The sequence below is a fragment of the Rattus norvegicus genome, chromosome 17 (assembly GCF_021556685.1).
Source record: "Rattus norvegicus strain SHRSP/BbbUtx chromosome 17, alternate assembly SHRSP_T2T, whole genome shotgun sequence".
NCBI classification, from domain to species: domain Eukaryota; kingdom Metazoa; phylum Chordata; class Mammalia; order Rodentia; family Muridae; genus Rattus; species Rattus norvegicus.
Genome location: NC_141550.1, coordinates 41212306 through 41325723, shown reverse-complemented (window position 1 = coordinate 41325723; position 113418 = coordinate 41212306). Strand labels below are relative to the sequence as shown.

General features: G+C 42.4%; 4 protein-coding genes, 1 long non-coding RNA gene and 1 pseudogene across 32 annotated transcripts in view; 3 read left to right on the top strand and 3 right to left on the bottom strand.

Moving 5' to 3' along the window:
- Positions 1–28979: 28979 nt before the first annotated feature.
- Positions 28980–29449, bottom strand: H2bc1 (H2B clustered histone 1). The gene is given in 1 exon segment (NM_022643.1): positions 28980–29449. A coding segment is annotated over 1 exon segment (384 nt). The 5' UTR covers positions 29409–29449; the 3' UTR covers positions 28980–29024.
- A 239-nt stretch (positions 29450–29688) lies between these two features.
- H2ac1 (H2A clustered histone 1) lies at positions 29689–30166 on the top strand. The gene is given in 1 exon segment (NM_021839.2): positions 29689–30166. A coding segment is annotated over 1 exon segment (393 nt). The 5' UTR covers positions 29689–29713; the 3' UTR covers positions 30107–30166.
- Positions 34235–35617, top strand: Dctn4-ps1 (dynactin subunit 4, pseudogene 1; annotated as a pseudogene).
- Positions 52818–94951, bottom strand: Scgn (secretagogin, EF-hand calcium binding protein). 9 transcript variants are annotated; one of them, NM_201561.2, is given in 11 exon segments: positions 52818–53352; positions 59058–59126; positions 60981–61040; positions 61691–61736; positions 66713–66768; positions 78231–78308; positions 79040–79096; positions 82324–82413; positions 85363–85455; positions 93399–93469; positions 94513–94723. In NM_201561.2, coding segments are annotated over 11 exon segments (831 nt in total). In that variant the 5' UTR covers positions 94595–94723; the 3' UTR covers positions 52818–53223.
- LOC100909739 (uncharacterized) lies at positions 56248–66023 on the top strand. The gene is given in 3 exon segments (NR_190681.1): positions 56248–56356; positions 59267–59421; positions 65801–66023. It is a non-coding gene; the product is annotated as an uncharacterized LOC100909739 (long non-coding RNA).
- Positions 94952–113060: 18109 nt separating the features above from the next.
- The window catches only part of Carmil1 (capping protein regulator and myosin 1 linker 1), a 279258-nt gene continuing 278900 nt past the window's right edge, over positions 113061–113418 (bottom strand). For all 20 annotated transcript variants that reach the window (XR_015640809.1, XR_015640810.1, XR_015640811.1 and 17 more), the window contains 1 exon segment: positions 113061–113418. This exon segment is cut by the window's right edge and continues 658 nt beyond it. The gene's annotated coding sequence lies outside the window, so the exon portion shown is untranslated.

Sequence of the window (113418 nt, the reverse complement as noted above, 5' to 3'; positions counted from 1 at the left end):
AGTGTGTGTGGGTGGAGTATCTACCTGTTGAGGTCAAAGGACAACTTTCAAGAGTTGGTTCTTCCCTTCTACCAGGTTGATCTCAAGGATACAATCCAAGTTGTCAAGCACAATGGCACAGATTTTTCCCTGCCGAGCTATCAGGTCAACTCTTTGAGCAGCTCACTGATGGCATCACTGTCTATGATCTCAGGTATTAGAGTCTTCATAGGATAGGGTTACATCTTGTCTCTTATGTGGCTGCTTTCCACCATATCCATGTTTAATAGAACTGATTTTACACAGAGGGCAGCTATAGACCTACTGACCTCATTAAAGCCAGATACTTATAGCTTAACATATTCTCAGGTCAGCCGCTAACTGCTCTAGGATTAATCTAGTGGTCTCAGCATTTGGCAGCTACTGCACTCCCCAGCTTCCAACTGCAATGGATAAAACAGAGCCAGCGATATCTTCTAGTGTTGCAGCTCTTGTACAGGTATCAGATCCTCAGGACCCATGATGGTAGATGTGCTGTTCAGGATTCTGAGACATTGACAGACTCTTTTACAGCTAATAGACCTGTAGTACCTGAGATTCTTTGATAGGTCTCCAGAACTCTTCCAATGACCTCATTCTCCTGTCTTCAGCTCTTCGTGGCTTTCATATTCCCTATCCTACCATCGCTGCTGCCTTTGCCACCTCCACTATAACCAATGCTGCTGATTGATCCACAATTGCAACTGTCATCCTCAAATCCTCCATCCCCTCACCCTTTCTTCCTATTACCAATTCACTCTACCTGCTCTAAAATGATAAATATCAAGCACAGGTGAGAATAGATCACCTGAGAGAAGTTCTGCTTTAGGCTGGGCCTCATGTTGCTACATCAGGATGCTGTCTCATAGCAGTGAAAAATTAAACCAAACAGTCTGTTAATGTAGACAGAACAAGGTACAACAAGGAGTCTGCCCTGTCCTCCAAACAATGCTTTTTCCAAATGAACCACACTTGCATCCTCCAGAGGGGACTTTGCAAGTGGAGGAGTCTTTTTGGTCAGCAAGGGAAGTACCTCCCCCCCACCAGCCCCCACCCCACCCTGGCTAGTGGAAGGCTTCTGAAACCGTCTGGGAAATGTTAGGGTTATATTTGAGCAGCTAGGAGCTGTGGCTGATAAATTACCTTCTCAAGTGATTTTAGGGATATTCAAAGTAGCAGAGCTGGCATGAATGGAGGGTTGCTGCCTGTGGGGTGGACAGACCTTCTACCAAAGCAACCAGAAGAATATAAAAACTATTCGTTAGGAAGTCAAGTGATCCTCAATACCTTAGCTTATTTAAAAGAAAAATGAGTACTGTAGGATATGCTTATAATAAAAATACACTGTTACAGCCCTGCTATAACAAGACTTGACTCCTGCCCCAATAACCCAGGAAGAGGTGGTTCCTTCAAATTACTCTCACAAGAAGCAGTGAACAACAGTATTGTGTTGGGGAGAGAACAGAGTAAGGGTGAACTCAGAAGCAGTCAGGTATTGTGGTGAATAGTCCCACCACCCAGGATTCAGAAACAGGGAGATTATGGATTAGAAGCCAACCTGGGCTACATAATGAGTTCAAGTCCAGCCTAGACCACATAGCAAGAAATTAAATCAAACAAGATCTGGGACGTAGCTTAGGAGTAGAACATTAGATTAGCATATACAAAGCCCTGGGCTTAACTCTCAGACAGAGGGAGGGAAGGATGGAAGGAAGGAGGAAGAAATAGACTGTGGAGGAGGGAAGAAGGTATATTAATAAGCAAAAAAAGAATTCCCATAGGATTAGAAATAATCTCTGCCTATCTATAGAAAATCAGAATATATGATTATAATGACCAACATATCATACCAAATTAAAATTTAACAAATATTTTCTAGTTTAAAATTTAAAAAAAAAGGCTAGTGGTAGTGGCATCCCAGCACTAGAGAGGCAGAGGCAGGTGGATCTCTCTAAGTTCAAGGCCAGCACAGCCTACAGAAGTTTCCAAGTTTGCACAGAGAAACCCAGTCTAAAACAAGCAAGCAAAAAGACATAAGTGAGTATTATAACTTACTTCATTTTTTATCTTTATTAACTTGAGTATTTCTTATTTACATTTCAATTGCTATTCCCCTTCCCAGTTTCCCTGACAATATACCCCTAACCCCTCCCTCTCCCCTTCTCTATGAGCTTCCCCTCCCCATCCTCCCCCCATTACCACCCTCCCCCCAACAATCACGTTCACTGGGTGTTCAGTCTTGGCAAGAACAAGGGCTTCCCCTTCCACTGGTGTTCTTACTAGGCTATTCATTGCTACCTGTGAGGTTGGAGCCCAGGGTCAGTCCATAGTCTTTAGGTAGTGGCTTAGTCCCTGGAAGCTCTGGTTGGTTGGCATTGTTGTTCATATGGGGTCTCGAGCCTCTTCAAGCTCTTTCAGTCCTTTCTAAGATTCCTTCAACGGGGGTCCCGTTCTCAGTTCAGTGGTTTGCTGCTGGCATTCGCCTCTGTATTTGCTGTATTCTGGGTGTGTCTCTCAGGAGAGATCTACATCCGGTTCCTGTCTGCCTGCACCTCTTTGCTTCATCCATCTTATCTAGTTTGGTGGCTGTATATGTATGGGCCACATGTGGGGCAGGCTCTGAATGGGTGTTCCTTCTGCCTCTGGTCCAAACTTTGAATCCCTATTCCCTGCCATGGGTATTCTTGTCCCCCTTTTAAAGAAGGAGTGAAGCATTCACATTTTGGTCATCCTTCTTGAGTTTCATGTGCTCTGTGCATCTAGGGTAATTCAAGCATTTGGGCTAATAGCCACTTATCAATGAGTGCATACCATGTGTGTTTTTCTGTGATTGGGTTCCCTCACTCAGGATGATATTTTCCAGTTCCAACCATTTGCCTATGAATTTCATAAAGTCATTGTTTTTGATAGCTGAGTAATGTTCCATTGTGTAGATGTACCACATTTTCTGTATCCATTCCTCTGTTGAAGGGCATCTGGGTTCTTTCCAGCTTCTGGCTATTATAAATAAGGCTGCTATGAACATAGTGGAGCATGTGTCTTTGTTATATGTTGGGGCATTTTTGGGTATATGCCCAAAAGAGGTATAGCTGGGTCCTCAGGTAGTTCAATGTCCAATTTTCTGAGGAAACTCCAGACTGATTTCCAGAATGGTTGTACCAGTCTGCAATCCCACCATCAATGGAGGAGTGTTCCTCTTTCTCCACATCCTCGCCAACATTTGTTGTCACCTGAGTTTTTGATCTTAGCCATTCTCACTTGTGTGAGGTGAAATCTCAGGGATGTTTTGATTTGCATTTCCCTTATGACTAAAGATGTTGAACATTTCTTTAGGTGTTTCTCACCCATTTGGCATTCCTCAGCTGTGAATTCTTTGTTTAGCTCTGAACCCCATTTTTTAATAGGGTTATTTGTCTCCCTGCAGTCTAACTTCTTGAGCTCTTTGTATATTTTGGATATAAGCCCTCTATCTGTTGTAGGATTGGTAAAGATCTTTTCCCAATCTGTTGGTTGCTGTTTTGTCCTAACCACAGTGTCCTTTGCCTTACAGAAGCTTTGCAGTTTTATGAGATCCCATTTGTCGATTCTTGATCTTAGAGCATAAACCATTGGTGTTTTGTTCAGGAAATTTTCTCCAGTGCCCATGTGTTCGAGATGCTGCCCTAGTTTTTCTTCTATTAGTTTGAGTGTATCTGGTTTGATGTGGAGGTTCTTGATCCACTTGGACTTAAGCTTTGTACAGGGTGATAAGCATGGATCGATCTGCCTTCTTCTACATGTTGACCTCCAGTTGAACCAGCACCGTTTGCTGAAAATGCTATCTTTTTTCCATTGGTTGGTTTTGGCTCCGTTGTCAAAAATCAAGTGCCCATAGGTGTGTGGGTTCATTTCTGGGTCTTCAATTCTATTCCACTGGTCTACGTGTCTGTCTCTGTACCAATACCATGCAGTTTTTATCACTATTGCTCTGTAATACTGCTTGAGTACAGGGATAGTGATTCCTCCAGAAGTCCTTTTATTGTTGAGGATACTTTTAGCTATCCTGGGTTTTTTGTTATTCCAGATGAATTTGCAAATTGTTCTAACTCTCTGAAGAATTGGATTGGTATTTTGATGGGGATTGCATTGAATCTGTAGATCGCCTTCGGTAAGATGGCCATTTTTACTATATTAATCCTGCCAATCCATGAGCATGGGAGATCTTTCCATCTTCTGAGATCTTCTTCAATTTCTTTCTTCAGAGGCTTAAAGTTCTTATCATACAGATCTTTTATTTGCTTGGTGAAAGTCACACCGAGGTATTTTATATTATTTGAGACTATCATGAAGGGTGTCATCTCCATAATTTCTTTCTCGGCTTGTTTCTCTTTTGTGTAGAGTAAGGCTACTGATTTATTTGAGTTAATTTTATACCCAGCCACTTTGCTGAAGGTGTTTATCAGGTTTAGTAGTTCTCTGGTGGAACTTTTGGGATCACTTAAATATATTATCATATCATCTGCAAATGGTGATGTTTTGACTTCTTTTCCAATCTGTATCTTCTTGGTATCCTTTTGTTGTCTGATTGCTCTGGCTAGAACTTCAAGAACTATATTGAATAAGTAGGGAAGGAGTGGTCAGCCTTGTCTAGTCCCTGATTTTAGTGGGATTGCTTCAAGTTTCTCTCCATTTAGTTTAATGTTAGCAACTGGTTTGCTGTATATGACTATTACTATGTTTAGTTATGGGCCTGGAATTCCTATTCTTTTTTTTTTTTTTTTTTTTCCAGAGCTGGGGACTGAACCCAGGGCCTTGCACTTGCTAGGCAAGCGCTCTACCACTGAGCTAAATCCCCAACCCCTGGAATTCCTATTCTTTCCAGGACTTTTATCATGAAGGGGTGTTGAATTTTGTCAAATGCTTTCTCAGCATCTAATGAAATGATCATGTGGTTTTGTTCATTGTTTATCTAATGGATCACGTTGATGGTTTTCCGTATATTAAACCATCCCTGCATGCCTGGGATGAAGCCTACTTGATCATGGTGGATGATTGTTTTGATGTGCTCTTGGATTCGGTTTGCCAGAATTTTTTTTTTCTTTTTTCTTTTTTTCGGAGCTGGGGACTGAACCCAGGGCCTTGCGCTTGTTAGGCAAGCACTCTACCACTGAGCTAAATCCCCAACCCCGGTTTGCCAGAATTTTATTGAGTATTTTTGCGTCGATATTCATAAGGGAAATTGGTCTGAAGTTCTCTTTCTTTGTTGGGTCTTTGTGTGGTTTAGGTATAAGAGTAATTGTGGCTTCATAGAAGGAATTCGGTAGTGCTCCATCTGTTTCAATTTTGTGGAATAGTTTGGATAGTATTGGTATGAGGTCTTCTATGAAGGTCTGATAGAATTCTGCACTGAACCTGTCTGGACCTGGGCTCTATTTATTTGGGAGACCTTTAATGACTGCTTCTATTTCCTTAGGAGTTATGGGGTTGTTTAACTGGTTTATCTGTTCCTCATTTAACTTTGGTACCTGGTATCTGTCTAGGAAATTGTCCATTTCCTGTAGATTTTCCAGTTTTGTTGAATATAGGCTTTTGTAGTAGGATCTGATGATTTTTTGAATTTCCTCTGATTCTGTTGTTATGTCTCCCTTTTCATTTCTGATTTTGATAATTTGGGCACACTCTCTGTGTCCTCTCGTTAGACTGGCTAAGGGTTTATTTATCTTCTTGATTTTCTCAAAGAACCAGCTTTTGGTTCTGTTGATTCTTTGTATAGTCCTTTTTGTTTCTACTTGGTTGATTTCAGCTCTGAGTGATTATTTCTTGCCTTCTACTCCTCCTGGGTGTAGTTGCTTCTTTTTGTTCTAGAGCTTTTAGGTGTGCTGTCAAACTGCTGATATATGCTCTCTCCTCTTTCTTTCTGCAGGCACTCAGAGCTATGAGTTTTGCTCTTAGCACAGCTTTCATTGTGTACCATAAATTTGCGTATCTTGTACCTTCATTTTCATTAAATTCTAAAAAGTCTTTAATTTCTTTCTTTATTTCTTCCTTGACCAGGTTATCATTGAGTAGAGCATTGTTCAACTTCCATGTATATGTGGGTGTTCTTCCCTTATTGTTATTGAAGACCAGCTTTAGCCCGTGGTGGTCTGATAGGACGTATGGGATTATTTCTATCTTTCTGTATCTGTTGAGGCCTGTTTTGTGACCAATTATATGGTCAATTTTGGAGAAAATACCTTGAGTGGTGAGAAGAAAATATATCCTTCTGTTTTAGGATAGAATGTTCTATAAATATCTGTTAAGTACATTTGGTTCATGATATCTCTTAGTCTACTATGTCTCTGTTTAATTTCTGTTTCCATGATCTGCCCATTGATGAGAGTGGGGTGTTGAAATCTCCTACTATTATTGTGTGAGGTGCAATGTGTGCTTTGAGCTTTAGTAAGGTTTCTTTTATGTATGTAGGTGCCGTTGTACTTGGAGCATAGATATTTAGGATTGAGAGTTCATCTTGGTGGATTTTTCCTTTGATGAATATGAAGCGTCCTTCCTTATCTTTTTTGATGACTTTTAGTTGAAAATCGATTTTATTCGATATTAGAATGGCTACTCCAGCTTGCTTCTTCAAACCATTCGCTTGGAAAGTTGTTTTCCAGCCTTTCACTCTGAGGTAGTGTCTGTTTTTGTCTCTGAGGTGTGTTTCCTGTAGGCAGCAGAATGCAGGGTCCTCATTGCGTATCCAGTTTGTTAATCTATGTCTTTTTATTGGGGAGTTGAGACCATTGATATTGAGAGATATTAAGGAATAGTGATTATTGCTTCCTGTTATATTCATATTTGGATGTGAGATTATGTTTGTGTGCTTTACTTCTCTTTGTTTTGTTGCCAAGACGAGTAGTTTCTTGCTTTTTCTAGGGTGTAGCTTGCCTCCTTATGTTGGGCCTTGCCATTTATTATCCTTTGTAGCGCTGGATTTGTAGAAAGATATTGTGTTAATTTGGTTTTTTCATGGAATATCTTGGTTTCTCCATCTATGTTAATTAAGAGTTTTGCTGGATACAGTAACCTGGGCTGGCATTTGTGTTCTCTTCGGGTCTGTATGACATCTGTCCAAGATCTTCTGGCTTTCTACCACTGAGCTAAATCCCCAACCCCTGGAATTCCTCTGCTGAGAAGTCTGGTATGATTCTGATAGGTCTGCCTTTATATGTTACTTGACATTTTTCCCTTACTGTTTTTAATATTGTTTCTTTGTTTTGTGCATTTGGTGTTTTGACTATTATGTGATGGGAGGAGTTTCTTTTCTGGTCCAATCTATTCGGAGTTCTGTAGGCTTCTTGTATGTTTATGGGCATCTCTTTCTTTAGGTTAGGGAAGTTTTCTTCTATGATTTTGTTGAAGATATTTACTGGTCCTTTAAGCTGGGAGTCTTCACTCTCTTCTATACCTATTATCCTTAGGTTTGATATTCTCATTGAGTCCTGGATCTGTATGTTTTGGACCAGTAGCTTTTTCCATTTTCCATTATCTTTGACCGTTGTGTCGATGATTTCTATGGAATCTTCTGCTCCTGAGATTCTCTCTTCTATCTCTTGTATTCTGTTGGTGATACTTGTATCTGCAGCTCCTTGTCTCTTCCTTTGGTTTTCTATATCCAGGGTTGTTTTCCTTTGTGCTTTCTTTATTGTTTCTATTTCCATTTTTAATTCCTTCAACTGTTTGACTGTGTTTTCCTGGAATTCTTTCAGGGATTTTTTTGATTCCTCTCTATAGGCTTCTACTTGTTTATTTATGTTTTCCTGCGTTTCTCTAAAGGAGTTCTTCATGTCTTTCTTGAAGTCCTCCAGCATCATGATCAAATGTGATTTTAAATCTAGATCTTGCTTTTCTGGTGTGTTTGGATATTCAGTGTTTGCTTTGGTGGGAGAATTGGACACCGATGATACCATGTAGTCTTGATTTCTGTTGCTTGGCTTCCTGCGCTTGCCTCTGGCCATCAGGTTGTCTCAGGTGTTACCTTGTTCTGTTCTTTTTGACAGTGGCTAGACCTTCCTATAGGTCTGTGTGTAAGGAGTGCTGTAGACCTGTTTTCCTGTTTTCTTTCAGCCAGTTTTGGGAACAAAGTGTTCTGCTTTCGGGCTTGTTGTCTTTCCTGTTTACTGGTCTTCAGCTGTGCCTGTGGGACTGTGTCCTGAGTCCACTAGGCAGGTCACTTGGAGCAAAAAAGTTGGTCTTACCTGTGGTCCCGCAACTCAAGTTGCTCGTGGGGGTGCTGCTTTTGAGCGCTCCATGAGGGCAGCAACCAGGAGGGCCTGTGTCCCGGGGTCCGAGATGGTGTTAGGTATTTTCCTCTGGAGTGAGAAATGTGGGCAGAGTGTAGTCTCTTCTGGCCTCCCAGGCGTGTCTGCCCCTCTGAAGGTTTAGCTCTCCCTCCCATGGGATTTGGGTGCAGAGAGCTGTTGATCGGTCCCTTCAGGTCCCTATAACTTACTTTTTGAATTGACTTCTTGAATGAAAGCATCCAAGGAGATGGGATGGAGAATGTATAGTAATGCCCTATAGATATTTGGTAAAGGAAATGAAAAAGTATAAAGATTATAAATGGATTTTTTACATAGAAGATTATAATAAGACAAAAATTAAGTTTTCTTTCCAGATGATGATTGAGAAGCTAATTTAAAAAAAAAATGGTGCCAGGTACCACAAGAGTAACAGAACTGTGCTGTTTTCTCGGGTTTTGTTTTTTTACTTTTTTTTTTTTTTAATGGAGTGTGCTGGATGTCTCTACAGTTTTGTTCAGATGACTGCAGAACCTGGAAAAGCTGTTGCTGCTGTTGATGCATAACACACTGCTATTATTGGTCTTTTTATATAAATATAAATATATATAGACAGATATATAATTTGAATTTTTTGAAACTTTTCCTGTGCTGTCAACTTTCGAAAAAAGTATCCCCGTTTACTGTGTTGAGTTGGCACTGTACAGAAATTAACAGCCATATTGGTCTAGAAATGTTGAACTTAAGTTTTTTCCATTTGTACAGGGGTAATACACTGTATTAAATATGTAAGGTCTTATATACGTGGGTTTGATTACAAAAACTAATAAAGTATTCTCTAAATTAAAAAAAAGACAAAAATTAATACTGTGAGGCAGTTTTTAGCACTGAAATTGTAGATTTTCAAAAATGTGATAAAAATAGAATTAGAAATTATGGAAATACTGGCTCGGATTCATGGTTGATGGGTAATATGAACTGAATGGCTCTATCCCCAAATTTTACGATGTGAAGCCTTAACTTTCCACAAGACACAATTGGAGCCTGTCAAATATAATTAGTTTTAGATAAGGGATCCAGAGTGACCCCCTCCCGCAACAATATTAGTGTCTAAGAAGAAGAGGAAGAGGAGCCTGGGTTTACTCTATCCATTTCACTTCTCCAGCTCCCTTCTCTCTACCCTATCTCTGTGTCATATGGGGACATATGTTAGAACACAGGAAGGAGACACTAAACACTTAGCCAGCCAGACTTTGACTGTGGAATTCGAAGCCTCCAAATCTATGAGAGTTTAATTTCCCATTGTTCAAACCACCCAGTCCATGGTGATTTGTCCTAACAGCCTGAAGTGACTAATCTAATGAATTTGTAAGTTGTTCTGGTCTCTATAAGAACAGAAACTCTGAGAAGTCCACTCTATTTAAAAGTCCAAGATACTTTGACCCAGTCATTCAACACGTGGTCAAAACATGGGTTCTCTATTCTTTTTAACCTTTAAAAACTCTGTGTGTGTGTGTGTGTGTGTGTGTGTGTGTGTGTATGAGTGTGTGTGTGTGTGTGTGTGTGTGTGTGTGTGTATGTATGTGTCTGTACACAATTCTGTAGGTTCCTTCAGAGGCCCCTGGAGTTGGGTTTATATATGACTGTGAGCCACCTAATGTATATGCTGAGAATTGAACTCCAGGTAAACTTAGGTTTTACCTGCAACTACACTTGAGAGTGTAGAGCATACATGAGTGGCTGTTGTTTGTAAGGAGACCACAAAATCGGCCTTTCTATGGTGTTCAATATGGAATAGACTCTGTTCAAAGATTTTACATATATGAGCTCATTGACTTCTCTAATAACCATAAGAAAGTACACTTTCTTGAGAATGTTTAAACATTTTGTCAGTTAAAAATATTGAAACTTAGAGAAATTCCTGAGTAGATTAACAAACATACCTGGAAGGAAACAATTTGTAATTCTCATGTGGCTGACAAAGGTTCAAGTTAGGTTTACTGCTTGCTTGATTGATAGATTGCTGCCCCTCCACCAGCCACACACACACACATACACACACACACACACACACACACACACACACACACACACACACACACACACACATGTAGTTACACATGCACGCACCAGAAAGGCCCGATGCCCAGCAAGTTCCACAAGATCACTTGAACTCTACTTGTGCCTACTCTCCAGCAAGGCCAGGGTCTTTGTCCTGAGGTTCTATTTGGGCCAAAATGTGGTGGCTCCTCCTAATCTAAGCTTATTACTCATTCTTTTAGATTCTCTCTCTTTTTTTAACCTTTAAAAACTCTCTCTCTCTCTCTCTCTCTCTCTCTCTCTCTGTGTGTGTGTGTGTGTGCGTGTGTGTGTGTGTGTGTGTGTGTGTGTGTGTGTGTGTGTGTGTGTTTCTAATTCCCAGGACATGGATTAGGCTAGATTGTCTGGCTAAAGAATGTCAAGGACACCCCCATCATTGCCTTCATAGACATAGGGTTACAAGTATGCCAGCATCCTCTTTATAGCCACAGTACCCAGTATTTCTCTGTTGGTGATACTTTTGGAAATTTGTTTTGAACGGACTTTGTTTTCAGTATCAAAGGTTCTTTCTAAGTAGAATTAACGTCAAGGTGGCGATAAGGTATCTCTTTATCAGCAGTCTATTGCTGGTCAATCAATCAACTGCTGGGTCAACTCTGTCTTTCATGTTGTGACTTAGAGAAGCTGCAGTCACTATTACAAAACCATCTCCAAAACGACGCATCATCACTTCTTTACTTCTATGCAGAAGTAAAGAAGTACTTCTATGCTCTACTCCCAGGGACACACAACTAGCACAGGCAGGGAGCAACACAAAATACAAGAGACATGTGGTGCTGCCTTGGAAACTGGCTACCTCACAAGATGGGTATGCGACTCAGTCATCCAAAAGGATCATGGTGATCGAGGTTTTAATGGGTTAGATTCTGGGCTTAATTCTCCTCAAGACATGTGCTGATGATAGGAATATTTGTAGAGGCAAGGTGATGATTCCAGTGAAAATTAACCTATTCAGTGCTGAACTCACTCTTAGAATTATTTGGGAATGTATCTTTTCAACAGTTTTAGAATTAGTATCAGGATCTCCAACCTACTAACATTTTTAACTTTGAACAAGCTATAACTAGCTCCTTGCTCCTTTCTTTCCTATTTTTCCTTCTTCCTTCCTCCCTTTCCTCCTCCCTCCATTTCCTCCTTCTTCCCTCCTTCCGTTTTGATCTTTCTTCCTTTTCCTTCTTTCCTTCTTTCCTCCCTTCCTTTCTCCCACAGAGTCTTGCTATATAGTCCAGACTGGCCTCACACTATCGTTTCCCTGACTTAGCCTCTTAAGTGCTGGAGTTAAAGGCATACACAACTACAACAGACATAGCTAAGATCTCAGTGCGTATTCAGTATCTGTTCTTATGAATATGACGTTTTATTGATCTCATTGTGTTTCCTGAGTCACTTTTATGGGTGTCCTTTTTTGGAGATCAAGAATATTTTGCATTCCAGAGTCAGTCCTGTGAGGCAGTTGTCTGGTGCTCACGTTTCAAATAAGTTGATTAGATCATCAGGGATGACACTGTTGAGCATTAAGCTTCTAAACTAAGAGCTGCCATTAACTCCTGTCCCTTAGAACACATGCCCCTGTTGTGAATAATGCAGTTAATTCTGTAAGACACAGAACATCTTTGCTGGATTTACATACAGATATAGTGAATGTTCAGATCATCAGGGTGAGTCCAGCTGGGTTTGTGTTAGAGCTGCAGAGGTTGCTCATGTGTGATTCTCTCCTCTCTGCTTGAGGCAAGTACAGCTTGGCTTCCAGGTGTATCTGTAAAGTTTTCTGAAGCAGAAACTTTTTCTTATGCATTTCTAAGGATCTGTTAACAGGACTTTTTATAGAAAAAGAGGGTTTTTTTCCCAAAATAAGAAAGGCAGAACCGGGGTTGGGGATTTAGCTCAGCGGTAGAGCGCTTGCCTAGCGAGCGCAAGGCCCTGGGTTCGGTCCACAGCCCCGGAAAGAAAAAAAAAAAAAAAAAGAAAGGCAGAACCATGACTCAGTAAAAGCTCTTGCTGTGCAAGCCTGAGACCCAAACTCCATCTCCAGGACCCATGGTGGGAGGAGGAAACTGACTTCCGAAAGGGGGCTCCTGACCACCACATCCATGAGTACCTTTTACACACACACACACACACACACACACACACACACACACACACACACACACCAGAGAGAGAGAGAGAGCGCTCACACAGTAGTAAAATTTATTATTATTATTATTAAAAAATAAAATGTGAAGCTATAAATACTCAAATAGTAGGCATGACACGATCTCTTAGTGGGTAAAGAAGCCACGTAAATGGACCTGAGTTCCGTTCCTAGGTCCCATGTACCAAAAATAACCAAATTCTATAGGTTACTTTGTCCTCTGACCTCCACATGGGCACAATGGCACATACCTACACACAGAGATATGGATATCTTAAAGTTAAGTATATATAATTTATAAGTATACAGAAACATAAACATATATGTGTGTGCAAGCATGCATGTGTGTGTGTGTGTGTGTGCGTGTGCATGTGTTTAGTCCCTGGATTACTCATCCAGGAGAGAAGTCTATCACAGGTTTGTTATCTTAAAGATGAACTGTCATATGGGTCTGTAATATAAGGACATAGAAAAGCTGGAAAATTGCTCTAACTTAGGAAATCTATTTTTCTTTACTTCAGGAGATGCTGCTCATCCCAGGCTCTAGCTTAGTCTGAAGGATTCTTCTGGTTCAGTAGATGCTAATGTTTCCGTTTGACTCTCTGTGTCCCCTATACACATGTGCATTCTATCTACAGACCTCTGCCAAATATACAATCTAAAGATTGTAATGTACTAGTGAAGGTTTAATACCTAGCTGTGGAAGAAAGCTATACCTCTCTTGGGCATATACCCAAAAGATGCCCCAATATATAACAAAGACACACGCTCCACTATGTTCATAGCAGCCTTATTTATAATAGCCAGAAGCTGGAAAGAACCCAGATGCCCTTCAACAGAGGAATGGATACAGAAAATGTGGTACATCTACACAATGTAACATTACTCAGCTATCAAAAACAATGACTTTATGAAATTCATAGGTAGAACTGGAAAATATCATCCTGAGTGAGGGAACCCAATCACAGAAAAACACACATGGTACACACTCATTGATAAGTGGATATTAGCCCAAATGCTTGAATTACCCTAGATGCACAGAGCACATGAAACTCAAGAAGGATGACCAAAATGTGAATGCTTCACTCCTTCTTTAAAAGGGGAACTAGAATACCCATGGCAGGGAATAGGGAGTCAAAGTTTGGACCAGAGGCAGAAGGAACACCCATTCAGAGCCTGCCCCACATGTGGCCCATACATATACAGCCACCAAACTAGATAAGATGGATGAAGCAAAGAGGTGCAGGCAGACAGGAACCGGATGTAGATCTCTCCTGAGAGACACACCCAGAATACAGCAAATACATAGGCAAATGCCAGCAGCAAACCACTGAACTGAGAACGGGACCCCCGTTGAAGGAATCTTAGAAAGGACTGAAAGAGCTTGAAGAGGCTCGAGACTCCATATGAACAACAATGCCAACCAACCAGAGCTTCCAGGGACTAAGCCACTACCTAAAGACTATACATGGACTGACCCTGGACTCTGACCTCATAGGTAGCAATGAATAGCCTAGTAAGAGCACCAGTGGAAGGGGAAGCCCTTGTTCCTGCCAAGACTGAACACCCAGTGAACGTGATTGTTGGGGGGAGGGTGGTAATGGGGGGAAGATGGGGAGGGGAAGCCCATGTAGAAGGGGAGGGGGAGTTTTGGGGTATGTTGGCAGGGAAACTGGGAAGGGGAATAGCAATTGAAATGTAAATAAGAAATACTCAAGTTAATAAAGATAAAAAATGAAGTAAGTTATAATACTCACTTATGTGATTAAAAAAAGTATTAGTGATCAGATTTTGTAAACACTGCATCTATGAAACACACACACACACACAAAAGCAAAGTGCTGGTGCTTGTTAGAGTAGGCGCTGGGTGATAAAAAAGAAAAAAATGAACGTATACACATATAAACCTACAGACCACAAACAGCCAAACCATTCAAATTCCAAAAAGTCTTTAATGAAATTTTCTCTTTTTCAGTTCCTTAAATCCTCCTTTATTATTGTATGTCCATGATGGGGAGTGTCAACACAGGTGCCACGGTGCATGTGTGGAAGCCAGAGGACACCTTTGGCGAGTCAGTTCTTTCCTTCCACCTTTATGTGGGTTCCAGGGACTACACAACAAATATCTTTATCTGCTCAGCCATTTCTCCAGCCCCTTAAGTATTTCTTAATGTAATTTTTATTTATTTATTTATTTATTTGGTTCTTTTTTTCAGAGCTGGGGACCGAACCCAGGGCCTTGAGCTTCCTAGGCAAGCGCTCTACCACTGAGCTAAATCCCCAACCCCTTAATGTAATTTTTAAACAAGTGTTCAGGTAGAATGCTTCCCCGACGTTTGATTTAGAGCTTTACAAGAACTAGCGTCTATTGTAAAATCTGCTTTCCACAAAAGTAATGTCAACAAAAGTGCCACAAAGTTAGCATGAACAGCTGGCACCTCACTAGCATTTCATTACAGCAGTGACCCACACACTCACAGTTGCAATTTGGATATAAAGTGTTAGAGATGTGGACCTCAAGTGGTGGGTTCAATTTCTGAGAAGTGATTGGACCCACGAGGGCTTTGACTATCCTGTGGATTGGTCCTCTGAGGGATTCCTAAATTGACAGTATTACTGGGAAGTGGTTGAAAGTCTTCCAGGTAAGGGTCTAATTGGAAAGCCTATGCCACAGAAAGGTCCACTTCCTGTCCCTGATTATTCTTCTTTCTGCTTCCTGATGCCCAGAGGTAAACAGATTTGCTGTACCACACCTTCCTGCCAGACGCCTTACTCCAGGGCCAGAGGCCATAAAGCCAGCTCACTATATTCATTGTGAACTAGACAAATCCTCCTTCCCTGGGGTGTTTCTGGTAGGCACTTCACCCCAATTAAATGAGCTCAATCCTGATACAAGTACTGGTTCTTGAGAAAAGAAAGAAAGGACAAACTCACCACAAACAATGAAAGTGAGTTGGAGTTTTGCCCAGGTGTTACTGGAATGATCAATTCCTTTTCCAAAACAGTTCAGTTTTTTAAATACCAAAAGAACATTTCCTTCATACTGGAGGCTGTTTCTGATGTAACTATAGATACACCATCATATCTTTAAGCTCAATCTATGTTTTTAACACTTCTGAGATTTTTATGAGTTTGGACAATAAAAGAATATGTAAAGTTATGGGTTTTAGTTTTGATTTCTAGAGTGGAACCAAATGTGGCCTGATTACAGACTACTGGAAAGTCACTCACCCCACAGTGGAGCTCAGGAGCCACACATATCTGCATGCCCTTCAGCAGTGCTCGGATTCAGAAAGAATCACTGACGAGCAGCCTGTGTGCTTAGGCAGTAAACCCCAGGTACTAGCAAGCAGGCATTCTCACTGTCCTGGATTTAACTTCCTCTATTGTGATTTTATGCCATTTAATTTTTTAATAATGGTGAAGCTTAATCATCAGCACTCACAACATTGGCTCTGTCTCTGGGCAATCTGAACCCTGGGTAGTGTCTTATGCTTCAGGGGATGCCCAGGTTTCTAGTATACATGAAAGATGCTGGAAAAGTGGACTTCTTCCTCCTTTAGACCCTGCCCCCACTATCATCCATCCCCATGGGTCATCGATTCCCTTAGGTGACACCAGCTCCCTACACCTCACCCATCTGTTTCACAGCTGGCTGTCTGGCTGGCTGTCCGTCTGTCACTTTAGATTACATGTTCCAAACTCCTTAGCCACCCAAAGCTTTACAGCAAGCAACCTCCAGCTGCTCCCTAGTCATGTCACCCCACTGCTTCCCCATATTCCCCAGTCAGGTTAGATCACTTCTTATTACTCAGAGAATTCGTCTCTAGCCACACCTCAGTGTTGGTGACTGTTCTTCCCTGTCCCTCACTGAACTTCACCATTTCCCTGAGTGGCATTTTCTGACACAATCCTCCAGATGTGGCTTGAACATTCTCTTCCTTGGAAATATTATCTTACTCTCCAGTCCCTTTAAATCAGAGCCAGACGTCAATCCCACAGTCTCTGCAAGTTTTGTATATAAATATATTGTAGCTGCAGCTTCGCATTCACACTTAGGATTTTTTTCTAACTCTCACTTGATTCGTTTGTTCACTTCTTTATACACAAACTCCTTGAAACACTGTCTAATGTGCAATGAATTTCCCAGTGGCACTCTCTGTCCTCATGCTCATAACACTTGTCCAGTGCCTGGAAGGATGTCTTTTGAGTGTACTTTCACACTGTATTTTTTTCTTAATGAGATGCTTGAGTCCCATCTGGTCCTAAATTTTGTCCTTTGATTGACTTGTAGTCATTCCATTTAAGACTCTTCCAGCTTGGGGCTGGAGAGATGGCTCAGTACTTAAGAGCACTGGCGGCTTTTCCAGATATCCTGAGTTCAATTCCCAGCAACCACATAGTGGCTCACAATCATGTATAACAGGATCTGATGCCCTCTTTGTCACTCAGGCATACATGTAGACAGAACACCCATAATCAATCAATCAATGAATAAAATTTTGAAGAAAGACTTTTCCATCTCAGCCAGTAATAAGCTTGGTTTCATTTGTGTTCGTGATTCTGGTCTAGTTACTAAGAAGAAAATAAAGAATAAGGCCTATTGTATGACATACTACTTAGATTTCTCTGAGAAAGTGGAGAGCATGCTCATTGATAAGTCTCTAATTTACTATAGATTTAAAAGGGAAAGTGTCAATAAGGCTGTGGCAGTTCAGCAAAGGCAGCGGGCTTAAGCTTTGGTTATTATCATTGTGTCACTGGGTAGCACACAATTGTTGTCTTAGCTAGGGTTACTATTGCTGTGATGAAAGACCATGACCAAAAACAAGTTGGGGAGGAAAGGGTTTATACTTCCACATCATAGTCCATCATCAAAGGAAGTCAGGATAGGAACTCAAGCAGGGCAGGATCCTGGAAGCAGGAGTTGATGCAGAAGCCTTGAAAGTGCTGCTAACTGAACGGCCCCACAAGGCTTACTCAGCCTGCTTTTTAATCTGAGGGTCTTTCACTTTCTTAAAGAACCCAGGGAAACCCCGTGGGAGAGAGACCTCACCGCCTGATCAGGTGGGCACTCCTGAGGCTGCAGAGCAGAGGAGACCACCAACACTGCCCACCCCTGCCCACATCCCTGGCCCAAGAGGCAACTGTATAAGGCCTCTGGGTTCCCGTAGGGGAGGGCCCAGGAGCGGCAGGATCCCTGCGCCTGAGACACCGCCGGAACCTGAAGGAAACAGACCGGATAAACAGTTCTCTGCACCCAAATCCCGTGGGAGGGAGAGCTAAACCTTCAGAGAGGCAGACACGCCTGGGAAACCAGAAGAGACTGCACTCTGTGCACATCCAGACGCCAGAGGAAAACACCAAACGTCATCTGGAACCCTGGTGCACGGAGGCTCCCGGAAAGAGCGACGCAGATCTTCCCAGTTGCTGCCGCCGCGGAGAGGACTTAGGCAGTACCCCAGGAGCAAACTTGAGCCTTGGAACCACAGGTAGGACCAACTTTTCCCCTGCAAGAAACCTGCCTGGTGAACTCAAGACACAGGCCCACAGGAACAGCTGAAGACCTGTAGAGAGGAAAAACTACACGCCCGAAAGCAGAACACTCTGTCCCCATAACTGGCTGAAAGAAAACAGGAAAACAGGTCTACAGCACTCCTGACACACAGGCTTATAGGACAGTCTAGCCACGGTCAGAAATAGCAGAACAAAGTAACACTAGAGATAATCTGATGGCGAGAGGCAAGCGCAGGAACCCAAGCAACAGAAACCAAGACTACATGGCATCATCGGAGCCCAATTCTCCCACCAAAGCAAACACGGAATATCCAAACACACCAGAAAAGCAAGATCTAGTTTCAAAATCATATTTGATCATGATGCTGGAGGACTTCAAGAAAGACATAAAGAACTCCCTTAGAGAACAAGTAGAAGCCTACAGAGAGGAATCACAAAAATCCCTGAAAGAATTCCAGGAAAACACAATCAAACAGTTGAAGGAATTAAAAATGGAAATAGAAGCAATCAAGAAAGAACACATGGAAACAACCCTGGACATAGAAAATCAAAAGAAAAGACAAGGAGCTGTAGATACAAGCTTCACCAACAGAATACAAGAGATGGAAGAGAGAATCTCGGGAGCAGAAGATTCCATAGAAATCATTGACTCAACTGTCAAAGATAATGTAAAGCGGAAAAAGCTACTGGTCCAAAACATACAGGAAATCCAGGACTCAATGAGAAGATCAAACCTAAGGATAATAGGTATAGAAGAGAGTGAAGACTCCCAGCTCAAAGGACCAGTAAATATCTTCAACAAAATCATAGAAGAAAACTTCCCTAACCTAAAAAAAGAGATACCCATAGGCATACAAGAAGCCTACAGAACTCCAAATAGATTGGACCAGAAAAGAAACACCTCCCGTCACATAATTGTCAAAACACCAAACGCACAAAATAAAGAAAGAATATTAAAAGCAGTAAGGGAAAAAGGTCAAGTAACATATAAAGGCAGACCTATCAGAATCACACCAGACTTCTCGCCAGAAACTATGAAGGCCAGAAGATCCTGGACAGATGTCATACAGACCCTAAGAGAACACAAATGCCAGCCCAGGTTACTGTATCCTGCAAAACTCTCAATTAACATAGATGGAGAAACCAAGATATTCCATGACAAAACCAAATTTACACAATACCTTTCTACAAATCCAGCACTACAAAGGATAATAAAGGGTAAAGCCCAACATAAGGAGGCAAGCTATACCCTAGAAGAAGCAAGAAACTAATCGTCTTGGCAACAAAACAAAGAGAATGAAAGCACACAAACATAACCTCACATCCAAATATGAATATAACAGGAAGCAATAATCACTATTCCTTAATATCTGTCAACATCAATGGCCTCAACTCCCCAATAAAAAGACATAGATTAACAAACTGGATACGCAATGAGGACCCTGCATTCTGCTGCCTACAGGAAACACTACCTCAGAGTGAAAGGCTGGAAAACAACTTTCCAAGCAAATGGTCAGAAGAAGCAAGCTGGAGTAGCCATTCTAATATCAAATAAAATCAATTTTCAATTAAAAGTCATCAAAAAAGATAAGGAAGGACACTTCATATCCATCAAAGGAAAAATCCACCAAGATGAACTCTCAATCCTCATCTTCGATTGGTTTATATACAAGTGTGCAATTTCTAGGCTTGAAAGTAAAATGATGCTATCTGGTGCTGGATAGAGGAGCCTTATTTTTTATTATGGCAGCTTGCTATTTTTGTAACATGGTGATTTGGTTGAACACAATAAAGTACAGTAGTAACTGATCTCCCCCTCTTCCTGGATGAGTGAGGAGATGATTAAATGTTGATGTCAGCATCCATGAGCATATTCAGATGAGCTTCTGCTTCTGTTGAAAAGGATGCTGTGTTTGATTGTGGTCCGAAGCTTTGAAGCACTACTTGGCATCTCCTTCCTTGGAGGTCTCACTGTTTAAACATAACAGATTTGATAGCTTGTTGGTAAGGTGAGGTCCAGCTTGTCTCCACTAGGTCATCTTCATGTGAATCCGGTGGTTATACGGTTTTGTTCTAGGGATATTTCATTTTTTTAATAACGGTTTTAGCTGACATTCATAGAGAGAATGAATCCTTAGAAGTGTGCCACTAGTGGAAGGAAATCCTGTCTAGAGTATGTTTCTTTACAAAGCTGTGTCACACCATCCTTTGGGCCCTCTGCTGGAAAAGTAGAATCAAGTCTCAAATAATGCCTTTTAAATTGTATCCTCTAGTATTATAGATGTAGGACAGTACTGTATCATACCTCTGTGGATGTAAAATAGCTTGTACCTGCTTTATGATACGTAGTAGTGACCGTGCTTTATCAGAGCTGTTTTTAATGATGTTGCTCAGAATGTTTTCTTTCCAGATGATGATTGAGAAGCTAATTTTAAAAAAAAAAAAATGGTGCCAGGTACCACAAGAGTAACAGAACTGTGCTGTTTTCTCGGGTTTTGTTTTTTTACTTTTTTTTTTTTTAATGGAGTGTGCTGGATGTCTCTACAGTTTTGTTCAGATGACTGCAGAACCTGGAAAAGCTGTTGCTGCTGTTGATGCATAACACACTGCTATTATTGGTCTTTTTATATAAATATAAATATATATAGACAGATATATAATTTGAATTTTTTGAAACTTTACCTGTGCTGTCAACTTTCGAAAAAAGTATCCCCGTTTACTGTGTTGAGTTGGCACTGTACAGAAATTAACAGCCATATTGGTCTAGAAATGTTGAACTTAAGTTTTTTCCATTTGTACAGGGGTAACACACTGTATTAAATATGTAAGGTCTTATATACGTGGGTTTGATTACAAAAACTAATAAAGTATTCTCTAAATTAAAAAAAATTTTTAAAAAAATTAAAAAAAAAAAAAAGAACCCAGGACCACTGGGCTAGGAATGGCACCACCCACAATGAGCTGGGCCCTCCTCCATCAATCACTAATTAAGAATATACCTTAATCTTGATCTTTCAGAGATTTCTTCTTTTTGGAAAGCTCTAGCTTGCATCAAGCTGACATAAAACTATCCAGCACAATGGTCATTGATACATGCCACACAATAGGCATGCCTTAGTAGTCGGTTAACAGAAGAGAGTTTAGATCATAGAAGAAACTGCAAGCCCAGGTGGAAACAATGGGCTGTGGATTTTATTGCTGCTACATAGGATCCTGCAGGCAGATGTAGTTAAATATGGTCCAGATTTAATTCATCTCAGGCTTTCAGAAGCCACAGCACAGCAAAAGGAATTGTTTAGCAGGCCTGACATCCACAGCTCTCTTGGATTCCTAACAGCAGGAGGGGAGGTTGGATTAATGAGCCCAAGAAAAGAAATCAGGGTGAACAAACTTCCCCCAAAGGATCAGCTGTGCCTTCTTGTTCTTGTCTGATTCTGAATGTTTCTTCTGATTGCCTTCTGCTATCAGATGCAGAGATAAATCTGCCATCTGCCAGCTTAAATCTGTGCTTCCCCATTACTCTCTACCTTTGCCTGTGCTCTGCTCTGCTATAGAACAAGGCAGTACAGGAAGATATGTCGACCATGATCCTGGGGGTCAGGGGTGGGAGGACTTTCACTGTGCGGAATTCAAAGCTATTGCTTGAGGTTGTTGGAGAGATGTCTATGCAATGAAAGGACCTGTTTGAACTAGATTAAATAAACAAAGAGAAGCCATGGAAAGGACTGTTCTTAAGATGTCTTACTACAGGACCAGAGGCTGCTGGGACTGGCGACATCTGCTGAGAGGATTCTGAAACACACCGTACTCCACCCTTTCCACCAACAGCCAGAGTTTCTTACTTCTTATGACACTTTAATCTATGTGATTTACTACAAGGGCAAGCACTGCGGCTCTTGCAGGAAGAGGGACAACCCTACACTCATTTTCTGAGTCTTCAAATTGCCCTGTACACCACCAATGTGACCCTTTCGATTTCCTGTCTCAAAGTCTCTGGGAAGATCTAGTGTAAACCAGATTGTTTTACACTGGATCGCATGACTCAACGCTCCTGTACTCTGAACCAACAGTGGGGGCTGGGCTGTACAGTCCTTTCCTGGTGTTCCCAACTGTGTGATACATGAGAGAGCAACAGGACAAAACTGAATAATTTAGAATAATTTGAGGATTTGTCTACCATAGCAGATTGTCCTAGAAAACCTTTTTTCAACCTGTTATTCATATACATGTACTTCTTCTGAGACTTAGTCTTACAGTAAATGGTATTCCCCCAATAATGTATTTATATTCCAATTAATGAGGGACAGATTTGCAAGGGGACTGTGATTGGGATATAAATGATATTTCTTAGATTGTTTTGGGGAAAAATTTTATAAACTTCTCAACCCTGTTACACGTTTTGTATGTGAGATCTCTGTACTGTTGCTTCTCTCTGCATTCCTCCCCCCCTCCCCAGATATGCATCAGCAAGGCAGTTTCCCCTTTAGGGTTTTTCTTAAGAAGACACTAGAGACGATCCACCCTTAATCTCTCTGCTCCTCATTCTCCCATACTGGAGAGTAATCAGACATACTTATGTTCTCCTTGGCTTTGAGATCAAATCTTGTCTGTCCTTGTTTGTTCTCAATTTCATTAGTCTTTAATCCCCTTTCCCACAGCCTCATTGCAGTAGAACATTCCATCTTTTACTACTTACCCTTCTACTTTTTAAGTGAAAAACGGCCAACACTCACTAAAAATGTTTTTGTCACCAAAATTATCTCGTTTTTCATTAGATATATTTCCTTATTTACATTTTGAATGTTATTCCCTTTCCCAGTTTCCTATTCATAAGCACCCTATCCCCTCCACCTCCTCCATAAGGTTGTTACCCCCATCCACTCCCCCTTCCCCCACATTCCCCTGCACTGGGGGTCCAACCTTAGCAGGACCAAGGGCTTCCCCTTCTACTGTTGCCCCAACAAGGCTATTTTCTGCTATATATGCAGTTGGAGCCCTGGGTCAGTCCATGTTTAGTCTTTCGGTAGTAGTTTAGTCCCTGAAAGCTCTGGTGGGTTGGCATTGTTGTTCTTATGGGGTTGCAAGCTCCTTTAGCTCTTTCAATCCTTCCTCTAATTCCCCAAAAAGGGGTCCCGTTCTCAGCTCAGTGACTTGTTGCTAGCATTCACCTCTGTATTTGACATGCTCTGGTTGTGTCTCTCAGGAGAGATCTTTATCTGGTCCCATTCAGCATGCACTTTTAGCTTCATCAATCTTACCTAGTTTTGGTGGCTATATGTATATGGGCCACATGTGGGGCAGGATCTGAATGGCTGTTCCTTCAGTCTCTGCTCTAAATTTTGCCTCCATATCCCCTCCTAAGGATATTTTTGTTCCCCCTTTTAAGGAGTGGAGGCACCTGCATTTTGGTCATCCTTCTTCTTGAGCTTCCTGTGGTCTGTGGATTGCATCTTGCATAAATGGAACTTTTGGGCTAATATCCACTTATCAATGAGTGCATACCATGTGTGTTTTTCCATGGTTGGGTTACCTCACTCAGGATGATATTTTCCAGTTCATTCCATTTGCCTATGACTTTCATGAAGCCATTGTTTTTGATAGCTGAGTAGTACTCCATTGTGTAGATGAACCACATTTTTTCTATCCATTCCTCTGTTGAAGGGCATCTGGGTTCTTTCCAGCTTCTGGTTATTATAAATAAGGCTGCTATGAACATAGTGGAGCATGTGTCTTTGTTGTATGTTGGAGCATCTTTTGTGTATATGCCCAGGTCCTCAGGCAGTGGAATGTCCAATTTTCTGAGGAACCTCCAAACTGATTTCCAGAATGGTTGTACCAGTCTGCAATCCCACCAACAATGGAGGAATGTTCCTCTTTCTCCACATCCTCACCAGCATCTGCTATCACCTGAGTTTTTATCTTAGCCATTCTGACTGGTGTGAGGTGGAATCTCAGGGTTGTTTTGATTTGCAATTCCCTGATGACTAAGGTGTTGAACATTTCTTTAGGTACTTCTTAGCCATTAAATATTCCTCTGCTGAGAATTTTTTGTTTAGCTCTGTACCCCACTTTTAATAGAGTTATTTGGCTCTCTGGAGTCTAACTTCTTGAGTTCCTTGTATACTTTGGATATCAGATGTAGGATTGGTAAAGATCTTTTCCCAATCTGTTGGTTGCCGTTTTGTCCTAATGACAGTGTCCTTTGCCTTACAGAAGCTTTGCAGTTTTATGAGGTCCCATTTGTTGATTCTTGATCTTAGACCATAAGCCATTGGTGTTCTGTTCAGGAAATTTTCCCCAGAGCCCATGTGTTCGAGATTCTTCCCCACATTTTCTTCGATTAGTTTGAGTGTATCTGGTTTGATGTGGAGGTCCTTGATCCACTTGGACTTAAGCTTTGCACAGGGTGATAAGAATGGATCAATTTGCATTCTTCTACATGCTGACCTCCAGTTGAACCAGCACCATTTGTTGAAAATGCTATCTTTTTTCCATTGGATGGTTTAAGCTCCTTTGTCAAAGATCAAGTGACCATAGGTGTTTGGGCTCATTTCTGGGTCTTCAGTTCTGTTCCACTGATCTATCTGCCTGTCTCTGTACCAAAAAATTTATCTTATATAGTATATTTTTGATGAGCTAAGGAGAGCAACAGTGGCATTTTGAAATGAGTACAATTATTACATCAAGCACATGTTATTCACTGGAACAATTTTATTTTGAAATGTAACCATAACTTTTCTCAGAAATCATGAATCTCTGAGAGGAATGATCCATCCCAATGTGACTTTTGTGTTTTGTGTGGCATTATACCTCAAAAGTCACTGATATGTTATTTTTTCTTCTGAGGTGTTCTATATTACTAACTTCCTTTCAAAGATTTATCTGATATACTAGAATATTACTAGTGGCAGGGGAAGTCCTCTAATAACTACAAGTATTTAATCCCAGTTTCTATTGCTTCAAAAGAACACAGTGGCCAAAGAGAACGTTGGGGAGGAAAGATCTCACTCGGCTCACACTTCCACATTGTTGATCAGCATCAAAGGAAGTCAGGACAGGAGCTCAAACAGGGCAGGAACCTGAAAGGCAGGAATTGATATAGAGGCCATGGAGGGGTGCTGCTTACTGGCTTGCTCCTCATGGTTTGTTCAGCTATGTTATATAGAACTCAGGACCATCAGCCCAGGGATAGAACCACCCATAATGGGCAGGATCCTCCCCCATCAATCACTCATTTAAAAAGCACCTTACAGCCAGATCTTATGCAGACATTTTTCTCAGTTGACATTCAGGTAACTCTACTTTGCAGGTCAAGCTGACCTAAGACTAACCAACATAATCAGTAAGTCAAGCATCTACTGAGTCTAACATAGAATTCTTTTCTCTTACTTTTATAAAATGAATAACATTTGTATCTTATACAATATTCAAGCATCCTTGTATTCCTTGATGGACTCTGGTTTGTATTGTCGTTTTTATGTTATTGTCATTCATATTAAAGATTTGTAGATTCATACAATGGAGGCTCTGCTGAACTCCACAGTATCAACAGTCTGTAGCTTTCACTGGATCTTACCATATATCTAAAACAAAAATAGGGTTTTTTTATGATCTGTAACCACTTATTTGGCCCCATTAGTCCTTTCCTTAAAGTTTTAAGAGTGAGCAGTTAAGCTGGTGTGTGGGTGCAAGTCCACCCCTGATTTCAGCTTCCTTCCTGCCCATCACACTTCTGGCTGATTTCCAGAGTCACCTTAAACATTGTGGGTAGGGAGGCTTGCATTACATCGACATTTTAAAATATGTTCACATTCTTTCAAACTATATCCCTAGAACTTTAAAACGATCTCTGAATTTATGTTCCAGTTCTATCAACATGACGCTCTCAGATTAGTCATTTCCCTCAGCGGTGTCTCATGTTCATTTCTGTAGGTCTGGGTATTAAGACAATTGTTAGCTTTGTAAAGTTTAAGGGAATTTTTGCAGCTTGGCACAGCAGAGTTTCGATTTGTTCTGTGCTCTGCTGGCTGCATGACTGGTTCTTTCTCTTTACTATGGTGTGTGCTGGGAAATCACAGAGCCTGGGAATCACGGAGCCTGTTGCCTTGCTCTCACTGCTCAGTCTTCAGTGATCAGTGTTCCTACCCAGCACTAGAACCTCCTATCAGACACATTTCACTATTAAAACATCTTTCTTGACATATAACCCCTATTTAATACAAAGAACTGAAACTATTCTTTCACTAAATGGCTTCACAGATTTGCAAGTGTCTTCATGTTTTTATTTTCATGGTCCAGTTACAGATGCAGGATGCCTCAAAGGTCTTGGCTAGCAGATGTTGACGACTGCCACCTGGATGTGAGAGGTGCTTTACTGCTTAAGCTGTCCATCTGTTCTCCAAAATTAAGCTAAAATTTAATTTTGTTTCTAATCCAATCTTTCGCTACTATTTTACCCTTAGAATACCATACTTTTTCTTGGGAACTGTATAGATCACTGCAACAATGTCCAATATAGACCCGTTCCTTTCCCCAGTAATAACATCATACCGGGATCTGCTCTGACCAGGTTTACCTGCCTCACCCATGATCATAAACCCTCGAATCACCCACCACTGGAGAGAAAACCCCTTCAGACATTCCCACCACCAGTACTAAATTCTCCGCACAGTCATGTTATTGTGTGTAAACAGTGGTCTCTTAAACTTATGACCTATGAATCAAATGCTCTGTGATCCTGCAATCCAGCTATGTTCTTTGTGGAAGTGCAAGCAGCTCTGAAAAGATTCTTTGGTTTCAGCTTCCCCTTATCCAAGTCCAGATCACTGGCTGGCCTTTGCCATGTGGGGGGTGTTCATTTGCTCAAAAGTGTGATTGAGCAGTTAATATTTGCACACAGGAGAAGGCAGCATTCATAGCAATGATCTCTCCTCTCAAACAACTTGAGTTTGTCGTCATTTCTGCAAGCTGAATACAGACAGAGAAGGTGGCCACCTTCTTGTGGCCAGGTGCCTTGCAGGCCAGCTCCAGATCTCACTCCTCTGACTGTGATCTCAACGGCTCAGGCACCCTGGAACAGAATTTATTTTGCTGACTGTGGGGCGAGTCTGTGGGGCCCTTGCAATTAATCTTTGTTCACTTCCCCATAAATGTAGCTGTTAAATGGAAAATAGAAAATGGGTGACTGACTATTAAAACACATTTCCTGTCCACCCTGACACTAAACCCAGATTTGTGGCTTAGTAGACACTTAGTCTCTTAGCAACCCAAAGACTTATCAGTACTACCTCATTTGCCTACCTGCTTCTGGTCCTGTGAGCTTGGTCATTATAAATCTCACTCCTCACTCCAGCTCAGATTCCACTTGCCTTTTGCTGTCCTTCCACAGCCTCATTTAAGTCATGCCAGGCTTGCCACCAAATGCTCCAGAAGACTACTGGCACTCAACAGAGCCAGGAAGCACAAGGTGCAGTCAGAGTCTGCACCTCACTAAAAGGGGCCTTACAGGGATACCAAGCTCTTACCCATCAGCAGCTCTGCATTGCATGGTGGAATGTGTGTCTAACATGTTTCAGCAAGCCTCTACCTGTGATGGTGGGGAAGATGGACACAGCTTCATGTCTGACCCAGTACCTCATGTTCAAGATTGAGGTCATTTACAGTTATTCAGTGTCCAAATAAAACTGGTCAACAGCCATATCAAGTTCACACATATAATGAACTACATACTTTTGACTTGGGTAGTGTGCCTGGACCTCATAGATTGGATAACGAAATTGGTGTTAGCAGTAATGTTTGATGTGGTGGGCTCATCAGGCAAAACTGCTTCCTAATCAGACTATCTTTAACTATCTAAATGACTATTGCCATATTTTTCTGGGAAAATTCAGATCCCAAGTAAATCAGGTTGGGCTGTTCTGCATGAAAGCCTGGGATATTCTGCATGAAAGCATGGCTGGCTTGTCCTTTCCTGGGCCTTCTCAGTAATTAGCATTACCAGAGACAAAAGAGCCAGAGCTGCTGGTTTGGGGAAGCCTACCATAGGACCAAAGATTTTCTCTGTTGTCAATGTGTAGAGGGATATATACCCTGTAGGTCAGCCCCTTTAGAGCTACTAAGCCCAAGTTATAGAGACAGTATTCTAACATTGCACATTTGTTGAGGTCTCCTTACAAAGCAGATCCAAGTAGGAATGTAAAATCTTGTTTCAAATAATTTGTAATGGAAATCAACAGTTTCCCACTGAGCCTGCCAGTTTGCATTGTCATAATTTGTGCTTGGCTCACCTTTATGGCAAGATCCTTTCTTGTGGTATTTGTGTTCCTCAGTACTAATGGGAATAAAGGTTATTCATATTCTAGTTAGGGGATTCTGAGTAAAAGATGTGCTCTTCGTCATTTTTAGTCTCTCCGAGAGCAAATCAACATTAAAAAAAGACTATTTTGAAGATTTAACTTGAACCTTCAATGCTTTCATTACGTTAAAACCTTAGTTTGAAAATAGTTTTAAAAAATCAGAAAGATTGGAGAAATAGCTCAGTGTTTTCTGACAACTCGGCCCTGACTAGAGATAGCCTCACCCAAAAGCATACGCCGAAGCTGCCATTTTGGCAGGAGCAAGAAATGCCGTTATTACCGTTTGTCAGTTGGCTAAGGCTAACATATTACGCTATGAAACATTTGACACTACAAGGCAGCCCTGGGACTTCTATTTCCAGCTAAGCTAACACGTGACTCCCTTACTAGAGATCAGGCCAGGGAGCCCTTGGCTTTAAGTGCTGAATTACTTTGGTGTCATGTGGTCCTGTGAAAGCCACATTTGAAAAGCTGCTTCAGTGGCAGGCAATACAGAGCCCTGGACACAGGCTCAGCCAGGCGTTGCTAGTCAAAAGCCCGCATGCCCAACTGCAGTGTAGGAACAGAAGCAAGCACAACTCTTAACAGGAGATGTGGGTGGCTCTGAAAAGAGCCTTTGGGTCTGTTGTGAGCTCTGTGGGCTCACTTGGAGCTGGTGTACTTGGTGACCGCCTTGGTGCCCTCGGACACAGCGTGCTTGGCCAGCTCCCCGGGCAGCAGCAGGCGGACAGCCGTCTGGATCTCCCGGGACGTGATGGTCGAGCGCTTGTTGTAATGCGCCAGGCGCGATGCCTCGCCCGCGATGCGCTCGAAGATGTCTGTCACGAAGGAGTTCATGATGCTCATGGCCTTGGAAGAGATGCCGGTGTCCGGGTGCACTTGCTTCAGCACCTTATAAATGTAGATGGAGTAACTCTCCTTGCGGCATCTCTTACGTTTCCGGCCCTCCTTCTTCTGGGTCTTGGTGACTGCTTTCTTGAACCCTTTCTTGGAAATAGTAGTCCCCTTTGCCGACACCTCCGGCATCGTGGAAAAATAAGTTTGTCCACTCCAACGTCTCAAAACAGTTCCAACTGCTGAGAAAACACACCGCTTGAAGGCCAAGAAGAGAGGTATTTATAGGCGTGGGCCTTGGATGACGTATGAGCACGCGAAAGATGATTGGACAATAAATGTTCCTTGTATGCAAATAAGGGGAATTCAAGTGGTGCTTTCTGATTGGTTAATTAATCACCAATCAGCCAATCAGGTGGTGAGTGTAATTTGCCATTAGACTATAAATAGGCGTGGACGCACTACCTCCGCTACGGCTTTAAGGCTTTTGAAGAATCATGTCTGGCCGTGCAAAGCAGGGTGGCAAGGCTCGTGCCAAGGCCAAGTCCCGCTCTTTCAGAGCAGGTTTGCAGTTTCCTGTGGGACGTGTGCACCGGCTCCTTCGCCAAGGGAACTACGCAGAGCGAATTGGGGCTGGCACACCAGTGTACTTGGCGGCCGTGCTGGAGTACCTGACGGCTGAGATCCTGGAGCTGGCGGGCAACGCGGCGAGGGATAACAAGAAGACGCGCATTATCCCGCGCCACCTGCAGCTGGCCATCCGCAACGACGAGGAGCTCAATAAGCTGCTGGGCCGCGTGACCATCGCGCAGGGCGGCGTCCTGCCCAACATCCAGGCCGTGCTGCTGCCCAAGAAGACCGAGAGCCACCACAAGTCCCAGACCAAGTGACTCCCGCACTTGTGACAGCAGCTAACAGCTTAAAACAAAAAGGCTCTTTTCAGAGCCACCTTTCGTTTTCACGAAAAGTTGTGCATGACAATTTTTCTCCTGAACAGGTATAATCAATGACTCAATTTCCGGCTTCGTTTGACCTCAACCAGCTGTTCAATTTTATCAACTCAAGACAGTGGTAAGGCCTTCCATGGAAAGTGGTGGTGTGTGTTTAGGGTAGTGTGAATGCAGTGCTCTTTCAGGGACTTGAGTGTCACTGAATTAAAAGTAAGCCATTAATTGAGCTCCTTCCTAGCTAAAAGTAGTTCTCAAAAGCGCCTTTAAAAACTATTGTATCAGTGGAACAAAAGGAGTAAGAAGGCTAGAATGATCACACAAGCTCATTTGGAAAAATGAGTTACTCCTGTCAGTTTTGAGGGCTGAAGTACAAGACATATCAACTTGTAGCTTTTATGAATGTTTGCATGGAGTATCCTTTACCGAGGACACAAGGTTGGATGCCTCACAACTGGAGCCCCTGGCCATTGGGAGCTACCATAGGGATACTAGGAACCAAGCTTAGATCCTTTGCAATAGCAAGTGTTTTTAGTATTTGTCTTCCATCCAGCCCAACTGTCATACTTTTTTGAAATCCAGGAATATTAAGTTTTTAGCTAGAAAATAGAACCATTTGATTTGTAAATGCTTACTGCCTCCATCTGGTAACCTAGGCCTAGCTCTGGAAGCTTCTAGCCTCTGTACAATCTTATCTCAACCTAGAATGTTTTCAGCCTCTGAGACTTGCTGCTGAGTAAGCTCATCTTTTCTAGTTCTTTTCTGATCTCTGGCTGGCTGATTCAACTCAGCTGTTCTGGCTCAAACTCCTCTCCAAGCCGACTGATTCAATCTAGCTTCTCTCAGTTTCTCACTGAATTGCTCTTCTTGGCCTCATACTAATTTGGCAATCTGTTCTAATCTTGCTCCTTTTTAATTTTGTGGTTCTTCTGTCTTCACCTGTGTCTAACTTGTCCTCTCCTCAACCTCTGTGAAACTATCCCAATAAAACTTTTTCTTCTCTCTGCCCCTTAAGTAGCTTCCCTTTCTTCTCTTTTCGGGAGAGTTGGGCATCCTATTCTGTCAAATTTTTATCAGCACTTTGGCACTCAATTAGACATCACTTTTTTTTTTTTTCCCGGAGCTGGGGACTGAACCCAGGGCCTTGCACTTGCTAGGCAAGCGCTCTATCACTGAGCTAAATCCCCAGCCCTTAGACATCACTTTCAAACACAAGTGCTTATCTTCATTACAAACAGTTACAAACTGTTTTGGGATTAAAGGTGTCATACTAAGGGCCTGTCTATATCCCCGCCAGTGGGAATTAAAGGTGTGTGCTAAGGGCTGAGCCACAGCACAACTAGCAACAGGTTTTTAAAGTAAATAACACAATCTCAATCACAGTATGATCAAATATCCTGCAACACAGAACTTCAATTTAAAAGATTAAAAACGAGTTTATTTTATTTATAGTAATGCTGTGACAAAAGCCTCCTTTGCCAATCTGAAAGCTGCTGCACAAACCACGGCTCTCAACTCTGGGAACTCTGCTAATGAAATACCTCCCCACACCGGCCCCCAAACTAGCAGAAGTTAGGTGAGATTACAGAGGCAGAATGAGTGTTTGGTCAATATTTTAGGGTAACGATTACACAATAAGCAGAAGGGAAAACAATTTGGGGCGATGAGGTGGCTCTAAGACCAGTCTCCTCTTCAAATTGTTGTCCAGACTCAACTGCTGATGAGGCTTGCCCCAGCATATTGTCTAGGTAACCTGTAGTTAACAATCCTTAGGCTAAGACTAAGGTCCTGCTGACTCCCAGGTTTTTCTTTTTTACACAATTAACTCAGTTTGAAATTCAATTTGAAATGGAGCTAGATTTTAACCATTATGTTCTATATCATTTATGGCAAATGTATTCATACATTCTTTTACTATTCATTTGATTTTAACAATTCTTGAAACCAAATGAAAAATCTTAAAGGAAAGGTAGTTTTGTCTCCTCCGAAAATTCATGTATTTCTTATTAGGGACCACTGAAGTCAGAACGGTTAAATACTATCTTCAAGTTATGAGGCAAAATAAATCTCAAAGTGCTGTCATCAAATTAGTTTTTCATGAGAATGACATTTTAAAAATTAGGACAGATCTCCCTGTGTAGTCAGAGCTTGCTTTGAACTGGCTCCTCCTTTCTCAGCCTGCTGAGAGCTGCTTTACACAGGTTCAGTACCATACCCAGTTTTAGAGGGTATATATTAAAATGTACTAAAAATCTGTTGGAGGTAAAGAGTTTGGGGTTTTGTTGGTTGGTTGGTTGGTTGTTTTGTTGTTTTGTGAGCCTAGCCTTTAATGGCTGAGCCATCTCTCCAGCCCATTTTTGTTGTTTTGTTATCTTTTAATTTTTTTTTACAGTCCAATAGTTATTCTCTTCCCATTCTGCCCTCCAAAAGTTCCTCATCCCATTCCTCCTACTCCCATCTCCAAGAGGATGTCCCCCCCACACATACTCATTCCCTGGGGCCTCAAGTCTCTCAACGGTTAGGTGAATCTCCTCTCAGTGAGGGCAGACCAGGCAGTCTGTGTTGGGGGCCTCTGACCAGCTAGTGTATGCTGCCTGGTTGGTGTTTCAGTGTCTCGGAAATCACAGAGGTCCAGGTTAGTTAAGACTGCTGGTCTTCCTATGGGGTTGCCCTTCTCCTCAACTTTTTCCAGCCTTTCCCTAATTCAACCACAGGGGTCCCTGACCAGTCCATTGATTGGTTGAAGTATCTGCTTCTGTCTCAGTCAGCTGATTGTTGGGCCTCTAGGAGGGCAGTCATGTCAGGTCTGTAAGCTATTACCTCAGTAATAGTGTCAGGTCTTGTAGACTCCCCTTGAGATGGATCCCAATTTGGGCTGGCCACTGTACCTCCTTTCCCTCAGTCTCTTCTCCATTTTTGTCCCTGCAGTTTTTTTAGACAAGAACAATTCTGGGTCAGAGTTATTGACTGTTGGATGGCTACCCATCCCTCCACTTAATGTCTTGTCTTTCTACTGGAGGTGGATTTTACAAGTTCCCTCTCCCCACTGTAGGGCATTTCATCTAAGTCCTGAGATTTCTGAGTCCTAAGGTCCTCTCAGCTCCCAGTTCCCAATTTCCATCCCACGCTACTAGCTATCTCTGGGCCCTCCAGCAATCTTCCCGCCTCCATAACTAGGCCCGTCTATCTCTCTGCTCTCTGCTTCAAATTCTGCTCACCACAGCATCTGCCCCCTGTGGTTATTGTCACAATTCCAGTGTCCAGGTAAAATCAAAACTCTAGAAGCTTGTAATTTATCAATCAGATTTATATCAGTAAATTCTCACTCCACAAAATGTCCACACAATAAACTCAGAGCCAGTTTATATTGATATAAACTGTCCATCTAGATAAGACAGATTATCCTATAATAATCCATCCATAGCTACCTGTGGCTAATTAAAGCCACACGGGGTGGGTCATCCTTCTCCTCCATTTCTCTTCTTCTTCCCTCCTCCTCCCTTCTCCCCTGTTCAAAACTCTGTGCCCACCTTAATTTTTCAATGCCCAATCACAGGCCTTGTCTTATCTTGTGCCTGCCTTCACCTGCATATAGACATCAATCCATAATCCTGCAACCACATGGTTTTCATAGGAACTGTTTCTCACACAACTACTCTTTCTGGATGAGCAGAATGCAAAGCCTAACATAGACAGGACAAATATAGGAACTTCCAGGGATTTTAAAGGCTACAACTTAGCAAAAGGCCATTGTAAAAGTAACTTTTACTCTCCTGATGCAATTGTTGTCACCCAGGTTTATTGTTTCCCTAGGCTGACCTAGGCTTAGTTCTGAAAGCTTCTAACCTCTGTACAATCTAATCTAGACCTAAAATGTTCTCAGCCGCTGAGACTTACTGCTGAATAAGCTCATTCTCTCAAGTTCTTTCTAAACTATGGCTGTATGCTTGAACTCTGCTCTTCTGGCTCAAACTCCCCTCCCAGCTGAATGATTAAATCTGGCTTCTCTCAGTTCTCTAAATTGCTCTGCCTGGCCTTATACTGAAAGATTCCGGCTCCTCCCTCACCAAGATGGCATCCTTGCTACAGTCGGAGTGGGTTCTCCATCTCGTCCAAGGAGAAAAGAAGTTCGGGGCCCACTCTCACAGCTCTACTTCTGCCGATACTGCAGTGAGCTTCGATCGCTAGAATGTATGCCACACAAGGTGGACTCGAATTATTGTCCCAGCTGCTTAGAAAACATGCCATCAGCTGAAGCCAAATTAAAAAAGAAAAATGTGCCAACTGCTTTGACTGTCCTGGATGCATGCACACCCTTTCCACCTGAGCTACAAGCATCTCCACACAGCTTCCAGACGACCCAGCCAAAACCACTATGAAGAAAGCCTATTATTTGGCCTGTGGATTTTGTCGATGGACATCTAGAGATGTGGGCATGGCAGACAAATCTGTAGCTAGTGGTGGTTGGCAAGAACCAGAAAATCCTCACGCACAACGGATGAACAAGTTGATTGAATATTACCAGCAGCTTGCCCAGAAGGAAAAGGTTGAACGAGATCGCAAGAAACTGGCACAGCGAAGAAATTATATGCCTTTGGCTTTTTCAGGCAAGTACAGCCTTGGGACCAGGCTTCAGTGACCATGAGCTGGTACATCCATTAGTACACTTGCCGGACTTTCCCTTAGAGAAGGAGAAGACCAGAAGGAGGTAAAGATTGAGCCAGCTCAGGCTGTCGCTGAAGTAGAGCCTCTGCCTGAAGACTATTACACACGACCAGTGAACCTGACAGAGATGACCACCCTTCAGCGGCGCCTCTTACAACCTGACCTGCAGCCCGTCTTGGCCTCACAGCTTTATCCTCGACACAAGCACCTTCTGATCAAATGGTCCCTGTGCTGTCGGAAATGTGAACACAATTTGAGCAAGCCAGAATTTAATCCAACATCCATCAAATTCGAAATCCAGTTGGTTGCTGTCAATTATATTCCAGAAGTGAGAAGCATGTCGATCCCCAATCTTTGCTACATGAAGGAGAGCCAGGTCCTCTTGACTCTTACAAATCCAGTGGAGAACCTCACCCATGTACCTCTGCTGGAGTGCGAGGAAGGGGACCCTGATAACATCAACAGCACTGCTAAGGTGGTGGTGTCTCCCAAGGAGCTCATCTTAGCCAGCAAGGATGCAGCAGCAGAGTACGATGAGCTGGCAGAGCCCCAGGACTTCCAGGATGACCCTGACATTGGAGCTTTCAGAAAAGCCAACAAAGTGGGCATCTTCATCAAAGTCACCCCACAGCATGAGGAAGGGGAAGTGACCATGTGCTTCAAGATGAAACATGATTTTAAAAACCTGGCTGCCCCCATCCGCCCTATGGGAGAAAGCGACCAGGGCACAGAAGTCATCTGGCTCACTCAGCATGTGGAACTGAGCTTTGGCCCTCTTCTTCCTTAAAACAAAGCTACCTGGTGGGCAGATCCCACCCAGCCATGTCACTACAGCCCTCAACAGTGTGGAAGCTGCTGCTTCACCAGACATGTTTATAAAGATGTACTACTGAATCCTGTGGAGTGGAGGGCAGGCCAGGGTTCGGAGCACAGGGTAACTGCTGTTGACACCAGTAAGCCTGTGTCTCTCTGAGCCCTGCACATTGAGTAACAGCATCGTTCCATCACAGTAAAGGAGTAGCTATTCCATGGAGGGGCGTTGTATTTACTCCCTAAGAAACATGCTGTGCACCTGTCACAGTTTGACAGAAAGCCTTAGGGTGGTAATCCAGAGCAGACCTTGTCTTTGTGCTGCAGCTTTGGTCTCAGTGTTCCAATGGCTTTCTGTATGCCGTTAAGGATAACCCTGAAATCATAACCCTTCACTGGCCTTGGCCCTGGCTCTCACTTTGCCAATGATTTCCATTTGACAGAGCAGTAGGACTGTCAGTGTGTCTCTAACCTAGTGATGGCAGGGCAACTGTCACTTTCCTAAGGCACTCTGTCTGTCTCTTCCAAAGGAACACAGTATACCTGTCACTTGCTTGTCATTTTCCTCATTAGTATATGGGACTTTTAAGAATTTGAATGGCAAGCAGTTACATGTCATGAAATTCATTTGTTTTAATATTACCACAATACCCAAGGGCTAAGGCTGCCTTAGGGAAACAAACAGGGAAACAAACTTTATGAATCTCACTATCTGCCCTCCTCTGTTGTTTGTTTGTTTGTTTGTTTGTTTGTTTGTTCGTTCGTTTTTCAGATAGGCTTGCTCCGTGTAACTCTCGCTGGCCTGGAACTCAAGCTGCTAGGATTAAAGATCCTTGCAACCATGTTCAGCTCGCTGCCCTGTTCTATAAATCAAGAAATTGCTCTAACATTGGGGCTTTTAGAAAGAGCTGGGACAGTTTATATGGACACTTTGCTGCATCACTTCTGGAATGCAGAAAACATTTTAAACTAACTTTTAGCATGATCCAAACTAATGTTCTTTCTGCTGAACTGAAGGAAAAATTAACTTTCAATCCCTTAAATTTAAAACTGGACACAAAGAAAAAGAACCATTCCCTTAATGAATATAAGACTTGTGCAGTTGTGTGAAGTGAGACCATTGTGATTGTAAGCCATAGAAGTTCAGCAAGTAGCCAGGATGCCAGCCTGAACCTAGACTTGCTGATTTTCTCAAATACTGACATTGAGCTGTTTTCTAAAATCAGAGTTGACAGAGTAAACCAGCTGCACTTTTCCTTAAAGTACTCCTAGTACATGACCAACAGACCTTGGAAGAAAAAGTTCCTGTTTACAAATCCTGCTTTGGTTTTCATTTTAAGTCTCTGGGGGTTTTATTTTGTATTAAGGAATGTATAGTCTGGACTACAGATAGAATACTCTTTGTTAGTTTTACCTAAGAAGAAAACACTTAAGGAAGCTGTTGAAAGACACTTTGTTCTTTGAAGATCTTAAGATCAAGCCAATTTTATGAAACAATATTCCCACAGAGTAATATATATATACTAGAATATAAGAAGAAAACACTGATCTCTAATACTATGGGAACAATAATGTTTGCCTCTTAGAAGCTGAAGCTGAAAGTTGGTTAATTACGAGTTTCAAACTATAGAAAGAGTGGTTTTCTGCAACTCCACAAGGCCTACTATGAAGCCACTATTCAGGGTCTTGGGGGTGGGGAAGGGGCACACATCAAAGTGCAGATAGCCTCAGCTGAGCACATAATGTGGAGACTGGCACAGTTGTCTCTGTCTGTATGCCTTTATGCAGTGACATTGATACTTCTTCCCTAGGAAAACATTGAAGTAATGGGGCTCTTCACTCCTGTGGGATAAACACAAAAAACACTTGTGGGTTGGTTTTTTTGGGGGGGGGGCCTTTGGTTTTTTGTTTTTCAAGAAGTCAAGTTAACTTAAAAATATCAGCTCTACACTGTTTCAAGGTAAGTTTAGTGCAAGCTGGTCTTGTTTATGTTCTTAGGAAAGGTTCGACACCTGCAGGTGGTGAATTAGGACTTGTGACTGTCACTTTTTGTATTAGATGAGGTGCAGGGTTTCTATTACTAGTCAATGTGCACCAAGACACAAGTCAAGAGTCAGGCGTCCTTAGCACTTGAAACTACAATTTTGGATGCTTACTGCTAAGTTACTTTGGGTTTGTGAGTTGATTCACACTCAAACAAATTTTTCGTTTGTTCCAAATACATGTTACAGGCATACTGCACTAAATATCCTTGCGTCTTTGTAATGAGAATCCTTGGTGGGTGAGAGGCACTCCTTGACTTAAATAACAGGTTACTATTTTGCCTTACTGCTTAATATAGTGAAATAAAGCAGACAAAGCCCCCCCCCAAAAAAAGAAAAGAAAGAAAGATCCCCTCTTGACATTAGTGTAGCCATTTCTTAAAAATGAAAAATTTTAAGTTGGCCTCTGCTTAGCCCCTAGACGTTAGACCAGAAAGTACAGAAAGCACATCCCACCCACGCTCCAGGAAGCTACCTGGGCACAAGAACAGATGATATAGCTGTGGCCTTGTCCTGGGTACCCCAGGAGAGGAAACATCTGCCAAGTCAGATATCCTTGGTCCTTGTCCTGGTTACCCAAGGACAGGAAAACATTTGTCAAGTCAGACGTCCTTGGTACTGGAATAGCTGTGCTGATATGGCTGTGGCTTTGTCCTGGGAACTCCAGGATGAGAAACATCTGCCTAGTCAGATATCCTTGGCACTGAAATAGCTGAGCTAATGAGGCTGTGTGACCTTGTGGGGACTATATAGACTGTACATTTCTGCTGTTCGGGGCTCTTCACATCCCTCCTGCCTGAGGACTGTGTCGAGCCCCAGTGCACTGGTATCCCGAGTAAACCTCTTGTTTTTACATCGAGACTGAGTCCCGTGTGTTCGTGGGGTGGTGGGTGTCCTCAGGACCGGAGCGAGAGTCTCCTGTCTGAGGGTCTTTCGATACTAACTTTAGCAATCTTTCCTAATCTTCTGGCTCCTTATTCTCTGGTTCCTTTTGTCTTCACATGTGTCTAGCTTGTTCTCTCTTCATCTGTCTCTGTAAAACTCTCTGGTAGCACTGCCTCCTCCTCCCTCTCTGTGCTGCTCTACTCTCCCTCTCTACTCTACGGCACTGCTCTCCTGGAACTCTGCCGTATCCCTGAACTGACATTCACATTCACACACATACACCTTGCGAGTTATTTGACCTCCATTTCCTTTCTCTGTCACACACCAAGGTCAATAACTGCATCTGACCCCATAATTCTGTTCTCTATCGAGAGCTAATGAGGGAGGACCATACATATGCTGAAGGCCACCCAGGCATCTTAGTGAGACCCTCACTAACTACACAGTGTACAAAATAGGCAGGGGATGTAGTTCTGTTGTAACACTAGCCTAACATGGTGATCCTGAAGGAAAGAAAAGAGAGAGACAGCAAAGCATCTTCCTTCACAAACTCTGGTGCTATTTCACTGACTATTGCTTAGTGGGTAGGCTAAAGCTCTACAGTTTTAAGTTGCTTTTCTTTTGTTCAGAGTGAGATTTAACATGTATGTGTTATGCGTATGAGTGTGCGGTATGTGTGCGTGATGTGTGCGTGATGTGTGTGTGTATGTGGTATAAGTGTGTGATGAATGTGGTGCATAATATGTGATGTGTGTGGTGTATGTAGTATGTATGTAGTGTGTGGCATGTAGGATGTGTAGAGCATGTATGTAAGTATATAGTATATGAGTGTGTGTTATGTGAGTATATGTATGAATATTAGTTTGTGATATGTGTGTGTATAACTGGTTTGTGTGTCTGATGTGTGTGTAGTGTGTGTGTGTGTTATGTGTGTGTGCATAGTGTTTTTCTGTGATCATGAGTATGTGGTGTGTGATGTATATGTGATGCTTGTGTATATCATAGTGTTTGTATATGTCTGAGTGTATAATGTGTTGTGATGTCTGTGTAGTTTACGTGTATGTGATTTATATTTGTATGTGTGATGCATGTGGTTTGTATGATTGTATCTATATATGTGTGTGGTTTGTATGTGTAGTTTATATATTTGTATGTGTGGTATATGTGTGATTTATATGCTTGTATATGGAATGTGTTTGTGTGTGTGTGTGTGTGTGTGTTTGTATACATACATGTATCAGTTAGTGCTATCTTACACAATGTCTCTTTGGGTCTATTCAAAATTTTAAACTGTAATCTTGTTTCTCTTCATATCACATAATTATGAAAATTTTTAAAAAGACAAACAACAATTTTGCTTTTGTTGCTTTTCAGCATTAAAAAATGTAAGCCACAGTAAGCCTTTCCTGGCATAGTTCTAAACTCTGAATACAGGAGTCTTACAGAGCAGTTGAATATTTAGTCCACGTGGAGTACGTGGTGTGGTGTGTGTGTTTGGATATACACACTTGTGTGCACCAAAGATCAAATTCCTTGATAATCTGAAATGTGGTTACACATGCACTCTATTGAAATCAGATATAACCCCAGCTGACAGCACGGGAGCCAAGCAAGCACTGTATGTGAAAGCCAATCTATCATGATCCGATTCTACAGTGAAGAGACTGAGCAGTCAGAGTCAGCATATCTCATTGAGTGAGTCTAGGGAGAAAATTAGAAGTTGGTGCTCGAGGTTTCTAACTTCATTTCAACTTCAGCATCTGTAAGTGGAAAAATACACATCAAGAATGAGAGCTCCAACAGCTTCACAGGCTGCCGACAAATCTACACAGAGACTGCTAGTTTTCTTCTCTCTGCTGTGGGCACAGAATTCAGACAGGCCTGTTAGGAACCTGCCTTGTCGACTTTTCAGCTGGGTGGTTTAGACACAGAGCTCTCTGTGTCTCAGAGCCATCCCTTGCCATTCCTACCTCATGGAATTTCTAAGATGAAGTCAAAGTCATAAACAGGTGTGCTATTGTTTTCTTCACCCAGAGCAGCAATTGTCAGCCCAGTGCAATCCTGATCCCCAGCGAACACCTATAATATCTAAAGATACTTTCAGTTAATTCAAGCATGATGGTGGGACTGACCTTTTTAAGAAAAAGATTTATTTATTTCATGTATTGAATACCCTGCAACTGTCTTCAGACACACCAGAAGAGGGCATCAGATCCCATTACAGATGGTCGTGAGCCATCATGTGGTTGCTGGGAATTGAACTCAGAACCTCAGGAAGAGCAGTCAGCACTCTTAACCACTGAGTCATCTCTCCAGCCCAGGCCTGACCTTTCTTAAATACAGAAAAGGATATCGCTCACATCTTACAGTACACAGGACAGCCTCCCTCCACAAAGAGTCATCCACCCAATGGCAATGTCCTTAGCTGAGAGATTCTATCTGATGTTCTGCAAATACAATATAACAAGTATGAAGATCTTTCCAATGAGGGAATAGCTGATCAATACTACAGCCATGCCTGACAGCAGTGTGGGGATGGGAAAGGTGCAGAAAGTTCAGAGAACACTCCTTGTTCAGAACAATCCAAAGCAAATAGCTCTGGATTGACCCAGTTCTCCATCCACCTTTCCTACTGGGAATCCAAGTCAGTTGTTAGTAACTTAAACAGAAAACTCACTATTTCATGAATTTGGCGACATCTTTTCTGTACGATTTGGTTCAGGGTCTCTCCTGAGGTTGAACTCACATTGTTACCTGAGCTGCAACCTGTTAAGTGACTGTATGCCTGGAGAGATGTTTCTAAGCTCACGGCTGTGACTGTGAGCTGCAGCTTCCAGTCTTGCTATCGGTTCTCTCCAGGGCTGAGCCCAACATCCAGCGGGCTTCCTTTGGGCAAGCCCTTCAAGAAAACAAGACACTATGGCCTAGATGGACGCTTTGGGTCCTTTCTAAATTCATCTCTGAAGTTATAGACTGTGCTTTCTGAACCACCTTGCCACCATTGTACAGGGAAGTGGGGAAGCCCCAAAGGTATACCGTTTTACCCCAGACTGAGGGAGACCTTTATTGGTAGACTTTGAGTCAGTGTTTCCCAAATTTGTTAAGTCATAGAATTCCCTGGCTCCTAATTCTGAATAAATTTGAGGCTAATCTTGACCTACAAAAGCCTTCACAAGAAGATGGCTGCTAACAAAAAATGCTTCAGTTTGTTTTCTTGACCTGGAACGTTTATGAAATGTCCTAGATTACCTGCAAATGCCAAATGAGTATTGCTGGAAAAACAAAAATTTGATGTCCAAGACCTAATTTCTTTTTTTTACTTAATTTGTATGGGTATGGGTATTTTGGTTGCCTGTATGTCTGTGTACCACAGGGTACCCATGAGTGAAAACCAGAAAGAAAACAAAAAGGAGAGGACACGACTACTCCTAGCTATGGTGGAGGAGAAAGTTTATTATAAAAAGTGGTAGAGCATAGCCAGAAGCAAACACACCTGGGAGAGTCCAGAGTGGTCAGGACCCTGAACCACCCGGGGTGGGGTGGGGGGTGGGACTAAGAACAGCAGTGGAAGGTATAAAAGGAGCAAAATGCCTGGATTACATAGGGAAGAACCTCTGGGGGAAAGGCAGCCGAGATCCTAGGCTGGAGAGTTCAGGGTAGAAGCCAGAGTGCACTAGTTATACCCAGTAACAAGTAGGGACTGAGGGATGCTGGGAGAACATGGAGGCCAGGACTGCTTTGATATGTTAAATAGCTGCTTGTTTGAAACTTAACAACCCAGTACCTGCAGAGGCCAAAAGAGGGCACTGAATTCCAGTGGACAGGGGTTACAAGCAGTAGTGAGCTGCCATGTAGGGGCTGGGAATTGACAGGTCCTCTGGAAGAACAGTCAGTGTTCTTATTCACTGAGCCACCTCTCCAGCTAAAAAACATAAACAGTAAGCCTTCTTCCCAGGGCAGAGATGTTACAGCATCTTTCTTTGAAATCACCCCTTCTGGGATGGCTGTACCATACAGATAGCCTTGGCCCCACCTGTTATTTAGTAATTTCCCTACCACTGGGCACTTAAAGGTTTGGAAGGGGATTTCCAATTAAACATAGTACTAAAAACAAACTTCTTTTTACATAGAAATGTGTTCAGTTTTCTCCCCTTGGGATAGATGAGTAAAAGTGAAGTTTCTATTTCAGAGGTCAATTTCCATTTCTTTCCTTTTTTGGAAAATGTGTTATTGGGGAAAACTTGTGAAGAAAATACAAATGCTTCTGCACTGCCTGTTCCAGGAAAGGGTAACCATGCCTTTGTTTCAAAGGGTTACTATGATGACCTGTTGTTACAACAACCTGGCTATGACCAATTGGTCTTTGCTTCAGGAGGTCTTTATGACTAATTTGTTATGTTTATGTTCTGTAACCCTGCCTATTTGCCTGCCAGAGCTCCCACTTAGAAACTTCCTACCTTGAGGTGTAAAAACTTGTCCCCACATCCAAAGCTGACCTTTCAACTCCCCCTCCCCCTTTCAGGAAAGTCAGTCTATCTATGTGAATTTTTTTAAAGGTTTGCTTTAATTAATTTAATTTAATAATTTGGCCATGATTTGGGTTGGTGGTCTTTCTCCTCTTATCTGTGGGATTAATACTACATGGTATAAAGCAGAGTTTCGGAGTCAGAGAAAATGACCCTACAACAGGCAGATGAACACCCTAGCCATCATCATCCAAAAGAAAGAGACAAAGGCAAAGAGAAAGAAAAGGTCACCTCTTTGTGAGTCAGAAGAGTGAGCAGACTCAAAAGAACCTCCTAGTGGTTCCTTGGTGGCTATAACAGAGAATGTCTTTGGGAGGAGAAGAAGTCATCCCATGAAAAGGATTAGTATTTCTCCCATCTCTTTAGCATATCTTAAGGTGAATCTGCCTTCCTCAGATGTAGTCTCTTAGCCAGCGGTTGACTGGTCCTTATGGGATATTAGGTCTCTATCTGGGCCAGAGATCCATTCTCTCCAACAGAAGAAAATAGATTTTCCTTAATGTGTCTTTAATGCACATCACAAAAAGCCCCACCTACAGGCAAAGGATGTGTTCTAAACGCCTGTGCAACTCTCCCAAATTTTGTCTTTATCAGACAGTAATTCCATTTTAGGCATCCCTCAGGCCACCTCACACATCTTTCTTATCAAAAGAAAGATAAAAGGAAAATGGTTTCTTGGCAACATTTTAAGATGTAACCAGAGAGCTACCCAAAAGGTATTCAGGGCTGATGCCAAGACAGCGAATTAATTAATTAATCTCTCTTGGATCAGCCTGTGCCCACATTTAACTAAGTCTCACTTTGAGCTACTTTCCCTAAGAAAGTGTCCTTAGGTGTATTTTACTCTCTCCTGAACACCACTTTTTCTCTTAACTTTCACATTTAAGCCTACATTAAAATATGTCTGGAGAGCTGGAGAGATGGCTCAGCAGTTAAGAAGACTTGCTCTTACAAGCACCCACTTGAAGGCTAACTACTCTGTGTAGCTCCCCCAGCTCCAGGAAGTCTGATGCCCACCTCTGGCCTCTGCATGCACTGCACACATAAAGCGCACTGGTATACATGCAGGCAAAACACCTACATAAATAAAATCCAAATAGATCTTAAAATATCTTTAATACAATTCCAAACTCAGAGGCTGGAATGAAAGCTCAGAAGTTAAAAGATCTTACAAAGGTCCTGAGTGATAGTTCTAGAACCTGTGTAAGGGTGCCCACAGACGTCTGTAACTCCACCTCTGTGGTTACTTGGGCTCATGTATGATAGAGTGCCTTGGTACAGCAGGATTCCTGTGAGATCGCAGAGAACCTTAAGCAGCCACTATTGCCCATCCCAGAAGGAAAGTTGGCAGAGATAACCTGTCTCCTCACACAATGTCCTGCTTGAAGTACATAATTGGGGGGAAAAGAGAGTAGGAAATTGTTTGTAAGCCTCCTATGGCTGTAACAATTTCCTCATTCCCAACCCTTTCACTTCACACCTGTAAAGGACTGGAGCCAGGTTTTTTCCCAGGTAGACTCCTTAGTTCCTTACTTGAGAGGCTGCCCTTGATGTGCATGCTAATAAACCCAGGCCTATTCGTTGAAGGTCAGACTCTGGTCTCTCTTTGTCTTCTGTATTCTTACACTGCCCCAGAAATTTTACAGTGTGTTCACGTACAAAATTAAAAGTAATAAAAAAAATCTTAGAGGTTTTATATAAGTTTTAAATGACCCCGTTTTATTACAAATCAACTAATTGTGAAATTCTTTTTAGTGTCAAAGCTGCGAACCTTAGGGAATTACTTATTTTTATATTGCTGTAATAGATGTTGTGACCAAGGCAATTTATAAAGAAAGGCTGTATTTGGATTATTGTTCCAGGGAGTAAGGGAAGGAGCAGGCATGCAGCTAGAATAACAAGCAGAGAGCTCACATCCTGAAGCACTAACAGAAAGCTGAACTAGAAATGGCATCTTTAAAGTCTCCAAGCCCAACTGCAGTGACATACTTCCTCTAACAAGGCCACACCCCCTGAGCCTCCCCAAACAGCATCATCAGCTAGGGACCAGATTCAAATGCCTGAGACTATGGGGGATGTTGTCAAACTACCACACTCAGTTTACCCAGAATCACAGAAGTTAGTGAGGGCAGCAATATGTCTGTCCTCTCTCCACTGAGAACTGTGTGTATTCTAGAAACTGTCAAGGACATGTCAAAGCTCATTTAGTTTAGTGATGCTCTGACCTTTTATTGGCAAATTCCAAAATAGTCAGTCAGTCTCTCTCTCTCTCTCTCTCTCTCTCTCTCTCTCTCTCTCTCTCTTCTCTCTCTCTCTCTCTCTCTCTCTCTCTCTCTCTCCTCTCCATTGTTCCTCTTCTTCCTGTTTCTATTTTTCAAAATAGATTCTCACTGTGTAGTTCAGAATGGCCTGGAACTCACTAAATAGCCCATGCTTTAAACCCACAGCAATCCTCCTGCCTCAGCTTCCCCAGTGCTAGGATTACAGGCATGAGCTATCATACCCAAAAGCTAACTTCTAATCACTTCATGCCTGTATGCCCTTCTCTAAACTGCTTCCTCTCATAGTCCAAACACAAATCCAAAGTCTGTTTCATGTTTGTTATTGATGAGGGCTTAGAGACTAGAATATGATTGGTGGCTTCCTAGGGCCTATCCTCCAAATTTTGATTTGTGTCTCTTTTCCTGGTTCAACTGCACTTAGTCACCACCAAACATCCTGAAAGACAAATCCATAAATTAGAAAGAAGGGTGGAAGGGATGGAGGCAGGGAGCCCTATGTGTTAGGACTAAAAGTAACTCGGGGAAGGAAAGGGTTTCTTTGTAGTCAGTATATCACTGAGAGAAGCCAAAGCCGGAATTCAAGGCAGGGGTCTGGAGAAGAAGAAATGGTGAAGACATTTCTCCATAGCTTGCTCAGCTTGCTTTCTTATAGAACCCAGGGCCACCTGCCCAGGGGTGACACAGTCAATGAACTGGACCCTCCCACATTAATCACTAATGAAGAAAATACCCTCAACAGACAGACATGCCTACAAGCCAACATGAGGCTGGTCCTCAGTTGATAGTCCCTCTTCCTTCCAGGTGACTCTGATTTATGTCATGTTGACAAAACTAACCAGCACATGGTAAGTGTTCCTATCCTGCCTGATGGGGTAAGAAAATTTAGGTGAGTCAAAAACAGGCATGCAGAGAAAGCACTTACTGAAACACAGTACAAAAGGGATGGCAGGAAGGAGAGTGGTACTGAAAGTGGTCAGGTTTTATCAGCGTGCATCACTGGATGGCTAGGCAGACATCTCACTCCAGCCAAGGAGCAATTTTCACAGTACTTTGTGTTTTCGTGGGATCGCTTTTCTTGTCTGAGGCAAAAATAACCTTTTTCTGGGACTATCGTGTTCTAAAACTGCATCCATGGTGAGGAACCATTTCACCAAAGCTGGGCTGGGCAGAAGGCTGCACACATATACCGTATGCATGCATGCGTGCATGTGCGTGTGTATATGTGTATGTGTGTGTGCATGTGTCTGTTTCTCCCTCCTCCACCTCTGCAACCCCTCCCTCTCTCCCTCTGTCCCACCCTCCCCTTCACCTTCCCTCACTTGAAATGGAATCCAAAGCAAACTCAGGCAGTCTTTCTGCACGAAGACCCGGACAGGTGATTTAACTTCATGCTGTACCCCACCCCCACCCCTTTGCCTTCAGCATGAAGCTGCTTTTGTGTCACAAAAACCTCTAAGGTCGAGCTGAGTCATATCCCTTAATTGTTTCCAGAAGGAAGCCTTTCAGAAGATTAGTCATCCAGTCGTGAGAAACTCACCCTGGATTTTCACTGAGCCTCAGTCAGCTTCATGGAATTAGCACCATATTCCTCGCTGAATCTCTGAATTCAGAGCGAGAGGCGGCTGCTGAGCATTCAGGCCTTTGAGAAAACTGGCTAGAAATCCAGTTGTAGTTGCCTAAAAGAGAGGGCTGTGGTGGGCTCCATCTCGAGGAGGGGGAGTGCACGCCATCTTCTCCCACACACCTGACACCATTCCTGCCATGTTCCCAGGCACCAGTGGTTACAGATGCCCAGTGGGCTCCTAAAAGTCCCCACACGTCCCAGGATCCATGAGGAAAACAATGTGCTATGTGTAGAGCCTTGGGTGGGATCCCCAGCACTGCCAGAAAGAAGGAAATGAATAGGCTGTGTTGACTGCATTCAGGACAATGCCTGCGCTTCCCAGCAGAGACTCCTGTTACTCTCATTCTGTATACTTAGGGTCATTCACTATTACAGAGCTCTCAGAATGACGTTTTCTCCTAAGTTTTAACAAGAAATGACCTTGTACAGGGTATACAAGTTCCCTGAAGCAAAAAAAAAACTAGCCAACCAAACAAACAATAACAACAAAACAGGTTTTATTTCCTTTTTTAAAGTTTGGATTTGTCATGAGTCAGTGCTTTTGTACATTCATATCAAATGCCACAGACTTAATTTCACACTCTTTTCCCCAGCGTGTGTGTGTGTGTGTGTGTGTGTGTGTGTGTGTGTGTGTGTGTGTGTGTGTGTAAACCTGAACATAATGGGGAAAAAGAATGCAGATACCCTGGACTGGGTATCAGAGTTCTCACAGGCTGGCAACACACTGCAAACTCCATCAGAGGACCAGAGTTTAACTAGAAATGTCATCATCAGCCACATGGATGAAAAGGGAGAATATTGCTGTAGGGATATAAACTAGACCCCATCTTTAACCTTCCAAGGGTTCTGTAAGTAGCTGGTCCTAACCTATCTCCAAGTAAGGAAACCAAGAGGGACTTTCCCAAGGACTCTGGGATGGGTTGTGACCCCACAAAACTCCTATGTTAAGGACAAGTGAACTAGCTTAATGGGTAAAAGTGATTGCTGCCAAGACTGACAACGTGAGTTTACACTGTGGGACCCACTAATTTGTTCTCTTACCTCTACATGCCTCCCATACAAAATTAATTAATTGGTTCTTAAAATTCACATATTTTAAGTCCTGCTCTCTTGTACCTCAGAATATGATTTGGAAAGGGGACCATCACAAATGTGATCCACAAGATGAAGGTATACTGACTAACAGGTCAGCATCCACCCAGGAGGCCGGCCATGCAAAGATAAAAGCAGATTCGACGATTTTTCTACAGCAAAGAACACCAAAGATTACTGGAGAACCACAGACAGCCAGGAGCTGCACCTGGAACAAATGCCTTCACAGCCCTGACGATGTTCCCTCCTGGACCCCAGCCCTCACAGCCATAAATCTATACATTTTGGTGTTTAAGTCAACTTGTTCATGGCACTTCAATATGGCAGAATGGTGAAATAAATGTAGCTCTCCAGAGGGTTCCTCGAAAAGCCAAGATCCAGATCTTGTGACTTTTGGTACAGTGTGATCTCATGATAGACCAGCTGCCTTTCAATCACTTGTTTCTTGATAGTCCAGGCTGCCCTCCTGGAAGAGATGACCTCCATGTTTTGCTTAAAGGTCACCAACATGTGTTGTGGGAAGGAGAATGCAGAGTAGGGTATACACAGAGGTTACCAGGAAGCCTGGATGGGCCAGCAGACCCATTCAAGAAAATCCTGGGCTAAAACTGTTTCCTAATTTAGTTTGCAAACATTCTTACATGGGCAATGTAAGAGATAGAATGTGCAAGAGATAAAAGTCTATGTCCAATAGCGAATCGTTCAAGATTACTCTGAAGATTACTTTAGACACAGCCATAATCAAAGGCAGGCTTCTTTGAAAATGGGTGGGAGTGGGAGGGGAAGACATTCAGCTAATTTTAACAAGTGGACCAGACCTGTAGTGAGCCTCTCTGTCCCAAGGCTACCCACCACAGGAATTACCCAAATCTCTGTATTAGGTGTGATCAGTCTGTGTACCCAGAAAGTATGAGACAAAAAACTCAGGTTAAAAAAAAATTAAAAAGCAGGTACTCAGAAATTGGTCAAGGGACAAGCAAAAGTGTGCAATTTAGGTTCAGTTGACCTCCGGGATCACCAAGTATGAGTGAGTCTGGCTCTTTTGACCCCTTTAAGAGATCTGAAGAATGACATTTGGAAGCCCTCCCTCCCGATGCTTATGAGGCAGAGACAAAAACATGAATCAGCTGGCTACAAAGTGCAGTTCATTATTTGCTGCGGCCTTTAGGGTTTTTTGTGGAGACTCTACATCTGTTAAAGGTCACCGCCAGCCCTCCAGCCTGTGAAACAGGCCTGCCAGCCCCCTGATGACAGCATGCAGAATCTAATTGCAGGCTGCCCTCTTTGATGACTGAACAAATGCTGCCTTTCCCATCTCTAGAGTAATTTGGAGCTACACAAGCGCTGTGAGCCTGATGCAGCAGCTGAGAAGGGCTCTCAGATGATCACTTTGCAAAGCAACATCATTGTAGCGCTAACATTTGCTCCAGGATTACTATAATTGTGCCTGAAGTGAACAGTGCTGACTCAGAGTGACACAGATTTGTAAATGGCACCGCATACACAAAGCAAGGGTTTACACGCAACTAATTCCCTACTACCCTGTGTACAACATTCTATAACCCAATTGTTCTACTGTCTGCACTCTACAAAACTGAAAAGAAGAAATGATTCTTCTATGTCTTGGTTAAAGTGGGAGTTACATTTTGATAGATGGTAACAATGAGATGATGATGGTGGTGGTGGTGGTGGTGGTGATGATGATGGTGGTGGTACCATTGCTGCTGTAGATGGTAATGATGCTAATGCTGATGTTACAGATTCTTGTGGCAGTGATGCTGTTGATGCTACTGGTGATGATAGTGATGATGTTAACAATGATGGTGATGGTACTGCTGCTGGTGGTGGTATGCAGATGCTGATATTGGAAATATTGATGACAATGATGATGGTGCTGCTACTGATGATGATGATGGTGATGATGCTAATGATGGTGGAGGTGAAACTGCTGCTGAAGATACTGCTGCCATTGCTAATGGCGCTGCTGCTGATGGTGGGGATGCTGATTATGATGATAATGCCGATGGTGGTGGCGATGAGGATGTTTGAGTCTTCCGGCTCTCTGCTTTTTCTTTGTCACACTTGAAACACAATGAGAATTGGGAACACCCAAGATTCCTCTCTAAAACTGTGCTGTTTCTATAGTTTTCTTTTATGAAGCTAGCTACAATTCCAGTGCTCTGGGGTCCAAGGAGCTTACTCTGTTATTCCAAACCAGGTCTATTTCTTTTGTTCTACTTGCAAAGGAAGGAGCTTGGCTTGCCCTCCTGCTTCTCCAAGGTCCACTGATTTCTACTCTCCTAAATCTCTTCTTCCTTCTGTGTCTTCTCTGCAGACTAAGTTCTGAAGCTTTTGAAACAGAAATTTTTGGAAGACTTATATAGACCAAGGCAATGGGACAATGGGGTCTGCAAAATTAGTAATTTGGTGATTAACAAGTACGTAGTGGTTAACGAGTATGAAGAGATGGCTCAGTGGTTGAAGCACAGATTGCTCTACCAAAGGAGCTGCATTATCAACATCAGCCTTCATGACATAAGCTTCATGACAGCCTTAACACCTTCAACATCCTGGGAATCTGATGCCCTCTTCTGACCGCTGTGGGCACTGAATTCATGTGCACAGACTGACTTTTCCTTTCTCGCCCTCTCTCTCTCCCCCTCTCCTCCTCTCTATCTCTTTCTGTTTCTTTCTGTGTGTGTCTTTCTATCTCTCTGTCTCTTCTATGTCTCTCTCTGTCTCCGTCTCTGTTTTTCTTCCTCTCTGTTTCTTGTTTCTCTCTCTCTCTCTCTCTCCATATATATATATATATATACATATATATATATATATATCTTTGTGTGTGTGTCTCCATTTTTCTCTCTTTCACACACACATTTGAAAATGCATAGTTGCCTCCTAAAATTAAAATTTCACAATAAACACTTATCATAAAGGCAAACCTCCCTACCAGAGCCTGAAACAAATACTAGAAACACTGACCCTGTCTTTATTTAACTGAATGACATACTTTTCATGCTGTGTTTTGTACATTGTAACTTATTTAAATATGACATTAAGGTTTTCTTGTTTGCTTAGTTGTTTTTCTGTTTTCTTTTTGTGGTACAAAACCCAGACCTTACATGTGATAGGCAAATGCTCTACCAGTGAGCTACATCTTCAGCATTAAGTTTCTCTGACAGATCTAAAACTAGTTACATAGCCCAGGCCGGCCTTGAACTCGCAATCTTCCTACCAGTGTCCTAAGTATCTGGGATTATGTCCTTGACTCAAAAATCCTTTATTATAAGAGTTGTTCCAAGAAGGCTTGTGATTCTCAGCCTTCGCACCTGGAGTATCTCAACTTGTTCCATAACTGGCCATGTTCTAGCTGACAGTTACTAGTATGGTCCAAAACTGCCATAGTTACCTTCTCAATGAAAACAAAGAATGTTTAAGCCATTGTGTCAAAGCCACTTAAGCCTTGGGTCAAAACCCAGAGGTGAGATGGGACACTTCCTAGCTAAGAGACTTTAGTCATCTGTTTACTGTCTTTGATGATAAATATTATAATTGGCAAAACAGAAATAATAATAGCATCTTCAGCACAACCCCTCCTTTGTTGAGAATGCAGTTCTTCAGTAAGATGAAGAGCCTTTTTCTGTATTCTTTATACAAGGGCATGACCAAGATGTCCCTAGATTCCTTGCATTAAATGCAAGTGTCATGGGCCATCTGGAAAATCTTACTACCCTTTCAAATTTGGGGATAAGAACCAATCTAAAAGAGAAGTGAATTAATTACAAGCAGAGTAAATTCTGAGATACTGAGGATGAGGATAGTGATGACAACTATTTGGATGTCAACAGTGTGATTATGACTGTAGTGATAATAATATTCAAGTCTTCTTGTCCTTTGATTTTTCTTTGCCATGTGTGGGCGTGTGCATATCCCATAATCCCATGCCAAAATCCCATGCCAAATTCGAGCCTCAAGGAGAAAACTGCAAAGACTCGCTATTCTTTTAAATTTGGGAATAAGAAATATGGGTAAAAGATAAATGGGTTAACCACAAGAATGAATTCTGAGGTGACCGTAAGCATACAAAGTCAAAACTGATAGCCAAGAGAAATGTTTGATGTCCAGACCAGTGAGGAACTACTTGCTGGGTGACTATAGGGGAGAACACCCAAGGTATTTATAAGCAGAGATAGATGGAGCAAGGAAGCAAGATGCTGATGGAAGATCAAAGTCGCTCTTTCCACTGCCACTATCTCACCTACTGTTCATGTGGTACATTACATATATGAAATACTCAAGTCAGCTTGGCAATTAATACAATCTTCCCAGTAACCATGGTGATTTAATATTTCCGTGTATGTGTGCTTGTGTGTACATGTGCCTGTGGAGGCCAGAGGTCAACACTAGATGTCTTTCTCTATCCCTTCCACTGTGGCTTTTTGTTTTTGTTTTGTTGTTGTTGTTGTTGAGACAGGATCTCTCACTGTACCTGGAGCTCATCCACTAAGCTAGGATGACTGGCCAGCAACTGCTAGAGACACTGCCTCAAAAAAGAAACAAACAAAACAATGAAACATGATCCACAATGCTCTACTCTTCCTATCAACTTGGGGCTATTGCTAGCTCCCTGCAGCCAGTAGTTGCTTCAGAATGATGTCCCTCACTCTCTGCTAAGCCTTCCCTGAAAACCATCAGAACATGACAAAGCTTACACAAAGTCAAGCATATCTTCATTCTTGACCATAGATTTATTTCTACAAGAAGACATATTTGTAGAAGTGACAGCATGACACAGGTGACATTCTAACTGAGCAGAAAGGTCAAAGACAAATGGGAGATGGTAGAATGGATCACTGGGTAATAGGGAAAGTTGAACAGAGCAGGACCAGCAGGTAAACTGAGGCCCTGGAGGTGATAGGCCAAGGTCAAGGAACGAACATGGAAGAAGCTGGTTGAGGGCTTCCCGTGGGATAAAATCATGGCTGCCTCTGGAAGCAGCACCCTAGGGCCCCTCCCCCTATCAAGAGTACCAAACTGTCAGGGAGAAAGTCCATTAAGGTGGGTCCCCAAAGCACAAGCACACTTCTCACAGGAAGAGCACAGACACATAAGCAGAGAGCAGGGCAGTTGGGGATCAGGGGTTTATTTTTAGCCCAAGACACAGCGCCAGCTCAGACTTCTGGATCTTTCCATCCTTGTTCACATCGCAATGGCGAAGCAGAATCTCCCGGAACTTATCAAGATCCACACCGCTGATGCTAGGCTGAGGACAAGAGGACATGGTCATTCGGAAGTCCAGTGGCAGTCCAAGATTGCAGTGCCCTCCCCGAGGATAGGCCAAGAGGAGCCAGAGATGAGAGCCAGGGACAGCTACTGCCTCCTTACCCAACCCAGGTCCTTAATGTTTGCTGGCAATGTCTTGATTTCTCAGCTTGCCCCTTCAGGCAAAGTAAACAAATAAATTATTTTAAAGTAAAAAAAAAATTATTTAAAGTAAAAAAAAAAGATTTCCACATTGCTTCCCACTATTGTTGAAGAAAGCCTGCCTTATTAGCAATTGAACTGAGTACATTATACTGATGGGGGAAAACATTTTATCATTGTCCCTGGCTCTTCATGACCCATCTTCACTACATTTAGCACCTTTAGTTTAAACGAGGTTCAGACAAAATAAAAATCTAGTTTCCATGTTATAGATCCAAGTAGTTGTGGTGATTTGGGTATGCCTAGCCCAGGGAGTGGCACTATTTGAAGGTATGGCCTTGTTGGAGTAGGTGTGTTACTATGGGTGTGGGCTTTAATACCCTCATCCTAGCTTTTTGAAAGGTAGTAGTCTCATAGCAGCCTTCAGACAAAGATGTAGAACTCTCAGTTCCTCCTGCACCATGCCTATCTGGATGCTGCCATGCTCCCACCTTGAAAATTAACTGAACCTGTGAACCTGTAAGCCAGCCCCAATTAAATGTGTGCTTATAAGAGTTGCCCTGGTCATGGTGTCTGTTCACAGCAGTAAAACCCTAACTAAGGCAGAAGTAACTGAGGATTTGTTCCAGGCCTGCTTCCAGACTGAGGAGGGACAGTGGTACCTGCACTCCAGAGAAGCATTTCGAGTTCCCAGGCTGTACATGGGCTGCCACAGTGCCAGAATGACTGCCTCAAACACTACCTCATAGTGACAGCCTTTGCCCAGGCTTGAAGAGAGGCTCAGAAGAACTCAGCCTTCTTCCAGCGGAGAGCGCTGAAGTCTTTTTACCAGGTCTCCTGATTGATGGCCTGGGTCTGCCACCTCACACTGACACACTGCTCTAGAGAAAGCTGGGGAAGAGGATGAATCTAAACTGCAAAGCGGATGTCCAAAGAAAATCAGTGAATCTGATTTCATTCTTCTTAGTTGCTTGAGTTGTTTTAAGAGGGGGGGAAAAGGCAGCTTTACTTGAGAGACTTCTGAGCCCCTGGGAAGCACTCCTGACTCCCATCCCCACCCCAGCCCTGTCCATGCTTTCTTTACTTTCAAAGAAACCTCTAAAAAATAAATAAATAAAACAAAACAAAAAAAAAAAAAACAAACAACAAAACAAAACACTTCAATAGGGGATAAAGCTTTCCATTCCCAAACTAGAGAGTCACAACCAGTAGGGCTAATCTACACTCCATTCCGGGAGAATGCCTGACTGACACAGCATGTGTTCCTGACTGTGGCTCTGTCCTCAAACAGGAGGAGAGAAAAGAGTAGCAAATGGAGGAGCAGAGCAGGGTCGGGAGTGGGAGGGGCCAGACCTCTCACACCTCTGCAAATCATCAGATTACAGGAGTGAAGTGAAATGCATTACTGCCAGGTTCCTTTCAGTGTGCTCAAAAATTACAGTTTCCTGGGGCTTAGTAGTAGGTGGGCGTGTGTTGCAGCTCAAAGAAATGTGTCTTAGATGTTCAGCCAGTTGCACAAGAAGCACCATAAAGACTTGCCTGCCTTGCTGACTCAAGAGGTGAGAGATAGAGTTTTAAATTAGCTCAAAACTCAGCAACAGGATCTAACTCAGGAAGACAGATGGTTAAAAATGCAGAAGGACTGGTACAGACTCACTGACCCTCCGTATGTCACTGGACGTGGGTAAATGAGTAACTGGTTCTGTTCTACCCCTGTGATGTTTGTTCAAGCCCCCATTGTGCCCTACAGATAATGTTCCAGCCATTGTGTCCTGCAGATAGTATTCCAGGAAACCGGGGCCGAAGCCTAACCAGATGTGTATCAGACACAGATGCTTCATCAACTCTGACATTTACCCTAAAGGACAGGAATCAAGATCTGTTCTCAGGAGAATGAGGGCTTGACCTTTCCCCTGATTTAAACCCTAGAGTCTTAAGAACAATCCTGTGACTTTGAGAGTGTCCCCTTGTGACATTTTTTGGTATTTCCTTTTGACATCCCCTCATCTCCTGGGACTTGTGACTTCTTCCTTTAAAAAGCCCTTCTCCCAGCCACTCAGGGTCGACACCTCTGTCTCCTGTGTGGGATACCTGTCGACCCGGAGCTCTCCGAAATAAACCTCGCCTCTGCGCATTGCATCAAGATGGTCTCTCATGTGTCTGGGGTCCGAGACTTCCCGAGACTTGAGTAAGGGTCTCCCTTTGGGGATCTTTCAGAGGCAGCCAGAAGCAAATGAGCAGCTTTCATTTTAAATGAAGACCTTTTCTCTCCTCCACCTCAAATGACCACCTGAGACCAGCCCCAGTACAGCAGATTGAAAACTAATGATCTGCCTCTCAGGCGCCTTGGGAGTTGGAGTATTTTGAAACTGATCCTCTGACTCCAGGCATACCCATAGCTGGTGCTTGGTCCTGTGTGTGGATTTATGTGAGATTACTGCATCCCTCAATGTCACCATTAGGCTTTTATCCCACCCCACCCCTTTTACATTCCAGCTTCCTGAAAGAATGAAAGCTGGAATGTAAAAGGGTATTTAGCCCATCAGTCAGCATGCCCCAGGCTCTGTGCTAGGTATCCTGGCTCACAGACCCTGGACATGTTCTAAACATCATAGGCCTGAGCTATATATGGTACTCAAGGTCAGCCCAGCCAACTTAGTGAGATTCTGTTTCAAACTATAAATAAGAATAGGCTTGGACTTCAGCTCAGTCACAAAGTGCTTGCTGAGAATATGTGAGGTCCAGCCTTCAATCCCAATCATGACAAGCAAAATAAAAAACAAGCAGGAGAAGAAGCTGAAGTCTGTAGATGCTGATACCCGTGATCACCTTGCCAGCCAGTGGTGAGCCTGGGCCTGGAATACCAGGCAGACAGCCTAGGACAAGAATTCTTAGGCTCTAGTCTCCTTGGCTTCTTAAATTTTACTTTATTTTATTTTTGATAATTTTAATGACTTTTAAGGATTTAATTATTTTTACTTGTATGTGTGCATGTATGTTTGTGTATATGTGTGGTATTGTGTATGTGTACATATGCACAATGTCCAAGGAGGACAGAGAGGTTATCAGATCCCCTGGAGCTGGAGTTATCACCCTAAGTGATAGGGTGGTTGTGAGCCACCGAGTGTGGTTATTGGAGACCACATGCTGGTCCTCTCCAAGAGCCAAGGGTGGTCTTAATTGCTGTACTGTGACTCCAGCTCTTCAACATTTTTATATGTAGAAATAATTTAAAAATCAGAAAAGGAGGCAAATGCTTTAAAATTATGGTGTTATCAGTTGCCCTTGGACACAAACATCCTGTCTTTGAGGCTGTCATGCATGCCTTTGGCACACTTGGATTTCAGTCAAGATTATCCTGTATGGCATGGTCATCCATTGAGTAAAGATTCCTTTGGGAAACTCCCTCCCATATTTTTATAATTTTCCAGCTCAGGAATGCACTCGAATGATGATGGCCAATTTGCTCTAAAACAGTAACAAAGACTGATACTTTGGGGGAGTCATTTTGTCTCCAGGGACTATGATAGCTGTCTACAGATACCACTTATCCTTGGAAGGCAGGTCTCACTGGACATCTCTTGTGGGTGACAGGTCAGGCAACAGAAGGCTTAAGAAACTTGTTCACAGTATCAAGTCATAAATAACTGATCTCAAATGGGACAACAATGCATATGTGTCATCAGAAGAAAATTTTTCAAGCAAGAAGGAAGGAAGAGGAGAACAGATAGTAGGCGATGTGGGAGGAGGATCAGACACTAAGTGTGTTACTTTGGGGGAGTCATTTTGTCTTCAGGGACTATGGTAGCTGTCTACAGCATCTCTAGGCTTTGAGGGCCTATGTTCAAGCTTTACCCAATGTGGAAGAAAGCCTCCTCCTCACTGCCTATGGAAAACAGTACTCTCCTAGCAGCCTTGGGATGAAGATAGAGAATCTCAGATCCCCTAGCACCATGCTACCTGCATGCTGCCATGCTTCCCACACTATGATAATGAACTAAACTTCTGAAACTGTAAGCCAGCCCTAACTAAATGTTGTCCTTTTTAAGAGTTGCCTTGGTCATGGTGTTTCTTCACAGCAATAAAGCCCTAACTAAGACATGAAGTGTCTGGAGAATGCTTTCCAAGTTCTACACAGGAGGGAGAGGATTTCAGAATAGATCTATTTTACTTCCACATGTGAGACTCATCCTTGTGTCAAGACCATGGGAGGAATAGCAGCATAAGCTCCATGCCTGATTAAGGAATCCACAGGCCTAAAATCAGTTAGGACCCTGATTCTGTGACACAGAGGAACCTAGGCAGCAAGCCATAGCATTGAGTCCATCAGAGCAAACTAACACTCAAGTTGGATCAATCCATCTGCCATGAAACTTTAATATACCAGAGATAATTCCTTTGTTCCCATTACTTAAGCTATAGAAGAGGTAGTAGACAAAGCGGGATTGTCCTTTAACTATCATTTCAAAAGGAAACACCATACAAATATCTGTCATTTATTCTGACAGGGAAATGCATGTATTTCAGCAGGAGCCAGAGGACAAGGGGGAGAACAGCTAAAGCCATGGAACAAAGGGGGGAACAGTTGAGGGATCACTGTGAGGAGGACAATAAGTTGGGAGCCCAGAAGATGTACCAGTCAGTGATCCTGAGTGGATGTCAGATAGAATTGTGCCTGTGTCTGCTCAGTCACAGAATGTCAACTTTCTGGAGCTCTGTGCAAAAAAAAAAAAATGATAACCACTGCAAGGTTTCCTCATCTTAATCATATATGCAAATTATTCTGAGACTCAATGTAATTAACAACTGTTACTCTAATTTGTTGCTGTCTGGGACAGCCAGGATGCAGTCATTGTGCATCTAATAATGTACTTCAAAGTAATCCCTAAGTACAAAGGCGACTAAATCCACTGTCTACACTGCTCCCTAGAGAAAGAGAAGCTGGAATTGTCTGCCTAAGGAGATTATAAACCAGTACAGAGAGTAAAGTTCAAAAGAAGGAGATTACCTTTTTAAGAACATTGTCGACCCTACAGAAAATGGCTGTGTGCTATATTAAAACCTAAATTATCTCAGCCCAAGCCTCAGCCATACCTAAGAGGAAGTGCCCATCCTAGGCTAGATGTTCAAAAAGCCCTTGATGCAAAACACGTTATATGAAATTAAATTTAGAACTGTAGTTATAATAATAAGCAAGTCTGAGAGAGGCAAGTAAAGGGGAGAAAAGACATCGGGCAGCTGAAAAATAAAACAGTAAAATACACAGTAATACTGGACTATTTGGGTAAAGCAAATGACTTTAAAATGATGGTTAAAAGACAGTTCTGTGTTGAGTATATGTTATTTTAACTCATGTATCCTAAAGAAAACAAAAGGAATTTGTTGAGTCTCATAGAATATCAATGGTTATTAAATGGAAATGCCTCTGGACCTTTCTCTCCAGTATTAATCTTCACCCTCACTCATTCTCAGAAATAATGCAATTTGTCACAGTGTCAAACCCAATGCATGATGGGACTAACCCTTCCAGACTCCTGAACTCACCTGGACCAGTTCCATCATGTCTTTGACAAATCCATCCACTTCTGGGCCTTCCAGGGCTCCAGTTTTACTCTGAAAGATAAAAAAAAATCCAACCACTTAAATATCATTATCGTAATTTGAAAAGCTAAATAATAAATTTGACAAATCAGCCAGTCAGTGTTCATTTGTAACTGCCAACCAATTTAGGAATGAAATGTTCTGTGTTTTAGCCTCATGGGATATGAGTGCCCTGCAGGAATGAAAAGAATCCTTCATCAATAGCTTCCTGCCCCCAAATAAGGAACCATTGCTCTGTTCTCCTCAGCAAATAACATTGACATGAAACTTACTGCCATCTGCTTCCCAAATGAAGGCTTCTGTTGGGGTAAGTGTTAATTGCATAGCAATGGCCCTTAAAGGGACAGGCTGAATATTTAAAATGCTTGCATTATGACAGAACAATCATTTAGTGATTGCTGAAAGTGTAAATTTTAAATAGCGTAAAATTTTAAATTTTAAATCAATATATGAAACATTGTTTTTTTTTTTGTATATAAGATGTTTTCTTCCTACTCATTCTGTAATCTATTGTCAACACGAAAGTAAAATGAAGCCCAGACACTCCAATGTGTCCATTTTGTCCTGAAGTATCTGAGATAATAATGCTTTCTACTTCACAAAGTTTTCAACATATTTATTTTTATTTTCTGTGTGGGGGTGTTTTGTTTGTCTATATATCTATGCACTGTTGTGTGCCTTGTGCCTGTCGTGACTGGAAGAGGGTACCAGATCCTCTAGAATAAGAGTTACAGACACTTGTGAGCTGCCATGTGGGTGCTGGGAATTGAACCATGGGTCTTCCCGAGGAGCAGCTGTTTCTGTTAACCACCAAACCATCTCTCTAGCCTCTCCCTATCTCTTAATTTTTGAGACAATGTCTCACTGTAATCCACACTAGTCTTGAACTCAGTAAATCCTGCTGCCTCGACCTCCAGAGTTCTGGGTTAAGAGGCAAGAATCAGCAATCCTGTATACTGTCTGTTCTCTTCATGTTTTCTTTGTCCTCAACTTTTAAGGTGTTGTTTTGAAACTTGGTTTCCTTGGCTGGATTCACTAGCAGTCCTGCTGCATGCTGAGCTCTTCTGTAAAGGCTCCTGGAGTTCACTTAGCTCACTTAGCTAACTTAGCGCCATCAGATCCATTCTTATTCTAATCACCCTAGCTTTACAGCTGGGGTCGGGGGAAGGTGGGGAGAATACAGAAGCTGAGGTACCCACCCCAGCTCACAGAGCTGACCAGTCCAGAAGGAAAGCTGAGCAACAGACACACCCTAAATAGCCAGGTGCTGCCCCCCCTCCCCCCTTAGTGCTTGTGTTCAGAATGCAGCCTGGTTATTCTGGGACATTAATTTCATGGACAGGGTTCTTAGACCTTTTCCACCTTTTTGCTCATTTTTCCTCTTTCTCATATTATCCCACCTTTATCTCTAGAAATTCAACCCTGTACCATTTGCTGTTTTAGAATGACTATCCCTACCTGAAGAATGGCTGTCACTTACTCTATAAGAGAAGCCATGTTCCACCAGGCAGAAATGACTGTGCCTCAGTCCTTTAGTTGGATAGGGAGGATTTTTCTGTTTGTTTGTTTCTTTTTGCACACACAATAAATGGATGTCTTGTCTTACAAAAAAGACTCTTTCTCATATTTTTATGAGGTAAAATAGAATCATGAGTTCATCCCTGTTTAATGATAAATCAGTTTTGCCCATTCTCTACCCAGTCGTCTGTTCATATAGAGAAGATGGGCAGCCTGGCCTACCTAACAACACCTACAGGGGACTGCAATTCATTGTCTCAGTTTAGACCTTGTTGGTACAGCAGTGTCACACAGGAACAAACTGGGCTTTCTACCTAGAGACGGCTTCACAGCATGAGGCTCACTTACAACATCATAATGGGCAAAGATTTTCTCAAAGTCCCTCTTCCTTTCCTCAGTAGAAGAAGCCTAGGTGTGAAGAAAACATTATGTCAGTACAGTAGCACATAGCCACAGGTGTATAACTCCGTGGGATGCTGGGTAATCTGTATCAACTTTGAGTCAACAACCCTTAAAGTTTCTTGACTCCACTTTGAGCTTCTCCAGCCTCTAAAAGAGTTAAAAGACAAATGGATGCCTTTTGCTATAGTTTGAAGAGGAAATGTCCCCCACAGGGTCATGTGTTTGCAGTTACTTGTCAGCTGGTAGGACTGTTTTGGGAGCTTATAGAACTGTTAGGAGATGGGGGTGGGGTGGGGGCATTGTTGAAGAAAGTAAATTACCAAGCAATAAGTTTTTAGATTACATAGCACAACCCTACTCCCTACTGGATTTCTGCTTCCTGTTCTCCTCAGAGGTAAGCAAGCTCCCATGTCCACAGTTACAAGCAGCTCCTGCCACCAGGAACCTCCCCCACCACGATGGTCACTATGGACTGTATCCCTATAACTGTGAGCCAATGTAATCTTTCCTCCTTCTACTTACTTTAACCAGGTATTTATCATAATGACAAGAAAAATAAATAATTTACCATCCTTTTGTTCCTTCTCTGCATATTTTCCAGATATATAAAGAAGCACGGGTAGCAAAAACCAATCAAAAGAAATGTCACCACTTACATCCATTTTAAACTGAAGAAGGAAGTTTTCCTGAAGAGCCAGAATCCTAAATGGGAAAAAGAATAGAACCCACATGACCCTCTGTTAACTTTCCCATCAGTCAGCAAATACAGAGCCTGGAGAGAGAAGAAAAGGTTGATGGTTTCCACATTATCCTGACGATTAGTACAGGCACATAATGCAAGGAGAATGCTAGGCAAGCCTTCCTAGAGATTAGCCTTCACTCTACAAAATGTTAAAGACCCTTCCTGATGGGAAATTAGACTGTAGGCTTCTGAAAGTTCTCCCCACAAATGCAATAAGAAAATTGAACAGAATGGTCAGAGCAAAAGTCTTTGGCAGTCTGGGGAGTGCTCATTCTGTAAAAAAGGAAGAATCAGCATGGAGTGAGTGGTAGTGCGAGTCTATAGGTCTGGACAGTGAAGCAGGAGACTTTTAAGTTTGAAACAACCTGATCTTCAAAGACACTGTCTCAAGGAACCCAAATAAAACAAAAACCCAAACAGAAAAGCTAGCTACATCATGGCAAGAACAAGAAATGTTGGAGCATTTTGTTTTCCCACCTGTACACTGAGCCCCTGAGGAGAGATTTGGAAGTCATTGCACCAAGGAAGTCTTTGCCTGAGACTATGGCTTAATGGTTAAGAAGTAGCATATCATGAGCAAGGCCTCTATACCCAGCTCCCACTTCATCCACAAAAAAACCTAACCATCTCTTTTCAGCCATGAATTGACCATTGAGCTACCCAAGAAGAGACTTGAGTGGATACACATGATGAAGAGAATAGACTCCATGGAACTAGTTAAGAAATGCCACCAAAGAAATGAACAACAAAAGTATCATCACCCACAAATATGTCCTGTATGGAAAAGCAAACAGACTCCTCAGTCTGAAATGAGGGGACACCAGGCAGAAACTGAAGTCCACTGAAGAGTAGAAAGCAATAGTACAGGTGCATGCGAGAGCAAACAAAAGGCAGGGTGAGGGGCTGGAGAGACAGCTCAGTGGGTAAGAGCACAGGTTGCCTGGTAGAGGGTACAGTTTCAATTCCCAGTACATGACAGCTCACAACCTTCTGTAACTCCAGTTTCTGGGGATCTGATGCCCTCTTCCAGCTTCTGAAGGCAATAAGCATATGACTGATGCACAGACTACATACATGCAGCCATAAAAACATACAGACATACAGACATGCAGCCAGAGCCCTCATACAGACATACAGACATGCAGTCAAAGCCCTCATACAGACATAGACATGCTGCCAATACAGACATACAGACATGTAGCCAACTCCCCACATACGTGCTGCCAAAGCCCTCATATAGACATACATACATGCAGCCAGAGCCCTCATACAGACTACATACATGCAGCCAGAGCCTCCATACAGACATACAGACATGCAGCCAAAGCCCTCATACAGACATAGACATGCTGCCAATACAGACATACAGACATGCAGCCAACTCCCCATATACGTGCTGCCAAAGCCCTCATACATACATATTTTGAAAAGAAGCACAATGAATGTAATTTTTTGTTGGTTTTAATATTTTAGCCCCATCAAGAAATTATTCAGCATGTGTACCCCAGGCAGCTTCACATACTGCCAGTTTCTCAATAGACCAAAGCAGGGAAATCCCTTGAACACATAGCAATAGCCTATCAAAGAAAGAAAAGAAGGAAGGAAGGAAGGACAAAAGAAAGAGAAAGAGAAAAATAGGTGTTGATGGGTACACAGCATGTAATGCTGTGCTTTCTTCAAACATGGGGGACTGGAACTGTAAACAAGTACAAATTTACTATAATATTGATAAACTGCTATTAATCCAACTTGTTAATGGTAAGCCCCCAGAGAAACACTAAGAAAATAACACAAAATATGTAAATAGTGAAATAAACAAGAGAATGAAAAGATCATTAAAACATATCTACTTAACATAGAAAGGAACAACAATAACACAGATCAAACTCAGAAAAAGAGCAAACATAAATCCTAACATCATCATAAATGCTGACATCATCAGTAACTGCAGTAAGTGTGTGGTTGTTGACAACTCCGTTAGAAGCAAAAATTAGCGAAACTTAAAGGATAAAACAAGCTATTGCTATTTGCAAGAGGCATAATCATCAATAAAATCCAAAAACCCAAACCCAAACCTATTCAAGCTGATATACAAGAGCAGCACAGTTATGAGAGGCACTCTGCACAGAACACTCGATTATACTTCTGTACACTAGAAATGAGCAAGGCAAACACACACATGCCTGTTGTTACAGCAGTCTACAGGCTGAGGTGGGAGTAGTGTGAGTATAAGGCTGGCCTGCCTGACTAAGGAGACTCTGTATCAAATCAGAAAGAAATGAAAGAACAGGAGGGAGAAATGAATGCGGAGGGAGAAAAGAAAAGCAGGAAGGGAAGAAAGGAGGGAGGGAGAGAGGAAGAGAGGGAGGGAGGGGAGAAAAGGAAAATAAAACAGAACTATGATGATTTGAAAAGAAATGTCCCTCTGTGGACTCATGTGTTTGAACACTTGGTCTCCTGTTAGGCATGCTGTTTGGGGTCTGTTTCGGAACCTTAAAGACGTGTAGCCTTGACAGAGGTAGTACATCACTGAAGGAGTGTTTTGAGGATCTTGTAGCCTCACCACATTTCCTGTTCTCTCTCACTGCTTCCTGTGTGTGAATGAGAGTGTGACCAGGCAGCTTTCTGTTCCTGCTACCATGCTTTCCCAGTCATCTTAGAGTCTATCGTTCTGCAACTGTAAACCAAAACAGCTGCTTACATTGCTTTTGGTCTTGGTGTTCTAGCACAGCAACAGAAAAACAAAAAACTAAGACATGATTTAATGTACCATTCCATATATGACATCATCAAAAAAGATCAAATAATTGAGAATAAATTGAACAGAATAGGCTCAACTTATAGACTGAAAACTCCAAAATATCTTCTAGAGAAACTGAAGACCTGGAAAGATGGAAAGATAACTGTCATTTGTAAAGTTGAAGACAATGTTGTTAGGATGACAATATTTCCCAATTTGAACAGCAAATTCAGAGCAAAATCCATGGAAATCTGAGTTGCCATTATGCAGAAACTGACTATCTGAACCTAAAATTACATCAAGATATGCAAACAGGACCAGAAGAACCAGAACGACTTTTAAGAAGAACAAAAATGGAGGACTCTACACTTTAAAAGTTAGTACAAATCTCCAGCCATCAAGGCCACACAGAGACTGGTGTTTCTACTTGGCACTGTCATGGAAAATTAAATATAGAATTACCATATGAACCAAAAGTCTACTTCTAAGAATATAACCAAGAAGAGAGGCTCATCATACTCACACAGCAGTACTGTTCATAGTATGTGAACAAAGTGTGTGTCAGCTGATAGAGGGGCAGAATATGACAGACATACAGCAGACTATCCAGCTACAACAAGAAATTCTTGGGTCAATGGTCAGTCACAATAGACACACATTATTGCAAGTAACATAGCTAGACCTGAAAAACACATGCATGATTCTACTTATATTCATATTTCTCTTTACCTCTATCTGTATGTGTATGTGTGTGCACATGTGAGTGTGTATATGTGTAGTTGAACTTAACAGTCTTATACATGCCAGGCACCAACGTAGTGCTGAGCTACGTTTTCTGTTTCTATTTGTATGGAAAGCAGAGACTAGGCAGACTTCAATGGAGGGAACGATGAGACTGAAAGCTCTTGTCACCTATACTGCCCTGATTTCAAAGACTCTTCCAGACACTGACTTTTCTTCTTAGGAGTAATTCTCAAATCTTTCTGACTTTGCTTGGGGTAGAGTTGCCTCAAATGCTCAAGAAAAGCATGTGAGGTGGAGGGAGCAGAAACAAGGATGGGGTTGAGGTCCGTTGCTGGGTCTATGGAGAGAAACACTTATTCTTCTTTGACTGGTCTCTCGGTGTCCCTTTTTCATCAAAGTGACCAAAATTCAGATGGCAGTCCTGTGGAGAGTCCATTAGGAATACAACTGGTCCTAGGAGGCATGGAAATCCATCTAGTGTACCAGACTAAGTATTATGGCCAGGACTGACAAGAGTCTTCCTATTGTTTCTATTCACAGACAACCTTCAAGACCAGGGGCTGAGCCCAGCATACTCAAAGGCTGTGGATTCATCATCAAGAACAAGAAACGGATGGAGGACCACACAGAGATACACAATACCTAAATGTCCCCACCATGGTATGACACAGCCAAGAAATTTTTCCTAGAAGTTGTGTTATGCTTTTTTGATAGCCAGCCTCTGAAACAGTGAAATAATTAAATGTTTTCTCTTTCTAAGTTAGCCTACCTCTGACATTTCATTACAGTAGTAGAAAGCTGCATGACAACACACATAGCAAACCATCAGTGCCAAGTCACCTCACACTCATGGGCTATGTTGCTCCCGTTCTCGTCCTCCCCCTTCCCCTCAGCCTTCAGGTAGAACTCAGGGTAGTCAACCCTCAAAGGCCAGCAGAGAGATAGCTCTACTAAAGTTTAATCAGTTTTTACTGTTCCGAATTAACAATTTAACATTCCCAAAGTCAATGAATAGCTTCAAGTTTCTTTCTCTCTTTCATTTATTATTATTTTATTATCATTGTCATCATTATTGCTTTTGTTTTGCTACATTTTGGATTTGGAAGGGTATCCCAATGTGGGACTGAGTTCCTGTCCTCTGAGGGCAAAATCGACCAATGACCCATCCATGAATTCTTAGTATATATAATATAATATAATATAATATAATATAATATAATATAATATAATAACATATGCATGGTGTATTTAAGCAGGATGGAGATTTGGGTATCTTCACAAAGGAATCTGTTACCCAGAGTGGTTCAAAAGCACCACAGTTGGTTTAGTAAGATGAACCTGGTTTCTTAGACTCCAGGGAAGAGTGGCTCTCAAATTTCAAGGATGTGTGTATCCTACCATCAGACCCAGGAACAGGAACTTCGGAGTTCGACACTTTTCTGCACCACTCACCTTGCCAAGTCATTAAGATCCAAACGACCATCTTTATTTCTGTCAAAGATCTTCATCTAAAAGGCAGAAAGGAACATGGATGTGACAAATGCTTGGAACAGAAGTTCTTTTTTATTTTTTATTTTTTATTTCTTTGTTTTTCAAGACCAGGTTCTTCTGTGTCACCTTGGCTGTCCTGAAACTCACTCTGTAGGTCAGACTGGCCTCAAACTCACAGAGATCCACCTGTCTTTGCTTTCCAAGAGCTGAGATTAACGGTGAGCACTACCACCACTTATGATCTTGAAAGCCCTTAAAACACCTCTGTCTAAACCATCTGAGTTGAGGGACCCATCTACATTAGGCGAAATGAGTGCTTGCTACCAAGGGCCTGGCAGCTCAGCTTCTGGCTGGGGTAGGTCACAGTGATCACTCCTCTGTGTTGTCAATACAGGTACAAGTCTTGTTCCTGTTGTAGAAGATCCAAGGCTAGCTGGAGGCTCCACCCTCACGGCAGCTAATTCAGGGCAACATCCCTGGTGCCTGGGTGTCATGGCAGAAAGAAAGGTGGAAGCTCACTTACAGGTTAAAATTTCATCATTCCAAAGCAAGCTACTGACCACATCTATCTCCAAAGGAGTAGCATGGTCAGTCCCACCATGTGCTTGGAAGAAAAGGTGTAGTTTTGGTGGAAGACAGAAATAACACCTTCATTTCTAGTAGGTAAAAGAAGATTCTGCACAATGTGACAGCTTAAAATCCAGTGTTTCACTTTTAAATATCTTATATTCATCTCTGGCATCTCAGCAACCAAGCCTTGGGTGCAGGACTCTTATAGATGATGTCTCACTGAGCAGAGCAGAGGGCAAGAGACACCTAGCATTGTCCAAAGAACCTATATGCACTATTAGCCTATACATGACTTTAGATGAGATGGGAAAACTCTGTGTTCTAAGCTCAGAGCAGAAGACCTACAGTTAGGTAATACAGAGAGGACACACTCCTTTTTATGTCTGAGCTGGAATGTGACTTCACACTCCAGAGCTCAAGAGTATCTGTGGACACATCAGGTGAGGAGACTGCACAGGCAAAAGAGGTACGAGCACATGTAAAAATACATTTGTTTTGTTTTACATTCTTTCTCCTTCTCCAAATTCAGTTTGGTCTTTTTTGGAATTTGAAATTAGTTTGAAAGCCTATTCTCTCCAAAGTTTGTCATCAAAAATTGCCCATTATAGAACTTACTAAAACAGAGATGAACCTGTTATAGTATGCCTAGAATCCCAGCACTTGGAGGCTGAGGCAGGAGGATTGGTCCAAGTTCAAGGCCAACCTGGTATACATAGACCCAGTTTTAAAAAGCAAAACCAGAGAAGTGGCAGATGGTACAATTGATTCTTGGGACTGCTCAAATGTTCTATCATATTCTTTAAATGTAACTACTATATCTAGTCAGATAATGACACAGGTTTTGAGGGTAGCCTGTACCTCATCCTTTATGATGTCATCATTGCAGGGGGTTCTGTTGTAATGGAAAACAAGATTAAATTGAGACCTAAGCAAGTAGTAACCTCATCTAGAAAGACATGGGACTGACTCTTGCTGAGCAAATTCAAAAGGGAAACTTTCTAGACTGGGAGGTGCTTGAGGGAGAACTGGAGAGTCTGGTCAGTTAGACCTCTGCCTTATGTGAACACTGGCTTCGAAGTTTACTTCAAGTCAGAGTTGGAGAGCTCAAGTGGCAAGGTGTCGGTCAATATAAGTACCAAGACCTGAATTTGCGCCTCCCCCCCAGCACCCATATCAAAGCGAGGCTGGGGGTTACATCTGTAACCCTGGTGCCCATCCAGGCATGGGAAGCAGCAGACATGGGAGATAACCTTAAGAACTGGACTGCCAGCTAGCCGGGCATGTATAGCATGTATGGACAACAAAGAGGCCTTGTCTCCCACAGGGTGGAAGGTGAGGGCCTGACACTGGAAGCTATCCTATTACCTCCATATGTGTACCATAGCATGGGAGGCCATGCAGTTACATACCAGCAAGCTTGCACATGCACACACAAGCACATACACAAACATACCACATACACAAGAGATTTAAAACACACAGACGCTCTCAGAGACTTGACTTCTAGGTGATTGTAAGTTGACAGTGATGAACCATTTCACAATAACGGTCACCCTTAGGGAGGAGGCAGCTTTTGAACAAAGTTTGAGATGCAGTGAAAGTCATATGCATTTCTGGATTAAGGGTACTGTGCACATAGAAGGCATGCAAGCCATGGCACAATACTTAGCTGGTGAACCTACTGGAAAGTGGACTTGGCAGAAGTATGGAAAGACCTGAGTTATGTTACATAGCAACATCCTCTGAGATTAAACCTTCCATCCTGGAAGGGAGCTCCTTAAGACTCAGGATGTTCTAAAAGAAGGTAAAACATTCCATTTTGCAGGAAGCCCCTTAAAACTCAGGAAGTAACAACTCAATAGTTTCAGAAAGTCCCTGAAATTGACTAGATTTTCTAGACCCATCAAGTTTATATAAGCAGTAGGAGTGCTGAGAAGCACTCTGAGACCAGCAGAGCCAGTTAGAGACTCTTAGAGCAGCCAAGCTGCCTGGAAGAAGCAGAGACCAATGAAGCTACAGGGGAAACAGTCTTAAAGAACTCGAGGAAGGTGACTTTTGTGAGTCACAGCCAATGTTGGAGTGGGCTTCTCAGTGATGTAACTGTCTTTGAGTCATCCCTCTACCTTTACAGCAGCCCCTCACCTATACTCTGTTCACATTAAAACTCATTAGTTCACTTTGGCCTGCTGTAGCTTTCATTTTTGGAATGAGTAGAGAGATGTGTTTTCTCTCCTCAGGAAAAGTCTATCACGTGATAGAAGTGTATAAAAGGAGATAAATTGAGACAAATGGCAGCTTGGTAAGTAAGCAGGTAGTAACACTTTGTCATTTTCTCTGAAAGACAGTAGTCTTTGAAGGGTTTAACCTCAGCTGTGATCTGGCTACAATGTAACAGGATCACAGACTGCTGTGTTCAACAGAGAGCATAGAAGGTAAGAGTGGAGGTAATGAAACCTCTCCAGTTACCCATCCTTGTGGCTTAGAACCTGGTGGGAATGGCCAGATTCATGATGTAATTTTAATATAGCTGCTATGTTGTGAGTCACCCCTAAAAGAATACATGCTGGAAGCTTAGTCTCTAGGAGGCAATGATGAGGTAGGAAAATTTAACTTCATCTCCCGATAGCTAGTATTGAGTGGTGGAAAGTTTAAGAGGTGAGACCCAGGGGGAGGTGGTCAGCTCATTTAGAGGTGTAGGTCTAGTGTGACTTGATTCCAAGAAGAATCACTTGTTATGAGCTGACTAAGCACGGCCTTGAAATGTCTGTCAGCTTCTGGTTTCACTCTGCTATGGCTCACATACACTTCTGCCATCAGGATGCACCTACTGTGACTTCCTCACCAGAAGCCTCCCTAACTGACAGCTACATAAACCTCTTTTCTTTACATATTACTGTGCTTCTAATATTTAGTGACATGTGGCAGTCAATAGGATTGGCTAATTAGAGTGTCAGAGAAGGCATCAAGACTGATTGCTTTGACACATCAATCAAAATGAAGGAAGCCACCCTTACAGCCGACTATGTGAGACAAAGTCAGAATGTCAGCTTTGGACCAGCTATGTTTGAGATGTTGGGTATGAAAGGAGAGACGCATCCTCATTCGAGAAGCTCAAAAGAAAGATTGAGTCAGAGACATAAACTAAGGCTTTCTTTTAATACTGGCTGACATCATCAGCATGTAGAAAGTAGACATAGAAAGAGAAAATATCCCACAAATGAATCCAGACAGGCCTCGGACTGGACCGACTTCATACCAGTCATAAGACCAGCTTAGTCAAATAGAAGTTTCTCTGTCAAAGTGTCAGAACTTCATTTGTTGTTTTGTAATAGTAACTCTCAGAGTCATTAGCTTGCACTTAGCGAAATAAAGTACCACCTAATGATATCCTATCTCGTTACACAGTCTCTCCTCCTGCCTGGAGCTGGTAGCATCCTTTCCTCCCTTCCTCCTTCAGAACACTAATTAGGATTGGGACAGGATGTGCTGTGCATGTCTGAGCCTATCTTTTCTGACTGGCTGTTCACCCTCGGCTCATGTGTTAGCGATGCTTCACACAGCTGTCAAATGCAGCTATCCTCATTAGGGTCAATTTGAATTCATCTGGTAGGTTACAGCTCTTAAGTAAAACATTTCATGCTAAACCTCCAAAGAAAATCTTCAGTGCAGCTTTGCAATGATTGTGTTCATTGCTCAATAAGAAGTCATTAAAGCAGCAGAAATGTGATTCACTCACGGGACTCTCTCAGCCCTCAGTAGGTAGACAGCTTCCTAAACTTAGGACTAGGTAACATTAGCAATGAAGAATGGGCAGAAAGTTTAGACTCAACTCCTCTTACTGGTTGATGCTTTGTGCTGGTGACAGTCACAGTGGGGGTGACAGAAATAACCAGAGAGCTTGTGGTCCTTTCTTCTGCCTCTCCAGATTTCTCCTGAAGAAGGTTCGAAGGCTGAGGCAGGGACTACTATATCTTTCTTCTCAACTTCTCCCCAAACATTTGTCAGGGACAGAACTCACATGTTTTTGTGAACTGATTTACCAGGTCAAATTTAACCACAGGGGAAACATTCCTCAGAGTGATATCCCTCAGGGGAAAGGGGCTCTTCTGAGACATTTTGAGGTCTGTATAATCACCGAGGAAAAGGGGACTTTAACACCATGGCCCTGAAACACTTTTTGCCATTCCTAAGGTTCTTGCCATTCAACAGAATGATAAATATTGGAAGAGACCAGAATGCTCAGATGAGTGTGACCTCGAGGGCCCTTTAATGCTTGGGGGCTGGTACAAACAAGGATTATCTGAAGGCAAGCATGACTCCCGTGAAGAAACTAAGTAATTCATTTGTTGGAAGGTGGGCATAGGGGACAAAGTAAGTTAAGAATGATGTCACAGGACCTTCTGTTGTGGGTGGATTCCATATGTCCTATATAGTTCCTATATCAATACTATACCTCCCTTTCTCTTTCCCCTTAACATCCCATATGCCTCCCATAGGATTATATCTCTGTCAATATTGCTCCCTGTCCATTGCAATTTGACTATGGGCATTACACGCACATAGTCCAAAGGGAAGACCACAGACTTAATTTAAGGAAACAAACAGTATGATATGAATCCTGGTCCACCAGGACATGTTCTTAGCCCTCTCTTTCTAGTCAGCCCTGCCCTAGGGAGTCATCATGATTCATAACCAGTGCTCAGGTTGCTTGAGAATTTTTCTGAAGTAAAGAACCGCACTTCCTGGTTGCTGCCGCTGCAGAGAGCCCCTGGGCAGCACCTCACGAGCGAACCTGAGCCTCGGGACCACAGGTAAGACCAAATTTTCTGCTGCAAGAAAGCTGCCTGGTGAGCTTGGGACACACGGAAGCAGAATTTCTCTAGGACCGGGCACGTTCTGTGTTTACCGGAAGTCCCACACCCGAGGATCCCGGCCCGCAGCAGCTCTCTGCTCCCAGACCCGGTGAGAGAGAGACCCAACCGCCTGGTCAGGTGGGCACTCCTGAGGCTGCAGAGCGGAAGAGACCACCAACACTGCTCACCCCTGCCCACATCCCTGGCCCAAGAGGAAACTGTATAAGGCCTCTGGGCTCCCGTGGGGGAGGGCCCAGGAGCGGCAGGACCCCTGCCTGAGACACCGCAGGAACCCGAAAGAAACAGACCGGATAAACAGTTCTCTGCACCCAAATCCCGTGGGAGGGAGAGCTAAACCTTCAGAGAGGCAGACAAGCCTGGGAAACTAGAAGAGACTGCTCCCTGCACACACATCTCGGACGTCAGAGGAAAAAGCCAAAGACCATCTGGAACCCTGGTGCACTGAAGCTCCCAGAAGGGGCGGCACAGGTCTTCCTGGTTGCTGCCGCTGCAGAGAGCCCCTGGGCAGCACCCCACGAGCGAACTTGAGCCTCAGGACCACAGGTAAGACCAAATTTTCTGCTGCAAGAAAGCTGCCTGGTGAACTCAAGACACAGGCCCACAGGAACAGCTGAAGACCTGTAGAGAGGAAAAACTACACGCCCGAAAGCAGAACACTCTGTCCCCATAACTGACTGAAAGAGAGGAAAACAGGTCTACAGCACTCCTGACACACAGGCTTATAGGACAGTCTAGCCACTGTCAGAAATAGCAGAACAAAGTAACACTAGAGATAATCTGATGGCGAGAGGCAAGCGCAGGAACCCAAGCAACAGAAACCAAGACTACATGGCACCATCGGAGCCCAATTCTCCCATCAAAACAAACATGGAATATCCAAACACACCAGAAAAGCAAGATCTAGTTTCAAAATCATTTTTGATCATGATGCTGGAGGACTTCAAGAAAGACATGAAGAACTCCCTTAGAGAACAAGTAGAAGCCTACAGAGAGGAATCGCAAAAACGCCTGAAAGAATCGCAAAAATCCCTGAAAGAATTCCAGGAAAACATAAATAAACAAGTAGAAGCCCATAGAGAGGAGACACAAAAATCCCTGAAAGAATTCCAGGAAAACACAATCAAACAGTTGAAGGAATTAAAAATGGAAATAGAAGCAATCAAGAAAGAACACATGGAAACAACCCTGGATATAGAAAACCTAAAGAAGAGACAAGGAGCTGTAGATACAAGCTTCACCAACAGAATACAAGAGATGGAAGAGAGAATCTCAGGAGCAGAAGATTCCATAGAAATCATTGACTCAACTGTCAAAGATAATGTAAAGCAGAAAAAGCTACTGGTCCAAAACATACAGGAAATCCAGGACTCAATGAGAAGATCAAACCTAAGGATAATAGGTATAGAAGAGAGTGAAGACTCCCAGCTCAAAGGACCAGTAAATATCTTCAACAAAATCATAGAAGAAAACTTCCCTAACCTAAAAAAAGAGATACCCATAGACATACAAGAAGCCTACAGAACTCCAAATAGATTGGACCAGAAAAGAAACACCTCCCGTCACATAATTGTCAAAACACCAAACGCACAAAATAAAGAAAGAATATTAAAAGCAGTAAGGGAAAAAGGTCAAGTAACATATAAAGGGAGACCTATCAGAATCACACCAGACTTCTCGCCAGAAACTATGAAGGCCAGAAGATCCTGGACTGATGTCATACAGACCCTAAGAGAACACAAATGCCAGCCCAGGTTACTGTATCCAGCAAAACTCTCAATTAACATTGATGGAGAAACCAAGATATTCCATGACAAAAGCAAATTTACACAATATCTTTCTACAAATCCAACACTACAAAGGATAATAAATGGTAAAGCCCAACATAAGGAGGCAAGCTATACCCTAGAAGAAGAAAGAAACTAATCGTCTTGGCAACAAAACAAAGAGAATGAAAGCACACAAACATAACCTCACATCCAAATATGAATATAAAGGGAAGCAATAATCACTATTCCTTAATATTTCTCAATATCAATGGCCTCAACTCCCCAATAAAAAGACATAGATTAACAAACTGGATACGCAACGAGGACCCTGCATTCTGCTGCCTACAGGAAACACACCTCAGAGACAAAGACAGACACTACCTCAGAGTGAAAGGCTGGAAAACAACTTTCCAAGCAAATGGTCAGAAGAAGCAAGCTGGAGTAGCCATTCTAATATCAAATAAAATCAATTTCCAACTAAAAGTCATCAAAAAAGATAAGGAAGGACACTTCATATTCATCAAAGGAAAAATCCACCAAGATGAACTCTCAATCCTAAATATCTATGCCCCAAATACAAGGGCACCTACATACGTAAAAGAAACCTTACTAAAGCTCAAAACACACATTGCACCTCACATAATAATAGTGGGAGATTTCAACACCCCACTCTCATCAATGGACAGATCATGGAAACAGAAATTAAACAGTGATGTCGACAGACTAAGAGAAGTCATGAGCCAAATGGACTTAACGGATATTTATAGAACATTCTATCCTAAAGCAAAAGGATATACCTTCTTCTCAGCTCCTCATGGTACTTTCTCCAAAATTGACCATATAATTGGTCAAAAAACGGGCCTCAACAGGTACAGAAAGATAGAAATAATCCCATGTGTGCTATCGGACCACCACGGCCTAAAACTGGTCTTCAATAACAATAAGGGAAGAATGCCCACATATACGTGGAAATTGAACAATGCTCTACTCAATGATAACCTGGTCAAGGAAGAAATAAAGAAAGAAATTAAAAACTTTTTAGAATTTAATGAAAATGAAGATACAACATACCCAAACTTATGGGACACAATGAAAGCTGTGCTAAGAGGAAAACTCATAGCGCTGAGTGCCTGCAGAAAGAAACAGGAAAAAAAAAAAAAAGAACCGCAGAAAAAGCCATAAGTAGTGAGTTTTGGCTCTGCCAGATTCCATGTCTACTGGCCCTGGAACATTAAGTTTAAGGGAAAGGAAAAGCATAGGACCATGCTTAATAAAGCATCTCCCATGTGAATTATGCAGGGTCATGAGGAGCACAAGCAAGGGATATAGGAGGATCCCCAAGAGAATCATTGCTTACTCTATCTTGGTTCAGTCATAGCTGGTTCTTAGGTGACAACTGAAAATTCAGTTCAGTTTATAGTAAGTAGCCTGAGGAGTGCCAGACTCCTGTAAGGGCAGGGACTTGGAGATAAGAAGTAGGCCATAAGGATATGATATGTAGGTTTAATTGTCAACTTGATGCAACCTCAAATTGACTGGGGAGAGTCACAGTGAGGAATTATCTATATTTGGGCTGGCCTGGGATATGTCCATGAGGTATTAAGTTAATTGATGTGGAAAGACACAGACCACCATGGGTGGTACCATTCCTTAGGCAGGAGTCCATAGCCTATATGAGAGTTGAAAAAGCAAGCTAAGCAAAAATAAGCAAGTGAGCTTAGAAGCATAGTCATTTCTCTCTGCCCTTGATAGTGGATGTGATACGATGTGACCAGCATTTTAGAGTTCCTGTCTTGATTGTCCCACAATGATGTATTATAAGCTGAGATAAGTCCCTTTCTCCACTAATTTTCTTTTTGTTAAAATATTTTATCACTGCAACATAAATGAGACTAGGACACCCTCAATTCTCTACCATGCTAGCATATCCATCTCTACATTTCCTCTCATTTTCTGTCATGCGAAATAAGTTATTACTTATTGTATGCACTGCTGAATCCCCAGTGATTAGACTCATGCCTGGAGCACAGTAAGCACTTAACAATATCTGTGAGATGACATAAGTAAATGAGTATGGTGTTAAAGTGCTGGCATGCACAACAGGCCAGAGATTGGTTCTCGTTACGAAAGGAGGTTGTGAGTATTTCCTAGGGAAAGATAGCATCTATCTGAACCTTGAAGGATGCACAAGAACCAGAGGAAGAAAATTAGGAAAAAATCGCTGCATTATATTAGGAAGCAGAACATGGAGATCAGAACTGGTAGCTGGAGGTGGGAAGAACCTTCTGCTCAGCTTCAAGCTGGAAGAAATTCTGGAAAGCTACTAGAGATTTAAATGTAAATATATTCCTCGTGTAGTTCATGTTTTACAAATTAATTCAATTGAGATAACAGACAGGCTGACATTCTGTTCAACTGATGTTTAAAATATGCTCAAGGCCTTCTAGTCTGACCCCCGGAAAGATGCCAATGAATTCCCTTCCATGTTTATTCCACAACAGAGCTTCACCAGAGCTTAGGTCAGAAGGGTCTCTAAGGCTCTTGAACAAAGACAGCTGCTTCCTGCTCCTGGGAGATCCCTGCTCTTCATTCAATGCTAAGCTCATGTCTGCTCGGGATTCCCCAAAACATCCTGCATTCAGTTAGAACAAATAGCATTGTAAGAAGCCAAAATGCTTCCTTGACATCCTGTCCTGGGATTTGGTTCTCTCTTGGACATTATCTTTTCCTACTTAGAAGTCATCATGGTCAAAACAGTTTTCATATTTCCCTGGGAAGACTAGTTCCAGAGCCAGCACTCAGAGTGGCCGGAGTCCAGAGTGAGATTCTTCCAGGGCTGACATCCAGGAAGTATAGCTTTATGGTGCCTTTGGCTATGAAACAGCTTTTCTTGGTTAGCTAATCTTTAAAATGAGTTTCAGTATTTGAGCACCCCAATTAAAATCCTGTACATAGGGCTGGGGAGATAGATCAGTGGGCTAAGAGCTTCTGCAAACATAGGAACTGAGTTTAATTCCAAGAGCACAGTTTAAAGTACAGTTTAAAGTAGCCTGAGTGTAGTCCCAGCACTGGGAAAACAATCTTGAGGATCCCTGGGGATCACTTGTCAACCAACTTAGCCAGCTAACCAATAAACCTGAGGTCAGTGAGACACCTCTAATTTTTATGACACCCAGGACTGACCTGATGCCTTCACATGCATACTTCCAACACACACACATACACACACACACACACACACACACACACACCACAAGTCTGTGTGTGCCTAATAGCCCACATTTTAACAAAAACCTACATATTGTTCTCAGTTAGATACACTCCAACTCCTCATAAACTCTGCTCAAGAATTCTTTGTATCTAAATGTAACACAGAGACATTGTTGTTTTTAAACAGTGATGTGAATACAGTACTCATGAAATTCTAAAACACATTAAATTAAAAATATAAAATAAATGGGACGGTCCCACAGTGCACAACTAAGACTATGCCTGTAAGTCACTTGCTTACTGATTAAGAAATCAGATATCGTGAGAATAAAATAGTCCTAGAGATGGGCAGAGGTTGGCACAGTAACCGGGGCAATTCAACACAAGCTATAGAGAGCTCTGTGTGAACACTGGAGCAGAGTGGTGAGGGGCCCACGAAACACAACTTTTCCTGTCTAATCATTTTCAAGGATCTCGACACTGAAATCATCTCACAGTGATTTAAATCAAAAATACCATAAGAAGAGTGTAAGATAATGACATGAACTGCAATGAGCCAGCCATTCTCGGGCACGTGTTCTCCATGGAAAGCAAAGTGCTTCACAGCCATCAGCTCCCTTTGCCTGGCACTACCTAGGCACTAGTTTTAGCCACAGGAAGCATGCACACCCCCATCTGAGTTTCCTCTGCTCTGGGACCAGGAGCTCAATGAGTAGAATCACCATCGTTGTGAGAAACCATATCTATCTGTTGGGTCCCAATGGTACAAGTCCATGGTTACTTCTTTCTGTGTAACTCTAATGACCAGTGAGTTTGCTAGCAAGGTGTTTAATAAAAACCTAGTATTTCCTGGATGTTCCTGGTCTCTTCAAAGGCAGCTAAACAGCCCTCTTTCTCAAATGTATGCATCTCTTTCCAAGGAAGAAGCTACAACAGCTCAGTTTTAGCCACTGTTACAGAGACAGGCTCTTCCCATGCAGCTGTCTATCAGCAAACATCTCCTGGGGGAACGAGGAGGCACAGGTAGGCTCCCAACAGAGCCCACAGTCATTCACTCACCATGGTGCTAGTATACTCTTCCAGCTCAGCCTCGGAAATGACCTTTTTGTGGTGGAGGAAAAGATCTCGGAGAAAGTTCTGTGCCACCAAGAGAAAAGTGACATTGAATACAGTGAGCAAATAAAATATAAACTTGTTCAAGGTCTTTTCTATAGGGATGGGGATTGTAACTTGTCTCATGGAGGAAACAAAATGTTAAATAAGCATTAAGAATTAGAGTGGAGAGTTGACACTGAAAGATGCTCTTGGAAGCCAGAGTGGAACTCCAAACACAAAACATATCCTAAAAGCTTCATTCACCTCTCTCCCAAAGACAGCTGCATGATTAGCATTTCCCTAACCCTTGTTATTTATTTATTATTGTACTGTGCTGTGTGCGCAAGTGTATGTGCATATGTGTGTGAATGCATGCATGTACATGCACATGACATGTAGGATGTGCAACAATACATGGAAGTCAGAGGACAACTTCATGGTTGTTTCTTTCCTTCTACCTCATTTATGTGGTTCCAAGGATTGAGCTCAGGACATTAGACTTATGTCATTATGGGCTGAGGCACCTTGTCAGCTCATTTTTTAAATCTTTTCAGTGATTCACTTTCTCCTGTTAAGGAGGAATTTGTTTTTTAAGAAACAAGTTCAAAGTCACATGTCTTGGGTCCACAGAAATACATACATACATATATACATGCGCACACTACACACATATATATCACATATGTACATATATGTATGTGTGCATACATGTATATATTCTAAAGATGACCAAACCAGTCCGTTGCCCAGTGTTACTTCCCACCAACACTCACAGAAAGCTCAGCAGCTGATATGAAGCCACTGCTGTCCGCATCATACTTGCGCCAAATCTGAAACACAAAAGACATTCATCTCAAGTCTTAGCTGCCTGACTACTTGTTATCTGACAAAGAAGTAGCCTAATGGAGGGCTTATTTCAACTCATGGTTCAAGAGAACACAGTTCATCACGGTGGTGGAGAATGTTTGGCTATATGAGTTCAAAGCAGCCGGTCACATTGCGTCCACAGTCAGGAAGCAGAAAATAGATAACAGGTAGGGACAGGTTTATTTCCAACAGTCAGGCTCTACTTCCTCAACAATGTCATCAACAGGGACCAAGTGTTCAAACATATAACTCCAGGAAGGATTTCCTATTTTCAAAGCATAACACTGAACATCCTCGGGTATTTCAGCAGGGACTTATACTGGATTCCTGTGATCCAGCATCTGAAGATGGTCCTTATTCAGATGCAAATAAACATTTTCTGTGAAATTCAAGACTGACTGTGGTGACAGCAATTGTTTGGGTAGAACTCAACAGAGATGCAGAACCACTCAAGTGGACCCAGCCTCTACTAGAAAACTCAAAATAGAATCCTGAGAGACTTCTATTGAGGACAGTATAGAACGCAGAACTATCTTCTCTGCATTAAAAAAAAAATCTCAACATGCAAGATACTATGTAAATAAATACTGCTTTAGGTACAGAGCTCAGCTATCAAGAACATGAGAGAAGTTCTAAGAGAGCCCACATGACAAAGAAACAAATAAAATGTGTTCTAGGTACTCTGCTGAGCTCAGACCACACAAGTCGGCTCACTCAGAGACCTGCACTCCTGGGAGACAAATCTGATACAACACTAAGTGAAAAAAAAATGTGTTTGTTACCTATTTACCACTACAACTCTTGGTAAGACTGATATCTTGGTGAATTGATGAACTTGAGGTGCAGGTTGGGGAATACAGATACTAAGAGAATAAGAACATGACAAGGTTGCTCATGTCACCCTAGCACCGCCCTAAGTAAGTCGGGCTACACAGCATGACCCTGCCAAAATGAAAACAAAACAAGCAATTGGCCCTGATGGTGCATGCTTAAAATCTCAGAACTTTGGAGAATGAGGCAGGGGAACTACAAGTTCAAGGACAGTGTGGGCTACATAGAGATTCTGTGTCAGAAAAACTTAAAACAATGACCAAGAAAACACACACCCAATGGAAAGTTTTCTAAGGACTCTTGGCTATGTGGCCTTGACTCCGAATAGAGGGGATAAACCGCCACTGATAGTTCACAGAGGCAAGCCATTCCTCTTGACGGTTGAGGCAAGCGCTGATGTGACTGCATACTGAACCGGAAGACAACAACTGACCACCTGTGAGTGGCTCTAGTGCTGATACTTTGACCATGTCTGACTATTCCATGGAGCCACACGGTGAAAAGCATTATGAAGGTTTGGGTGGTTTGATTTTGTTTTTGAGTTTTAGTAGACAAAATTATTCCATCATAGTCAGGGTGTCTGTTATCAAACATGATTATTAATCTTTATTGCCAACTTTAGTAGTTTAGAATCACCTAGGAGATACTCTTGTCCTGTATCTGAGAGTCACTCCAGACAGGTTTAACTGGGAAGGGAAGGAATACCATGAGTGTGTGCAGGAATATCTCACAGATGGGGGTCCTAACTAAATAAAAGGACAAGAGCCAGCTGAGCATTTATCCATCTTTCTCTACCTCCTGGTTAGGTCTCTACCTACAGACCCATGTGACCAGCTGCCTCCACCCTGCCACCATGCCTTTCCTCACTATGATGGACTGTACGGTCCAACTGTAAGCCAAAACAAACCCTTCCTTAACCTGATTTAGCTGGACATTTTGTCTTTTTTTTTGTTGGAGATTTAGCATCAGGAGACTAACAAATACATCAACTGCCAGGGTCTCAGTTTCTACACACAATCAGATTGTAGAACCTGCAGAGGTAATGGGAGACACTGGTCCTGGGATACTACTAGTTAATGAGAGAACTAATCAGAAATGTCACTTCTCTTGGTCTATGTAATTTATGATTGATTATTATTAGCCAGACTTACAAAATCTTTGTACTAAATATGATCCACAGTCTAAATTTTAAATGTAAGTATACCTTAATGGTGAAAATAATTTTAAAATTATTTCAAGTAATATTAAAAAACACAGATCTTTACAGTGCTTGTCTCCAAGCTGTCTCCATTTAATGATGTTATAATATTGTTGCATCTGAATCACTGGAGGACTGAAGATTTTATGTGAATATTCAGTAAACCCATTTTTAAGAACATAAGATAAAAAGATGTCCAGGCAAGGAGAAAAAGCATATAGCCAACAGACTCATAGAAAAGGTTATAGCCTGTGAAACAGGAAGAACACAAAGAAGGACATTTAAGATACAAAAAGGGGCTATGAGGATGGTTCAGTGGGTGCAGTGCTTACTGTGCTGACCCATTGAATTCAGATCCCTAGCACCTATGTGACAAATCTATATGTGATGCCACAAATTTGTAACCCCAGCACTGAGAGGTGGAGACAGGAAGATTCTGGGGACAGGCCTCATTGCAAAACTAAATAAGTCAACAAATAGAAGAGATGGATGGATGGATAGATGGATGGATGGATGGATGGATGGATGGATGGATGGTTGGATGGATGGATGGATAGATGATAGATAGATAGATAGATAGATAGATAGATAGATAGATAGATGATAGGTAGGTAGAGGTAGGGGGTGAGGTGGACAGCAGTCAAGGGAGATACTCATTGTAATACTAAACATCCTCTGTTGTTATTCTGTAGAGATTTGCTCTTTAGTGATACAGTGTTCAGCAATGGGATTTTTCTCTGATGCTTCTATAAATGAGTCCATAATACGGGGCAATACTCATAAGACACCAAATCATTCAGACAAAAGGAAGAGACTCTTAAAAAGTTAACTCTGGTCCTGACTGAATCTTTGCAGTTACTTTTCATGACAGCATAGGCCTATGAACCTTAGCAGCTATCTGGAGACTTGCTCCCTTCACCCTGTTTTTATACATTCTTCTTACCACTTTTATTGCTTTAAAAAATATAATTATTTTGTCTTTGGATTCCTGGAATATATTTATGGTCCATTCAGCTAAGTTCTCTGAGTTTACTAAGCACATGCTTATGTAGTTTAACAACAGGATAAACAATTGTTCAAAGGATGCTACTCTCCCTTAGGGACCAGACAGAGGAATGGATGGCAGTCCCACCCTCTTTCTTCATGGAGACAAGTACTCACCTGCATAAACTCCACACTGTTATCCAAGGGAGTTTCCAGGCGAAAGAACAAGAGGAAATTTTCGTCCTCAGATAAGAACATACTGGCAAGCTACAGGAAGCAAAGAGGAATAGTCAGGGGCTCTTACCAGTGTCCATTAAGGAGTAAAGCATGCAGTGTACATACCCAGGAGACGTGTTCAGACCTCCCAGGATGGAGAGCTCAGCTTGCAGCTCTAAGCCCCAAATGATTGTTCATTAACTATTGGTTGTTTCAAAAAAGGACCATATTTCCATATAAAACTGTGGATAGCTCATGATAGAAAATAACAGCAGCAATGGTGATAATGATAAATTTGTTTATCATTTAACATGTTGAACACACTTCCCTCTGCACCTCCACCGTTAAATTGATAGTTTATTGATATTAGAAAATAAGTGTTCCTCTAAGGTTCATACACACAGACTCAGTCCTGGTTCATTTTATTCTGTTTTGTTGCTTTTTCAGACAGAGTCTTAAATCTCTGACCAAGAACAGCCTTGCACCTATGGTAATTCTCCTGCCTCGGCTTCCCAAGTGCTGGAATTATAAAAGTAAGCCACCAAACCTGGTAAAATTCAAACAATCCTAACAAGAAGCTATAAATCACACACACACACACACACACACACACACACTGTTATTAGTATTTTTTTAATTACAGTAAATGGTGGAATCTATCTCACAGATAAGCAACGTCAAGCTAACACTGAACCTTCATGTTTTACTGGTTGATGCTATAGATGCACAGTTCTTCAGTGCCGTGTGTGGGAGCAGAAATGACTGCTCTCTGCCGAGATGCCAGAGTGCTGGCTATGGTTTATACTGTTTAACGTGATTTGTGTCTATCTTCTACTACAAAATGCAAGGTGTTGATTCAGCCAGCCACCTCCTATAGAAACTCCAGTTTGGTTGATTTACTTCACATGGTCCATGAACTAATGTAATGTCTTGATCCCTAGTGATCATATACTACTTCAGCACACAGGTAGGTTCTACTGGGATCATTAGAGTGTCTATTGTCTTCTTTCTCAATTGTCCTCATATGTAAAAGTAATTCCCTCTGGGTCTTCTTCAGTGTCACAGAGTGAGCCCAGACGGTACCAGTTACTCATGTGCTTGTGATATAATGTACCCACTGTACTGCCAATCATATCAAAGTGTAGCTCATCCAATTATTTACAGTACAAAAGTCTTGATAATAATTAATATCAATGTGTTTCTGAAAATATATTTACTACAATAGGTTCATCGTTTAGTGTATAATTTTTAATTTTAATTGCAAGGATGATGCACTGTTCCCTTGATGTGAATGAAGCATGAATACCTGAGTTCAAATCTTTGGCACCTATGGAAAAGTCAGGTATAATGGCTCTACGCCTATAGCCCAAGTGTTGAGGGGCAGAGACAGACAGATCCTAGGAGCTTCATGGTGAGTTGCCCTAACCAAGACAGCAAGCTTTGGATTCAGTTGAGACTATTTGAAGGGAATAAAATGGGAAGCAATTAAGGAAGGCACCCAATGTCCTCCTCTGGTTTTCCCATGGGTGTTCATAGGTGCATATTCATATACATATCTATACCATATACACCATACACAGACAGACAGACAGACAGACAGACAGACAGACAGACACACACACACACACACACACACACACACACACACACACCTACTGTAAAGTTATAAGCTGTATTATAGCAGTAGCACCTACCCTTGATATAATCATAGTCAGACTATGGACCAAGTGACTGGTTTATGCCATCTAGGTCTTACAAGCATGTTCTCTGAAGTTATACAACCAAAAATTGCCTAACCTTGAATGTCTCCCAACATATCCTATTGATAAGTATAAGGGATATGTGACTGTAGGTGAAGGTGTTTTCTGAACAGTGAAATGGTTTCTAATGGGAAGAGAAATAATCAGCTGAGATGAGGACTGTGGGAAGCAGGCACTGCATGGTCAAGGCATGGTCATGCGTTAGTAGGTGTTTAATGAAAGGGGTTAAAGTAAAAAATGGTTTTCTGGCATGTGTTTGTTCATTGTATTGTTGGGGATCAGATTCGGGCTCTACACCTGCTAGGCAGGAGCTACACGCTTAGCCTCCATTTTGCTCTTTGTTTATTTTGTTTGGTTGGGCTTTTCGTATGTATTTGTTTGTTTGTTTGTTTGTTTGTTTGTTTGTTTTGAAACAGCCTGGCTGTCCTGGAACTCACTACGTAGGCCAACCTGGTCTCAACTTAAAGATCTGCTTGCTTCTGCCTCCCTAGTGCTGGATTAAAGTCAAACACAACCACACTCAACCTCTGTTTTGTTCTTAATATCTTCAGGGAGAGATTTTCCCACCCTGCCCTAGGAGCTGATAACAAAGTTTAAATTCATGCTCAGTAAATGATTTCTAATTGTCAAGATTCAATTTGTGTGAGATGATATACAGACAAATGTTGGATCAGGACCGCTCCAAGACCAGGTGTCAATGTTGGGTAATCTACTGAAAATGAAAGAATCATACGGCTGTACTCAACGACACACACCTGTGATCCCAGCACTTAAGGTGGAAGAAGAAAGGTCCAGAATTTAATGTCATCCTCAGCTACACATTGTGTTCCAAGCTAGCCTGGGCTAATTGAGATCCAATTTCATAAACAGGTGGGAGGTGGAAAGATTCTTTACTATTAAGTGGATAACAAAAGAAAGATTATTTCAAAAATATTTTCTAATCCAACAACCTTGCAAGAAAAAAAAATCTGATTTCTCAGTTGACTGCAAGATGTTGCTGTCTCTTCTGTTGCTGTCCTTGGTCGTTTTGTTGTTTTGAGGCAAGGTGTCCCTCTATAACCCAAGCTGGCCTAGAACTCACTCAATAGCCCAGGCTGGTTTTGAAGTGGCAACAGTCCTCCTTCTTCAGCACACTAAATGATGGGATGCCAGATATGAGTTAGCATGGCTGGCTTCCATTGTCTTTTAAAAGAAATGGCTCCTCATGAATATAAGACATGGGGTGTAGACATGGAACTACCTCTTTCATCAGTATGCGACCTTCCTTAGAGATGTCATGGCCAACCATTAACTGTTCTTTCATTTTCTGCACATTTTCTTCCATAAGAGTGTCCTGAAACAAACCATAGACAGCTATGTTAAAGCCACCAGGATCCCAAGCATGGGATCCCAAGCATGCAGCTTGATAATTCATTGCTCTGATCATTTCATGATTTTGTGTTTTTCAGAAGACAGATATTTCTTGATCAATCATTCACCTATCAATATCCTCCCTAAGTAAACTGGCTGTTAAAGAAGCTTAGAGACTACAGTGGGTATTAAAAGAACATGTTTAAATATCATTTATTTGGGTGAGAGGAAAGAGTGGTTATAATTAATATATAAGAGTTCTTTCCAAGAATTCTGAGCTTTTCCTTTTTTTTTCTTTTTTTATCTAAAAGGCCCAGCTTTGAGGGCTCCTCAAAGTTAAATAATTAAAAGGGAACACAAAGAGATAAAGCTGATGCTGAGTTACTGAAGGTATCCCAGCTCCCTCCCACGTATAACATTTCTAAACACCTGTTTCTCTTCAGTCATCTTCTCCAAAGAGGTCAAGGTTAGTGCAGGGGATATAACATATATAATTAGCAGTGAAGAAGGTATTGGCTCGCAAGAGCTGAGGTAGAGGTGATCCAAGCATTATCTAATTCTGAGTTCATAGGCATTAGAATTTATGCTAAATTATTTCTCCTTTGCATCGCTCTCAGAAGGCTCCAAGTCCATCATCTATGAATTACCAGGGCCAAAGGGGTGTGACCTGTGGTCTACCATCCATGCTGGTGCTGTGGTAAGGTTGACTTGGCTTCTGAAAGGCCCCCTGGAAACCTCACTCATCTCTATATGTGTGGGGAAATTGCATGTTGGCCTTGGACTTACCTAGATGCTACCCTTTCTCCCTTGCAATTCCTGAGAATAGTAGTGGACAGTGCTGAGAAATCAAGGTCTTCAGATAAAAAAGAAGTTTGGAATTATTCCTATCTCATCCAGAACAGGATGCCCCAAAACAAATTAGCTCATCCCAGATTTGGCCCCCAGTACAAACCCAAGACACACTGATTTCTACTGAATACTACATATTTGTCACACATAATGACATAAGACAGGCCTGGCCTATGCCCTCCATCAGATTGCCAGGGGGCATATTTATCCTGATTTTCCTTCTACTGGACTTCTCTTTGAGAGGTGTCCACAATGATGAGGAGCCGGAGATGGTAGGAAGGGAAACTGCCTAGATGGAGTTCAAAATATAGACGATTGGTAGGAAAATACAAACTGGGGTGGGGGGCGTAACAAACAGATGAGCATAAAGCCAGGCTCTTCCATAAAGAGTAACTCATCAAGTCTTCACAACGGCTATGGGAGGCAGCAAAATGTCCTTGTACCATGCAGGCCTTGGCTTCGCTCCCAATCTCCTGACGTTTTCTTTTTTGAAGGTGTGTGTGTGTGTGTGTGTGTGTGTGTGTGTGTGTGTGTGTGTGTGTGTTGTGTTGGCTGTGATTTGTGTTTCTATTTTTACTTGACTGGCCTATCAGCAATGTCCTTTGTCCTGGGCACTAGTCCCTTCAGCTGGGCTGTTCATGTGGCACTTGTTTCCAATAGTGTAAAACTAGGTTGCAGAACAACACCAACTCCCCTTCTCATCTTGACAAGTGACAAGAGGAATAATCCAATTCATGTTGCTACTCTCAATCAGGTGTATGTTCTTCCAGATCAGTTTTGGTGGTTTAGAAGACTGAAGGAGAAAATGGTCAGGGTGTCTGAGGCACCTTTGTCTTGGGATTCAGAAGACTGCTATTTCCTTGTGCCCACCTCCACGCAGGAAAAAAGGATGGTTTGAGAAGCTGGGCACTGCAGACCCAGACTAATAGGACAGTTTGAAAAGTATACTCTTGTGCTTCCCTGAAGTAACATTGTTACTTCTGGTAGAACAGAGGCTGTTCAGCAGAATCATTAAAGCCTAGAATCAGATGGTTTCTAAACAAGAAATTCAAACAATCCAGGGACAATTTGGTGACTTGCTTTGATATTTTTTCTTTCAGGAAAGGTTCAACAATTAGTTGAACAACATGTTTATATCTCAGGTGTGTCCAACCATTTGGCATGTGACAAGACACTGTCATCTACAAAGTTCACCCTGGAGAACCATGTAGTCAAATTATCAAGAAAATTTATATCATTTTTACATTTACAATTTTGGTTGGATGTCATTCATTGCTATCTTTGAACTGAGGCAGCCCGTGGACATCCTTGCATAGCTCTGAACTGCACAAGACCCTGAAGCTTAAAAGCCCATCCTAGAAAGCCCTGGTACTTTGGTCAATAGAGTCAACTTCATGCTAAGGAAAATCCAGACATCACTTCAAGAACATAGTCCCTGGAACTGCATTCCTGTCTCACTAGTTACAGGAAGAAGATACAGAATGTGTGTTTGATATTGAGTTATAAACAAGGTAGAAAATGCTCTTAACTGATAATTTGAGCTACTAGATCCTCTAAGAGCATGGTAAAACATTCTGTTCTGCAAAAAGCTCCTTAAAACTAAGATCATGGTCATTTCCCATGCTTCTCAGACTGAAGTAGACATGAGAAATATGGGAATCTATTGAGTTTTGTGTCCGTTGATCAATACTTACCTCTTCCATGTTTAATCATGAGCAAATTTATCAACAAGTATAAAAATGGACTTATGCAACTAGAGAAATGGCTCAGCCATTAACAGCACTTACTGTTCTTATAGAAGACTTCAGTTAGGGTCCCTAGTATCCACATGGTGTCTCATAACCATCTATAACTCCAGTTGTAGAGGACCTGAACCATTCTTTTGACCTTTGAGGGCACTGGTATATACACATGCAGGCCAAACACTGATACACATAAAAAAATAAATAAAATCTTAAAATGTTAAATGGAGTTGTATGTCATTGTTTCTTACTTGTTACCTTTGGAAGGAGGAGACTCAAACATAAAAGCTCAATGAAGTACATGCATGAGAAAGAAGCAAGTAAATCAAGGTCTCATCAATTGTTCACATGCAAATGTGGAATAAGTTTCATTTGGAATAAACTTCACAAAGATAAGACTCTGCCAAAACCAAAAGAGATCTTCACAGAATAGGAAGTGAGGATCAACTAAAATAGCAGTTATTTTAATTTTTAAGCCAAAGAAGAACCACTAGTATTTATATCAAGACAATCTATTAATCAAATGGATTCGTATGCTGTAGCCACACCAAAGCCATCTGCCAGGCTGATGTCTTTGGTCTTATATTTAGAATGATTAAAATAATGATTAAAATAAGAGGACTGGGACAGATTGACTCTGTAAATACATCAGCCAAATGTATTCATTTGAGGATTACTAACGAGGAATAGCGAAAGGCCTTGTTGCTCCTAAGTGAACTCACACCAAATGAAAAAATGTGGGAGGGAACATTAGTGAGCTGAAACCAAAGCCTCTGGTGACAAAACAGGAAGCAATAGCTGTATTATTTGTGTCACACTGAGCAAATATTGTGGGCCCCTGCAGTGATGCCGACAATCCCCCTTCTCTTCCTACAAGTTTTTCTTTATTCTCAGAACCAGTACAGTGAGGACATTGAGGGCAGTGAGGTTGGGACTTGAAAAACTTGCTCTCACAAGCTAAAAATCGCCACTGTTTGTTTTCAATCTCAAAGGTGTTTTCTCAATTAAGAAATATACCTTCAGTTACCCATTGACAAGTATTAGGCAAAGGGGCCGAATAGGAAAGGCTGGGAAGGATAAGAACCCAAGAACCTACAGCATGTGCATGGCAGGCCCTTCAACTGCGAGAATGCACACACCACTCACGCTGGTTCCTTGTGAAATGGGAAGAGTAAAACATGGTTTTTCAAACTCTGTGGACATCAAAATCCAAACACCAGGGTATTTCAGAAGCATGTTGGTTCCAGCCTATAGGCCATCTGTTTGTCTGGGTGATGGTGGTTCTGTTAGGTGCCAACATGACTGGATTAAGGAATACTTAGAAGCTTGACATACATTACTGAGTCCATCTGTGAGGTATTCCCAGGGAATTTTATGATAGGATCCTGTGTAGACTAGGAGAATGTGATAGACAATCTTAGTTGTGAAGCTGATGGAATTTGGAGACAAACCTTTGAGCAAGTCTGTAGGGTGTTTCTAGAAAAGTTTAACTAAGGAGTGATGACCACCCCGCCCCCATCCCTGAATGTAGATGGCACCACCCCAAGATCCCAGGTCTGGCACTAAATCAAACTGAGGAAGTGAGCTGAGAACCAGAACACAATTCTCAACGCTTTGTAGCCATGGATACACATGGATGACCAGCAACATCATTCACTAACCATGCTTTCCCCAGCATGATGAATTGTATGTATCCTTAAATAAACTAGTCAATTATCCTTAAATAAAGCAAGTCAACATGAAGCTATTAAACTTGAAATAAACCCTTCCTTCTTTAAATTGCTTTTGTCACATATTTTTTTTTCACGGAATAACAAAGTAAGTAGCACAGAAGTATGAGTGGATACCATCCTCACAGCTGGGATAGAGAAAATAAACACGGAAGGCAAATTCGCCTCCCTGCTATGCTTTAAAAACTGCAAAGTACTCATTCATGCCCTGCCTTGAATATCAGAGACCCATGCTTTCTGGTCCCTGGCCTCCAGGGATTGCTTCAGCACCTTTTCCTTGAGTTCTCAGGCCTCCTACCTCTGACTGAGGTCTACAGGCTGTCAGTTTTCCTGATTCTGAGGCTTTAAGACTCACATACAGGCATGCTGTCACTGTCAGAGGCTTCCTACCCAATCAGAAGGCAGTTCCCTTGTAATCCACCATCACAGATCGATGCAGCTGCTTCATTGGTTCTCTTTGAGAGAACGCATGTGCATGCTTACAGAAAATGAACTGAACTGGGGAAGCCTCAGCTCAAGGTTCAGTTAACTGTAAAATTAAGACTCATGCCAGGACAGTGAGCATTTATTCATCCTGGAACAGAGTTTCTGTTGAATGAATAAATTATTCTTTATACTGGTCTGGGGATTGTCATGGGAAGTTAACAACATGGCTGTGTTAGTGGAAAATTAGATGTCAAGGCAAGTCAACATGAAACTATTAAAGCAGCAGTCACCCTTAGCTTGAGCCTTAACTTCCATCCTTTTAGATCTCTAACCACTGAGCCCCTGACTACCTCTTGTACCCAGTGCCAAAGAACTCGGAGTTCCCTTGTGGGACTCCCTAGGCCTTGTACCGTACATGTCACCTGCAGAGCAGAGGAAGAAAGCCAGCATGTTGTCAGTCCGTGGAGACTGACACTCAACAATGGGCTGGCTAGCTTAAGCTACAATGTAGAGACCAGCATGTGAGAAGAAAAGGTTTGTGGGGAGCCAAGGAACCCTGAATGAATGCATAAAGAGAGGATGAAGTCCTGACTGAATGTGGATTGTTGACATGGTCACAGCCATATCAAAGACCAATGCCTCAGACACATGGGACATTGGCAAAGTCCCCCACCTAGGATGACACTCTAAGGGAAAACAGCAAAGTCTTCCTCTGATCTGAGTGCAAATGTCAGCAGTTTGTGCAAAACATAGCAGCCACAGCTTCCTTCTCCCAGGTTTTTACAGCCTGATCCTGCTCACCTACAGACACCCTCTACCAAGACTAGCATATGTTGTACATAATGAAAACACTGAGAGTTCAGGTTAGCATTACATAACTAGGAGTGGATTCCATCAGACCTATACAGCCCACCTGACTGCCCAGTGTTTTTTAGTACATCTGTCGGTGCCTGTGTCTGTCCCTTCTTCATTTCCTCAACACCCCATACTGAGGTTGATAGGGTTTCAGATCATCACCATGCAGGAGGGTGAGGTTGGGGTAACAAAGAGCAGCCACAACAGCTGATGGTCCCCTTAGTCTAGCCCCATCAGAGGTTTATAGAAGAGGCAAGTATGTGTAGTCTGAGTGCTCATTGAGATGGATGAGCAAACAGCTCACTGTTAGGAACCCTAGAATCCTCTCAGCCTCTCAGAATAAACAAACACTCTGTGTGTGTGTGTGTGTGTGTGTGTGTGTGTGTGTGTGTGTGTGTGTGTGTGTGTGTAATTTATTTGAGACAAGGTCTCATGTAGCTCAAGATGACCCTAACTTTTTATGCTATGTGGCTGAAGATGACCTTGAACTGCTGACCCCTCTGCCTCTACCTCCCAAGTGTAGAGATTGAAGGTGTTTGCTGCCATCTCTGGCTTACACAGCACAAGACATAAAACCCAGGGCTTTATATGTGTTAGGCAGTCACATTAACAATAGAGCTACCCTAGGCAGCAAAATCCTTTCTCTGGGGTATTAGTGATGTTTCTTTTTGGAAATAGTCATCCTGTCTTAGAGTCTGGGAGCTTTGAATGATCTGATTTTCCTCTATGTGCTTTCTGCAATATCCCCCATCCACAGTTGACTAAACGTCTGAATCATGAGTTCCTGCAAAACCATAGCCTGAGCATTATTTAAGTTCAGAGGCTTCAGAGTGGGTTGCTGGCATGGGAACTTGGGTGATGAAGGGATAATAGGAGCCTCTGCTGTGGAATTCCTCCTCAGCTAGACCCGTGGCTCACGAAAAAGCAATAATGAAGGCTGCAGAGAAGCAGATACAAAGATCTGGTCAGGGGACAGAAGGAATGCATAACTCTATGCCTCTCCCCTGCCACCCTTTGCCTTACAGACTGTACATAGTCGGAAGGGGGGAAGGGGAAGGAGAGGGAGAGGGAGACCAGGCAATAAGGAAAGAGACCCTGAGATTAAAAGAAAGGGAGACCAGGAGTTGAGAAGAGGAAGATAATGACAAAAAAAAAATAAAAAGCAGAAATAGAATTGAAGCAGAGACACAAGAGAAAGATGGCAACAGAGAAATAACAGACTTGGGGGATAGGAAAGGCAAGAGAAGACTTTGAAAAGTAAAGTGGAAGTATACAATGCCAGAAGAGGGCTGAAGAAATAAAAGAAATACCCAAAGATCACTCAGAGACACAGAGAGGTTGGGGAGATAGGAATGCAGTTCTGAAAGGTCTAGAACACAGAAGTGGGCAAAGCAATGAGAGACAAAAGAGGCACAAAATATGAGAGGCAAACACAGGGAGACCAAGGTGTGATTCTGGTTTGTTTTGCTTTGCTTTGCTTTTGTTTTCATTTCTCAGCTGGCTGTCCCACCCTTTAATACCTTTCCCTGCACTCTTTGAAGGTGGAGAATCCATGGCCATGGCCATGGTTCCAAAGTGGGACTCTGTAACCCTTAGTGTTTCTCCAAGTAGAGTATGGAAGCCTAGAGGTAGACAATTTATGTAAACACACCAGTCCCAGAACCTTTCCTCCTGAGATGACCACCCATTCAAAGGAGTTCTCTCAGTGTTGAACATCAATACACAGGATTTTGGTGTCTCTGTGTTATTTTTTCCCCTCTCCTTTGGTACAAGAACCTTCTAGAACAAATCTATGTCTCTCTAGGCCAGATTTACCCACTGAGTAAACTGCTTTACATTTATACCTGATTCTGAGGATACTGGTTTTGTTCTAGCAGTTCATGAGAAATCTACTACCTCATTTAATCAAACAGATCATGAGGAAATGATTTTAAATGGCTTGTTTCTCATGAGGGAACATGGAACCTTAAAACTCATAATATCTTCTCTACTCCTCTGTGCTTTTGATCTATGAGTTTCCCTATCTCTTGTTGAAATCCATTAGCAGAGATGTAACCAAGGGAGAGTTGATTGTGTCCACAAAAGGTAGGCAGTCTAAGTGCATGACAGATGTTTCAATGAAAATCAGTGGCCAGCATGCCTAATGTGATGTTACCTTTTATAAAACCTGCCTAAATCTCTTTATGTTGCTAGGAGAGGGAGAGATGTTACATGCAAAGAAAAAACGAGGTCATACGGGATTATAGGTTCAAATCAGCGCATCTCTGATGCTTATATTTTGCTGAGAGACACATACACTAATGTTCTGCACTATGAGTACTTACCTCAATTCCAAATTTTGCCAGCAAATCGTCAAAAAAGGCATCCAGCTCTGTCTCTTTTATGTAACCTTTTTCTAATGCAAGGAAACAAACATGAATAATAGTCACTAATATGGAATAAACGTGACAGTGTTTGTTTAAAAGAATATTGTAGCTGTGGGGCTTGAAGCAGTGTCACATGGAACCCAGACTAGCCTCAAAGTTGCTATGTAGCTGAGAAAGACTTTGAACTCCTGATCCTCCTGCCTCTACCTCCCAATTGCTAGGATGGCAGGCACATGCCACCATATCTTGCTATTTAGATTTGAGTCTGGTTTATATTTCCTATTTTCCTTTTTAAAAGGTTTGTATTTTATTTTAATTATGTGAATGTGAGTACGTCTTGGGGGTGAGGGTGGGGTGCAAGTCAGTGTAGGTGCCCTTAGACACAGAGGTTGCATCACATTTCCTGGAGTTGATTTCAGGTGGTTGGGAACCACCCAACATAGGTGCTGGGACCAAACCTGGGTCTTCTACAAGAGCAGACAATGTCGGTGGCTGAGCCATCTCTGTAACACTCATACTTGTTTCAGTATCTGTCTACTGATACCTTGAGAGGGGTAAATATTAAATCCTAGCTTTTGTGTGTAAACATGCCTTTCAGGCAGTGTGTGTGTAATTACCGATGGACAAGGCCAAGTAACAAACAGATCTGTTTAATTTTCAAGAACATGTTTTGAAGTAGAGGGACATAAATCTGCATGTTGCTAAAATTCATCCTCCTTTGTAGAGAAAAGAACGGAGACTGGGTAATGTGACATTCACTAATGAAAAGCTGTCACATATACAAAGCACCACAGATTGCTGAGTTTCAGCCAAGCATCCTAGAATATATATGTGAAGATGTTTGTTAATATATTATCTGCACGTCACTCACACAGTCACAGGTTGGGAATCAGGAAAGTCTTCAGCCCACTCAGAATTTCTCAGAAGCTTTCTTGGTATGTAAAACCAGCATATGCTGAGTGTACTAGATAAGGCACACAGTAGTCAACTTTTCCTATAGGGAAAGGCGCTTAAGAGGAATTCCACTTCCCTCTATGCCTATGCTAGGTGCTCAAATAACCATGGTACTCACCATCCTTGTCGAAGCGCTGCCAGATCTGCCAGAAGCAGGCAGCATCCAAATGAGCTTGAGTTTGTCTGTGTGCGTTGTCCATGGTGCTGATAGGAGTAACAATCGCCTAGCAGTATTTCCCGACTCGTTGGTCCACTTCCTCCCTCTCTAGCTAGGTATCAGTGGGCAAAGCAGGCTCTAGGGCTTTCAGCTCTTTGGTGTCGCTGAGCAGGTCGCAGCCTAAGAAGTCAGGCTCTAGGAGGCAACTCGCAGGCGTCCTCCAGCCCCGCCCCACACGCCTGGCAGATCTCAGCGGGGCTCCTGCCTGTTAGCTGTAGGGAGCTGGATCAGACAGAAAGAAACTGGGAACTGTCTCTCCTGTCTAAGCCTGGCTGCCTTTCCGTTTAAGTTGTTTGTCAAACTCACGAAAACCTTTTCAGTTTGACTCACCTTTCCAACTAATGTCTCAAGGGGTTTTCTGGAAAGGGCTGTCCATGTTTACGGTTGAAAGAAATGTCAGTGCTGGCACCTTATGGATCGGATGAGATGGATGCATACTGTGGTGGGGAGGGAAGAAGAAGAGAAATAAAGGTGTTCAGAAGTAGCCTCTGAGAGCCAAGCGAGGCACCAGAAAACACATTGCTGAAATGTAGTGTACCGTAGGGACTTACTACTGCAGAACACTTCTGTCACTGTGGCTTGAAGTGGCACCATTAGGCTGCTGAAGGGAGCCAGGCACGGGTGGCACACACTGGTAGCCCCTGAACTATAGAGTCTGAAATAGGACTGCTGTGATACACAGTGAGTTTCAGGGCGGCATGAGCTACAAAGTGAGATTCTGTCTCAAAAACTAAACAAAACAAAACACCTTCAAAAAGAAGCAAAATGCTGAAACAAAAATAAACCTAACCACACTGTATCAAAAAAGGGTCTACCCAACATGTGCTATCTTGGTAGAGTTTTCAAATGCTTGTATTTGACTCCTCTGAGACCTTTAAGACAAAATGCCAGCCACTAATTAAAGGCACACATTTTCTAGTGATTAAAACTGTTGACCCGTTGATTTCTGAGAGCATGAAGAGACTATCCTGGTGTCTTTGAACTTAAAACATCTTGTTAGGGAATCTGTAGAAGGAGTTTGGGAGCTAGGCAAAAATTGAGCTAGATGTGGTGACTCACACTTTCAACTGCAAATATTCTAGAGGCTGAGGAGCACTGAGTTCCAGGCCAGCCTGTGCTGCTATGTGAAACTCACCACAGAAATGGGGAGAATGGAAAAAGAAAGGTAAGAGTTTCTTTGTGGCCTGCTGTTAGCATTCCACTGGTTCTTAAAGAGCACACAAATATAAGCTATTTAAACCACAGTAGTAAAAGAGCAGGAGACTCAATCATTCTAGCTCAGAATCCTGGCTGAACCAAATGGTAGCTCTGGGGTGGACCACCATTCCTAGCTCTCCAAGCCTTAGCTTTTATGTTTTGAAATGAACAGTACAAAGTCTGCTTTGGAGGGCTGCTGAGAGGGTCAGAGAAACACTTGAAGGTGCCCAGTGAATCACAGCAGTCTTCGGATTGTGCCTCAAGACAGAGAGACTGTGTTCCTTAAAAAGGATTTGTACATAAGAAACATAAGAAAAGTTTAAAAAACTTATAGCCAAGAGCAGCCTAGTGTGACATGATGTTAAGTGTGATGTTCAAAATTTCAAATAAATATGAATTGTATAGAATGGTATTTAAAATAGTTTAGAGGAACATAAGCTGTGGGTTCAAAATGCAGCTTTGCCACTCACTAGTTGTGTGATGCTAGGCAAATCTCTGCATTTGGTTGGTTGGGTTTTAGCTGTATGAGACTAATAGCATTTGCCATGTGGCCTCGTTATAATGGTTAAATACATGATGCTATAAACTCTTAGCACAATATATAGTAAACAGTACAAATTATATACTAAAATGGCTGGTCTTCCGTAGAAACTTATTGGTAAAATGATCTTTAGGAGTTTTGAGGAGTATTGTTTAGGTTAAGGGACGAAAACTACAACCCTCATTTGTGGAGAAAGTGCTAGATTCACAAACTGGAGAAGGCTTAGAGGCAGGAACAGGGAAAGGACTCAGAATTTATAGGGATTCTATGTAACCATTGTTTGGTTTCAGACCCTGGGACAAGGGACTGAGGTACATATTTTACTTATCAAAAGCATACCTGGCCTCCCATCTCTCCCAACACCCTCAGTCCCTAACTGGCATACCCTGTCCTTAACCCTGAACTTTGCAGTCCAGAACCTGGGCTGCCCTTCCCCCACAGGAGCGCCACCCTATATAATTGAGACATTGTTCTCTCTCTCTCTCTCTCTCTCTCTCTCTCTCTCTCTCTCTCTCTCTCTCTTCTTCTTCTTCTTCTTCTTCTTCTTCTTCTTCTTCTTCCTCTTCTTCTTCCTCTTCTTCTTCCTCTCTCTACATCTTTCTCCCTCTCTCTCCATCTTTCTCCCTCTCTTCCTCTCCCTCTCCCTTTCTCTGTCTCTCCCTTTCTCCTCTCCCTCTCTTCCCTCTGCCTATACAAACCCTTCTTCTCCCCCAAGACAACTTCTCTGGTCTCCTTCCTTGGGGACAGTGACCTCATCCGCTCCAGAGCAGCTTCCCAATAAATCTGCCTTTAATATCTTTAATATATTCTAATGCTTGAATTGGCCCATTTAACTGGTGAAGAACTAGCCTACCAACCATAGGAAATTATGGTACACAATTCCAAGCATCCCTAAGAAACATTAGCCTGTGTGAAATCAATAAGTTGATGACTAGTCTGATCTAGCTCTCTGATGAGTGATGGAAGAAAGGAAAGCACAGCAAAGACCAAATCAGTGTGAGGTAAAGCAGGGCAGGAACTGAAGGAGTAGATCTCCATGGTGGGGTAAACAACAAACCTATGGTACAGAGCATTTCTCAGGAGCTAGGCATGATAACACACTTCTGGAATGCCAAGATTTAGGAGGCCAAGGAAGGAGGATTATGGTTTCCAGACAAGCCTGAGCTATACAGAGACCATATCTCAACAAACAAACAAAAAAACAAATAAAACCTCATAATACAAGGTTAATATCAGAATGCAATTTGCAAAAGTGTACATACAGTTGGATCAGATTCTGTGAGACAACAGAAGCATCTTTGTACAAAGCAAAATTAGAAGATAAACAGTAATGGAAGAGAAAGCCATCAAGGAGCTGCTGGAGACTGGAAAGCAAGGAATCAACAAGTTTCAAGTGGAGGCTGGCAGTTGGAGCTTCTGAGTAAACCCCGTTTCTACCCAGTGAGCTACTTTTACATTGTTATATTATGTTATTACATGCTATTTAAACACACCACACACACACACACACACACACACATACACACACACACACACACACACACACACACGTGTATGTGCCACAGAGAACAAAGAGGCCAGGGTAGTCTGTTCTCTCCTTCCACCATGTGGGTCCTAGGAATTGAACTTTTGCAAACTCAGCTCACTGGACTGGCAGCCAGTGCCTTTTCTCACTAAGCCATCTTGCCAGCCCCAGAGTGATATTCTTTTTAATGCTAACATCTATCATAGCAATAGGTAGGCTCTGTTTGAGTATCCACCACTCCTTGTGTAGAGTTTTCTTCTGAGAATGTCATCCAGATTCTGGGCAGATAAAGGAACAATTACGTGAAGGTGGGAACTGAAGCCGTGGAGCCAAGGCTGCTTGGTAAGCTTTCCTTGGCTCATCATCCAGCCAAGAGCAGCTGGTGTTAGTGTTCCTTCTAGGCTCGGCCCCACAGTTACCTGGCAACAACCAGATGCGCCTCAGTTTAAAAGGCTGGTACCTCAGGGGAAGGGAAGCCTCAGCAAGCATCTGCAGGGGCACCCCCTTCCACCTCATTATATTGTGCCTCTACCAAACATATCCTAGTTCCTTCGGTGTTTTATAAAACACAACGGCATCAATCAGCTGGAGAAGCATGTTGCTTCTTGACTGACTCGTCTCCTCCCACAGAGACTCTAGATAAAATGGTTTAGAGGTCAAAATCCAAGTGATGTTTTCCCCGCTGGGGATTGTACTACAACCACCTGACCACACTTTTACCGCTGTTTTTCTGCTTTGTTGTTGTTGTTTTGTTTTGTTTTTTACATTTTGGTCATTTCGTTATTGTTATTTGGTATGGCTTTTCGGAAGGACTGTCTGAAAAGAAAACAAATGTCTAAGCGAGTAATTTTCTTTTATTAGTCCTCTACTTTGAAAACAAAGAAGAACAAGAGTGTATGCTTTAAATCATTCTGGTCAACTTTGTTTTAACAATCAGTGGTTGAAACTGAGGCCTGAAATGAAGCCCTTTTCTCTTTCCCCTAGCTGATGAGGCCTTTTTTTTCCTGTAGTCATTTCCCGCTTTCCTCATTAGCATAGCTAATCAGTGGTTAGCAGTAGAAGGAGCCGTAGTAGTCTGTAATTTGAAGCTTTGCTAATTAACCCTGATGCACGCATTCAATTCTAGGCTGAAATATCTACACCATTTTATAAACTCAAAGCAGAACACGAACTGCTTTCTCTGTCATCATTTCCTGGTCATAACTGAACCCTCACACTCAGTAGACACCTCACAGGCAGCACAGTCAACTTAGCACTGAAAGAAGCCATCTTTACTGACGAGTAAACAAAGACGATACAAAATGGGACAGTTTTTATCATAAGAAAAATTTAAAGCACTGGATAGAGAGCAATGAAATATCTGTTGATATTTCTGTTTTTGGTTCCTTTCCAATCCTACAACTAGTATACATCCTTTAAATGATAGAGTTCAGAAACAAAAAAAATGGGGAAAATCTTTATAATTTCAACTCCCAGAGGTAGCCAGCAATAATAACATATTTTTATACATACTACTAGACTTATTTACATGTGCAAAAATTGGATTGTCTACTGTCATTAGCCTGAATGGCATGAGTCATGTCATTATATACTCTCCTATGGTGTCATCTCAGTGGTGACGTTATAATTTATTTAAAGTCCTGTTTTGTCACCCAGTTTTCACTATCAGCAAAGTATTTGTTCATTCATAATTATTTCCTTGTTACATAGTTTCAAACAAATACTGGACAGAACAATATATAACATTTGAAGCCTTTAACATATATAGTTAAGAATGGATTCTCATCTCGACTCCTTGAATTTCTACTCCCAGTAAAGGAGAAGGCAGAACCTGTCCCACTGTGCGAGCAGTGAGCACAGAGCCTCCATGACATTCATTCTAGAGAAGTTATTTCAACATTTAAAATAAATCGGCTTGTTTTATGGTGACTGTTTAAAGTTTGGATTTTAAAGAATTGAGCTATCTGTCATTTGTGATGTGCATATGTCCCTGTGAAATCCCTCATGCACAGTCTAGGGTTTTTGTTTTTTGTTTTTGTTTTATATTGTCCTAATGGGATTTATTTTTCCCTTAATGAGTTACCAATTTCTAAGTCATCAGAAGAGACAGACAATGTATGCTAATGCTCAACACCGTTTTCCATGTCTTCAGGCCTATTAACATGAGTAGAAACTTGGACTGTCTTCCCAGCTACTTATTCAGCATCTTATTACAAATTTAATAATACAAAAACAGTATAAGAGGCTGGAGACGGGATTCATGCTTGTTGCACTAGCATGAGGAATTGGGTTTGAACCCCAGAAAATACAAAAAGCTGGGTACAATAACATGCAGATATAGCCCCAGTGTTCCCAGAGAGAGATGGTAGATGAATACAGGAAGGTCCCCAAAAGTTAAAGGGCTAGCCAGCCAGCCAGCCAGCCATATGCAATAGTGAATAAGAGGCTGCCTCAGAAAAGGTGAGAAGTAAAGACTGACAGATGGCCAAGATTGTCCTCCGGCCTCTACATGTTTGCTGCAGCATGCATATATCCATATTCACACACACACACACACACACACACCACACACACACACACACACACACACACACCACACACACACACACACACACACACACACACACACACACACGCACATTATTGAATGGTTCCTTTAAATTTTCATAAATATTTCACTTGCGCTTAGTATGGAATTTACCAGCTTCAAATACAATAATTATGTTGTTCAATGCTCTATGTGTTTTGCTTGTTTGTTTTGAAACAAAAAGCTCATTGTATAACCTAGACAAGCCTCAAATTAACAATCCCCCTGGTTTCAGCCTCTATAGTGCTAAGAGTACAGACATGTGCCTCCATGCCCACTGGAATCGGGATTTTGAAAAGCTGCTTATGGGATTCTAATGTTCCATATGATTTGGGTGACACCGATTATCTAGAGGACATGAGGAGAATAAGACACGGGCCAGCACTCTGTCCTCCCTTCCCAACTATGGAAGAATGGCAGAAGAGCATGCCTTCTGTGACTTTCCTTGTCCACGAATAGTACTTGGCTGTTATGGGCATGTGGTGAGCAAGAAGAGCAAGAAAGAGGCGTTAGGGATTGCATCTTCTGAAGAATCACATGGAACAGACTACAAGTTCTTTAAGTCCTCAAGCTGGGAGATGAAGACCTGCAGGGTCTCTGGGTTGCCTGTTTTCCCCCGAGGTCCTGCCTCCTTCCAACTGGGAGTCCGCTGAGCTCAGGGTCAAGACTGAACTGCAGTGTCTGCCACCACTATAAATGTTGGAAGTGTCAGCCTAAGCTTATGCTCTGGTGGCTGCACTATTCCATTTGGAGACAAGAAAGAGGCTTTGAGTTAGGTGCATGTTGGGAAAATCTAAGTTCAGCTCTACATTCCAGTAGGAGCCCGAGTCCCTGCTTGGGACAGAGGAGGGCTAACTTCTGACCAGAGGAATTGGGAGAATATATTTGAGTGACAGCTAAGAGCAACCTCTTTTTAGAAAAGTAAATCTTTTTCTAGAAATCCACTCAGACTTCCACTGGAGTGAGACTTAGGCGTCCCATTAAAGAACAATCTAGAATTCCTTCCTTGCCTTGTATCCCTGACTCTATACTGAGTAGAACACATTTTGTAGGGCTACTTTATTTGCAGGAAGATCTGATATGTCAATATTTACACAGGGGGGATTTCAAGTTGTTATTCTGGTATCCTCTGATGTGATATTTCCTTTGGGGAGAAAAGGCGAACCTAGATGCTATACTAGATCTAAATGGAAAAGCAGAGTGGCCTGTGGGTGGCCCCGTATTCCAAAAATGAATTCTATTATCTCAAAACCTTAAGTTGCTGGGATTGTCTAAAGGCACACAGATTTGGAAGACGGAGCTAAAGCACAGACTAGAAATGACACATGATGCTGGCCAGAGGGTCCAGCTTCCAGCTGCTCCAGGGAGGGAAGCATTAAACAGCACTCTTCTCATTCCCTGCTTGAGAAATAAGTCACAGAGCCAGACAGGTGATGATCCAAACAGCAGCCTGATGGCACTGAGCCACTAGGGAGGATACCAGCTGCAAGAGCAGGGCGAGGTACCTGCGACATCAATCTCCCCTATGTTTTTCATCTACGTTATCAGAAAGTCCAAAGTCCTGAGAGATAGACTGAGTTTTATGCGGTGGTGAAGGAGAAGGCACGGGGTGCATTTACAAAACAGTACATAATTCTTGAGAATCGTGCCATATGGTGAGATTGTTCTGAATGTGTGAGTTCATGGCTTCCTTTAGGGAAGGCTGAAGAAGCACGATAAATCCAATGTTCCTACAGGAGACATGTGTCAGTCATCAGAGAATGGTGGCCTTGGATAAGAACTCAGATGACAACTTCTTCCCAAGATGGAGTCCACAGTGTCTGCAAGTGACTGTGACCACACAGGATGAAGTATAAGAGAAGGAAGAGGAAAGAATTGCCACAGTTTCCAATTCTCTGTGTGTTGACCAGTTTGTGGGTCAGGACAGTGCAGTGGCACACATGAACTCATAGCAGCAGGGACTATACACACAAGCTCAAGCCAATTCACAATGCTAATGTGAAGACCCACCCCCATCTGAAGAGCTACTGATGGCTGATGGCTTCTGGGTGAGGGAGAAGCAGTTTCTTTAGGCACATGGGCCCTGGGAGGCTGTCCAGGTCCAGCAGATGATCCTATATCCATGCAAACAAAGGCACAGTAAATGGACTCGGTGGGTATTAAAAAAAGGGCACATCAAGTGAAGAAGTAAAGATTGTGGTGGGGTATGGAGGGGTGGATTGAAGAGAGGAAATAAAGATGGATTTAATTAAAATACATTATACATATGTATACATATTAAACAAAGTATTTTTAAATACAGAAAGAAAATCTGGGAGGAAAAGCAAACAAACAAAAAAAGGAGATCCAGGTAAAGTGGCTGCACACACTTGTGATACTAACACTGGGGAGGCTGAGCTAGGAGAAGGGTCTTAAGTTCAAGCCCAGATATACATACACACACATTCATACATACATACATACATACATACATACATACATACATACATATACACACACTCATATACACAAACATACACACATACTCATACACACATACACACACATATTCATACACACACATACACACATATACACATACACTCATATACACACACACTCATACACATATACACACATACACACACATACACACATACATACACATACATGCACACACATACACACATATACACATACTCATACACACACTCATACACACACATACTAATACATACATACACACATATTCATACACACACATACACACATATACACATACACTCATATACACACACATACACACATACATACACATACATGCACACACATAAACACATATACACATACTCATACACACACTCATACACACACATACACATACACACATACACATATAACTTAGTGTGTATATATGCATGTATATGTATTATATATACATATATATATATATATAACTTAGTTTTCAAGAATATAGCCCATCTACAAAAAGGGTATGCACAGGTTTTGACACTGTTATTCCTGGTAAGAAGTGGAAAAAAGCAAAGGAACAGAAAAAGGACAAAAGAAAAAGAAAGCACAATATATTTATGTGATGGAATAGAATCCAGCTATTAAAAAAGAAAGAAAAACTGACATGTACTACATACATGTGGGAGAAACTTGAACTTTGAATGAAAGCAGGCAGAATCAAAAGAGGATACATTGTTTCACTGTACCTATGAAAACCCGGAGAGAGGCAGAGTTGAGGAGCAGATCAGTGGCTGCCTAGTGCTGGGGGTGGGGGGGATGGAGAAGGCAGAATCTGAGCCAAGGGAGAGAAGAATTCCTTTAGGGATGATGCAAATATTTTAAAACCCATTGTGGTAATACAAACACAGATCTGTGAGAATAATAAGAGTCATTGGATCACATGTTTTAAGTATCTGAATATGGATGGGTATGTGAATTGTCTCAATAAAACTGTTTCTCAAATGTAAGAATGTCATATTCTGGGTATAACATAAGAAAAATAATTCATAATAACACAATATAAAAGTAGCAATATGAGTAACTGCATTAGAAGATTAGAAAACAGTAAGGCACGGAGTCCACCCATTTAGACTCCCAGGACATGTGACAGTTACAGAACAGAGTGACCATGTGTTAAATTGGTGACTCAAATCCCATGATCAGTATCGCCATCAGTGAGGTAATTTTCATACATGTGAAGTTTCCCTAGAGCAGACAAAGATTGCCCTGCCCTACCTCCCCCAAGAGCCAATCTATCTGATACAGCTTTGTGGGGTAATCCCCTGAGCCCTTCTGTAGTCCTTATGAACTACAGACAACATTAACCGGGCTGAGGCCAAGTGGGGCTATCTTACTCAGTCCATATTGCTGTCAAAACTTCCTAGATTTTGGGCACTTTTTGTGAATTAATATTCTAATCTTACAATGACTTTAAGAGATAGAAACTCAATATATCCAGCTTCTAGATGAAAAACTTCTAGTGTGTCAGCCTGAGTTTTATTCTTACAGTGAAATATCCGAGGCAGACTATTCCATGAAGAAAATAGGTCTATTTAACTCACTCATTGGGAGGTTGGAAGCACAAATAGCATAAGTTCCCTTGGCTGATCACTTCATGGCAGTAGCCCCTGTATATCTCCAAAACAACCATCTCTCTCCTCCTTATGAAAGCACCGACTCAATTATGGGGCTCTACCCCAAAGAGTTTAATTTAATCATTTCCCAGTGGCTCCACCTCTAACGCAATAGTTGGATTAAGTTTCTACCCTCTTGATATCATTAAGATGTTAGGCATTAAGTTTCTAAGCCTCTGCACAAGTTCTGGGACAATTATATGCAAACCATGGCAGGCTCTGTCAGTTAGAGTAATTAGCTTAATTCCAGCAGCCAACGTCATGAGAATCCTACTTTCCTCCTGGCCTCATCCTTGCAACTGCCCATCGGTGGCAGCCTGTGGCCCTTTTCCAACATCTCTGTATTATGGTCTTGTCTCAAGTGTGCATTCCACTTCTCCCAGTCTTTGTGCTCTGGGCTTTGCACCACACACTACATCCCATTCCACCACAGCTACCCATCAGCAAGGAGAAGAGGCAACACGTGGGGGTTAAACAAGCAGTGATCAGCCACTACATTGCCAGATTCCAGAGCCAGGAATCCTGACCATAACAAAGGCAGGTGGCAGAGCTGTTGGGCATGCAAAATTGTCTGGATGCCTAGCTCTGTGGTTGGACAAGCCAATTGTGGTGTTGGGTCTCTGGTCCCCCAGAGATGGGAGACTCGGATGCTAATGTTTAGCATGTAGCAGTCATTCAGTGCTTCTTGCTGGCTAATGACCAGGTCACAGCACAGCTTTTGTAAAGCTCTCCCCTTAAGAGGCTTCAGGGGTGCCAGTTGTCCCCTAAATGTACCCTCCCTCTCACCAGGAAGTGCCAGGAGGTTGTAGAGAAGAGGAGAGAAGACTGTCTGATCCTGAAAGAAACATACTGGCACTTTGTGCTGGGAAGGGCTTGAGGGTTTGACTTGGGAGATCCAGTCTGTGACACCTGCCCAGTCAGCTACACACTGGAAATCTGTTCTACTCCACACCATCCAGATGGGAACTAATTCAATGTCACCCCAGGCAATATTCTCCAGAAAGCCACTGCTGAGATGGAGTCCAAGTCTCTTGGAGTCACACTCAGGCCAATCTCTTTGGAAATGAATGTGTCATGTGAGCAGAGAGAACCATGACCCGGTGCTGTACCACAAGAAGCCACAGTCTACCTGAGGTAGCATTCAGAAGATAGATGGACCCTTTCACAATGGTGTTGTGGAGGGGTTGGACTTTCATATTTCTGCTTTACTCAGTCATTTGAGGTACCAACAAGAAAAGGAACACAACTTTAAGCAAGCCCTTTAGGGAGCTGACAGTCTGTGAAGCAGTGGGAGGCAGGACAGGACATTAAAGGATACAAGGGGCAGTCTGAGGCATCAGTGTGAGTGCCGGCCCAGCCTTCCTCCCTAGCCCTCCAGCAGTTAGAATGCCCAAAGCAAGATGTATTTTTCTAGACATCTCCATGGGTGTGATGTTTTCAGCTCCATTCCCCTGCATCTGATAGCACAGGGGAATCAGACATCCAGACTGGGTGACACTCCACATTCTCCTCAGGGCCTTTGTTATGAGCATCTAGAGTAAATGTCAGTATTCTATTAGGTGCAATCAGATTTAAAGATTGGAGTTCCTTCCTCCTGCCCTTTCCAGAAGAACCAATCAAATTACCATGTCTGTGCTCCAGAGAGAGAGAGGTGGGGGGGGGGGGGAGAGAGAGAGAGAGAGAGAGAGAGAGAGAGAGAGCCTTTCCCTCCCTCTCTCACTAGTCCCTTCTCTCACCCCACCACTTCCTCTCCTTGTCCCTCTGCAGCTCCCTCTCCCTCCCTTTCATCCCTGTCTTTTACTGTCCGGTGAACTCATCAGTAACAGAGGATTTTGTTTTTTGCATTATTGGAAAGTTAGAGTGGTTTCCAAGCCAGGCTTAATCAAAGCCATTCTTACAGTGACATCACAAAGTCAACAAGACTGGGCAGCTGCTTTTCTGCTAGGTTAGGCTTAGTCTGTGGAACCAGCTTTCTCTAGGCCAGTCACTTCTGGACCACAAGCTTACTTTAGTCCCAGACATTCTCTAGCCTTCTGCTGCTTAGCTCAAACTACCTAGGGCCAGGAGCCAGGACAGCTGAGCTTCTTTCAAGCTCACTGCTCTAGCAGGAGGACATGGGCTTCGTGGTAGGGACAGAAGGGGTTGGGATGATGCCCAGAAAAACCATTCCATCTAAACAACAGGCTGTGCACAGGGACTTGGGTCACTCCTCATGGAAGATGAGCTGTGGGGACAGACATGCTCACAGAGTAAGCCCTCCTTCATCTGGGCTTCTGGGTGGCTTCTTTAAATCATTGGGACCTTTGATTTTCTGTAATCCTGGTTTTGCTGACAGTAAATCCTGGTTTTGCTGACAGCTCCCAAAGCTGGTCAGTCCTGAAAGATAATAAAGTCCACATGGGAGCAAGTCTCCTGCTCTGGTATCCAGCTTCCTGCCTCCTACTGCCTCTTATACCTTTTAACCTCCTGTCTTGCAGTCTTTTGGCTTCCATTGTCTCCTGTGCCGCATATCCCTCCAACCTCCTTCCTCCGTAGCCTTGGGTCCCCACAGTCTCCTGGCTTCTAGACCACCTCAGTCTCATGCTCACCAAAGCCTCCTGAGTCTAAGCAGCCTTCGTGCTCTGGGTCATACTTCCCTGAATTATTCACCTTTAGGATCTGGTACTAGAAAACTAGACAACTCCTGATACTCTACAAATCACCCCTATACTTATCTACTGCACAGTTGTGGTAGCTAAAAGACTCTGTGGTAGCTTTAATGAATGAATAAAGGCATACATCCCTAAATGAAGATCTGGGGTCCAATAATTAAAGTTATTTAAATGAGCCAGTCCCAAGCCTTGGTACTCTTTGTGCTACTTTTCTCACCATTGTGTCAAAGTAAGTGATAGAAACAACTTAAGGGAGTAAGGGTTTACTTCAGCTCCCAGTCTCAAAAGGATTTCAGTCCATCATGGTGGGGGAGACGAGCAGAGTAGCTTGGTCTATGGCACATGACCACCTGTAAGTGACTACCTGTAAGTGACCACCTGTAAGTGACCACCTGTAAGTGGCCACCCATAAGTCACCACCTGTAAGTGACCACCTGAAAGATACTGCCTGTAAGTGACTGCCTGTAACTGACCACCTGTAAGTCACCACCCATTAGTCACCACCTATTAGTGACCACTTTACCAGCTTCCCCAAACAGTGCCACAAGCTGAAGACCAAATCAAATACATGAGCCTATGGAGGACACTTCACCTTCAGTTTATGACACCCGACTTCACCATCCTTTCTTGCAGAAAACTCAATCTGAGGCCTTGCTCCCTTTGTTGCCTGATCAAACTTACTGTTCCTACGTGAGCCTGCATAGAGAACACTACACACTTAACTGGGAGTCAGTCTCTGTCTCCCTCCCTCTCCTCCCTACCCCTCAGTTTCTCTCCTGTATTTTGAGATAAGATCTTATCATATAGTCTTAACTGTATGACATTATTCTCTTAGGCCATCTCTAGGAATGACATTATTCTCTTAGGCCATCTCTAGGAAGACAGAATGTCTTCAGTGTTCCTTTGGACATAGGAAAATAATTTCTCTCCTGTCTGTCCAGAGGCAGCAGGCACACAGTGCTGACTCACCCTGCCTCCTGAGAGCCTTTGAGATGACACCATATTTTGAAGTCTGTATCCCTGTTCCAACTTTGAAAGACACTATCTCCTTCTAAATAGCTGTTGACATAAATTTGACACATCTTCCCAACCCAGTGAGAAAGATTTGCAGGGAAATACCTGGTACATGGAAGGCAGAAGAAGGAACCATACTCCTTTCTAACTTATTTCCAGAAACATCTAAGAGAACATACATTTTTCTGTCCTGCTGGGCTTAAGTAGAAGGTTTTGAGTTGGCCCTGACATCTTTGTCCATAACCCTTGGGGTTATCATGTGAAGCTTAGGAACTGCTTAGAATTAAGTTCAATATGAATAAAATAGAGGAGAGTCTTACGAAGACAATTAGCTATGCTGAAATATAGTTTAAAACATTCTAAAGCTGGGGCCTAGAGTTCAATTTATCAATAGCATATAATATGCATGTTACACATACACAACCACAAATACACACTAATTTAGAAATGGATGAAATTTTTTACTAATTCATTAACTAACAGAGTGTAGTATAGCAGAGTGTAGTCTCTAAGTACCACAACTGTGAAGTAGGGATGGATGACTGTGATAATGTTTGTCATACCTGTGCCAATTACAATCTTATCTGTGATTTATACTGTCCAAGGTACAAATAACATGGTTTGTAGCATGTCCAGTCAACCTTCTGTTTCCACACATCCAGCATTTGGGGAATGTAAATATTAAGGAAATTTTAAAGTGTCTGCTGGGATTGGTAGAACATGCTTGTAATCCTTACAGTTAGCAAGCAGAGGTTTAAGGACAACCTGGGCTACATGGTGAGTTTGAGGCTAGCCTAGGATACACTGTCAGACTCTATTTGAATAGGAATCGTATGCTGAAGATATTCCGAGACTTTCCATATCACTATTTAATAAACGGTATCACATAGACTCTATTTTCACAGTGTTTACATTTTATTAGGTATTATAAGTAATCTAGAGATTCCTAAAATGCAGGAGATGTGAGTAAGTTATATACAAATATGATCCCATTTTATGTAAAGGCCTTATGTAAACCTGTGGATTTTGATATCCATGGGCATGGAATTCTGGAACTAATCTCTGTCAGACGTTAGGGATCACAGCACTCATAAAGGAACTTTCAGTTTTGTATTAAGTTCAACAGAATGAAGCTTTTAGTTTTAGAACTCAAGCTCTCAGGCACCCCAAATCCTCCCTAGACTGTGGATTACCAAAGGTCCCTGTCTTGAGCTTTTAAAAGTCACCAGTGAAGTAGCTGTGTTCTGTTAAGTGTGCCTGGGCCATAGTGGGACTGGCTGTGGCTCAGAAACCCTTTCCTGGAGCCTAGCAGTTAAGCTAACAGATCACGTCCTTGATGGTTTGGAAGGAAAAAGGCCAGAGTTTTCTTCTGTAGTTGGACAGCGAAAGCCTCATCACTGATGCATGGGAGGAGATGTAGCATGTGTCTCTAGAGCTGGAAGGCATGGTATCTCTGTCCTCTCTAGATGATAGGGTGATGTAGTTCTGGTCCTTTCTGGCAGCCTCATGATCCCTAGAAACATCTCGAGATAATATGACATTCATGGGCATGGTATGGGACCACTATACTCATGGATCTTCAGTAATGGGGCTCAAGGAGTTTATGATGTCCCATGATATACCCTGACTGTATAGAGTTAGCATTGAGAGACCAGGAAACATCAATGAGAGTGACAAGCGATAGCCTCTAAGGGACCTGACCACAGAGAAATATGCCAGGGGCTCTATGTGAGCAGTGCTGTTAGAGCCCAGAAGTCCACAGAGCATGTGCTCCCGGGAAGAGGGAAGCAGCCAGTGTTTAAGAGACACTGCTGAGGGAAGATCAGGGGAGATGTGCTGACTTCCCAGGATCAGTATAGGAATGTCCCTCCTCTGAGGTTCTCCTGGCACTAGCATTTCCTCCTTTGCATGGTGCCCTCCTCCCTGGTCACTACAGGATTTAATGCGCTCCTGCATGCAGGTTCATGCATTTTTATTCTGAATCTTTGCAGTGATTTGGAGTCTTGGAGCTTAAGTTCATCTTCTGCTGATCTGAATCTAGTGCAGGCCATAAGGATGAAGCATGGTTGCATTTTCCTACTTGCCTTGAAATTTGTCATCAGTCCAGGATAGCAAGAACAGTGCCCTTGGGCAACACAATCCATTTCTTCTGATTTTGAGAAATGTCTTCCCCTGCACTGAGCCAGTGTCTAAGTTATGTCAAAGTCACTATGTAGCTGAGGATGACTTTGAACTCCTGATCTCTCCCCTCCACTTCCTGAGTACTGGTATTCACTGCAGACCTACTATGGTAGTGTTTTTTCAGTCTAGCAAGTGCAAAGAGAGTAGAACCATCTTTCCAAAGTCATCTCAAGTTAGGATTCTGACAGGCAAAACTCCTCTGAAAAATCAATGCCATGCTGGGGGCAGAGATTTCTTCTTTGAGAACCCAGGGCTGGGTGGTAAATGGAGTTTTCAAACAAGTAATCAACAAGATGAGCCGACCACAGGAAAGGGTCAAAGTCATTTTGTCTCTCGAATATAGCGGCCCTCTACTATAACATTCGCCACCACAAGATGGCGCTGGCTTCCACTCTCGAATACTGTTCTTCCTGATAAACCCATCATCCCATCCAGGATCCTCCTCAAGTTTTCCAGTTGCCAATTTTTAATGGAAAATTTACTTGTAATGTATGACTGACAATTGACCCAAACTGGCCAATGGCAAGCCAAGCAAAGAAAAAAATTGGAAAACTAGTTTCCATTAAAGCCACACAATGTAAGTGTCCCCTGTTTCACATCACCGAGATGTCTGCCCCTAACTCTGGGTCTGCATACTGTACAAGCAGAACAAATTAAAGCCATGCAGCCCAGTACTGGGCTAGAATCCCAGGCTCTTCCTAAGGGTCCTTTTGCTCTGCACACACAGGCCTTTTGATTTATAGAAGCCCCTGCTCTCCTCCAGTCTCCCATTCTGGATCCTGCAGCTGAAGACTCTGTTGTTCTCCCAGCATTTGACTCCACCACGTTTCTAACTGAAGACTGGTGCTCTTCACTGAACTTGTTAAGAGTGTTAGGAATGACGGCAGATGGCCTCTGGTTACAGGTCCTAGGTGGCCTTTCCTCCTGTGCTCTTGGGGACTGACTGATGGAAGATGATGAGGTATGGAGAAATGAATCACTCCATAATCTTTGAGAAACAGATGCTGAGATGGGCTGAGCCTACAGATATGCTTCTGAGGATCCTATAAAGAACAGTGCTGGAGGGAATCGGAGGCAGGAAATACCTGTAGCACACATTTATACACTGATGGTCACCACGAAGGAGCCTGGGAAGAAGCAATGGAGACTTGAGAAGGCAGATATTCAGGGCAGGACAGTAGATGGCCTACGAGTAAAGGCTACCCTTTGCATGGCCACCTCAGCCAAGCTGAAAGCCAGCTGCTGGGGGCTGTCAGCCTAGCGTGTCACCATGTTACCTTAGGGGTAATGAGGAGGAGCGGGCTCCTTCTGCCCTACAGAATAGCTAATCTTACTCTCCTATTTCTCTGGGTCCTTGTCTGCCTGCAGTACTCAGTGACGGCTCCTTGCTCTGATCACATCACTGCTTAAAAACTGACAGTGGTTTCTACTGCAGAGGCAAGTGCAGATAGTCACAGCCTGGTCTTCTCCTACACTGAAACCCCAGGCATGTTATGGGCAGCAGGTGTACCTTGCTGGCAAATTTGATCACCGTTGACTTTATGACTGATCACAGCATTTTGTATACTGTCCTACTACTCCCTATGACTCAATCTGAGGCTATATATGTTTTAAGGGAGTGGACAGAGCCACTATGGAACCACCATGGTGCTCTGTTATGTCTGCCTGACTTCTCTGGTCCTCACTCAGAAAGGTGTACCAATTTGCTGTTTTCTTTGTGATGCTGGTCCGAGCCTATGTATGCTTTCTGTGGTCCTTTGTTCTGTTTTCACAAATTCTCTGAAGTTACCTCCCTTCTGCCATGCAGCTGCTTCCTGACTCAAAGGCATGGCTTTCTCTCTTCTCCCTTCTGTGGCAGCTATCTGAGCTTTCCCTTTTAAATGCTAATGAACTTGTCCTCAGTCCTAATTGTCTTCAAATAATAATACAGTATACCTATGAATCAGACACAGTCCATGTACTTAGAAAGGTGTCACTTCAAGGCTTTGTATAATGTCATTTTCTGAGATTTCCAGAACATCTCAAGTTGGGAGGCAGGGAAAATTGACGTCTTCAATAGGACTGATTATTCCAAGTGTGGGCTTAGTTGGACTGTGGTTCTGCTGACTACACCACCAAACAGCCTGCAGGTCCACACCCATTATCCTTCTCCCACTGCAGCACCAACATGGGTCTGGTCATGTCTGCACTGGCCACACATAAATAGAATAGTCATCTGTCTTACCATGAGGTCATATGATGAAATCAAGTGGTAGGAAGCCACTTTCAGGTCAGTCACCCAGGGGTGGTAAAGGGAAGAGGATGAAGCAAACTGACACCACAGAAGCCCCATTTGTGTTGTTGGTCCTCCCCTCCCCCACCATCCTGTAAGCATACTGCCTCAAGCAAGCACCACTCATATGACCTTAAATTCATGGAGCACACAAAGAACTCTGTGACCTTTCAGTAAATTTCATCTGTGTTCCAGTGCAAAGCACAAACTATGGAATTATCAAATTATCTTTACTTTGAAAGTAATAATTTCTAGATTATATGATTATCTGTGGGCTGTATTTATTCTAAATTTTATTAATAAGATACAGGTTCATTGTATAAGTCAATCCTAACAAAAGAACTAGAAGAAGTCAAGTTCCACTTGTAAAATCATTTTATTGGTATAAATATACATATGAATAAAATACTTTCAGCTTGTAATGTAAGTGAATATTTGTGAGATGATTTATAAAGAGTAGTATTTAGATTTTTTTTTACAGGTGCCAAAATTTTCTTTTAAAAACCACACATTAAAAACTAATAAGCAGACAGAAATTAAAGGCCTTCAAAAACATGAATATTCATAAGACCTCATTCCAATCAACTATATACATGAATCTGGGCTTCACACACTCTGTTCTTAGCTGTGCTTGCTGATGGTCTGCAAATATTACCAAACAAGCTTTAAATGTACAATTCTACATGGGGAAGGAAATGTCCCACAAAAGAATGTT

Coding starts and splice junctions, on each gene's coding strand:
- Scgn (XM_087590637.1), bottom strand. CDS start 94,594: ATGGACAACGCACACAGACAAACTCAAGCTCATTTGGATGCTGCCTGC. Junction 93,470..94,512: donor GCAGCGCTTCGACAAGGATG/GTGAGTACCATG, acceptor TCCTTGCATTAG/AAAAAGGTTACATAAAAGAG. Junction 61,737..66,712: donor GATCTTAATGACTTGGCAAG/GTGAGTGGTGCA, acceptor TTTCCCATTTAG/GATTCTGGCTCTTCAGGAAA.